General features: G+C 57.2%; 13 protein-coding genes and 1 long non-coding RNA gene across 26 annotated transcripts in view; 10 read left to right on the forward strand and 4 right to left on the reverse strand.

Moving 5' to 3' along the window:
• The window catches only part of PRR29 (proline rich 29), a 1817-nt gene extending 662 nt beyond the window's left edge, over positions 1-1155 (reverse strand). Inside the window, exons 1-3 of the mRNA XM_072356838.1 lie at positions 1049-1155; positions 698-786; positions 1-78 (exon numbers count right to left, since the gene is read on the reverse strand). The exon at positions 1-78 is cut by the window's left edge and continues 38 nt beyond it. Coding sequence (XP_072212939.1) covers positions 1-78; positions 698-786; positions 1049-1155 — 274 coding nt within the window. The remainder of the gene's footprint in view (positions 79-697; positions 787-1048) is intronic.
• A 2944-nt stretch (positions 1156-4099) lies between these two features.
• Positions 4100-12216, forward strand: LOC140262347 (vasoactive intestinal polypeptide receptor 1-like). The gene is made up of 14 exons (XM_072356642.1): positions 4100-4475; positions 5717-5831; positions 7645-7752; positions 8190-8299; positions 8455-8552; positions 8689-8821; positions 9164-9317; positions 9550-9610; positions 9828-9894; positions 9974-10065; positions 10200-10329; positions 10865-10906; positions 11024-11179; positions 11708-12216. The coding sequence occupies exons 1-13, from the start codon at positions 4410-4412 to the stop codon at positions 11114-11116; spliced, it is 1269 nt and encodes a 422-aa protein (XP_072212743.1). The 5' UTR covers positions 4100-4409; the 3' UTR covers positions 11117-11179; positions 11708-12216.
• A 7352-nt stretch (positions 12217-19568) lies between these two features.
• On the forward strand, positions 19569-41688 carry SCN4A (sodium voltage-gated channel alpha subunit 4). Its single transcript, XM_072356400.1, has 25 exons — positions 19569-19856; positions 20113-20245; positions 20579-20675; positions 21120-21248; positions 21336-21427; positions 22800-23096; positions 24283-24346; positions 24670-24811; positions 25587-25799; positions 26670-26825; positions 27011-27134; positions 27442-27680; positions 28672-28845; positions 29181-29537; positions 32256-32684; positions 35282-35411; positions 35567-35721; positions 36002-36175; positions 36658-36780; positions 36976-37254; positions 38428-38481; positions 39023-39160; positions 39383-39487; positions 40092-40362; positions 40493-41688. The coding sequence occupies exons 1-25, from the start codon at positions 19593-19595 to the stop codon at positions 41683-41685; spliced, it is 5532 nt and encodes a 1843-aa protein (XP_072212501.1). The 5' UTR covers positions 19569-19592; the 3' UTR covers positions 41686-41688.
• A 2785-nt stretch (positions 41689-44473) lies between these two features.
• CD79B (CD79b molecule) lies at positions 44474-49009 on the forward strand. 2 transcript variants are annotated; one of them, XM_072356402.1, is made up of 6 exons: positions 44474-45278; positions 46373-46414; positions 46773-47084; positions 47536-47654; positions 47885-47926; positions 48222-49009. In XM_072356402.1, exons 1-6 carry the CDS (start codon positions 45212-45214, stop codon positions 48318-48320), a joined length of 681 nt encoding a protein of 226 aa, XP_072212503.1. In that variant the 5' UTR covers positions 44474-45211; the 3' UTR covers positions 48321-49009. The 2 variants fall into 2 exon arrangements, with proteins under 2 accessions (XP_072212503.1, XP_072212502.1); XM_072356401.1 differs by lacking the exon at positions 44474-45278 and having other exon boundaries at positions 45721-46414.
• On the reverse strand, positions 47774-51631 carry LOC140262213 (uncharacterized). Its single transcript, XR_011905821.1, has 4 exons — positions 50945-51631; positions 49112-49277; positions 48121-48224; positions 47774-47919 (listed from the first exon to the last, which is right to left on the reverse strand). It is a non-coding gene; the product is annotated as an uncharacterized lncRNA (long non-coding RNA).
• A 915-nt stretch (positions 51632-52546) lies between these two features.
• On the forward strand, positions 52547-54801 carry LOC140262488 (somatotropin; the record flags this gene model as incomplete). Its single annotated transcript, XM_072356877.1, has 3 exons — positions 52547-52738; positions 53122-53520; positions 54543-54801. Coding segments are annotated over 3 exons (792 nt in total), but the record flags the coding sequence as incomplete, so codon positions are not given.
• A 105-nt stretch (positions 54802-54906) lies between these two features.
• RDM1 (RAD52 motif containing 1) lies at positions 54907-59430 on the forward strand. 2 transcript variants are annotated; one of them, XM_072356591.1, is made up of 7 exons: positions 54907-55016; positions 55986-56165; positions 56292-56414; positions 57018-57174; positions 57270-57368; positions 58099-58187; positions 58813-59430. In XM_072356591.1, the coding sequence occupies exons 1-7, from the start codon at positions 54930-54932 to the stop codon at positions 58912-58914; spliced, it is 837 nt and encodes a 278-aa protein (XP_072212692.1). In that variant the 5' UTR covers positions 54907-54929; the 3' UTR covers positions 58915-59430. The 2 variants fall into 2 exon arrangements, with proteins under 2 accessions (XP_072212692.1, XP_072212693.1); XM_072356592.1 differs by lacking the exon at positions 57270-57368 and having other exon boundaries at positions 58813-59428.
• A 4813-nt stretch (positions 59431-64243) lies between these two features.
• On the forward strand, positions 64244-67614 carry LRRC37B (leucine rich repeat containing 37B). Of its 3 annotated transcripts, XM_072356447.1 has the most exons (6): positions 64244-65034; positions 65572-65667; positions 66079-66143; positions 66228-66282; positions 67199-67362; positions 67449-67614. In XM_072356447.1, the coding sequence occupies exons 1-6, from the start codon at positions 64378-64380 to the stop codon at positions 67498-67500; spliced, it is 1089 nt and encodes a 362-aa protein (XP_072212548.1). In that variant the 5' UTR covers positions 64244-64377; the 3' UTR covers positions 67501-67614. The 3 variants fall into 3 exon arrangements, with proteins under 3 accessions (XP_072212548.1, XP_072212549.1, XP_072212550.1); XM_072356448.1 differs by lacking the exon at positions 65572-65667 and having other exon boundaries at positions 64303-65034; XM_072356449.1 differs by lacking the exons at positions 65572-65667; positions 66079-66143; positions 66228-66282 and having other exon boundaries at positions 64303-65034.
• A 431-nt stretch (positions 67615-68045) lies between these two features.
• PLEKHM1 (pleckstrin homology and RUN domain containing M1) lies at positions 68046-81242 on the forward strand. Of its 3 annotated transcripts, none has more exons than XM_072356444.1 (13): positions 68052-68099; positions 69215-69368; positions 70391-70467; positions 71304-71551; positions 72277-72888; positions 73379-73637; positions 74528-74753; positions 75215-76108; positions 77709-77854; positions 77932-78125; positions 78809-78872; positions 79953-80110; positions 80351-81242. In XM_072356444.1, exons 3-13 carry the CDS (start codon positions 70426-70428, stop codon positions 80493-80495), a joined length of 2988 nt encoding a protein of 995 aa, XP_072212545.1. In that variant the 5' UTR covers positions 68052-68099; positions 69215-69368; positions 70391-70425; the 3' UTR covers positions 80496-81242. The 3 variants fall into 3 exon arrangements, with proteins under 3 accessions (XP_072212543.1, XP_072212545.1, XP_072212542.1); XM_072356441.1 differs by lacking the exon at positions 69215-69368 and adding an exon at positions 69037-69172 and having other exon boundaries at positions 68060-68099; XM_072356442.1 differs by lacking the exon at positions 69215-69368 and having other exon boundaries at positions 68046-68099.
• A 1096-nt stretch (positions 81243-82338) lies between these two features.
• ARHGAP27 (Rho GTPase activating protein 27) lies at positions 82339-94853 on the forward strand. Of its 2 annotated transcripts, none has more exons than XM_072356445.1 (15): positions 82339-82699; positions 86733-87131; positions 87765-87962; positions 88618-88728; positions 88838-88905; positions 88985-89072; positions 90265-90372; positions 90455-90553; positions 90638-90728; positions 91113-91220; positions 91297-91395; positions 92131-92208; positions 92291-92425; positions 92672-92777; positions 93576-94853. In XM_072356445.1, the coding sequence occupies exons 1-15, from the start codon at positions 82397-82399 to the stop codon at positions 93751-93753; spliced, it is 2169 nt and encodes a 722-aa protein (XP_072212546.1). In that variant the 5' UTR covers positions 82339-82396; the 3' UTR covers positions 93754-94853. The 2 variants fall into 2 exon arrangements, with proteins under 2 accessions (XP_072212546.1, XP_072212547.1); XM_072356446.1 differs by having other exon boundaries at positions 82367-82699; positions 90638-90707; positions 93576-93882.
• Positions 94854-96412: 1559 nt separating this feature from the next.
• On the forward strand, positions 96413-101144 carry TMEM98 (transmembrane protein 98). 6 transcript variants are annotated; one of them, XM_072356671.1, is made up of 8 exons: positions 96433-96487; positions 96871-96936; positions 98028-98254; positions 98993-99124; positions 99252-99285; positions 100517-100632; positions 100716-100775; positions 100917-101144. In XM_072356671.1, the coding sequence occupies exons 3-8, from the start codon at positions 98124-98126 to the stop codon at positions 101119-101121; spliced, it is 678 nt and encodes a 225-aa protein (XP_072212772.1). In that variant the 5' UTR covers positions 96433-96487; positions 96871-96936; positions 98028-98123; the 3' UTR covers positions 101122-101144. The 6 variants fall into 6 exon arrangements, with proteins under 6 accessions (XP_072212771.1, XP_072212774.1, XP_072212769.1 ...); XM_072356672.1 differs by having other exon boundaries at positions 96450-96487; positions 96921-96936; XM_072356670.1 differs by lacking the exon at positions 96871-96936 and having other exon boundaries at positions 96413-96473.
• Positions 101145-102418: 1274 nt separating this feature from the next.
• Positions 102419-108242, forward strand: GRN (granulin precursor). Its single transcript, XM_072356785.1, has 7 exons — positions 102419-102460; positions 103562-103723; positions 103832-104000; positions 105334-105437; positions 105515-105802; positions 106474-106704; positions 108117-108242. The coding sequence occupies exons 2-7, from the start codon at positions 103574-103576 to the stop codon at positions 108216-108218; spliced, it is 1044 nt and encodes a 347-aa protein (XP_072212886.1). The 5' UTR covers positions 102419-102460; positions 103562-103573; the 3' UTR covers positions 108219-108242.
• Positions 108243-108298: 56 nt separating this feature from the next.
• FAM171A2 (family with sequence similarity 171 member A2) lies at positions 108299-120468 on the reverse strand. Its single transcript, XM_072356784.1, is given in 10 exon segments — positions 108299-108443; positions 109546-110649; positions 113409-113535; positions 113698-113791; positions 113793-113815; positions 113890-114066; positions 114486-114638; positions 116320-116412; positions 117777-118004; positions 120332-120468. Coding segments are annotated over 10 exon segments (2127 nt in total). The 5' UTR covers positions 120405-120468; the 3' UTR covers positions 108299-108388.
• Positions 120469-122430: 1962 nt separating this feature from the next.
• ITGA2B (integrin subunit alpha 2b) overlaps positions 122431-134306 on the reverse strand; it is an 18042-nt gene continuing 6166 nt past the window's right edge. Inside the window, exons 12-29 of the mRNA XM_072356879.1 lie at positions 133726-133934; positions 132114-132296; positions 131522-131567; positions 131352-131456; positions 129602-129657; positions 129330-129481; positions 127598-127717; positions 127424-127494; positions 127179-127326; positions 126617-126703; positions 126419-126498; positions 125993-126064; positions 125808-125913; positions 125585-125737; positions 124247-124360; positions 123402-123509; positions 123190-123303; positions 122431-122959 (exon numbers count right to left, since the gene is read on the reverse strand). Of these exons, the coding sequence (XP_072212980.1) occupies positions 122864-122959; positions 123190-123303; positions 123402-123509; positions 124247-124360; positions 125585-125737; positions 125808-125913; positions 125993-126064; positions 126419-126498; positions 126617-126703; positions 127179-127326; positions 127424-127494; positions 127598-127717; positions 129330-129481; positions 129602-129657; positions 131352-131456; positions 131522-131567; positions 132114-132296; positions 133726-133934 (2020 nt within the window). The 3' untranslated portion in view covers positions 122431-122863. The remainder of the gene's footprint in view (positions 122960-123189; positions 123304-123401; positions 123510-124246; positions 124361-125584; positions 125738-125807; positions 125914-125992; positions 126065-126418; positions 126499-126616; positions 126704-127178; positions 127327-127423; positions 127495-127597; positions 127718-129329; positions 129482-129601; positions 129658-131351; positions 131457-131521; positions 131568-132113; positions 132297-133725; positions 133935-134306) is intronic.

Here is a 134306-nt window from a genome sequence, read left to right on the forward strand (position 1 = left end):
CCATTGCTGACACAGCCAGGCTGTTCATCACCACCTGGTGCATTTGGGAGTTCTGAATCATCATCAGCTCCAATAAATCTGCCGGGGAGCAAAGGGTCTCTGCGTCAGAGAGGGATTAGAGCGAGGGGAAGGGATGAGTGGTGTGGATGCATCCCTTAGGATAACACCAAGGTTTGTCCCTATGCCAAGCACTGGGAGCCAACCCAGCCCCACATCCCGATTTGGAAGCCCTAGGTGGCATTTAAGAATTATTTTGCTCGGGTAAATCTTTAAAATAGAGATCGCTTTGCCTTCCCCAGTTGGCAAATGGGATTAAACATCTGGTCCGGCTGCGCACAAAAGGTGATTAGTGGTGCTGGAGTCTGCAGACTTTCCGCCCATTTGGAGGATTGCTGCGGTCCTGGCAGCACACAGGGCTTGGCAAAGCTTCCTTGGTGCATCCCCATTAAGACATCCCCATTAAAACATCCTCATTAAGACATCTCAATTAAAACACCCCCATTAAAACAACCCCATCTGCTGCAGGCACGAAACCCCCCCTCAAAGTGCCTGCAAAGCCACTGGTGGGTGGTCCCCAGGACCCCGCTGGTTTTGTGTGTGAGTGATGTGGAACTCGCCCTTCAGTCCCTGTGTTTGGAGGCAGGAAGACACGAGGATGGTGTCAGTATGGGGCTGTAGGGTGGCTGTGGTCGCACACCTCCCCGTAGCTGTGGGGGTCCGGTGGGATGGGCTGTGGCCATGGGAAGCTGCTGGATGATGGTCAGTGGCTGCGGGGACACCGACACGGGTGGGAGCTGAAAGAGAGGAGGGGGAGAAAAGCCCCATGGATGGGGGTTAGAAGGAGGGGGCAGCTCACACCAGACCCCTCTTCCCAAGGGTTCATCCCCCTGCACACACGCAGCCCCAAGGGCACATCCCCATGGAACCTCCTCGGGGTTATGCACGGAGCATTTACACCTTGCAAAAAGCTGATTGCAAACCAAACCCTGCCACCCACCCCAAACCCTGACCCCATCCCCTCACCTCCCACCCGCCCCATTACCCCCACCATCCCCTGGGCTGCTCCTTGGGGCTCACCCTATGTGGGATGACATAGGTTCCTTCCGCAGCATCCCCCCATACCCCTCTGACGTTCCCTGCTGCCCCAAGCTCCATGGCTGAATGAGCAGCAATACACCTGCAGCTCCTGCTTGTTGCTATAGCTGCTGGGGGCAAACAAACCCTCCCAGTGGGTTGGGCTGCTCAAGGTGTAATCCCAGCTTGCTTTTGTCCCCAGGACACCCCATCCACAAAAGGGGTGGCACTAAGGGGGGGTTTGTGCCCCCTTAAAGGTGGTTTTGTCTCTGCAGGGCAATGATGCTGTGTGTTCTTCCCAGCCCTGTGCCCTGGTCCCAGTGTTTGGGGAGCTCTGATGCCAGGACCCGGCCCCACCATGGGCCCACCAGCAGCATCCCATGGCCAAGTGGTTTGGGAGCCTTCCCTCAAATCCTACAGCCCCATGGTCTTCCTCAGGGCCACCCATTGGGGATGGGGGGGAAACAGCTCTGATCCCTGGGTTGGTGACAGGGAAAAGCCACCTGGAGGATTGGAGATGGGGGCTGGTGGGATGAGTTCTCGTGCACCTGGATTGCTGATGGGATGTGTGGAAAGGTCCCATTGAAAGCTGACAGAAAACAGCTGGAGGCAGCAGTGTGTCCCCATGGGGCTGGGTGTCACCTGCACCTGGGACAGATTTCTATGTGGGAGCACTGGGAGGGGGTGGGGAAGGGGTTTAGCACCCTGCAGCCATGGGGTCTTCAGTGATGGAAGATGAGGGTCCACCTGCCCCATGGATGCCCCATGGCCCTCCGACATGTGTGTGTCCATGCAAGACCACAGCACTATGCAGCTGTGGGGTCTTCATGGATGGAGGGTGAAGACCTACCCACCCTACAGCTGGCCACTCTGACCCCATCCGTGACCAAGGCACGGTGCAGTAGGGGCAATTGCTCAGGTGCTACTTTGGTCCCCACGGGTGGCCACATGTCCTCCAACATTCAAACCCACCGCAATGGAATTTTTTCCCCATCCTCCCCATGTCCTCTGCTATCTTTCCTCTGCCCCCGCGAGCTCTTCCACTGCCCTTCCATCTGATCATCTCATCAGCATTCAACCCAAAGCTCCCACTGTCCCCTAGCACTGATCTGGGAACATTTCCTGCAGCCCAGAGCCAGCTCTGCTCATGACATGGGAACAGAACCTATCAAAGCCCCAAAACCAGAGACACCTCCATATGGCAGGAGCAAAGTCAGCTGCTAAGACTCCAGCCCTTGGCTCTACAGGGGCTATTTTCTACTTGATTACACTTTACTCCATGTTCCTAATTTCTCCAAGCTCCCTCTGGATTGTTTCGCCGCCTTTTGTTACAGCTCCCAAATTCCCATTATTTGCACATTTGATTACTGTGCTGATTACCCCTTGCTTCTGGCAGAGCCCCACATGCTCTGAGCACAGCCTGCGTGTCCATCGTGCTAAAGCTCATCTTGTTCTTGTCTGCAAGAAGGATGCGAGCACTGCAGCAGACCTTTTGCCATGGTGGGACAAGGGAACACGATGGGAATTCCCTAAGACCTTCCATAGCATCCCAGTCCCCTTTGAGGGTGTCGTTGAGCCAAACCCAATGTCAACCCGCTGTAGGTCCAGTGCAACTCCCAGCCCCAATGCATCTCAACACAAAGCAGAAGCTGGGGCTCAACCTTGGGCATTTATTGGGGAACATCTGGGATTTCTTCCTCTGGAAAACCAAACCTTCACCTTACATCAAACCCACAGCCCAGACCTCAACCCCATCTGTGGCTTAGGGTGGGCTCCACCTGCAGCTCCACTTTGGGCCGTGGTCTTGCATGGGCCCCACAAAGTCCCTCATCACATCCTATCCAGAGAGATCCCAAAACACAGACAGCAGGGCTGTGCAGCCCTCTGCTCCCATGGCAGTCTCACAATGGTCCAATGGTTGTCCTACAGCAGTCCTGTGCTGATCCAATGCTGGCCATGCACGGCACTGCTGCATCACCAAAGCACAGAGGCTGATCAAAGCCAACTACCTCTCAAACTGGGTGCCACCAGGTGGCACCAAAGAAGTCTGTTCTATGGGGACACGTGGGTGTCTTGGCGCTCCCTCACCCCCCAAGTCCCCTTCTACCCCACTGTGTCAGCACAGCGTGGGCTTATTTCCATCCGGAACCATTTGATTTGCTTTCAGAGGCCTCTGACAAGACCCCCCCCCATCTCATTGCTTGTTTCCATGCTGCTGGAGAATTAAATGACTGAAATTGGATGTTTGCATTTCACTGGAAACTGAGATGTTAATGAGGCTGTCCGGGTCCCGGAGGCTCTTTGTGTCAATAGAACTGTGGGATCAGAGCTTGTGCCTGCAAGAGCAGCATCGGTCACTCCTAATAACACCACACAAATGGCTTTAAATATTAAGGGCCTGGTTGCTTTCTTTGCATTTTTAGCAGTGTTTCTGTTACTCCTCCTAACAGCGAGGCGAACTGCATTGGGTGCTTTATACAACCCATTCTGCTCCTGTTTGGCACTCGTTAGCATTAGGTTACAGTGCCCCATTGCACCTCTATGGGGTTTCTGGAGGACGAGGCAGCCCGTCCCAGGGCTTTGGTCACACACAGATGGGGCAGAGTTTGGGTCATCCTGCCTGCCGTACACACAGCCCTTCTGGGTTAGCAGAGGCATTTGGGAAGGGACTTCCAGGACCACCCCTGCCCTGTGTGCTGCATGAGCCAGGCCATGTGTTGTCACAGCTGTGTGCCCAGCATCCCAGCATCACAGCATCCCCTTTGGGATCTCCACCTTCCTTACCCCCCTCTGCACCTCACTGCATCATCCCTGCCTGCACCCCACTTCCCTTTGGATATTGGGTTTCCAGGTTAGCAGCATCCAAGCAGCAAGCAAAAGCACTCTGCAGCCCCGCTGTGCATGTCCACCTTTTGGAGGAGGGGAGGGAGGAAAGACCCCAAAGGGCGCAGATAATGGGATGGTGGGCAGTGCCAGGCTGGGTGATCTGTGCGTTCAGCCCTGTGTATGGGGAGGGGGGGGCGGCGGGCGGAGCCTGCACATCGCCTGGGCTGTGACATTCGGTCTGGCTGAGAGACGGAGCTGTGGGAAGAGCAGCGATAGCGGGGGGTGGGGAGCACAGGGGGAGGGTCAGGGACACTCTAAGGGTCTGAGCATCCGCAACGGGAAAGTGGTTTGGAGGGAACTGGGGGAAGGAAAGGGCTGGGACAGAGCAGGGTGAGGGGAGCAGGGTTACTTCTGGAGCCGGGACCCCATGCCCAGGGCAATGCGGGAGGAGCGGGGCCATCCCCAGCCCACTGGGGACTGAGCGGGGTGTAACAGGGCTGCCTTCCACTATGGGATGCCCAAGGCTCAACTCCGGCTCCTGCGTGCTGCTGCTGCTTGCTCTGCCAGTGCTGCAGGTAAGTGTGTCCCCAGGGGGGACGTTGTGAGGGGACAGGGGGTGGTGGTCCCTACCATGGAGAGTGTAGCAGCCACAGTCCTGGTGGGGTGAGCCTATGGGGTCAGGTGTTCCCTGCACGTCCATCCCACCCCAGGGCTGTGACACCAGCTCAGTATGGGACGAGGTGCTTCAGTGTCCTTGGGGAGCTGGGGAGGAAAACTCTACTCAGAGTGCTGTGGGGTGGCACCAGTGCTGCTCTGTGTGTGTGTGTGTTGGTGATGTGGGGGGCTGGGAGAGGGGACTGGGGGAGGAAGGGAGGAAAAGTAAAGAAAGGGAAAGGGGAAGGGGAAGAGGAAGGGGAAGGGGAAGGGGAAGGGAAAGGGAAAGGGAAAGGGAGGAAGGGAAAGGGAAAGGGAAAGGGAAAGGGAAAGGGAAAGGGAAAGGGAAAGGGAAAGGGAAAGGGAAAGGGAAAGGGAAAGGGAAAGGGAAAGGGAAAGGGAAAGGGAAAGGGAAAGGGAAAGGGAAAGGGAAAGGGAAAGAGAAAGGGAAAGGACAGGGGAGGAAAGGGGAGGGGAGGAAAGGGAAGGGAAGGGAAGGGAAGGGAAGGGAAGGGAAGGGAAGGGAAGGGAAGGGAAGGGAAGGGAAGGGAAGGGAAGGGAAGGGAAGGGAAGGGAAGGGAAGGGAAGGGAAGGGAAGGGAAGGGAAGGGAAGGGAAGGGAAGGGAAGGGAAGGGAAGGGAAGGGAAGGGAAGGGAAAGGAAGGGAAGGGAAGGGAAGGGAAGGGAAGGGAAGGGAAGGGAAGGGAAGGGAAGGGAAGGGAAGGGAAGGGAAGGGAAGGGAAGGGAAGGGAAGGGAAGGGAAGGGAAGGGAAGGGAAGGGAAGGGAAGGGAAAGGAAAGGAAAGGAAGGTGGAGAAACTGAGGCACGGTGGTGGATTGGCTCCAAAGGTGCATTTGGGTTTGAGGAGTGCTCATCATTTCTGCTCACAAACCCAAAAGCTGAAGGGGTTCAGTGAGGATGGGCCGTGTCTCAGTAGGTCTTCATCTCTCATTGTGGTTCTGCGGGTGGGGCCTGCCCTTCTGTTTCTGCCGTCTGAGCGGTGCCCTGAAGCTTTTAGGAGGGAATTAGAGTTAATTGCGGTTCTTGATGATGTGTATGAAGCAAACAGCTGAAAGCTGGGAAATGTCAGGGCTGTGCCGTGGGCAGCTGCTATTGAATGGGGCGGTGTGGGCTGGGGTCAGCCCATGCATCCCCCCTGTCAGGTGCAAGCGACGCATCCCGACTGCTCCATCATCCTCTACTTCCAAGAGCGAGAGAATGAGTGCCTGGAGGCCATCAGGAGTGAGAGCCAAACACAGCCCCCCAGTGGGCAGCGAGGTGAGAACCCCCACATGCGTGGGAAGAGGGTTTGCTGTGAGGGTTGGGTGGTGGTCGATGGTGGTGGGGTGGCAGCATCCTTGGAGAGCCTCGGGGAGAAGGGAGAGGGGACTGAGATTGCACAGTGTGCAAAGAGCCATCGGGGATGAGAACCTCATAGTTATGGCATGTGGTCCTAACCCTAACCCTAACCTTAACCCTAACCCTGCTATGCAGGGCACTGTGCCCCTATCTGCCCCCTGCTCACCACCAGGAGCATCGCAGAGCACACGTCACCCCTTTCCCCTCCCTAATTCACTCAGTTTTAACTCAGAACACGTTCTGAGCAACTCATTTTTTTTTACATATCCGGGACTTTTAAGCAGATTAACTAATTGGAAATAGAGGGGGAAAAAAAGAAGTAATAATAATAATAATAAATTAACCACTTTTAAAGTGCTGCTTTTGGACATTTTGTTTAACCACATTGAGGCAGCTCGCCTCAAATCCAGGGTAAAAATTATCACCCAGTGAATAAGAAATGAGTCATTCAGTGGGTCTCAGATAATACGAATGTAGAAATGAAGCACCTCAATAAATGCACGTTAAGGCTGCATAATTGCATAAGTAAGAGTGCAGCGATAAAGTGCGTCCTCTTGCTTAGCACAGGAAAGCCACGTTGGTTGGAAACAGTCCGTTCTGCAGCCAGGGGAAGGAAAATAACCAAGAGGCACAAATGTATAATTAAAGTCAGTGTTTTATCACGAGTTTCCTGCTCTGGTACTCTGCTGTGAGCTGTTTGGATGGTGATAACCACATAGAATAACGTCCAGGTACCACGGAGAGCAGCCAGAAATAGGGCACCAACCAACAGCGCGACCTCCACCTATGGTTTGAGCCCATGGGAATGCTGAGCAGAATCCCATCAAGGAACAGGAAACGCTCCTTTCCTCTTCACTTCTTCTCCTTGGGAAGGTCATTCCTATTTCGCACAATGATAAGTGAGGTGGGATTTGGGGTTGCAGCAGATCACGAGAGAGAAATGGAGTGGGAAGAGGGATCTCCCCATCCCAAGGACTTTATTCCCTGACCGGCCTTACAGGAGATGGATGCACTTACAGGACATTGGTGTATCCAGGTGCTCCCCCAAAATAAAGCAACCCCTTGCAATAACAATCCCATGCTCCATTCTCCTGCAGAAGTGCAGACGTCCCTCAGTGCTGCCAGGCCAGCCCTGCAGATCTCTCCATCCTGGCCGGATACCTTGTAGAATTCAGAGGAAACTAATTAGATGTGTCTGAGCCCACACTCCCTGGCTGGGAATAGAAGTGACTCCAGGTTAATAATATATACCTGCAAGGTTAATCACATCCGTGTGTGAGGAGAGCTGTCCTGGAAGTGTGATGTCTGGGTCTCGCCTGCTCGTTTCCAAGGCAATTTGGGAGTCATTGAAACACTGACGTGGGGCAGGAGAGAGAAGTGTGGATAATTGCTCTCCAGCAAAAGTCTCATGGTGCTTACTGCTTTCTTCCTCCAGGGTGATGTCCCCAAGCTGTGTCTGCTCTTTGAATGTCCCCATCCTCCCCTCTCTCTGTTTTGTCCCCTCCTGTGTCATCGTGGGAGATCTTTGCAGGTTCTTAGAGGATGGAGCGTCTCTGCTGACAACACTGCTCCTGGTCAATGGGAGATGACCAAGTTCATCCCACATAGACAGAAAACTGCTGGCTCCTCCTGAATCCCCGGATCCTCCCATCACCTTCCATTAGGACAGGACTCTTGGAGGTGGCACTTTGGTGGTCACATCCTCAGATCATCCCATCCTGTCCTTCCATAGGCTGCCGAACAGCGTGGGACGGGGTGAGCTGCTGGCCAGCCATGCCTGTGGGTCAGTCCTATGCTGTTGCTTGTCCTGATGTCCCCCACGTCTTCAAGAAGTCCCAAGGTGCAGAGCTATGAATGTGGGTGCTCACCCTGTAACATCCCAACCCTTGGTCCCACTGCTCCAACCCTTCCAAAACCTCATGGCGTACCACAGCCCAAAGGATGGATGGATGGCATGATGCCTATCAGGAACATCCCCAAGCCCTCTTGTCACCCAGAGGATGCACTCCCTTTTAAGCAGAGTGATTGCTGGCACCTTCTCCAATTGGGTGGCAGCAGGACAGTCCCCAACCCCATTTCTCCAACTTTAAACCCACCTGCTGCCCCGGTTGGCAAAGCACATGGGGATGGGGTGTGCCACGGTGCTCCCATGGTGCCCACCAAGCTTCTGTCTGGGTGTCAGCATTTGGGCACCATCACAATGTTAGTAGTACAAGTGGACATTTTGGGGATGCTGATAGAGAAGCTGAGACCAGCACACGGCTCTTCTTCCTGCAGTGCTGATCCACAGGAACTGCACTGAGGTGGGATGGAGTCCCCCCAGCCCACCCTACTACAGCGCCTGCGAGCTGGAGGCTGTTGGGACCAGCAACAACACTGAGGCCAAGGCAAGTGGGTGCCTTCTGGTCTACCAGGGGCCTCATCCTTGGTGCTTAGTACATCCAGAGCTTGGCTGGGTGATTGCACAAACCTAGAGCAACCCAATGCGGATGGAGCTCCCAGCACATGCTGCCTCCTTCAGCTGGTTCTTTTCTTTCCATAGAGAGGTTACTTCATCACCATGAAGGTGCTCTACACCTGTGGCTACTCCACGTCCCTGGCAGCCCTGTTCCTGGCCATTGGAATCTTCTCCTGCTTCAGGTAAGGCTGGAGGACAACCCATGAGCAGAGCTGGGAGATGTCCAGATCCTCCTTCCCAGAGATGCCCCATGGATGACTTAAAACCCTCCAACTTCCCTTTCTCCCGATGGACATAGCACGTCTCTTCCATCCATAGGAAGCTGCACTGTACCAGGAACTCCATCCACATCCACTTCTTCACCTCCTTCATCCTACGTGGGGCTGCTGTGCTCATCAAGGACGCCGTCCTCTTCTCTGATGAGTCTGTTGACCACTGCACCCTGTCGACGGTGAGGTGCTGACACAAGTGTGCTGGTCCAGAGCAGAAGACATAATAAATAAGAAACAAAAATAAGAAACATAGAAGCAGTGAATACAGAGTTATAGAATCATAGAATAGTTGGGTTGGAAAGGACCTCACAGATCACCTCTTTCCAACCTCTCTGTCATGGGCAGGGTAACTAACCACTAGATCAAAACTAGCTCCAAAACAGGCTTGGGTAGACATCAGGAGGTTCACAACAGCATCTCTCTTTGTGGGGCTTGTCCGTAGTGACAGTGTTCTTGCTCTCAAAGTTCTCTCTGTTTGGGTCTCAGCACCACTGAACCTTTCCTCTTCCTCATCCTCACAGGTGAAGTGCAAAGCATCCATTACCTTTGTGCAGTACTCGGTGTTGGCCAACTTCTTCTGGCTGCTGGTGGAGGGCATGTACCTGCAGACCCTGCTGCTGCTCACCTTCACTTCCGACCGGAGCTACATCTGGTGGTATATCCTCATCGGATGGGGTGAGCCTTGGGACCTCAACCCCTCCAGGGGCTCCCAGAGTCTACCCCAGGAGCTGGGTTAGATGTAGGAATGGACCAAGAGGTGACACATCACCATCAGTGGCCATCATCCCTTTTAAAGTCCTGGAAAAACTGTCACCCTGCTGTTATCTCCAGAGCCTCAGGATGTGGGGTTGTGGACAAGGGTTGGAGGGAGGTGCCAGAGCCATGGGGTGACACTGTGTCCCTACAGGTGTCCCCGTGTTGACGGTGTGTGTGTGGGTTGTCACCAGGCTGCAGTACGACGACCATGGGTAAGGACAGCCACCTCCCCTCTTCCTCTTGCCCACGTGCCCCCTATGGAAGCCAAGGGGACAGCCCACTTGCTAGGGAAGCTCAAGATGGGAGGAATGGGGCAACAATTTATTTTAATGCTGTGTCTATTTTCTGGTGGGACCTGAAGACCCCTATGAAAAGAGGGCAGGAGAATAAGACCTGAGCTAAAAACAGGTTTGTTCTCCTCTCCCACAGGTGCTGGGATGACTACAGCAGCCCCTACTGGTGGGTGATCAAGGCTCCCATCCTCCTGGCCATATTTGTGAGCACATCCCCACCCCAAGCATCCCACGGATGTGGGACCCATTTGTGCAGGGCTCTGAGACAAGCTTCCATGGCAGGTGAACTTCCTCATCTTCCTCAACGTCACCAGGATGTTGGCACAGAAGATCCGATCCCCAGACATCAGCAAAAACTACAAGCAGCAATACATGTGAGGGCAGCTCCCCACACCTGGGTTGTTGGGGTGATACAGGGATCCTTGGAGGAGCACAAAGGAGGACCCAGGGCCACCAAGATCCCCAAAATCATTGAACTCCAGCTCTGCTGATGTTGTCCTCTCCGCAGGAGGCTGACCAAGTCCACGTTGCTCCTCATCCCCCTCTTTGGGGTGCACTACGTGGTGTTCGCGCTCTTCCCTGAGCACATCGGGGTGGACGCCCGGCTGTACTTTGAGCTGGTCCTCGGTTCCTACCAGGTGCAGATGTGGGGAGATGGGCAGCTGAAATCCCACCCCATCCCACCATATGCTTTCCCAGCCCCATCCCTTCCCATCCCCACTCTTTCCCATACCATCCCTTCCCATCCCTATTCCTTCTATCCCATCCCATCACTCCCTATCCCACCCCTTCCCATCCCATACCATCCTACCCTATTATATCCTTTCCTGTCCCATCCCAATTCCTTTCTAACCCACTCCATCCTATTCTCATCCTCACCCCACCCATTCCATCCCTATCTCCATTTCCATCCCTAAGCTTTCCTATACCATCTCTATACCTTCCTATTCCTATCCCTTCCCATCTCCATTCCATCCCCTCCCTTCCCTTTTTATCCCTATCCTATCCCATCCCATCTCTTCCTAACATATTCCATTCCTATACTGTCCCTATCTCCATCCCTTCCTATCTCACCCCATCCCATCCTACTCTACCCCACAAATACTCTGTGTGGGTGCACAGAGACCTTTTCTTTGGGTGAAATTTGCCGTTTCTGATCATTTCTTTTTCCAGGGTTTCCTGGTGGCTCTGCTCTATTGCTTCCTGAACGGGGAGGTGGGCATCCAACACACATGGGATCCCCCTTACTGACACCCAAGCCCCTCATGGAGCAGTGCAGCTCCCACCCCATGGGTGCCTCGACTGCCAGCACCAATCCTGGTGTCGCTTCAGGTCCAGGCTGAGATCAAGAGAAACTGGGGCAAGTGGCAGTCATCCATGGAGAGCAACGTCTTCAACATGGCAACCCAAGACTTCACGGCGTGATGAGGATGGCAGTCAGGGGACATTCCTCCCTAAGGACGGTGGCCCTAGAAACAAAGGGAATTTGTAGGTTCTGGCTCCTGCACCCTCAGTGCATGGCTCTGCCTGTATGGTGTGGGGGCTTGGGATAGAGTGGGATGGGATTGGATGGGTTGGGATGGGATGGGATGGGAGGGGGTGGGATGAGGTGGGGTGGGAAGGGATGTGATGGGGAGGTATGAGATGGGATGGGATAGAATGGAGTGGGATGGGGTGGGGGTGGGATGGGATGAGGTTGGGATAGGGTGGATTGGGGTGGGATAGGAAGGGATAAGTTGGAATGGGATGGGATGGGATGAGGTGGGATTGGGTGGGATGGGGTGGGATGGGATGGGATGGGGTGGGATGGGATGGGATGGGATGGGATGGGATGGGATGGGATGCATATCCTGAGGCTACAGCTGCCCATCTCCCCATATCTGCACCAGCTGAGAGCTGAGGACCAGCTTGAAGGACACCTGCCATTTTTCATTTGTCACAGAATGACAACTGGGGTGGCCTCAACACCGGAGGGATCCACCAATGTTGTTTTTTTTTCCCCTTCTTTTACATAAGAAATGCATTCCCTTACGAGAAGATGCCAACACAGCCCCCAGCAGCCAACCTGAGGGGGGAGAAGCCGCCACTGCAGCCCATTCTGCTCACAACACCCCATCTGCTGCCCTGGTTAACGCTGTCCCAGCAGACAGGAAAGCATCGGATGCCCCTTCCCAAACCTCTCCTGGCTTTGCTGATCCACCTGATCTCAGCAGAGCTTCTCAGGCTTTCTAGGTTGTAATTTCTCCGCATGGCCAAGTGCCCTTCCTTAAATAAAACCCACAGATTGGCCTCATCCCAGGCAACCCGATCTCCTGACATCCCACCTGGTCTCACAAAGGGGCAGCAGAACCCAGACCCGATGTGGGGTGAGCTGGAGGATGCTCCATGAGCCCCCCCACCCTGGGTGCACAAATATCTCTGCTCACCATGGAGGCTGGTTCGGGTGGGGAGAGGAGGCCACAAACTGCACTGGGGATGGGGATGCTCAATGGGAATGTCACCATGGACGTAAAGCTTTGCAAATGATTGGCTTTGCATTTATTTTCTGCTGGCAGTGGGGCTAAAGCCGCACCCCCAAATCCCCTATTATAGGGCTTACTTGGCATTGAATCCATGGCACCCCCAGTGCTTGCAAGGCGGCAGCTCATGGTGGGCATGGGGGGCACACAATGTGACAGTGCCACAAAAAGCTCTGCTGCACCCCTACATGCACCGTGCCCTATAGCAGCCTATATGGGGTATCACAGCTGGGCCGGGTCTTCCCTATGGCCCTGAATCCATCAATCCTCACTCCTTGGAGATGCAGTCGGGGCGGTGTTTTGCCTTGGGGGGTGTTTTGCTTGGGGCCGGTGGGTGGCACTGCGGCCCTACGCCGCGGGCGGTGACAGCGGATCCACGGGACAGCCCCAAAGCCACAGCGGCCCCACGGCTGTCCCGGGACTGCCGGCACCAAAGGACTGTGCCCACCCGGCACCACAAGAGGAAGGTAAGGGGCTCGCTGCCCGCTGCTGGGTGCCTGCAGAGCTTCAACCCCATCTCCATCCCCACTCTGTATGTGCCTCATACAGATCCCATGGGCAGTGCTTGGCTCTGGATCCCATTCTGCCACCCCAAAGGTGCTTTTGCTGCTGGGTTTTGCACCCACTTCAGCATCATGGGTACCCCCGGGTACCCCCAGACTCTCATTCTGTGCCCACCCCGTGGTGCCCACAGCTCCCAGAGGCACATCCCGGTGCTCCCATCATTGCATGCTCCCCATAGGGTTTGCTCTAGGCTATGTGCAAAGCGAAACAAGATTATAAGGGCTTCCTAGGAGTGATAGGGCTGGGATCCACCAAGATGAAGGTCCCCACAGCCACAGCAGGGGGATGTTCCCATCCCTGCCCTATACCTGCAGATGCACTGAGGCTGCTCTTTGCTTGCTTGGAGAAAACCCCTCAGTGCAAAGCTGGGGCTCTTCCCTTGGTGGTGGGTGCTCATTGGCTTGGGGAAGATCGCTGTGGGTTCTATGGGGCCAGATAGGCAGCAGAAGGGTGGCATGGAGCCTTCAGAACAGGCCAGGTGGTTGCTGCACCCCAGAATGAACCAACCCTATGAGATGGGTATGGCCCTTCTGCACCCCAGAACATGCAAACAGCACCCAAAAGCACCATGGGGAAAGGCAGGGCACACACCAGGACACCTCCTCACACCATCCCTGGGCTGGATACGACTTTGGGGTCCAGCACAGCGCTGGACATGGGGACACAAGGTGCTGAAGCAGGATGAGTGTGCCATCACATCACGCAGGGATGTGGTCCCGGGACCTTTCTTGGGGCACATTGGAGCCGATGGACCCTGGGGTCTGTGCTAACGGGGCCGGGCGCTGCCACCCCCTTGATTGGCGCCGCGGGGGACGAATGCCACAGCTGAGACGGCCGAGGGTACCTGAAGGATCCGCGTGTCCTCAGGTTTCACTCATGACCATCTGACAGCAGCAGCAGCTGCGCTGCCAACAGGCGCTCGCGGAGCCAAAGGAGCTGAAGGAGAGGGAAATTCTGGCCCCGAAAGGTCTCTCCTTGGGATTTCGCTTTTCCCACCCAACGGTAAGAGCCGGGTCCAGCACTGGGACAGCACCAGGCTGCTGGGAAGGGGGCTCGCATGGCCCTGGGTTCCTCTTTCTTCTTGGGGTTATGCCATGGAGCACCACAGCAGGAGGTCGGTGTTGTGGGGTTTTTTGCTTTTGCCCCCCCACCCCGGGCCAAAAACAGATAGGGATGGGGGTTGGCAGTTCTCTGAAGGGCATTGGGACGTGGTGACTGTGGTGACACCGGCGGTCCGGTGGCTTTGAGGGTTGGGGTGGCTGAAAAGTCCCAAGTCGCCTTTCTCCTGGCTTCTCTTCCTAAATATAAGGGGATCTAAATATAAACCCGGCCTGGGCCAAGCCAAGGTTGCAGGAAAGGTCTGCAGTGCTGAGCAGTGTCCCCTTTCCGAAGGCGCTGTCCCCATAGGGACGTACCTCTATGTCCCCAATCTGCACGGAACAGAGGAACGGGGTGGGATTCAGCTCTGATTTGGGGTGAGAACCCCCACTCCTGGTGCATCCCCATGGCTGTTTCAGGGGGTCAGACACCTCGGTGACCCCCCAACCCCCCATCCCTGGTGACAGCCGCTGTCCCATGGGGCACAAACGATCCATCTGCCCACACCAAGATGTGGCCAAAATATGGGGCCATGTTGCAAAATACTTAATAGCGGTTATCACTGAGCATCACTTGCATAACACCAGTGGGAAGGTTGGATGCATGTCCTTAGTTGTATGGAGACCCTACAAGTGTGGGTGGCGGAGCGATGCTCTGAGCTGTTCCTGGAAAATCCCTGGTGTAATAACGGGCACTTTAATGGGAATTGGGAAAGGGACACTGAGTCCCACAGGATTAAGCTGTGCTAATATTTGAAGAGCATTTTCCACGCCCAGGGCAAAGGGTCCCTGTGCAGTGGTTGTGTGTTCCTGTGGGAAGTCTGCTGGAGTTGGGGTAGGAAGGGAGAAGCAGCGTGAAGCAGAAGGTGCTTTGAGGTGGGTGACGGCAGAGGAATAATGCAAGAAATAAGGGCATGAGGGTCCAGCGAGGGTCTAATTTGGGTCCAGTGGTGTCCAATGGGGGGAAATGGGTATCCTTTAGGATGAGGTGCTGCAGGGACCACAGTATGGCAAACCTTATGTGATCTCCATCCTGAGGACCCATTGCCAGCACTGTGCACCCATTGTCAACCCCTGTGGGATGAGCTGACATCCCACTCCCAGCCTGGGCAGGACGGGGTTAGTGTCAGTTGCTGGGGGATGTTGCAACCTCCTATTTCCATCTGCGGGCAGGAGAGCATCCCAGGACTTCGCAGCTTGCAGCCTATGTGTGCCACCCCCAGCTCCGAGTACATCGAGGTACCGTGGGGGCATTAAAGCGCCCGTACCCCATACAGAATGGTAGCAATTAATGGATATTGTGAAGTTAATTTCCACACAGCTCACGGGTACAGGGCAGGCGGAGGGGGGAAGTGCTGTGTGTTCCCCTGAGCAAGGCAGAAAGCAGGAGCTTGGTGTGATTGGTGTGTGAGGGGAGCAGCTTCCCTCCCAACCAATGTCTGGGTCTGGGGGATTGGTGGTGTGCGTGAGTCCCAAATGGGGAAGGGCAGAGGGATGCTGGTGGGCAGCACCATGGATTTGGCCATGCAGAGCAAGCTGGGGAGCATAAGGACCCTTTGCATGGAACTGGGGCCCATCACCCCATTGGCACCCATTGCTCAGAGCCCCACAACAGGGGCAGCCCCTACCCCAAAGCACACCCCAAGGCAGCAAAAATCCCACCCGAAAACCCAACGTGTTCTTTTGCATCAGGCCACACATCCATCCCAGCCTGTGCTGCTGTGTGTCCAATGGGTGACCTCTGTTGGTCCCCACCGAGCAGAGGGACCGTGGTGACACTAAGGAGCGTGGCATTGTTTGCCAAAGGCAGCTCTCCCACGTTGCTGCACAGCTCCCAGCATGACAGATGCTGCCTGGAAGCATCCTGCATTCCTGCATTCCGGAATGCACCAAACCACCCAGCAGCACTGGGAGGGCAGAGCTGGGGCAGCATCGCCTGCAGGGATTTCCAGACCCTAAAAAACCTCCTGGAAGCACAGCTTCATGCTGGCAAAAAAAAACCCTCCCCTTAAAGCAGAGCAGCCTACAGACAGAGCGAGGGCATGGGGAGCTGAGATGGGGCTGCATCCCCCCCTCTTGGGGTCAGGAGAGGCATTTGTTCATAAGACTTGGAGTCAATGCGTATCTCCCCAGGTCGGCTTTGTAATGCAGCCGTAGCCAAGCATTGAGGCACGGCCGTATATCTGGGGTTAGCAAACACCAGGCTCTGAAATAGAACGTTATCATCTTACCGAAAGGGACATCAAGTTGTTTATAAATTGGGCCCATTTCACCCGGCGGAGCGGCTCTGTTTGTCCCAGTTGCTGCTGGAAACTCCTGGAATCCCACAAACACTCACCCAGCTCTGGGCTCTGCTCTGTGCGCTGTTAAACCTTCCAGCAGAGCTCTCTGCTCCCTGCATTGAGATTGTTCTCCATTTTCCCTTTTTTGTTGTTGTTTTTGTGTGTTTTTTGGGGGCCAAAAACATGCTCCACAGGACTTGCTCAAGCCACAGCATCTTTAAAACAATACCTGGAGGATTATCTTTCCTCGAACCAACAGCAAAGAGCTGTGTCACTGCCTTACACTCATGTACCATCATAACCTTAAATACCCACAAACCAAACCTATGGCAGCCAATGGCATCACCACCACCACGGTGCTGTGTCCTGCTTCCCAGCCAGGACCAAGAGGGTTTGGTGATATTTGGACCCCTTCTGCCCAGCCCTGCCCTCTGCTGCTTTCTGATCATCCCTGAACCCCATATCAGCTCCCCACTGCAGCTGCCACCTCACCCCACACCCCAGATGGGGATAAATGAGTGAGGATGGAGTCAGCTGCTGGGTTCTCAGCTGTTTTTGGGGTGCAGGTGGTAAGGAAGGGGTCCTGCAGGGTTGTGCTGGGTTGTGTTGGATTGGATTGTGTTGTTTTGTGTTGGGTTGGGTTACGTTGTTTTGTGTTGGGTTGGTTTCTGTTGGCTTGTTTGTTGTTGTGTTGTGCTGTGTTGGATTGTGCTGGAAGGAGTCTGGTTGTGCTGTGTTGTGTTGTGTGTTGTTCCATGTTGTGTTCTGTCACGTTGTGTCACTGTATTGTGTCGTGTTGTGTTGGGTGGTGTCGTGTCAGGTTGTCTCATGTCATGTTGTGCTGGGTTGTGTTGGGTTATAGTGTGCTGTATTGTGATGGGTTGTGTTGCGTTGGGTTATAGTGTGCTGTAATGGGTTGGGTTGGGTTATAGTGTGCTGTATTGGGTTGGGTTGTGTTGGGTTGGGTTATAGTGTGCTGTATTGTGTTGGATTGTGTTGGGTTGGGTTATAGTGTGCTGTACTGTGTTGTGTTGTGTTGTGTTGGGTTATAGTGTGCTGCATTGTGTTGGGTTGTGTTGTGTTGTAATGTGCTGTGTTGTGATGGTTTGTGTTGTGATGGTTTGTGTTGTGATGGTTTGCGTTGTGTTGGGTTATGTTGTGTCATGTTGGGTTGTGCCATGTTGTGTTGGTGCACGGCAGGTTCTGCTTTCCATCCCGCAGCCCTTCAGCTGCCAGGTGCTGGCTTGCCTCCATCCCCCAGCATCAGTTTCTCACAGCTCCACACGTGGGCAGAGCTGGCTGCTCACTGGTGTCGGGGCACGAGCTAATTGTTCTCCTGCTAATCCCTGCTGCAGGGATGCCCCTGATGTTATGCAGTTGGCTCAGCAGCACTTTGGTGAAGGAAGCTGCTCTACACTTGCTGATGGCTCTGTAGGTCAGTGTTCTTCTTGGACCTGAGGCTCTATCTGCCCCTGGTGAGCTGTGCACACCATGCCTCTGGCACTGGGGTGGCTTTATCCCTGCAGGAGCACTGGATGTACTGTCACAGAGGCACTGGTGTCCCATCAAACCAACACTTATCTCTGGAGATAAAAAGAAGTCTCATGGAGCATTCTCTGATCCCAAGGTAGTGGGCCTGACCCCAGAGTCACCCAGGTGCCAGGGGCTGACAGTGGGCAAGTGGGAACCCTCTGTGCCAGCCCCACACCAGTGTGGGCCATGGGTTCATTGGGGCAGGAACGCAGGTCTGCATTTGATCTCTTCTCTTTGGGGAAGCAGAGACTGACCACAGAGTCAGTGAATATTCTGAATTGGAAGGGAGTCAAAGGGAGCACAGAGTCCAGGTGCTCCAATGCAGGAGGTTCAGATCTCGGGTGTAGCTGAAGTCTTGCACCTCTGGGCATCCCCAAAGGGGATGGTGAGCCAGGGGGCTGCAGGGGATCAGACCCCAGACGGACACAGCAGCATCCCTTTGGAGGACCTCCTGTTTAGCCCCAGTGTCTCCCTTTTCTACCCTATGGCAGTGCAACGTGTTCAGCCCAGTAAAAAGCAAACTTAGGGTTGAAAGCAAAGCTGGGGCTGTGCACACACGTTCCCTTCCTGCCCCGGCTCCCAGCAGGGAGGAATGAGCAGAGTCATGGGGCTGCAGAAACCCGACCCCAAGCATGATGGCTGGCAGCAGCTGGAGGCTGGGCCGCCTCCACCGGCACTGCACGCTGCGGATAGGGCTGTGCTATGGGTTCTATGGGTTGTGCAGCACCCTGTGCACTTGTAGGGTTTGCTTTAGGGTTTGCTATAGGTCCATCCTTCTACCAGCAGCATTTGGAAGCTGCATTACAGCACCACTGGGTCAAGGCTGATCACAAAGAGCCCCGGTGCTGCGCCACCGCTGCAGGGATCAGCAGCCTTTGGCAGAATGAAATCCTTTTTGCACAATGAGATGCAGTTCAGCAACAGCAAAGGGCAGTTCCTAAAGTGCAGCCATCTGCAGCAATGCAGAATCAATACCTCCCTTCACCTTTGCTTTTATTGCTGGGTTTTGTAATCACTGTAGGAACACACTGACACTGTGCACCAAGGGTCTGTTCCCAACGGACCTATAAATGTTCTCCTTAATTACAAAAGGGTTTCCAGCTCTCAGCATCAGGCAGGGCAGTTCGGGGTTGGAGTATGAGGAGTATTGATCCTAAAGCTCTTTCAGGGTCAGCTGCTCCATAGCACTGCATAAAGAATTGGAGTGCAGAGGGGGTGATGCTCAGAGCGCTGCTGGTCGGTGGGATGCTCATCTTGGAGAGGGGACACAATCCTTGCCTCACCATCCACAAAGAACCAGGGCTCCTCCAAAGCAGAGCTGTAGTGCTGTAGGGCACTCACATTCCTACCAATGGGATGGGTGATGGGAAATGACCACCGACCAGCAGAACTGAGGTCTTCTGGCCTAGGAACCTCTTGCTTGAGTGTAAGAGGAAAGCTTTGATCCTTTGCAACATACTGGAAAGAGCTGGAGCGGTGCCACTGCTGCTGAAGGTGTTTGATTTTGTTGAGCAACTTTGGTTGTGAAATTACGCATCTAACCAGCCGGCTGGTGCAGCGCCCGGGAGAAAGGCAGAGTGATGGTGCTTTTTGGTTGGGTTTGGGAGGGGGAAGCAGAGTGCTGTGCAACCCAGGTGTGTCCATTTGGATGCAACATCCACATGCAACCCAAGCATGTGATTTCAATGATTCTGGAGCTGTTGGCCCAGAAGAAAGCCAACTGTGAAAGCCCAGCAAGAACTTTCCATCACCAAGCTCATAAATGCCTTCGTTGCCCCCATTGGGTACCACCCATCTTCAAAACCCGACCTCGTAAAAACCCCCGTTGTTCCCATCCAGCACCACTTTCTGAGCCCTGCTCTCCCCAGCAGGTCGGGCGCAGGCGTCCCGCAAGCAGAATGAGAGCATGGCTGGCCTGCCGTACATCCCGGGCCCCGAAAACCTGCGCCCTTTCACCCCCGCCTCGTTGGCTGCCATCGAGCAGCGCATCGCCGAGGCAGAGGCACTCAAGCTAAAGAAGCAGCAGGTGGAGATGCCCGAGGAAGAGGAGCTCAAGCCCAGCAGTGACCTGGAGGCCGGCAAGAACCTGCCCCTTATCTATGGGGATCCCCCCTTAGAGCTCATCGGGACCCCCCTGGAGGATCTGGACCCTTTCTACAAGGATAAGAAGGTGAGGGGCTGTGCTTAGCCTGTCTTAGCTTAGGTGCAAGACCCCAAAAAACTCAGAGTGTGGACCCCTCCTTCTTCCATCCGTGCCTCTGGGTGCCATCTGAGCCCACCTTGGTGAGCCACAGCCCCACATTGCTCTGTTTCCTTCTCCTCTGAAGCAGAGCATCCCTTCCCTGAACGGTTCTCCAGCCTTCGGAGATTCAAAATACGCACAAAATACACTGTGCCAATCTGTGTCCCACCTCTTTTCTCTGCAGACGTTCATAGTCCTCAACAAAGGGAAGTCCATCTTCCGCTTCTCAGCTACTCCTGCGCTCTACCTGCTGGGGCCCTTCCACCCCATCCGGAGAGGAGCCATCAAAGTGCTCATCCATTCATATCCTTGCTTCAGTTCTGATGCTGGGAAGGGAGAAGGGGAGGGCTGGGGGTGTTTTCTGTTGCTGTCATCAGCAGTTCTCTTTGGGTTGGTTGCCACCGTGACCAAGGTCCAGAGCCAAAGCTTTAGTCCCTTCTCAAGGAATGAGTGCCCAAAGGTTTGGGGCACCTTGGTGGCAATCACCAAGATCTGTCCTAGCATCATTTTAGTTGGAACAAGGAGGACACCTATATAAAGTGGAGCTTCCTAAGATGAGGCCCAAATCTTTCAAGCCAAGAAGTTCTTGGCTTCCTACCCATGAGAAGGGGGGAGTCCAGACAGCAGCCACAGCAATTCTCCTTGACCAGGTTGTAAATTATTCAGCATGTTCATCATGATCACCATTTTAACCAACTGTGTGTTTATGACGATGAGCAACCCCCCGGCGTGGTCCAAGAACGTGGAGTAAGTCCCTGCTGAACATGGTGGGGGGGGGGATATCCCAGACTGAAAGGATGGGACCAAGGCTGGGACAGGGCTGTTGGGATCCAGACACCCTTCAGAGGAGCAGAAGTGTCCTTGAGAGGTGATGGTGGCCCTCTCCATCCTAAATGTCCCTGTTTAAGAAGGGACATCCATGCGTTGCTTAGAGAAGAAGAGCACAACAGAGCTGCCCAAAATCTGAAGGGAAGGGAAAAAAACACATCGTTTTTTTTTCTCTGCAGTTCTGCACAGCAGGGCTCAGAAGGGTTTAAAGAGAAAATAGTGCTGATAGTGCAGTGGCAGCAGTCAGAGGTGGCGCAGGATTGTCACTATAGCTGGTGAGATGTCCCAGCTCACTCTGTTGAGTGGAGGGTATGGGAGAACCTCCCCAGCTGAGCATCCCCTGAGTCACCATTCCCATTTTAGATACACCTTCACTGGAATATACACCTTCGAGTCCCTCATTAAGATACTGTCAAGAGGTTTCTGCATCGATGACTTTACATTCCTGCGTGACCCGTGGAATTGGCTGGACTTCATGGTCATCTCCATGGCGTGAGTGCAGTTGGGACCCTGGGGACCTCGGGGACCTCGGGGACAGTGTGGGGTGACCTTCACACCCTCTTCTCTGCCGTCCTGCAGCTACATCACTGAGTTTGTGGACCTGGGGAACATCTCTGCCCTCAGAACCTTCCGTGTCCTCCGTGCCTTGAAAACCATCACGGTGATCCCAGGTGAGGCAATTAGCTGTGATCTCCCATTATTTCATCAGCAAAAGCTTCTCTCCAGCCAGATGCAGCATTTTTAGGTGTTCTTGGGGATGCTTCTTTGGGTTTATGGCCCCAGTTAACACGATCCTTACAGTTTCCCCAGTCCTTGGAGCCATAAATGCAGCTTTCTCCCCATTGCTGAGCATTCTGCTTATCAGGATTGGGATATTTAATGGCTCTTAGTGTAAGTGGTCAGCCCCAAATATCCATTATGCTGCATTAGGGGCACGTTACCAAGTAGCTCTGAGGGTTGCTTCCCAAATCTGATACCATTTCAAGACCCCACGTGGACACAGAAACAACAGGTCAGACCCCTGAAGAAGCGCGAGATAAAATGACAACGGTAATTTATCATCCCACTCACTTTGTGTCCCTGCATCTTCCAGACCTTTGGGCTTCCTATTTGACGAGTTGCCTTCATCAAACAAGCTAAAATTTGCACTCTGGAAAAAGTGCACTTTGTTCTTAATCCCAGGGCTCTTATTCCTGGCATGGCTTCAGCCCCCCCATCCCTCCGCCCTCCTCCCCATGAGGCTCTGCAGAAATAGCAGCTGCAAAAATAAGCTGTTTCTGAAAGGTGGTCCTAATCATTTTCCCAACATAGACAAGCCCTGGGAGAATGGGGATTTTACCTAAATAGTTTGGGCAGATGGGGAACAAAGGGGCTAAAAAACCCCCATGTCTTGAGGGATGTGCCTCCATGCACATTGCTCTGAGCTGCCTGAAGCTCAATGTCAGGATGTCCCGGTGTCACCCATCACCCGCACAGACAATTCCTCCTCAAAAGTCCGCCGCCGTCTGCAGAGGAAGCGAGTTAATCCCGGTGCTTAATGCAAACTGTCACTTCCATCCCCTCTGCTCAAATGCCGGAGGGTTTCTCTGGAAGGGACCAGCTGGCTCCCGGCTGCCTTTAGGGACAGCACATGTCGGGGTTTGGGGTCATGGGGGTTTCTTGTGCAGTCAAAGCCGTGAGCGGTGCACGGCATCATCCGGTCAGGTTGGCAAATTGCTGCTATGTCGTGTGGTCTGTTCAGCAGTTTGGGGCTGAGAAAGCACTAAATTGTGGTGTTAGGAAAAAAAACATGCAGACAAAAGGAATGGCTGCCTGCCAGCAAGGATGGGCTCTGATTTGCAATGCCCAGGTCAAAGCACGGAGACAGGTGGCTGCCCTGCTGCAAAAGGGACGTTGCCCGTTGATGTGTGAGGTCTGGGTCAATGGGGTGAAACTGGGGGGTACCCGTGTCCCTGCTAACTCTGGAGCTTTGGGAAGCACTGTAGCACGTCCTCTACGATCAGCTAATGAGCAGGTAGATCAGTAGGGCTGACTCCCTTCCAGGGCTGAAGACGATTGTCGGAGCTCTGATCCAGTCGGTGAAGAAGCTCTCGGATGTCATGATCCTCACTGTCTTCTGCCTGAGCGTCTTCGCCCTCATCGGCCTCCAGCTCTTCATGGGGAACCTCCGGCACAAGTGCGTGCGGTGGCCACCCCCCAATGACACCCTGATATGGGACTTTGGTTTGGACAACGCCACGTTGGCCAACGCAACGCTCTACGGCAACTTCACCGACGGCATCGATGGCAACTTCACCAGCAACAGCACCTTCGATTTCGAAGCCTACATCAATGATGAAGGTAAGGACTCACTGCTCCCCTTCTGCACTGACACATCACCATGGTTTTCAATTTACCCCATTCTTCCTCCTTGTCTGACCAAGATGGTTTGTTCCCATGGGTCTTCTCATTGAGGTGCTTCAATAGGATTTGGGGTTTGCAAGGCTATAGGGTAAAGCAGGGGTTGTGCACGCTCAGGGGGTGGGCAGATGGAAAAATGCCCCCAAAAGTGTGGTAGTTTATTCTTGTTTGGCTCATTTATTTTTTTTTAACATGACATGAAATTGTAAATATAGCATTAAATCCGCCAGGGAGGCTTCCATTTGCCTTTAATTGATGTTTTCTTAGAGATTTCTGAGTAATTGTGTCTTTCTTCTTTATTTTTCCTTCCACTGACACCCTCTCGGCCCCCAAGCCTGGGGAAAGCTCAGCCCCAGACATAGGCTCTGCCTTTGAACTTCTCACCTTGTGCAATCAATCTGACCACTAGCCAGACCAAACACAAAAGCCCAAAGCAGGAGGCAGCATCCAAAAGCAATATTGCGTTGGAAAAATCCATTCGGGGTCACAGATCGAATGCAGACTTGCCTAGAGCAAGCTGCACTCCAGGGACTGTCTCTAAGGAGAAGTTTCATGACCCATTTTGGGCACTCAGAGCTCAGGAGAAGGTCGGGTTACATCTGGGCTGAGCTGCTTCACCCTGTTGGGGAAGTAAGCATCAGTTACAGGAAGGGGTGCAAAATTCAATATATGGGATCCAATGAGTGCAGCACAAATAGCAACAGCACGCTGCAGGCGTGTATTCGGGCTGGCAGCTCTCGGGGCCAGGCTAAATGTGTATCACCTGAGCAGCAGGAGGAAGATGATGGCTGTGGGCCCTTTGCCCAAGTTTTTGGACCCCCACCATGCCTGTGCTCCTAGGATGAGCCCTGCTATCCCACCTTACAGTGAGAGCTGACCCACTTGGCCATCCCCAGCCCTCGGTGGGCTCGCAGCCACCCAGCTGGGCATGTGAAGCAATGCCACGAGGTCTCTGAGCTGGAGACGAGCATTGCAACGCAGAGAGTGAAGCCAACAGGGAGGAGAGAGCCCAGCTCTGGGATGTGGGACAGTTAATCTGACAGCGAGAACTGCCAAGAGCTTTAAAAATCTATATCCACATTTGTTTATTTTTCCCATGTTTTGCTTTTTTTCCCCAACTGTGAAGCAAATTTCTACTTCCTGGAGGGAGCGCTCGATGCCCTGCTCTGTGGGAACAGCAGTGATGCTGGGTGAGTGTAGCAGACCCCTCTGGGTGGGTCCCTGCAGGACCACTGTGTGTCCCAACCATCCCATCTGCACCCAATTGGGTGTTCTCCTGCCAAGCATTCCCACCACGGGGTGGAACAACTGGAACTGAGTGCAGATTCTCCATGACTGGAAGCCCCCGCCATGAGAAGCGTCCAAAGTTGGGTGGGAAGGGGCTTTGTGTGATCAGGATCTACTGAAAGATACCCCAGAAAAGTGGATCTTAAAGGGTTCCTTCCCAACCCCAACCATTGTATGGGCACGCGAGGGGTGATGACAGGGACTGATGCCATCTGCCCTTTGACAGGAAGTGCCCAGAAGGGTATGAGTGCATGAAGGCAGGCAGGAACCCCAACTATGGCTACACCAGCTACGACACCTTCAGCTGGGCTTTCCTCTCCCTCTTCCGCCTCATGACACAGGACTTCTGGGAGAACCTCTTCCAGCTGGTAGGTGCCAATGGGATCACGGCAGTGAGCCCCTTGCTGAGTGGTTGTGGCTTCTATCTCAAATTTGGTGTATTCACTGCTTACATTGGAGTTCTACCATTTCAATGCTGCCTGTGGCTTCATAAAAAGACACTGGATTGGAAACTCGTTGGGCTTTGACCCGTGGCTGAGGGACAAGGCATGGATGGGGCATGCTCTCACCCAGCTCCCCAGTGTGGGGTATTATGGAAACCAGGGAATTATAGAAATATTTAGTGCAGCTCTGGGTTGAGATAATGGAGAGGCTAAAGAGGGAAAACTCTCCTCCTGGATGTCCTATGGGCAGAATTTGCATGAAATTCCAGTTTTCCTGTAGGTAATGGGTTCAGCCCCTGAGTCCAGAGCTGGTTAGGTCAGAAAAGCAAGAGTGAAGGCTATGTGTGTCCTCTGGAGATGATTATTCCCTAATCCAGAGTTAGGGTGGGACTTGAGATACAGCAATGCAAGGCCATGATGAGTTACCAGTCCCACCTTGGGCCTCCATCTGGCACGGAGAAGTGCAGTTGAGTTGGCCAAGATCTCAGCCCGTTCATCCCATCCCCAACCCAAAGCCACGAGCTGCAGGAAGGTCAGCTGGGCAACGAGCACCACTTGGGGAGATGGGAGTAAAGTCTCATCTTCCTCCCATGACCGGTAGGCAGACAGTGCCAGACTTGACCAATGCTACAAGATGTTTGTTTGGAAGCATCACATTGTACCAAGGAGGTGTGAAGGCTCGTGCTTCCTCTTCCCACAGACGCTGCGTGCAGCAGGGAAAACGTACATGATCTTCTTTGTGGTGGTGATATTCCTGGGTTCCTTCTACCTCATCAACCTCATCCTGGCCGTGGTGGCCATGGCCTACGCAGAGCAAAACGATGCCACAATGCTGGAGGCGCAGCAGAAGGAGGAGGAGTTCCAGCAGCTCATGGAGCAGCTGAAGAAGCAGCAGGAGGAGCAGGAGAAGCAGGTTGGTGGGAAGGAAGAAGGGCCAGTGAATTAGGATGAAGGGAGAAAGGGAGAGGCAGAGACACACGTAGTGATATTCCCAGTTGTGTAAAAGAAGTCCTGCTTGCTCTCAACCAAGTGAAAATGAGAACTGGGTAACTATTTGAGATCAGCAGCTGAATCCAGAAGTGCGTGGAAAAAAAAATAGGCCAAAAAGATTTAATTTCCACATTTAAAGACCAACACGGGAAGCACTGGGAGGCAGCAGAGAGGTGCAGCACACAACGTGCAGATCAGATTGAAAGAAGGAGGTGAGGAACAAGGCAGGCATCAGAATGATCGGTCCCTGTACAGCACATCAAGAGCAGAAAGCCTGGCAGAGCGCCTGCATGTGCAGGTTGCAATTAGGGTAGGAAAGAAGCACACAAGGGAGATAGGGAGGTTGCAGCAAAGTTAAATGAATTAGCAAAACATTTGCTTCTGGCCAATGCTGGAAAATAGAAGAGCCCAGCATCTTGTCTGAGCTGTGGTGTCCTTGTAAGAGTTTGGGCATATGATGAGTGCTTTTCTTTCTCATTTGGAATGACGGCCTATTCCAAAGATTAACGTTCACCACAAGACAGAAATCAGAGGTTTTGCATAGAAACATGGAATTATAGAGTCATTAAGGTTGGAAAAGCCCTCTAAGATCATCATGTCCAACCCCAACACATCACCACCGTGCCCACTCAGAGTCATTAAGGTTGGCAAAGACCACTAAGATCATCCAATCCGACCGCTGTCCCACTCACCACATATTTATGTCCTCGTGAATTATTCACCCTGGCCAAATTCAAAACGTGTGAGGTTTTGGGAAGTTCCGACTGCAGTGATGGAGATGTGGTTGCTGCAGTTGCAGGACAGGCAGTCCAGCAGCAGTTCCCTGCACAGCAGCGTGGCCGGGAAGAAGAGCGACTCGGATGTGAACAGCGACCAGGACAAGGCAAAGGACTGCAATGGGCAGGTGGTCCCCAAGGTTGTGCTGCAACGCTCCGCCACCGTGATCGAAGTACGTGCTCTGCCCCTGCTGTGACCCAACACAACCCCCCACATCCTTTAGAAGTGCCCGCTGGTCCTACCAACCTTCCTGCAGCTCTATGTTGCACCCAAGGTCTCTAGACCAAGACCCTTTTGTCTTCTCAGCCTCTAAGTGCGTTCAATACTTGTTCACCTGTATGTCCTCCTCTCCTCTAGTTCAACCCAGCCAATGAGCCGGAGAAATCAGACTCCAACCACCTCACTGTGGGCAACCCAGATGGGCCAGGGCTTGAGAAGAGGGTGGGGAGTGCCATCAGTGTCATCTCCAACACCATGGAAGGTATGGCCTGGCTGCATTTTGGGCTTGGGTTGGAAGAGACCTTAAAGATCATAGAGTCAGGGAATCACAGCATGGTTGGGTTCAAAGGGACCTTAAAAATTGGATAACCTGAGTATCACATCACAGTTGGGTTGGAAGAGACCTCAAAGCCCCCCCAGGCCCCCAAAGCCCCCCACCCCATCAGACTGCCCAGGGTATCATCCAAGCTGAACACCTCCAGGGGTGGGAGCTCCCAGAAATGGGTTTTTCCACCCAAGGGAGGACAGGAGACGCTCGCGCTGATGTCAGTTTTCCTTCCTGCCCTCAGAGCTGGAGGAAGCTCACCAGAAATGCCCGTCCTGGTGGTACAAATTTGCCCACACGTTCCTGGTGTGGGACTGCTGCTATCCATGGCTGAAGCTGAAGGAATTTGTCAAGCTGGTGGTGATGGATCCCTTCGTGGACCTGGGCATCACCATCTGCATCGTGCTCAACACGCTGTTCATGGCCATGGAGCACTACCCCATGACAGAGGAGTTTGAGAACGTGCTGACTGTGGGGAACCTGGTAGGCAGAGACCACCACCCTGTTCTTCCTTGCTTTGAGCCGCAGCCCCCAAATAACCACCAGCGGGAGCTTTCAGCTGCATGCAATCTGCTGGTGGGATGAGACCAAGAGGCTCCTGGTTTGTTTGGCAAACCCATCTGTGGGCTGGGGAAGAGAAGAGGGAGGGCTGCATCTTCCCTCCTACCACCTTGCCCTGCTCCAGCACCTGCTGGGACCTCTCTGTGCGCAGGCACGCTGGTGACACATGCTTAGCACATAGCTGCTTTGTCTCTGGTTTCATTCAGGAAATAAAAGGGGATTAATCGGCTGTTGCTCAAAGCATGGTCACACTGCAAAAAAAAAAAATACAGCTCCAGCTTCTCCCCGGGGACAGCAGTGATTTCTGGATGTGTACAGAACCAATGGGATGGGGAACCCAATGGGGCTGGGAGCGGGAGAAGCAGCGCTGATGCACACAATGGGATGAGATGAGGGCAGCTCCTGGGATGCTGGTGGTAGAATCCACCCTGTGACCAACATGCAGGGTGAAATTTGCCCCCTGTGCAGGGTGAAATTTGCCCCCTGTGCATGCCATGCCATGCAATGCAACTGAGGACACTGATTGTCACATCGCTGACACCACCCTGGAGTAATGTGATAATGCTCAGGGCTGTTGTGATCCCGGGAGAATTGATGTGTAGGAGCTGGCTCAGCTTTTTCACAGTCCTGTATCATTCTAGTTCATGGAATCGCTGTGACAGAAGGGGATTCCTTTGCCAATTAGAATTCTGCTTTTAATCTCCACCCTTTTCCAGCGGTCACCACTGCCCCCCACCATCCATACTGGGAGGTGGTTCCCAATAAGAGTGGAACCCAATGGGATGAAATGCTCAATATGGGGGAAGTACCTCATTTTAAATTGGGTATTTCCTCCAAAACGAGATGCCACCCACCCCACACAGAAGCTTGGCAATGACTTACAAGCAAACCAAGACTGCCGTGTTCCCCACAGGTCTTCACGGGGATCTTCACAGCGGAGATGGTGCTGAAGCTCATCGCTCTGGACCCCTACGAGTACTTCCAGCAGGGCTGGAACATCTTCGACAGCATCATCGTCACTCTGAGCCTGGTGGAGCTGGGGCTGGCCAACGTGCAGGGGCTCTCCGTGCTGCGCTCCTTCCGCTTGGTATGTGGAACGGGGATGAAATCTGTGGGTTTGGGGTGGGATCACAACCCAAATGGGGTGGGAAATGGCTCATTCAAGGACATTCATGGCAGCCACCAGCTTTCTGATTGAGGACAGAACTGTAGAATGGCTAAGGTTGGAAGGGACCTCAAAGATCACCCAGTGCCAACCTCTGGGATGACACCACCGTTTGAGCCACGTATTGAGGAATGTGTCTCTTTGCAAAGCTGTTGGATGTTTAATCCATCCTAAAACTGCCATGTGAAAGTCCAGTCCCAACCCTTGTGGCAGTGAAAGCTCCCAGCAGTTCACACCTTACCTCCTTGCTCCTACAGCTGAGGGTCTTCAAATTGGCCAAGTCTTGGCCCACCCTCAACATGCTCATCAAGATCATTGGCAACTCAGTGGGCGCACTTGGGAACTTGACACTGGTGCTGGCCATCATCGTCTTCATCTTCGCCGTGGTGGGGATGCAGCTCTTTGGGAAGAGCTACATGGAGTGTGTCTGCAAGATCTCCCTCGACTGCACTCTGCCCCGCTGGCACATGCATGACTTTTTCCACTCCTTCCTCATTGTCTTCCGCATCCTCTGCGGTGAGTGGATCGAGACCATGTGGGACTGCATGGAGGTGGCCGGACAGACCATGTGCCTCATCGTCTTCATGATGGTCATGGTCATCGGGAACCTGGTGGTGAGTGGCAGCAGGACAAGGGAGGAGGGTGTCATGGGTGGACATGTTCCCCCCCACAATCATTGTGCTGTAGTTGATGCTGTGAAGTGAAGCTCACCCATAGAACCATCCCCTGTAGGGATGTGGGATGTGTAGGGATTGTGGGTGGAGGATGTCATGGGGCTGGATATCTCCCTACCTCCACCCATTGCATTCTGTTTGATGCTGTGCATCTCAGCTCATTGATAGGTTGACCCATGTTGGATCTGTACAGACTCTCCCTCCTGCGCTGTGTACTCAAGTCTTAACGAAGTAGCATTATATCAGATTTCTATCTGAGGGATCTTCAGCTAAAGCCGGATCAGAAGCAGAAGGGGAAACTGAGGCACAGAAACCGGTGGGCCCCATTCGCCCCCCGCTAACCTGACCCTTTCACCACTGCCTGTGAGTTCCAGGCGAGCACGGAATCCTTTCTAAACTTGGTAACCCGTTTGCTGGCGGCTCTGGAGCTTGTTTTCCCAGCAGCCTGGGCCCCGCTCTCCCTTCTTAAGGAGCAAGGCAGGGGAGGGAAGCGCAGCAGCTCCCTGGATCGCTCCTATTACTTGCCAGGGTTGTGTAAGCCCTTTGGAATTTGCTTTGAAAAACTATCTGGCTTGGAGCTGCTGACGTGTTGCCCCACATGGCGCATGTCTGCTCCGGCCCCGTACGGGTGAAAGCAGAACACAGACTGCCCCAGGGCTCAGATTAGCATGGAGCATCCCTGTTTTGGGGTTAGAAAGTTGGGATTTGGGTGTTGTGTTGCTTATGTGGGGTGCTGAGTCTTTCTTCTTCAGCCCTTTTCTCTCAGGAGCAACAGGGCAGAGCAGCTCGTCCTGTAACGTTAATGGCACTTTGAGCATTTCCTTTGGAGTCACTAAGGGAGAAGGGAGGAAGCCCACTGGGTGACACAGCAATGGAGTCCTGTCCAAAAAGGCAGCGCCGACAGAGGCTGTTAGCTGTAATTGGTACCTAACGTGAGCATTACAGTGATGGGATACTGGGGATTTATTTAAAGATGCGGTTTAAGTCATATGGCATGAGCCATGTGAAAACAGCAGTGACCTTGAATAGCAGCTAATTCCCTTCTCAGACGCACTGCTGGCACAAAAAGGCACAAACACCAACAGCTGTGGGCTTGGCCCCGCAGCCGCTTCGCACAGCATTCCAGGGTCCTGCTGGAGCTCCATGCCCTACACAGAGCCCAGCTCCCAGTTCCTGGCATGCTGTGGGTTGCACGGTGCCAGGCATCAGCACTGGGGTTGCCCCGGGGTCCAGGCACGTTTTGGGATTGAGATGGAAAGAGGTCGTGCGTGGCGTGCACGTCCAGCGAGCTGACTTCTGCACAAGTGAAATTCTGCCCTATGGAGTGCAGTAGGATGAGGTGAGGTTAAGGATGTGGCTCTGAGCTGCTGGAGACCCCCAGAAGTTTGCTGGGCACAGAGTCACAGAATCATTAAGGTTGGAAAGACCTTCAAGATCCCCAACCCACCATGCCCATAACCATGTGGCATGTGCCATGTGCCCATAACCATGCCCATAACCATCCCCAACCCACCATGCCCATAACCACCCCAAGTGCCATATCTCACCAGGGGCAGATAGAGCCTCAGGTCCAAGAAGAACACTGACCTACAGAGCCATCAGCAAGTGTAGAGCAGCTTCCTTCACCAAAGTGCTGCTGAGCCAACTGCATAACATCAGGGACATCCCTGCAGCAGGGATTAGCGGGAGAACAATTAGCTCGTGCCCCGACACCAGTGAGCAGCCAGCTCTGCCCACGTGTGGAGCTGTGAGAAACTGATGCTGGGGGATGGAGGCAAGCCAGCACCTGGCAGCTGAAGGGCTGCGGAATGGAAAGCAGAACCTGCCGTGCACCAACACAACATGGCACAACCCAACATGACACAACATAACCCAACACAACGCAAACCATCACAACACAGCACATTCCAACACAACACAACACAATACAGCACGCTACAACTCAACACAACACAACCCAAAGCAACCCTGAAGGACCCCTTCCTTACTGCCTGCACCCCAAAACCAGCTGAGAACACAGGAGCTGACTCCATCCCTCACTCATTTATCCCCATCTGAGGGTGCAGGGTGGGATGGCAGCTGCAGTGGGAACAGATGTGGGGTATGAGAAAGATCACAGCTCGATGCTGGCTGCTCAGCCATGTGGATCCCACAAGCAGCTGCAAACTGGGCTGTGTGGGGATGAGTAAACCCCATACTGAGTAAACCCCAAAGGTTACCCCCTTCTTATCTCATGTTGTAGCCATGTGGGGCCACAGAGGAAAAGTAGGAGTGGGGCTAGGCCCTGGCTGGGCAGAGGGGGTCCAAACCCTAACCCTCTTAGTCCAAACTGGGGTGCAGGACACAGAGTCATGTTGGAGATGCCATTGGTTTTGTGGGTTTTTATTAGGGATAGTTAAGTTTATGATGCTGAAGTCCAAAGGGTACAACAAAGCAGGATGGGTGGAGGAACGAAACCTCCGGGCATGGTTTAGAAATGCCATGGCTTGAGAAAGTCCTGTGGGGTGTTTACTTCCCACTGTATTAAAAAGGAATAGAAAAGGAAATGTGAGAAAAATCTCAAGAGAAGAGTTTTGGTTGCAGCTCACTCAGTGAAGGGATCTTCTCCATGGCTGCAGGGATGGAGGTCCCCATTGGTGTTGACTTTGTCCCTTCCAGGTGCTCAACCTGTTCTTGGCTTTGCTGCTGAGCTCCTTCAGCGCCGACAGCCTGGCAGCCTCTGATGATGATGGTGAGATGAACAACCTGCAGATCGCCATCGGCCGGATCACCAGGGGCATCGACTTCCTCAAGTCTTCTGTCCTCATGCTGCTCCGGAGGCTGTGGAAGGGCAAAAAGGTGGCCCCGGAGGAAGAGCAGGAGCCCAGCAAAGGGGACAACTCTGTGCTAAACCACGTGGATAGCAGCCCGGATCCCAAGCCAGATTACATGGACGGAGTCGCAGGGAAGGAATATTTGTTGATGGACGAGTTGGACCACATGAATTTCATCAACAATCCCAACCTGACCGTGCAGGTCCCCATCGCCTCGGAGGAGTCCGACCTCTATGAGGAGACGAGCACTCAGTCTGACACTGAGGATGCCAAGGTGGGTTGCAGGGCTTCAGCCCCCGAACGACACCATCTGGGGTTACTTTTAGCTTCTCCGTGGACCAAACTTGGGGTATTACAGCAAGAAATGGCTCCCTGTTTCGCAGCATGAGATGGGGGTCCAAGCGGAGGTTTTTGCTAACGCCTGCACTGCAGGGTCAGTGCACTCCTTTTGGGGTTAAAGATGTCCCAGAGGAACTTGATGCCAGGAAATCTGCTGATGGCACTAACATTGGATCTACTGCTAATGCCTCCAAAAGCAGCATGGGGGAGGGAGGGCATGGAACCAGATGGAGGGGCTTAGCACGAGCGAACATGAAGCAATGCATTTTGGATCCAAAGCAGACCGGACAGCTGATGTCAACTGCATCAGGTCAGGACACGTGGGACACTGATCTGCAAGAATGAGAGGGAGAAGAGATGAGAAATGCAGAAAAAACAAGGGCAGGTACACTAAGGAGGATGGTGATATGATGGGACATCGCTGCTAGCAATGGGGTTGCACCAAGGACCATCAAGGATATGGGGAAATGTAGGGCTGTGGGATTGCATGTGTTCAGGAAAGAAGAGCAGGGATGTGATGCTAATGCCCACCTAGATACCATGGGAGGATATGTCCAGCCTGGTCCATGCAGTCCCAAGGCCTCATTTCCTTGCTCATCCCCTTGTCTGTACTGAATTGAGTGGAGAAATTCCATCAATTATGGCCAACAGGATGGAGGATCATCCTCCCAACAGGACGGGATGGGCTGGCAGCCATTGCATGAGATTCCTGCCTAGTAATTAGAAACGAGGTGCTAATTGATAGCAGCTCTGAGAAGTCCGCTGTTTGCTTGCTGAGTTCTCATGCCGTTGATTAGCTCCAGATGGAGCCAAAGTCTTGTGCTGGGAACACAGCGACAACGGGGGATTTCTCTGGATGGGCAGCTCAGAAAATGCTGACAAACGCTCTTCCCTTTTAACAGCAGCTGCTTGCTGAGACCACACCATCAAACCTGCTCTGGGCACAGGGTGCTGTGGGGCTCCTGGCTTTACAGCCCCGTTTCCCAACTTCCTGGTGGTTCTGCCCACTGTGTGTCCTGGAGGCAGGTGGTTTCCATCTGTCCTTCCCCAGGGTCACAGCTTGCCTGGCTCCCAGCTGAGCTCTCCTAATCCCCCTGCCCCTCCTCTCCTCCCAAGGACCCAGCAGGGAGCTGCCCCCAAAGCAATGTCTTCACCCAATGTCATGCTGTGGTCCGTGGGGCTGTAGGCAGCAATGATGCCCCATATTACCCCCACTTTGGGGTCTACAGGAGGATGGAGCACCTCCTTTATGTACCACCAACTTCAGGGCAGGGCGATCTCCTTCCATGCAAGCCGACACCATCCTGCATTCATTCTTCCCTATTAGAACCCCAACCCAAGTTCTCCTGGTTGCTGCCATTTGGGATGGGCAGGTCTGGAGATTTGCTCCTCCTTCTCTAAAAGCCAGAAGACAAAAAAAGAGAGAGAAAGAAAAAGATAATTAAGAGGTTAAAAAGTCCCAGGGGCGTGCCAGGGTTTTCTCTCATTATCAGCCCCTCCAGCCTTGCTGAGTGGTGTCTGGGAAGGCAGCCAAGCTGAGTGATGCAGGGAGAGCTATTTGGGACGCGGGTTCTGAACTGGGGTGAACCTCAGCCTACAAGCCCCGCGAGCCAGCAGAGCGCCACAGTGGCAAACCGGGCTTCTGCTGGTCTAATTATGCCATAGGGTGATTAGAAGTGCATTCATTAGGGCACACAGAGGTGCGGAGCAGCGCAGGGGGTGGAGATGGGATGGCAGGCAGGATAAGGACCATCCAAACCTGGATGTAAAGCAAAGGCTGTCCAACTCCACATATAGGTGATGCCCTGAGGTTTGCAGCCCTCATCATCCAATGGCTTTACTTGGGGCTGGAAAGAGATTCAGAGCAGCCTCCAAGCAAAGGGCTCCAACCCATTGGGCAAGGCTCCCGCCATCACACCAGCACTTGGGTGGACCAGTCCATCATAAAACCCCAATGGCAGATGACAGCTCCATCCTACTCACATAAAGCCCCAATGCCAAATATCTCCTTTCTCTTTGTGCTGGATTTAAATCTACTGCAAGAAGGGACTTGTGGTTTTGGGAACCAGCCAAGAGCTGGAAAGCTTTAGGAATATCGCCGTGATAAAGAGGAAATGTGTAGAAATGGAATCAGAAACACCAGGGGATTAATTACTGGCAGTATCTCCTTAAAAACACCCCCCAAACCCTCAGCTTTCTAATTTCTTTTGTCTTTTGCCCCTGTCAGGAGAAGGGCTGATGCCTGCCCTGGCAATGAGGCACATTGGCTGGAGATGGTCAAAAACAAAACATCCAGTGGCCAACACAGCGCTGTGTGGTTGTTTCCACACCAGAGGATCCAATAGGTCTGTTCTTTCCTTTGAGAAAGTCTTGATGGAGCCTCTCCATGGGGTTCAGCCCCGCAGGGAGGGAAGTTCAAAGCGATACATGAGCATTCCCTACGAAACGTTTGTGCCCAACTCATCTCCTGTGGAGCATCTCCTGGCCCCACATCACCACCCTGACCATCCCGAATCCCCTCTCCTGTTGCAGAACCCCCTTTCCAGTGACAACGCCTCATCCCTATGTAGCACCGTGGATTACAAACCACCTCAGCCCGAGGAAGAGGAGGTGGCCGAAGAGGCTGAAGAGAGCAATGAGCCCGAGGAGTGCTTCACTGAAGGTGAGAGCTATGAGCACCCTGGAGAGGGCTGTTCAAAGACTCCAAATTCCCCCGTTTCCATGGAGATGGTTCCCAGGAGCAGACATCTGCAAATGGGGTTAAAATGCCAACAAACAGAGGCGGGGAGTCGACCCAGGTTCTGTCTCCACCCCCAGGCTGCGTCAAGAGGTTTCCCTGTCTCCATGTGGACATCACCAGTGGCAGAGGGAAGATCTGGTGGAACATCCGAAAAACCTGCTTCCTCATCGTGGAGCACGACTGGTTTGAGACCTTCATCGTCTTCATGATCCTCCTCAGCAGCGGGGCGCTGGTAGGTCCCATCCCTCCCTGTTCCCCATCCCCTTTTCTCTTCAGCAGCTGCAGGCCAGTTGTTTTAGTTAAAACTCCATTTGGGCCATGCCTGCTCGATGCAAGGTGATCTAAGCATCCTCCAGGTGCCCTGCATTGGTAGAACCTCATACAACCCTCCTCAGCCTCCACTTTTCAAGTTGCCCCAGCAAAGTAGGGGTGATGTAGCCACGGTCATGCACCAAGCCGTGCAGTGGGTCTAATGGAAGAATGACTGTCATGTAGCTCCTTGCCTCTTCCAGGCTTTTGAGGACATCTACATAGAGCAGCGGAAGGTGATCCGCACCATCCTGGAGTACGCTGATAAGGTCTTCTCCTACATCTTTGTCATTGAGATGCTGCTCAAGTGGGTGGCCTATGGCTTCAAGGTGTACTTCACCAACGCGTGGTGCTGGCTGGACTTCCTCATTGTCGACGTAAGTGGTGCTGAATGAGCACCTACAGTGTCATCCCTGGATGTAGGGGGTTGGGGTAGGTTGTTGCTAACCAGCCCTTTCTTGTATGGGAATGTGGGCTTAGACTCATGGTGGTTGGGAGGAAGGGCCACCCTTTTTCCAGGCTGCAGGAGCCCTTTCAAACCCTTTTGGTGCTTTACACATGCACCAAGCACTCCGTGCTGTATTAGAACCCAGCAGAGGTGTGATGGGACACAGAGTCTCTCACAAAGCAAACATTTACCTGCCCAATATTTCTGTGTTCCACATCACTTCCACCCTCCTACCCAAAAAGAAAGGACATTATGGTGGCAGCCCAGACTCAAAGCCATTCCCTGAGTCCCAAGACAACACAATACCCACATGCTGGGAAGAGAGAAGAGCAGGAGATGCCAGGACATGGTTCACACTCTGTTTTTTTCTCTACCTGAGATGCTACTCATTCCTCGGGCTGCTCCTTCCAGGTCTCCCTCGTCAGCCTGACAGCCAACTGGTTGGGATACTCCGAGCTGGGAGCCATCAAATCCCTGCGGACACTGAGAGCACTGAGACCTCTGCGTGCCCTGTCCAGATTTGAAGGCATGAGGGTAAGTGCAGAGCTGGTGCCTTGCTGGTGACCTCCATTGGGAACCCATCCCTGGTTGTTTTCAGAGGCCTCCGGATCAGTGGGATTGAACACAGCCAAAGGAAAGGGTTTGGGTTCAGATGGTGCAGTGTGGAGCCAGGACTCAATGATCCAGTTCAAGGTTTTTTTGTGATGCTATGGTTGTCTCTCCTTGCAGGTGGTGGTAAACGCATTGCTGGGTGCCATCCCCTCCATCATGAACGTCCTGCTGGTCTGCCTCATCTTCTGGCTGATATTCAGCATCATGGGGGTGAACCTCTTCGCAGGGAAGTACTACCGATGTGTCAACACCACCACGGGGGACCTCTTTGACATCAGCGTGGTGAACAATAAGAGCGACTGCATGGCTCTCCTCTACACCAACGAGGTCAGATGGGTCAACGTCAAAGTCAACTTCGACAACGTGGGCTTGGGATACCTGTCCTTGCTGCAGGTGGTACGTACTGATCACAACGCACTGTCATAGTGTGGGGTGAATGGCGTCAAGGCTAAAAGGAGATGCAACTCTGAAGCCCAAATCAGGGTTCTTGGCTGCTGCTTAGCTTCAAGATTTAATTTAACCCAAAAACCCTGCAGGCTCAAGGAGGAAGGGGGCAAGATAGAAGATGGGAGGGGGAAATTAAGTGTAGCAAGGGAACTGTTGAGGAAGAGTGCACAAAACACCAACGCTGGAGCTCCAACAGAGCATGGCATGCAGAAGGAGCAAGGAAGAGAATGAGTTTTAAGCACCATTATTCATTAAAGGAAGATGCTGTGAGCCAGGGGCATAGAGCAACTTGGGCCTCCCATCTGCTCAACCTGTCTCTCAGCCTTCTCAAAATCAAGACTCCCATCACCCCTTTGCAGCCTCCCTGCATGGAGATGTTCTTGCTAGAGTGGGGTCTGCTACAGTCATAGACTGCAAGAGTTTTGCCTGGGGAAGATGACGACTGGAAAAAAGCCCATGTGAGCGCTGGCCATGGGTGAATGCAGCCATGCTTCCATTGAACCCACCACAGCTGAGCAAGGCGAGCAGAAGGGGAACTGCTTACCACAGCATTAGTAAAAATATAGGTGTGGGCTCTGTTATTGGGTTACTCCCACTGGATCCAGGGGAACCAGTGGTTGCAGAACTAAAGCAGAACCCAAACTGATCAACCAGCTATAAACTCAGCTTCCTCTTCAAGGCTTGTTGTTTTCTCCAACTCAGGAAATCAGATGTTCGGGCTTTTTGCTTAACAAATCAGCTGCAGAAGTCTATAAAAGTTGCAATAAGCCCCTACCTGAGTGGGACAGAATCACACAACCATAGAATGGCTGGGATGCGAGGGAGAATGGCTGGGTTGGAAGGGACCTCAAAGATCATTCAGTTCCAACCTCATTGCCTTGAGCCGTGTTGCCAACCACCAGATCAGGCTGCCCGGGGCCGTATCTAGTCTGACCTTGAACACCAGGGATGGGGCATCCACAGCTTCTCTGGGCAGCTGTTCCTCACCACCCCCTCCATGAAAAGTTTCCCCTGCCATCTGAACCCCAACCTAAACCCCAAGAGTGTCTCCATTGATTTCCACTCCCTTCATAGCCCTGTACCCCTCCTGTTGAGCTTGCTCTTCTCTCCCAATCCCCACAGGCGACCTTCAAAGGTTGGATGGACATCATGTACGCCGCTGTGGACTCACGTGAGGTGAGGGACATCTTAGCACCAATCTGGTTCCACCCACCTGATCCATCCCAAAATATGTCCCTGTACCAGACTGTGGCCATGGGATGCTGCAGCAGAAGGGATTCCCCATGCCTTCCCTACAGAAGCACAGATTTGCCCATGCCCCATTGGGGTCTGCCCCACACACCAGCTTCAGAAGCAGCTGTTCTGCTTGCCCCATCTGCAGTTGCCAAACACCCAGGCAGAAAGCTGTTTGGGGAGAAAAAGTGCTCTTCCTTGCCAAGATCTCCCCTTGAACCTGGGAATTGTGGTACCTTGGGATGCTCCAGCTGAAATATGGAGCAGAATTAAATGATGCCTCAGGCATCTTGCTACCCCCCAGCCCTACAAGCATAGTATCATAGAAGCATAGTGTAGGTTATGGGTACCCTTAACCCAGTGTCCAGGTGGTCCCTGCTCCCATCCCACATCTGCCAAACGTTTTGTATCATCCACCCCAGCTCAGTCTGGGTATGGTGACCCTTGGACACCTGGGGACACATTTCCCATCTCACCCAATCAGATTGAAGAGCAGCCAATGTACGAGATCAACCTCTACATGTACATCTACTTCGTCATCTTCATCATCTTTGGAGCCTTCTTCACCCTCAACCTCTTCATCGGTGTCATCATCGACAACTTCAACCAGCAGAAGAAAAAGATAAGTATTTTCTGGGTCTGGTCCAGGACAGAGGGGAGCAGCAATGACCTTTCTTTTCCCCACTCTGATCCTTCCTCATCATTTTTCCATGCATCAGGGAAAGATGGAACAAAGAAGCAAAGAGCGTGGGACAAATGGATGGGTGGAGGGTGTGTAATGTGGTGTGTTTTTTGGAAGGAAGAGGTGAATTCCTAAGTCTAATAGTGGTGATTCCCTTTATACTTTGGAGGCAAAGACATCTTCATGACAGAAGAGCAGAAGAAATACTATAATGCCATGAAGAAGCTCGGCTCCAAGAAACCCCAGAAGCCCATCCCCAGGCCCTCGGTACGTTGGGGTAATCCCCATGGCATGCAGTGAGCCACCAGCTATCCCAGAGTGAACAGGGAAGGTTTGGGGTTGAGTTTTTCCACCACAAATTGCCAATTCTTGGCTCCATGGAAAGGACCTTGCTAAGAGTTGGGGTATCAGAAAAGGTTCACATCTGGCAGCCTCGTTTGGATCTGTTCTTCAGTCCTGGACCTGCAGAGCAAGGGGGGGGTCGCTTTTGTAGGGGCTGAGGATTTTCTCCCATCTCATCTCCCCAAGGAGTCAGACTCAGGGAAACCTCAGCTTCTGTTGCTCCTAGAAAGGAAGCTGGTCCACCCAATACATGCACAGCCGTGATTTGAGCTTTCCCAGCTCAAATGAGGTATTTTCCCATGGGTTCATTGCTGACCTGATGGATACACTTTGGAAACAGCTATCTATCTGCTGTGCCCACACCTCCTGCCCACAATGGCTCCAGGTTCTGGGTATCCTCCTCCCACATCTTCCTGCACGCTCCTAAATCTGGTTCCTTCTTCTCTTTCTGTTGTGTCTTTGTTTTGTGTGTGTGTGTGTCCCGCGTTCCCACCTCACGTCTGGCTCTCCACCATCACCCCTATGGCAGAACAAGTTTCAAGGGATGGTGTTTGACTTTGTTACCAAGCAAGTGTTTGACATAACCATCATGATCCTGATTTGTCTTAACATGGTGACCATGATGGTCGAAACAGACGATCAAAGCGAGACCAAAACAGACATCCTCTACAAAATCAACCTGGTCTTCATCGTCATCTTCACTGGAGAGTGTGTGCTAAAGATGTTCGCCTTGCGCTACTACTACTTCACCATTGGCTGGAACATCTTTGACTTTGTGGTGGTCATCCTCTCCATCGCAGGTAAGCACCGGGGATCCCACTGGATAATGAAGAGTAGGAGTGGTGTGGGCAAGTGGAACCCCGTGCCACCTCACCTTAATATCTCACATGCAGATCATGCCAAATTCACCTCTTCTTCGTCCTTTCACAGGTATTGTCCTCTCTGACATCATAGAGAAGTACTTTGTGTCACCCACACTCTTCAGGGTCATCAGGCTGGCGAGGATCGGCCGCGTCCTCCGGCTGATCCGGGGAGCTAAAGGCATCCGGACGCTGCTCTTTGCTCTCATGATGTCCCTCCCTGCCCTGTTCAACATCGGCCTCCTGCTCTTCCTCGTCATGTTCATCTACTCCATCTTCGGGATGTCCAACTTTGCCTACGTAAAGAAGGAGGCGGGGATTGATGACATCTTCAACTTTGAGACTTTTGGGAACAGCATCATCTGCCTCTTCCAGATCACCACGTCGGCCGGATGGGATGGGCTGCTCAGCCCGATCCTAAACAGCGGCCCCCCTGACTGCGACCCCAACCTGGAGAACCCTGGCAGCTCAATAAAGGGCAACTGCGGCAATCCATCCATCGGCATCTTCTTCTTCTGCAGCTACATCATCATCTCCTTCCTCATCGTGGTCAACATGTACATCGCCATCATCCTGGAGAACTTCAACGTGGCCACAGAGGAGAGCAGTGAGCCCCTCTGCGAAGACGATTTTGAGATGTTTTATGAAATCTGGGAGAAGTTTGACCCAGATGCCACCCAGTTCATTGCATACAGCACCTTGTCTGACTTTGTGGACACCCTACAGGAGCCGCTCAGGATCCCCAAGCCGAACAAGATCAAGCTGATCACCATGGATTTACCGATGGTCGCTGGGGACAAAATCCACTGCCTGGATATCCTCTTTGCCCTGACGAAGGAAGTGCTGGGGGACTCAGGAGAGATGGACGCTTTGAAGGACACCATGGAAGAGAAGTTCATGGCTGCCAACCCCTCAAAGGTCTCCTATGAACCCATCACCACCACTCTGAAGAGGAAACACGAGGAGGTATGTGCAACGAAAATCCAGCGGGCGTTCCGGAGGTATCTGCTGAGGCGCTCGGTCAAGCAGGCATCCTACATGTACCGACACAGCAAGGACGAGGAGGCACTGATGGGGGATGCCCCTGAGAAGGAAGGTCTGATTGCAACCAAAATGCATGAGATGTATGGGAACAGTGGGACCGATGCGGAGATGGGCGCTGCTATTGATCTCGCACCCGTCCCGAGCTCAGAGACTCAAAGTGCTCCCGTAGAATCAAAGCCATCAGGTGGGCAGCGCATCGTGAAGGAGTCATTGGTATAACAGAGTGACTCCCATTTCCTGGCATCTGAAAAGGCTCTGTTTGTGTCTCCTCTTCAAGAAACCTTCCATGTTCAGGTCGGTAGGTCTTAGGTGTTGAGCTGATTTCGGATGTTTCAAGCTGACACCTTCAATCTTCCGAGCAGGATCTCCTCCGGATCCTTTTTAATAGCTCACTGCACTGGCAAAGAGTTGGATATTTTTCTTATGGGATTGACATGTGAAATCTGTCTATTGTTGGTGAGAAACAGTTTAGTTTTGAAATGATCTAATCATGGTAATGACGTTTTTCAGACATTAACAAACGAGAACGGCTGTCCTTTTACTTCAGGTAATTGTTCATTAATGTTAGTTCACAATTTCTTGCCTATTATCCCCCCCAGAGGGCAGCGGGTGAAAGATGAGCCAAATGAAACGTCAAAAACAACCACAGAAAGACTTACGTGAACAAAAAGCCTCCAAAGTCTTAAAGTCGCACCTTTCTTTGGGATCTTTACATAAGCTCAATGGATTTCTTTTTTGTTCTATACAAAGAAAGTGCAATGATGTCTTAAACATTTGTTTGCATCCGCAGGTACGTTCTCAGGGTTAAATATCAGGTGTTAAAGGGCTCAAAACATGCATTGAAGTCATGAATGAGATGATTCAAGTCATGAATGATTCACATCTCCGCCGTTTGAATGTAAACTATTCATACTCCTGTTTTTTTTCCCTTTCCACCCAGATTTCGTGGCAGGAAAGCAATGGGCAGAGATAGTCTCTGCTGGGGATTCCCTGTAACAAAACCACATTGAGCCCCACAGTAAGCAAAAATTAGTGTTACTTAACGGGACGCATCCCCAGGGTCTGGGGAACGGTCTTTGCATTGAGTTGCTCCAATGGGGCCCCCTAAGTCTTGAGATCAAAACCACCACGAACCAAAACCTCTTCCACTTAAAATAAGGGCTGCTGCGTAAAGCCAAAGGGTCTGTCTTTTTTTTTTTTTTTTTTTTCCTTTTTCTTTTCTGTTTTTTATTAATTATTATTAATTATTATTATTATTCTTTCTTCTTCCTCGGGCTGGTTTTGGCTCCCAGCCGTTGCGGATGCCCTTTGGCACCCCATAGAGCTCGGTGGGTCCCCATGCATTCGGCCGGGCTCTTTCCAGCCCGGGTTGAGGTTCACAATGAATGCTGCTTGTATGTACATGTCGTCGGTGACGGGAAAATGCCAAAGAGCAGAGTTTGTGTGAGCTGAAGCCATTTTTTCTTTGTACATTTCTTAAAATAAACAACCGTGAACGGTCTCTTATTACGATACCGAATGCGTTGGTGTGTGTTAGGGGAGGAAGTGCTTTCCATACAGCTGGGAGGGGGAAATCACCTCCCCAGCTTAAAAACACCCCCTCCCTCTGCTGGGGGTCCAGAGACCTCCTGGATGGGTCTGGATCCCAATGGGGATCTGTCCAGAACCTCTGGGCTGAAACCCTCCAGCAACCCCAGAACTGCTTGTGGATGCAACTATGGGCTGCTGGGTGCCTCCTGCCAGCCCCATAGGGGCTATAGAAGATGCAGCTGTTGGTCCAGCCAAGGTGAAGGGGGATTTGGGGACCTTCTGGACATGCCTGGACCTCAATATGGCGTTATCCAACAGTTTTGGACTGAAATCCCACCCAGAACTCCCAGAGCAGCACATGAATGGGACCACAGTTCTGCTGGGTGCCTCCTCCTAACCCTGTAGGGGCTGTAGGAGATGCTGCCATGGCTCCAGCCAAGGAGAAGGGTTGGTGAAGAGAAGGTGTTAGACTGCTTTGAGTTGCCCCATACTGGAATCTGTGGGCAGAGCTGAACCTGCCCCACTGGCTACCTGGCAACAGCTCAGCATCACGGGGAGGAGGTGAAGGATGTTCCTGCACCTGTGTGCGGTGAAGGCTGAGCCACCCCCGGGACCTACAGAGGTCCCCACGGGACATGGCAAGGCCTCAGTGCTATTTTCTCTTTGCTGGAACAACTCACGCAGGGGCCAGTGTAATTCAAGCAGGGTCCCCACGCAGGCAGAGGGCTGCAGGGAGGGGTGGCATGAACCAGCATCCTTCTTCCCACACAACAACAGGGAGGACAGCGGTGAAACCCAAGCCACCATGAATAGGAATGGGCCGAGGAAGGGTGCAGCTGCCCAGCAGCAGCTCTGCACAGCTCGCAGCACAGCTTATCCCAACCCTGGGGGCATCTCCACTGCTTCTGTCTTCCTGGGACGCCATGGCTGGGCTGTATTCTTGTATCAAATGCTGGGCTGCTCTGCATGGAAGAGGCACTTCTCCCATCATCTCTTTCCCCCCATGAGGCCCCAGTTTCTCATGTAACCTTTATTTCTGCTCCCTTGCACACAGGCTGGCTCCCAGCAGCACCGTATGCTCAGAAACAGCACAAAGGAAACGACCTGCAGGAGGTGAGGGTTTGGGGAGGCCCCCAGGAGGCAGAGCTGGGCTCTGGGGACCAGCCTGGCTGGTGGAAGGACCCCAAGGTGCTTTTTGCAGGGAGTTATGGCCCAGTGCTCACTCACAGAGCATGGCACTTGGAGATACACTGTGCCACAGTGATGGGGAACCACGGAGCTGAGTCAGAGCCAAGGGGTGAGGCGCAGCCCTGGGGTGCAATGGTAGAACCATTAATGTTGGAAAAAACCTCCAAGACCATCAAGCCCGATCACCAACCCACCCCCACCACGTGCACTCATAGAACAACACGATCACAGAATCTTTCAGACTGAAAAGACTTCTAATATCTCCAAGTCCCAGCATCAACCACCTCCACCATGCCCACCAAACCGTGTCCCCAGAGAGAATCACAGAATTGTGGAGGTTGGAAAAGATCTCCAAGATCCCCAGGTCCAACCCCAGCCCGTCCCCACCGTGCCCATTATAGGGATGGAAAAGACAGCTGGATTTGATGATCTTGGAGGTCTTTTCCAACCTGAGTGATTCCACGGTGGGGATGGGGTGGGGATGGCCTGGATCTGCACCCATCCCACCACACTCATTCAATGAATCGTTAAGGTTGGAGAAGAGCTCCAAGATCCCCAATTCCAACTCCAATCCATCCCACTGTGCCCACATGTACAATCATTCAGGCTGGAGAAGACCTCCAAGATCTCCAAGTCCATCCCCAACCCATCCCTTCATATCCCCCAGTGCCACATCTCCACGGTTGTGGAACACCTCCAGGGATGGTGATTTTCCCACCTCCCTGGGCAGCCTGTTCCTAAATCCTGCCTTACTTGGGCTCCCTGTGGGTACAGCACTAACTCTCATCCCCACACAGCTTTGCAAGCCCAGTGTTGGCACTGCCAAACACAGGGACGGCCACCCCAGCATCTGTGCTGCATTCAAAGCCACCCCCCCAAGGAAAGTCCCCGACGCAGCCTATTTACATGAGCAGGAAAGGCAGCGCCGTGCGTAGAGCAGCACTGCGCCATTTTTGGGTGCGGAGGTCGGAGCAGCGCGGTGTAAAGGTTGATACCTGGATGCTGCCCTGCTGCCCGCACTGAGGAGATGGGAGATTTCTGCACGAGGCTGTGGGTGCTCCAGGCCAACCTCTGGCTGATGGTCGTGGCTGCAGGTAGGCATCGGTGAGGGCTCTGTGCTGCAGAGGGTCATAGCAGTGAGGAAGAGCACAGGGTGCCGCGTGTCCCTACGCTTTGTGCACCATAAGATTCCATCCAGCCAACCATATCCAAATGGATCTGCTTTAAAAGCTGTGGTCGTGCATGAGGGTAGCCCATGGGTGATGGAGGGGTGGCAACGGGAGCTGGTGGGCAGCTGGGAGCCTTCATGGCTAAAGGGGCAGAAAAAACATAGTTTTTTTTCACCATTTCTGACCCTCAGAGTATGGGAAGAAATCAGGCCAACACATTGCTGAAGCTGCAGCCAAGCCACCTCCCTTTACTCCATAGGCTTGAGCATCAAGGAGAGGAGGAGAAACAGCAGCAAAAAGGCTTTGGGGGTGGAACTGTTTGGGCTTTCCATCCCTGCAGAATCAGCGTTCCAACCTGGGATGTGCCCTTCCTCCCCCTCTTGCTCAGTACAGGGAACTCCCAAACTCTGCAGCAGCTCCCACCCCATCTTCAGGCTGGGGGTCTTTCCTTGGGGGTCTTCCCCATAGAGAGCATCTGCTGGGTATGAGAGCATCTACCTGCCTGAGCCCTGCATGGATTTGGGGTCACCAGGTTTCACTATGGCTCTTGGGGTGACTTTGGGGGACCCAGTGCAACGGGGACTTTGGCTTTAGAGACTCTGTGGGTTGCACAGTGAGGAATCAGTGGGGTTTGGCAGTGAGCAGATGGAGGTGGGCACTGAAGCGATGCAATAAACAGAGCTGTGCTTCCTGCCCAGCTGCAGCAAAAGCAACCGGGGTGTGCGTGGTGCTGGGGGTCCCCAGCTTTAGAAGCAAAGTCAGGTTTTGGGTGGGATGCCAACCAGAAAGCTGCTTACCTAGAGGAAATTCAGGAGATGGGGTGGACGTAGAGGGGTCTGTACTCAAATGTCCTGGTCGATCTCCAAAGAACGCTGTCCCATGTGGGGCGGGCATGCACAGTACATGTCATCCCATCTGGGTTTGTCCACATGGGTTTGTCCTACATGGGTTTGTCCTACATGGGTTTGTCCTACACGGGCTCTTGTCCACTGTCTCAGGCACCTTCTCCTGTCCTACAGGTGGGATCCCAACAGATGGGAACAGCACCAGTAACAGCACAGGTAACACCTCCAACCTGTCAGGCTCTTCCCCGTGTCCCCGTAGGGTCTCCCATCCATGGGGCTGCCCATCTGTCATGGTTTTGTAGACGCCATCCCCAGCAGAGCTGGAGGTGCCCCAAAGCCCCCCCCAGGCTGTGCCCTCCTCCATGGCACATCCCCAACCCCACATCCGCACAGCTGGATCCGCTCTGCCTCTCTGATAATTGGGCTGTAATGTGGGAGCACACTGAGCCTAACCGAATACCAACAGGGAGGGGTGGGAGCACCAAGAAACCACCCCGTTGAAGCCATTCCCATAGAAAACAAAGCCTGCACTCAAAGCCTGTTGGCTTTCCCTGCCCACCCGTGTCCCCCGTAGGCAGCGGATGCTCTGGGATATGGCAGCACCCACGTTTTATGGCTGCCAAGAAGAACGTGCCCGTCCAGTTCATCTGCTACACCCGTCAGCCCCACGCCATGCGGTGGTACAAAGCGCCGGTGGATAAAGAGGAGTTCCAGGTGCTGGATCAGAGCTCCGATCGCTTCAGCATCCAGAATACAGAATCCTACATCAACTTCACCATCTTCAAAGTCAGCTACGAGGACAACGGCGTCTACGTGTGCGACAGCAAGAACCTCACGGAGGAGAAGAGGCAGCCATACTTGTGTGGGACGGAGCTCAGAGTCGTGAGTGAGTGGGAGCCCCATCACTTCCATCACTTCACTTGTTTCTCCTCTTTTTCCCAACTCAATAAACCTTACATCACACTCCTGCACACCCAGCTCTCCCTGTGCTGGACACACAGTATGTGCCATCCTATATGGAATGGCCTACATGGGTATGTCCACTTGGATTTGTCCTACATGGGCTTGTCCACGTGTGCTTCAGACACAGCGGTGGGTGCTCCATCACACAGCAGGTGGTTCTTTGCTTGCTAATTCCTCACATAAATCACATTCTTCCTGCTCCTGGTCTTGCTCAGGACATCCCATAGTGGAGCTGGTCCCTGAAGCCAGCCCCAACAGGTTGCAATGTCTCTCCTAAGGGCCACCGTCCTAGTCCCGTCCTTTCTGTGTCCCCACTCATTGGGAGCCCAGCACAAAGAGGGGACTTGGGGTTTTCCTTGTGCTGCTGCTCCCAGGTCGCAGCAACATCCAGCAGATCCAGAGCAGGAACACGCTGAAGGACACCATCATCATCATCCAGACCATCCTGCTGGTCATCTTCATCAGCGTCCCCATGCTCCTCTTCCTAGAAAAGGTGAGTGACAGCATCTCCAGTTTTGCCACTGCCATCATACCAGCAGTGCCCCATGTCCTGGGCAGGGCAACGAGGGTAGAGATTGTGTTTGGGGCCATTGAATGAGAGCATTTCATGGGGTGTGTGGGACTGTCTGCGGCAGCTGTGAGACCTGGTCTTGGGGCTGGGGATGGAGGACCCCACAACATGCTGTGCTGGTGATGCTCAGCCTGTGACTTCCTTCTCCATAGGGTGACAGAAAGGAGAGCCCCGATGAAGACCACACCTATGAGGTAATGCTGCATGAATGATAGAAATACCTCTACAAAATCAGCCCGACCCTTGGTCTAGCCAGCTGTGCCCTCCTAAGTGCCTGCCACCAGCCCTTGTAGGGCACGTGGGGCACATCCACCCCCAGTGCTTGATGCACGTTGGCCATTAAGAGCTGTTGATATGGCCAAGCCAAGCTCTACGCACATTCACCCACCTGCCTCCTCCCATCCCAGCCGCCCTCTTCTCTGGGAACACTCCAGGGATGGATCCGCTGTGGGGGTTCCCTGTGTTCCAATCTCCTCCTTCTTGGTGCAGGGCCTGGAGGTGGAGCAGATTGCCACCTATGAGGACATCACTCCTTTCCGGGACATGAAGGCCAAATGGACAGTCGGGGAGCACCCAGGAGAGGAATGAGGGGTGTTGTACCCACCACCAGGATGGCACCAGCAGCACCACCCCACAGCAGCACCACAATGGTGTCACCATGGACTTCCAGGGTCCTGGTGCCACCACGGACCTCCAAGGACCTGGTGCCACCTTGTACAGAGCTCAGGTCCTGCTGCCCCTCAGCTCTCACTTGATCACATCCAGGCTGTGCCCAGCAAGACTGTCCTGCCCTGGCTGCTGTCCTTCCTGCCCCACTGCTGAACCCCAAAACCCTAATGTAGATATTAGGAACCAACCTCAGAGCCCAGCAGCCCCAAGTGCCAGGCAGCCCCACACCACGGTGCTGAGCTGTGGCTTGGTTAATGCCACCATGGTGCTATGCTGGTGACCCCATGGACACATACAACCCCTCCCCATGCTGCAAGGACCCTGCTGGGCTGTGAGACTCCACCACCAGCCCTGTGCTCCTGGTAGGGGAGCCACGGTGAGCAGCACCATGGGGCTGGTAGAACTGGGGCCATTGTGTTAACTCTCAAGCCATAGACACGTCCAGTTGGCCAAGCTGGAAGTCGGCCATATTGGTTGTTGTCTGAGATGGAGGACCCTCCACAAGTGCCTTGTTTTATCCCAGAGACTTGAGGAAAGACCGGGAAGACAACGGGCACGTAGAGGGCTTGTTCGTCTCCAGGTAGGAGCTGCCACAGGGATGTCCCCATGGTGAGGGACACTCAGAACCAATGGGAAGGATGTAAATAGCGGGACGTGAACGTCCAACTGCTCTTTCAAGTCCTAATAAAGGTGATGGGTGAATCGCACACCTGCAGGCATCCAAGCTGTGTTGTACCGTGTCCGATCCTGGTGCCGGGGGTGTTGGGGGGGTTGGCAATGGGCTGAAGGTCCCTCATTGAGCAGCTGCACCGCGTGGCTCACTGCGCCTCGGCCCCAAGGAGGAGCAGATGGGACTGTGCTGCTTCCTGAAACAGCCTGCAAAGAACGGAGGGCACACTGCGAGCAAACAGGGCTGCTCAGAAGGGAGAAGCGAGCCTCGGTTCCCAAGCTGGGCAGGATTATGGGATGAATGGAGCTCGCCCCTTCCTGCCCTGTTTCTAATGATGAAATGGAAGAGGAAGGAGAGCATTCTGGCCATCCCAGCTCCTTTCTCTGCTCTGTGTAAACAACCCACCCAACCGACAGAACAGAGCCACACAGACACACGGGACCTGCAGCCTGCACCTGGAGAGGAAACCACTGGTGACAAAAGCAGTTTCGGTGCCCCCAGTTCTGCTCTGCTGCCTGGCTGCTCTGAGCAAGGCGCCTCGGCTTCCTTTGAAATGCCAGAAGCAAAGGAACAGTCCTGCACTTCCACGCTATTTGAAAGGCTTCCATCAGCTCCTAGGAAGCAGGGAGAGGGGTCTGGGTTTAGTTTTATATTGAAATGGGTTTGTATTGCAAGTGCAGTCAGTGCGGATAAACGTGGGCTGGGGAAGGGAAGGGAAGGGAAGGGAAGGGAAGGGAAGGGAAGGGAAGGGAAGGGAAGGGAAGGGAAGGGAAGGGAAGGGAAGGGAAGGGAAGGGAAGGGAAGGGAAGGGAAGGGAAGGGAAGGGAAGGGAAGGGAAGGGAAGGGAAGGGAAGGGAAGGGAAGGAAGGGAAGGGAAGGGAAGGGAAGGAAGGGAAGGGAAGGGAAGGGAAGGGAAGGGAAGGGAAGGGAAGGGAAGGGAAGGGAAGGGAAGGGAAGGGAAGGGAAGGGAAGGGAAGGGAAGGGAAGGGAAGGGAAGGGAAGGAAAGGAAAGGAAAGGAAAGGAAAGGAAAGGAAAGGAAAGGAAAGGAAAGGAAAGGAAAGGAAAGGAAAGGAAAGGAAAGGAAAGGAAAGGAAAGGAAAGGAAAGGAAAGGAAAGGAAAGGAAAGGAAAGGAAAGGAAAGGAAAGGAGAAGGGGAAGGATTCCTCTTGCAAAGAAGAAAAGCATTCTGGAGGTTACTGAGCATCATGCTGCCTTCTGACATGATCCCTTGGGTTGCACACATGTGGACACGGGAAACGCAGAAGGATGCCAAGCTGATATCTGAGAGCTGCTTATACAACTGCCATTGTGCCAGTGGGAAGCAACCTCAGCCACACATCACCTTCTGCCCCACTGCATGCAAGCAGGGGGGGAAAAGCAGCCCTCTGGGGCAGATCATGGCCTGGAACGTGGCATCTCCTGGCTGCAAGACAGAAGATGTTGTCTTAGCATGCCATGCTTTCACTAACAGAGCTGCAGGGGCAGCGGGGCAGTGCTGCTCAGTGTCACCACTGTGGCATCATTGCTAACAGCAGCAGAGCTGGGATGCTTGCAGCTCCGCTCCTCTCTGACAAACACGGACATATTTAAACAGGATCTGGAGCAGAAAAACACCCCCAGATGTTGCTGGCTATTGGGTGACCGGATACCTGATAGCTGCAGGACCCACTGTTCCATCTCCTCTAGGGACTGACATTTACACATTGGCTTCTCGGAACAGCTCGTTTATTAACAAGCTCTCACACCCCGTGCTCCGGTGATGCTGCTGCTCTTGGAAACCAGAGGCAAACCAGGGGCAGGTCGGACCCACAGCCAAGGGGGCAAAGTTCTGTTAGTGCCCTATGGGGAGCGACATCCCATCCCAGGTTCTACCTGATGTGGTTCAGGGGTTGGTGTGCTGGGACTTCGGCTCTTCCCCTTCTTCTCTTCGTCCTTTCCACACCAGCCCTCTGCTTAATGCTGAGGTCTCTCTCATTCCTACCAAGCAAAATTAGAATGCAGCTGACTGCCAGTTCTTCTCTCATTCGTATCAAGCAGGAGCAGGCGGCCACGGGCTCACTGTGACTGCCAGACCCCACAGCTTCACCCCCCAGAGCTCTGCCATTGGGTTCTGCAGTGGGCAGCTGGATCCAAGCAAGCACTGCCTGCCTTCTGACAACACCCATCCTGCTCTAAGCCCACTAAATGGGAACCCATCCCACTGCTCTCAGCCCTGCACTGCCCTGCCAGCCCTGTTCACCACGAGGCAGAAAAACCAGGTAGAAAAAGCAGGTGGATTTTCTACCTGTGTGAGAAATTCCGCCACGTGAGCACGGAACAGATTTGGGTCTTTCAATGGTGACAAACCCTCTGGTTGCCATAAACAGCAGAATATGAAGAAAAAGTTCAGCACTGAACAAACATCCTCCCCAACCTTTCCATCTCCGTATAAATGACTACAATGAGGGTAGCGCCATGGCGAACACACCTGCATTTATGCAAGGAGGGGATATGGAGAGGTGGCAGCGATCGTGATCACCCCCATCCATTTTAAACAGACCCCCAGCTATATAAGGGGTGTCTCACCTGTCAGCATCACCCCGATGAAAGGAGGAAACATTCAAGCGACACCCGAGCAACTCTCCCGGCAGGAATGGCTCCAGGTACTTTGCTTTATCTCGCTTTGAATGGACGCACCAACGCTGCTGCATGCTTTGGGTGATGGGATGTGATGGTGGGGTGGGCTGCACACACACGGCGCCAGATCTGAACTCAAACCTGGCAGCTTACAGATGGATGGCAAAGGAAATCTCTCCCTACAGAGTGGCTGTAAACCACGAGCTGAATCAGGTAACCCTGAGCCTAACCTTGGCAAGGGGCAGGAAGGAGCTGCAGAATACAAAGAACAAGGCAAAGCAGAGCTGTAATAGTTATTGCTCTCATATATGTAGCCAGGAACATTAAAACTCAATTCCAAGGCTTTAAACAGGGATTGGGGTGATGTCTGATCATAGACTCATAGAATGGCCTGGCTTGAAAAGCACTTCAAAGACCATTTACTTTCCACCCCCCTGCACTTGTCCAAGTCCTGCAGGCTCCAGTTCACTCCTCCGCTGAATTAACCTCCACTGAGCTTAACTTTATAAGTGGACACTCACGTGAGCTGGATGTCGAGCGTTAATAACCTTCCAGCTTGATAGTGAGCTCCAGATCCTACATGTGTGTCCCAGAGGAGCACGGTGCAAACACCACCACCTCACCCGGTGCTCTCCGTCCTGTTTGCTCACAACCTCCCCAAAACCATGAGCACACGAGGGGAAAATAAAGGGAAAGCCTCCCGTTTTCATGGAGCAACGATGATTCCTCGTACTTGTAACACTGGGAGCAGCACAAGCCTTGGGGGGCACGTCCATTGAGAGGGGATGGGGTTGTGTGAAGGGCTGCACTGTGGGTGGACACAACCCTGATGGGCAGGTGCCATCAAAGCACAGGTAACCCTCCTCCTCTCCTCTCTGCTCCGCTGCAGGCTCGTGGTTTTCTCCTCTCCTCCTCACTGTGGTCACGCTGGGATTGCCGTGGGGTGCTGCGGCCACCTTCCCTGCCATGCCCCTCTCCAACCTGTTTGCCAACGCTGTGCTGAGGGCTCAGCACCTCCACCTCCTGGCTGCCGAGACATACAAAGAGTTTGTAAGTGTTGGCCACCTCCTTAGCTTGATGCTTCCAGAACCGTGCATCAATTCCTGCCAGCAGAGACTTTGCAGCTATCGGTGTCTCCCGAGGGGGAAAAAGGGTCTTTAATGGGGTAGGACAGGTGATGAGCGAGCAGCCTGTGCTCCCCGCAGCTCCCTGCCTCCTCCTGCAAGGGCTCACCTCCTCCTGTCCGTGTGTTTTGTGCTCACCTCGACCCTCTGCCTCACCAAGTGCAGATCTGTGAGCCCAGCAGGTGTTGAGATGCACATCACGTCCCACGTTTCCTTCTTGCAAAGAGCAACCAGCCAGGAAAGAGCGAGGAAAGGGTCCGTGCTCTTCTCTCATCACACAACCTGAGTGTATTCGGGGTGTCTCCGCAGGAACGTACCTACATCCCAGAGGACCAGAGGTACACCAACAAAAACTCCCAGGCTGCTTTTTGTTACTCAGAAACCATCCCAGCTCCCACGGGGAAGGATGATGCCCAGCAGAAGTCCGTAAGTTCACTGCACTGGGTAAACACAGCGTTGCTTTATGAGGGTTTCCATGCGGTATCACACCTGAGAAGGAGAGCTGCCTCCTTACTGCACAGCTTTGAATTCCCTTTGTCATTTCAGGACATGGAGCTGCTTCGGTTTTCCTTGCTTCTCATCCAGTCCTGGCTGACCCCCGTGCAATATTTAAGCAAGGTGTTCACAAACAATTTGGTTTTCGGCACCTCAGACAGAGTGTTTGAGAAACTAAAGGACCTGGAAGAAGGGATCCAAGCCCTGATGAGGGTAGGTCTGCGTGTGGCACGTGGCGCTGAGGGACACGGTTATGGGGATGGTGGGTTGGGGTTGAGCTTCGGGATCTTGGAGGTCTTTCCAACCTGATAGACTCTATGACGAAGTTTCACTCTGTTATTTCGAATGACGTTGCTTGTTGTCAGAAACCCAGCCCAAGGCAGGGGGTGGGACTGGGGGGCTTTGAGGTCCCTTCCAACCCAATTATGCCATGATCCAATGGTACTACAAACTTAAGGTCCCTTCCAACCCAACTACGCTGTGATTCTGCAGTCCTGCAATCCTTGAGGTCCCTTCCAACCCAACCATGCTGTGATTCCATGGCTCTGTGAACCTGAAGGTCCCTTCCAACCCAACCATGCCATGATCCCATGGTTCTGTGATCCTTAAGGTCCTTTCCAACCCAACCATGCCATGATCCCATGGTTCTATGAACCTGAAGGTCCCTTCCAACCCAACCATGCCATGATCCCATGGTTCTATGAACCTGAAGGTCCCTTCCAACCCAACCATGCCATGATTCCATGCTTCTGTGATCCTTAAGGTCCTTTCCAACCCAACCATGCCATGATGCCATGGCTCTATGAACCTGAAGGTCCCTTCCAACCCAACCATGCCATGATCCCATGGCTCTATGAACCTGAAGGTCCCTTCCAACCCAACCATGCCATGATCCCATGGTTCTATGAACCTGAAGGTCCCTTCCAACCCAACCACGCAGTGCTTCCACAACCCTTCAGCTGCAGCTCCATGCGCATTTACCACGTCCAGACTTTGCTGTCCGCTGATATGACTGTGGGTGCTGAGAACCGACACTCAGATCACCTCCATCCCTCCATCAGCTGTTTACTTACCCCAAACACTTCCAAGCCACGCGGGGTGAGCAGCAGGTGCAGATCACAGCTCCAGGATGCCCAGGGCTGGCTCAGAGCTTTATTCACTATAAAAGCAATAGCAAATCCAGCATTGCTTTGCCAGCAGCCCCCCGGCTCAACCACAGCCCTCTTACCCCGCAGGAGCTGGAGGACCGCAGCTCGAGGGGCCCGCAGCTCCTCAGACCCACCTACGACAAGTTCGACATCCACCTGCGCAACGAGGACGCGCTGCTGAAGAACTACGGGCTGCTGTCCTGCTTCAAGAAGGACCTGCACAAAGTGGAGACATACCTGAAGGTGATGAAGTGCCGGCGCTTCGGGGAGAGCAACTGCACCATCTGAGACCCCGTGTCTGCGCCATGGCCGACGGCCCCATCTCTCCCCTTATCCCACCCGTCCCTGTCCCACCCCCCGTCATTAAATACACGAATAAACCCCACAACGCTGAGCCGTGTCTGCTGGCTGATGGATGGGGATACGGGGCGGGTTGGGGGCGGGCAAAGGGGAGGGAGGAGGTGGGGAGCGGGCATGGCGGAGGTGCTGCAGTTCCGGGTGCCTGCGGGGAGCGCGCAGACATTGCTGGTGTGGGGGCTGGAGCCGAAACCGGGCCTGGAGGTGGGGATGGGGATGGGGATGGGGATGGGGATGGGGATGGGGGTGGGGATGGGGATGGGGATGGGGGTCGAGATGGGGGTCAAGGCCTGAGCCTGGAGCAGGGGTCGGGGCCTGGGCGTGAGGATGGGGGTGAGGCTTGGGGCTGGGTTTGAGATTGGGGTTGGGGGCAGGGGATGGGGAGCAAAGCCTGGGGTTGTCGGGAGCTGGAAATAGGGTCAGGGCCTGGGGTCTGAGAATGGGATCAGGGCCTGGGCCTGGGGTCTGAAGATGGGGTTAGGGCCTAGGATTGGGGTCTGAGGATGGGGTTGGGGCCTGGGCCTAGGGCTGGGGATGGGGTCGGGGTCTGGGCCTGAGACAGGGCCTGGGGATGGGATGGGGATTGGGATTGGGATTGGGACCGTGAATGGGGCTGTGGGCAGAGATGGGGATGAAGATAAGACCCCGGTGATGGGATCAGGAGCCTGGAGAAGGGCCTGGGATGGGGTTAGAGCTGTGTATGGGCAGCAGGGCCCCTCCTGGGGCTGAAGGGTGAGGCTGGGACCTGCTGGGACCCTTAGAGTCAAGGCCCCGGTTGCCCAGCCTGCACTGACCAGTTCTCCCACTGCATTCCCTTCATGCCAATGTGATTTGTACCCTCACCCCCCCCTCTCATTGCCTTGTATTGTTTTGATGGTGTTTTAACTTCCCCTTGAGGCATTCTGGGTGATCCCGAGGGAGGGGAGGGAGATTTGTGCCCCTCTGGTCTGCAAAGCAAAGATGTGGCTGAGAGCATCAATAAACCTGTGCCAAGCTGCATGCAGAGCATATAGAGAGCATCAGCAGAGCAGCGTGCCCACACAGAGCAGGAGGGCAGGGGGGTCGGAGCTGGTCGACCCCTGAGGTACACACAGATGTTGTATAAAATGCACTTTTTGTGTCTCTCGGTTTGTTTGTTTTCGTGTTGTTTTGGTGTTGTTTTTTCCCCCAAAGCATTCCCTGTTTTCAGTGTTCTCAAAGTATGGGTTGCTGTACTCGGTGCGAGCGCACAGCAATGCTGCTGTGGCAGGGCCTGGCTGCTATGCCATCATCAAGTTCTACTCAGCTGCAGATGCCAGCAGAGCCCAGCAGGCGTGCAATGGCCAAAGGCTGTTTCAGAGCTCTCCATTGAAGGTAAGGAGGATGGCCACGCTGTGCCACCGCTGGGCACCAGGACCTTCAGCATTAGGGTAGAAGCTCAGGGTGTATCTGTTGATCTGAGTGCTGCTCCCTGTGTTAACTTGCTTCTTTCCTGAGCAGGTTTGCGTTGGCACCAAGCAGAAGGGATTCCAGCAGCAAGTCCTTGCTCTCAACAGCAACAAGTGCCAGGAGTTGGCCAACCACTACCTTGGCTTTAACGGCTGGTCCAGCCGCATCATCACAGTAAGGAGCCCTTTCTAGTCTTAGGATCATAGAATCTTTGAGGTTGGAAAAGACCACTGAGATCATCAGTCCATCACCAGCATGGCAGCGTATGGAACCATTAAGGTCTCAAAAGATCATAAAGTCCAGCCATCAACTCATCACCACCACCATGCCCATGTCCCTCCATGCCACATCCTTGTTGCTTACCCACCAGCCTTCCCTTCGTTCTCCCCTATTCCATATTCCCTTCATTCAGTCCCATACTCTGAACAAAAGCTCTCGGTGGAGTGAACAGGATTGTCCTGCAGCAAATAATGAGGTCAGCTCCAGGAGCTGCGATTTGGGCTTACATTGAAAGCTTGAGGAGAGAAGATTGCTGTGGGTGAAGGCACTGGCTGGGCTTCTGCTTGCACACATGAGGGCAGCAGTGAATAAAGCAGCGCCAGAGCTTGTTGTTGTGTGCTGAGCTCCTGGGGTGTCTGAGACTATGAAACGTTTCAGAAACAGGGTCAGCACAGCCAGCAGCCCCACTTTGCCTTTATAAAGCTCCGTGCCACGCTCGGTCACAACGCAACCCTTCCTCTTTTAATCTCAAACAACGACTTGTGGCCTTCTCAACAGCTGCAGAACGTGTCTGGCTTTGATGATGAGAATGAGGAAGTGGGAAAGAAGCCGCCGTCCGTCAGATACCTGTGTGCTGTGGAAGTGACGCTGCCCAACCACGGGGTGCACAGCCGGGGAGTTGGGCTGGGTGAGGCAGACCTCGAAAATGGTGAAGGTTTGTTTGGGCTGTTTGGTTTTTGTCTCTGCTGGGATGATGGGCTTCATCTGCAGGCTGCCATCTTCATTAACGTTGCTGTTTTATGGGCATAGATCCTCTGGAGTTTGTCACAACCACAAGGAGAGTTCAGAAGCTCGCAGTGGGCAGAGCTTTGTCCGGTGCCTTTCAGAAGATTCTCCTTGTGGTTTTAGGTAAGGTCTGGTTTGGGGTTAAACTCAGTAATCCCTGCTCTTCTGGTGTCTGCAGTGTCTCTGGGGCTACTGTTTGAGATGGCAGTTAAGGAGGCTGGCTCTGTGCCTACCCAGAAACTGCTGGGTTTCACATCTGGCGTTTGCTGAGCTTTCAGATGACACTGAATTGTGTGATAACGGAGTCCTGCAGCCTTTAACACATTCACCTTCAGGAGAGGCCCTCATGTGATGAGCTCAGTGTCACCTACTTACACAAAGGAAGGGCTTCCATGCTGAGCACCACCTCGTGCTGCAGTGCTGACACAGCAAACCATCTGAGCAGGAACTTGGGTAAATTCAGCAGGGTTTAATTAACCTGCCAGCTTCCTCCCCGGGATTCTTTAAGGCATTCCTTTCAAGGGTGAGTCTCTGGGCGCAGATGTTTTGCAGTGCTTTTTGCCTTCTGGCCCATCACATATACAGAGCCCAGTAACAAACACGTTCTGTATCGTCATTTTCAGTTTCCAGTCCATTTAATCAGAACCTGTTGGTTTGAAGACAGAGAAGGAAGCAGCATTACACAATGCAGCAACCACCGCTCTTTTCCTCTGTACCTTGTAATTAAATTGACAAACCCTTCAGCTCTGTCCTAAACGAAGTAATGAAGTAGAGCTGCCCCACGTGGAGCTGAGGGTAGGTTTGGTCTCACTGCACGCAGTAACATTGCCTCTGTCTGCGTGTTCTGTTTCAGAGAGTGGTAAAGTGGCTGCGGAGTACAACCACACTGCAGAGGAGCCCACAGACTCCCTGACAGAGGAGGAGCTGGAGGGGCTGGTTCAGGTAACAGCAGCTGATGTTCAGCACTTGCACAGTGTCCGTGACAGTGGGGATCCCAATGAGGTTACAGTATGTTAAACCAAGTAATATTTAATTTAAAAAGCTAGAAATGTGCTCCATAAGCTTATCCCAACCGCAGCAAACGGCTGCTAAAAGCTCAGATGAAATCCCTGCAGGTAATGGTTCGAGCCCTTAGCGTGCACCCAACAAAGGCACACAGATAGAGTGCACTGGTTGTCACCAACTGGTTGTCGTTCATCTCGGTGAGATGAATTCTGAACGGCAGCTCTTTCGCACTGCCAATCCTCAGCAGGTTCTCAGCTGGGAAAGGCCGTGCTCTTGTGAAAGCAGGCATCACTCTCACGTGATGCATCAGCGACACACAGCGTGCAGCGGCCAATTCCTCCTGCGGTTTGCACGAAGGAAGTGGCTGATGAACCTTGTGACACGTTTTGGTGTCACTCTGCTTGATGAGGCTGAGTCACCCATTGTCCAGAGGAACTAGCGTCCTTTCCTACTGAAGTGTCACTAAAACAGGAGGGGTTTTTGTGTCTGAAGCAACCCATGTCCACCCGCTTTGTTTTATCTGCCGAGGAGATGAAATGAACACTTGGATTTCTCTTCCCAGGTCAATGAATTGCCTTTGGAAACGTTTGACCTCGAAGAAGAAGTTCTGTCTGACCTGAGTCTGGATGATGAGCTCCCTGTGTGGGAGATGGCATCTCATTAGTGCAGGTCTATCTTCAGATCACTTCCAGAAGCTCGATTAGGAATGAAAGTCTAAAGCTGTGCAACGGCACCTACCTCATATCCAATGTTTTATTTATACAGAAGAACAGTGAAAGAAATGGGCAACAGACCCACAGTTACTAAAATTAAGCCCAAAATTGTTTCTGGAGCGAAAGTGTTTTCCTGTCAGCCTATCCAGGTCAGCTATATATGGAAGCCAGCTTACCTAACGTGGTTATTATTTAGACAGCATAACAGATGTGCACAGGGCAAGCAAGAGCGTGCAGTTTGGGTTAGTTCTGATCAGCAGGAGGAAGCCAGAGGCGGTGTGAGATGTTACACCAGCAGAAGTAGCTGTGGTACTTAATGCTCCTCTGGGTGAGATTTCTCTTAGATAAACCTCAGCCTTGTATTGATGTATTGAACAGTCGGGACATTATCATGTAAAGCAAAGATTCTTTTTAACTTTGAACACGTTTTTCATTAAATGAAGCACATTTCTTTGTTGTTTTTTGTAACTCTGTGTGCTGTGTGAATCTTTGGGGCAGTGAATTCCATAGGGATGTCCACCCGCCTCCACTGATCTGCAGGGCTCTCAAGTTGGAAGTAGTTGGGCTGACATGAAGTTAAGGCCTGTGTCCTATTGGCACATTTAAGAATGGATCTTCCAAGCAGCAGCCCAATGGAAAGATCCCATCCCAGCGTGGGCATCCCATGGTTGTGGGGCTGCCTTCACCTCACGGACACCATATACACAGCAAGATCATTCCTAATGTGCTTTTTTTGAGGGACAGTGCCACTCAAAGAAGGACAGAACCACCCAAATGACCCAAAACCACCCATGGGAGCCATGAGGTGCAGCGAGGCCTACACAAGCCCGAGGCCTATATACATTCAAAGCCTACACATACCCAAACACACCTGAGGCCTACACATGCTCAAGGCCTACACCCACCTGAGGCCTACATAAACCCAAGGCCTGTACACATCTACACACACCTGAGGCCTTCACACATCCAAGTTCTGCACACACATGAAGCCTACACGCACTCAAGGCCCTCACACAGCTGAAGCCTGCATACACCTGAGGCCTACACAGACCCCAGGCCTACACATATCTGAGGCCTACACCCACCCGAGGCCTACGCATAAACAAGGCCTACACACACCTGAGGCCTGTACAGGCCCAAGGCCTACACGCACCTGAGGCCTATACAGGCCCAAGGCCTACACGCACCTGAGGCCTGTACAGACCTGAGTCCTGCAGCTTGGTTGCCTGGCAACCATGGTGCCAACACCATGGTTCTACCCCAACCACACCATCCATTCCTCCTCTTCCTGGTGCTCCTGTTGGTGACAGCTCTGTGCCCAGGGCAGCCTGCAGCCCTGTGCCCATCTTCCTGCCACTGTCACCGCTGGTTGCTAGACTGCAGCCAAGCCTCCATGGACGCAGTGCCTCAGGCCACCCGCCGCTGGGCCCTGTCTGTGCTGTGAGTAGTTTGAAGGGGAACGGGGTTTTGTGTTCCATGCCTCACCTTGGAGGACCCCCATTCTCCAAGGAAGCAGTGAGATGGAACGGGGAAGAGGAATTTACGCATAATGTCATTAAAGGACTGACTGAAATCCTCGTGGTAATGACAGAAGCAGCTCTGAGATGGGGCACAGAAATAGGATGAGAGATGGTGGTGGCCTCGAGTTGTGCCAGGGGAGGGTCAGGTTGGATGTGAGGAAACGTTTCTTCTCGGAAAGAGTGGTGATGCATCAATACAGACTGCCCAGGGGTGGGGGAGTCATCACCCATGGAGGGGCTCATGGAAAGAGGAGGTGTGGCAATGAGGCGTGTGGTTTAGTGGCAATATTGGTGGGAGGAAAATGAGCTCAGAAGACTTTTCCGACCTTAACAATTGTATCATGCACAAGCAGTCTTTCTGCAGACTCCTTTTTGCAGACCTTTCAGCAATCACAGTCACGTGACACTCATTTGTTTGCAGAAATTTCACCAACAACTCTATTTCTTCCATTGAAAAAGAGACATGGAGGGAATACCCGTGGGCTGAGCACTTGTAAGTATTCGTTTTAAATGTCAGCAGTTGAGATAGTTTCAACCCAGACACACTGTTTCTCTGAGCTGAGGGTGTGAGGAACACAAGCAGGAACACACAAAGCTTTTCAATGTGAGTTCAGAGCTGAGCTGCTCAGCAAGGAGCAATGAGAAGCCCCCTAACTTCCAGGAGTGGTCGAAATGCTGTGAGATATGGGGGAGGTTAATGATGCCGGTCTGACACGGCCACCCCTGTGCCTAAATTAATTAACAATCAGGCTGCAATTGGCTTCAGTAGCTGTGGGGGCAGCGCCTGCTCCCCCTGCTGTAGCAGTAAATGTTTGTTTCGTTGCAGAGTTCTGCAGGACAATGATTTGAAGGTGGTGAAGAGGCATTCGCTGGAGGGTTTGCTGCTGCTGAAGCATCTGTATGTGCAGGCTGGTTCTGTCCCCCCTTCGCTTCTGCTCAGGTTCAGATGGAAAACTCCTGCAGTCAAGACAGAGCCCTGTGGAGCTGATCACTCTCAGGACAGGCTCTCAGCTTCTTGCTGTATTTCTGCAGTCCCCATGGCTGCCTGTGTCCCTTCCCATGCCCACAGCCCACGTCACCTGAACCTTACAGAGAGGTTGCATCTCTGGGGCTCATCCAGAGGGACACATACTTGGTTGTGGTCCATGCAAGCGCTTCCTCAGCTGCTAAAGAATCTGTTATGGGGGAAAATGGAGCCATGAAACAATTCTGGTGGGATCAGAGCTAGAAAAAAAAGAGCATGAAGATGAAAGCCACCTCCAGGTTATGGCAGGTTACACATAAACCCTGTGTGAAATCAGAGCCGCATGCCGTCAAAGCAAGGGAAAGCAAACACGCCGATACAAACGTAACCAACCTTTCGTGTTCTAATTTTAACAGGGATTTATCCGGCAATAAAATCTTGTCGATTGAGGAACGTGCTTTTGAGCCACTTCCTTTCTTGCAGCTCCTGTGAGTGGTAACGATTTCTTTACGCATTTAGAACCCTTTGTGAGCTGGGAAATGTGCTTTATTTAGGGGACGGGCAGTTTCTTCTGCTAACTACAAGCTGAGCTGGAGGGGTCGGTGTGGATCCAATGCACAGCAGGGTGACCAAACACAGCCATGGTTTTCTTAGGGCTCACGACACCCTGGGATGGAAATAGATGAAGCACACGTGCAGTTCATTTCCTTCCATTGAAAGAATGAGAAAGCAGCAGTTTCCTCCCCGTCCTGCCTGGGATTTGCATGTTCCCTATAGATCAGTGCTGCTCTGCTCCAGCTCCCTGTAGGACACACCGGATCCATTTCTTTCTCCCCAGAAACCTCAGTGGGAATCTGATGGCTCGGATCCAGAAGGACACTTTCCAAGCGTGGCATGGGATGCAGTTTCTACGGGAAGTGTGAGTCCTGTAAGCATTGGAGGTGGATGGGAATGGAGCTCCACAGTGGCACCAGGGAGGAAGAGCACGTTGCGTAGCTGCATTTAAAAGCAAAGGTGCTCAAAATCATCCACAAAGGGACGTTTTGTTCCTTCGGTGCTTGCAGAAACGTGATGTAATCCACAGCTCAGGAGCCCTTCCAAGGGTAGGGTCACAATTTCTATCCGGACCCAAAGGAATTCAGGGCTTTTTGCCCACCAAAACCCCATAAAGAAAGGGGACGATCAGGACCTGCTGCGTTTAATGGCTCATCTGTTCCCATCCTCACCTTCAGCCCAGGCCCTTCCTCACACATCAGCCAGTTCTTCATCATTCTCCGGGCTGAAATCTCTCTCTGTTTATTCTTCACTCGAAAGGAAACTCTTTGGGGAGTTTGGGATCAAAATGGTTTGGCCGAATCCACATCTGCCATCCATGGTGAGGTTGGATCCTCATCCTCACCCCACCCATATGGGATAAAGGAGCCTGGAAAGGGGATTTCGGTGTGGGTTGGCATCAGAGAGAACACACAGCTCCCTGATTTTGAGTCCTGAGGAGGAATGGCTGCGGGGGATGCTGGGCAAAGACCTGGTGGAAACTCACTTGGATTTGTTGTTGTTCTCCAGGATCCTGAGCCACAACCCGCTGTCTGTGATCCACGACGCGTCGTTCTTCCAGCTGCCAGCACTCAGCAACCTGTGAGCATCAGCTCCTTTTAAGGGGGTAACACAGAACTCTGGGCTCCCCCCGAGGTAGGAAATCACTTCTAGCAAAGCAAAGGACGGCTCTTGGGGTGTCCTCAGCACAGCCCCATCAGCAAAGCAACCAGAGAGCTGGGAAACCAATGAATGGGTGGGGAGAGGGAAGAAAAAACCCTTCTGGTTCAGTCCCGTGATTGGGAGCAACTGAAAGCACTGAGGTTATGAACGACTTCTGTCTGATTAGCAGAAGTGGGAGCAGCACAAGGACCTGGGCTCTCTCCCACAAGGACCTGGGCTCTCTCCCACAAGGATCCGGGCTCTCTCCCATACCGTGCCTTGCAAATTCAACGTGCTTTCCCAATCCCTCGCAGTGACCTGGGAGCAACGCGTGTGTCGCAGCTGGCAGTGCTCAAACTCCTCCTGAGCCCAGCCCGTCTGGAGATGCTGTGAGTAACACCGGGGCTCCAGCTGCCAGCAGAACGCAGTGCTGGAATGTACATTCCACTTGGGAAAGCTGCCCTCTTCAATCAGAACGCCCCCCCACCCCACAAGCATTTCTCATTGAGGACCCCCAGCCTCTCCTTCTGGCAGTCAGAACCTCACTGTATTGCTTTGCCAAAGCTCTGAGCACATCGAGCAACGGAGCTTTTCTCCCCCTTCTCTGCAGCAAAGTGCCCCGAGCTGCTGCCTGCTGCCTCTGCCGGGAGGGCCGTGCTGCTGAGTCGCTGTGCAGGAGCATCCACTTCCACAGCAAGGAGCTGTGTGCCAGCAGCCCACAGTGCGGTAGGCTTCCAGCATTGCATCCCATTGGGGTGGGCTCCTCAGCCCCCCCAGCTCTGGGAGCTGCTGGCTGTGTTGTGTGAGTTCCCTCCTAGACAATCCAAACGTGGGTTACCAACACGGCTGAGGACACAGTGTGTGCCCCAAGCAGGGGAGGCACAGCCTGCTCACAAACCACACACATCCCCCACAGACCCTTCCCATATCAGCACAGCACAGTGGTGCCATTTGCTAGCAGGATAAGGACGAGCAAACCTCATTGCATGGCCAGGGCATCCTCACTGCCCCATTTCCCATCTCCTGCACAGCAGAAAGGCCCCAACCTTAATAACCTGTCATGCTCCCAAGCACGTGGCTCTGCCCAGCACCAACAGGGGTAATGCTGCGTGTGATGCTCCCCGCTGCAGGCTCAGTGTGTTCCCTTGCTCTCAGCACCCTCCTGCACCCTCCATCTCCCCACACACCCACTCTGCCGTGCTCTCCTTGCAGCTCGCGTGGGATCCCCAGCAGAGATGCGAGCAGAGCTGAGGAGAGCAGCACGGCAGGGCACAGCGCTGCGCATCAACCACAACGCGTCACTGGGAGACAAAGAAACCCTAACGCTGAATGGCACCCCCAGACCCCACAGTGCCAATGGGGACCTCAGCAGCTCCAATAGGATCAGCTCCAATAGGATCAGCTCCAATAGGATCAGCCCCCATCAGCACGCAGGTCAGCGTATGGGCCGGGAGAGCGAGCACGGAGGGGGGAAAGTCCATTTGCCAGCAATAGAGCTGAAGGAGGAGCAGCAAAGCACGGCCTCGCAGCTGCCAGGACCTGCAGCGCACAAGGTCCTGCAAGCAAAGGAAGCGGCCCACGGCCCCAGGAAGCACAGTGCTGCAGGCAGCAGGGATGAGGATGCAGCGATGGAAGGAGAGCTCTTTGAGAGCAAAGTGGAGCGACGCCTGCGCTCAATGGTCCCCAATGGAGCCCTGCGGGGTTTCGTTGCCCGCGTGGCACGAGCTGTAAGGAAGGACTGTCGCCTGCCCCACCTGCAGCCACACTGCACCAAGATGCTGGAACACACAGTGCGGCTGGTGGGGCTGATGGGCAGGGAGAGACACACAGAGCAGTGTGTGATGGGGGCGAACAGCTCTGCCAGCACAGAGAGCAGGAACAGAACAGCGGAGGTAGGGAAGAACAAATGGGATCATATGGGGTGGCAATGGGATCGTGTAGGGGGGGAATGGGGTCATGTGGGGCTGGCAATGGGATCCTATAGGGGTGGCAATGGGATCCTACAGGGGGGGAATGGGATCCTACAGGGGGGGAATGGGATCCTATAGGGGGGGAATGGGATCCTGTAGGGGTGGCAATGGGATGCTATAGGGGTGGCAGTGGGATCCTGTAGGGGTTGGCAATGGGATCCTATAGGGGTGGCAGTGGGATCCTATAGGGGTGGCAGTGGGATCCTATAGGGGTGGCAATGGGATCCTATAGGGGTGGCAGTGGGATCCTATAGGGGTTGGCAATGGGATCCTATAGGGGTGGCAGTGGGATCCTATAGGGAGGGAATGGGATCCTGTAGGGGTGGCAGTGGGATCCTATAGGGAGGGAATGGGATCCTATAGGGGTGGCAGTGGGATCCTATAGGGGTGGCAGTGGGATCCTATAGGGGTGGCAGTGGGGACGGCTGCCCTGTCCCTGTGCTTTTCTCTCTGTCCCAGCACGCAGCACCACGCCATTCCAGCAGGAGGATCCTCCTGGCTGTGCTGGTGTCTCTCATCATCACCGCTTACCTCACTGCCATCTGCCTCATCGAGGTGGGCACGGCGCTGCATCCCAGCCAAGCACGGGGGGCAGAGTCTGTCTGCCCCATAGCACCCGTGGGCATCAAAGGGGCTGTGGGGCTGATAGTGCCCATAGTTGGCCATACCCCATCATCTGGGGCTGCACTGCACAGCTTTCCTTCCCCATCTCCTTCGGGGCTGTCATCACTGCCTCCCCCTGCCCCACATCTCCCCAGCCCCACATCTCCCCTGCCCCACATCTCCCCAGCCCCACATCTCCCCAGCCCCACATCTCCCCAGCCCCACATCTCCCCACCACTCCAGCCCCACAGCCCCCCCTGCCATGCTCTGCTCTTATCCCAGCTCTGATCTCAGCACATGCCCACATCTCAGCCCCATTTTAGCAGCACATCCTGACCTTGGGACTCCTCTCTCCTCCTCCAGGTCTGCTGCCCCAAACCTACAGCCGCCTCCCAGCCCCACAGCACCAGCAAGTCGCAATGGAGATGGTAATTAACTCATCATTAACTCATCACCCCCGAATGGACCCCGCACCCACATTCTGGGCCTGTTTATCCTTTTTTCTCCTTTAGTTTCAGGTCCTTTCGGAAGCTGCTGCCCCGCCGATGGCGCAGGAATGGGGCACAGGTGATGGCAGCGTGCTCTGCCCCACTGCTACCCTATAGCTGCCCTATAGCTGCCCCACTGCTGCCCCACTGCTGTCCTATAGCTGCCCCATAGCTGCACCATAGCTGCACCACTGCTGCCCTATAGCTGCCCTATAGCTGCACCATAGCTGCCCCACTGCTGCCCTATAGCTGCCCTATAGCTGCACCATAGCTGCACCATAGCTGCCCCACTGCTGCCCTATAGCTGCCCTATAGCTGCCCCACTGCTGCCCCATAGCTGCCCTATAGCTGCCCTATAGCTGCACCATAGCTGCCCCATAGCTGCCCTATAGCTGCCCCACTGCTGCCCTATAGCTGCCCTATAGCTGCCCTATAGCTGCCCCACTGCTGCCCTATAGCTGCCCTATAGCTGCCCCACTGCTGCCCTATAGCTGCCCTATAGCTGCACCATAGCTGCACCACTGCTGCCCTATAGCTGCCCTATAGCTGCCCCACTGCTGCCCTATAGCTGCCCCATAGCTGCCCTATAGCTGCCCCACTGCTGCCCTATAGCTGCCCTATAGCTGCCCCACTGCTGCCCTATAGCTGCCCCACTGCTGCCCCATAGCTGCCCTATAGCTGCCCCACTGCTGCCCTATAGCTGCACCGTGGCTGCCTCACTGCTGCCCTATAGCCGCCCCACTGCTGCCCTATAGCTGCACCATAGCTGCACCATAGCTGCCCCACTGCTGCCCTATAGCTGCCCTATAGCTGCCCCACTGCTGCCCTATAGCTGCCCTATAGCTGCCCCACTGCTGCCCTATAGCTGCCCTATAGCTGCACCATAGCTGCACCACTGCTGCCCTATAGCTGCCCTATAGCTGCACCATAGCTGCCCTATAGCTGCCCCACTGCTGCCCCGTGCTGACACGTCCCCCTTCCCTGCTGCTTCCCAGGGGTCTCACTCTGCCGAGCGCATGAAGGACGAGCCGCGGTGGCTCCGAGAGCTTTACCTGCCCCTGGATGAGCGGCAGAAGGAATCGATCCATCGGCTGTACCGGGAGCCGGGGGAGGAAGGAGGGGAGGAGGAAGAGGAGCTGTTCAGCGGGACGAAGCCGATGTAAGGACGGACGGCGGCCACGTCCGACCCCAAACCCCACCCCGAGCGAACGGGCTCCATCTGCCCGCGGCCCTTCACCCCTATAGGGCGGGCACGGCCGCCGAGGAGCAGCGCAGCCCCAACGACTCCAGCCCATAACGGCCCATCAGAAAGGAGATGGCGACACGGAACCAGCGTGGGGTGATGTGCGGCACAATGGGATGGAGCGCTCCGCTGTGTTTGCTATTAAAGGCTGTAGTGTTCTATGGGGTGATCTATGGGGTGTTCTATGGGGTGTTATATAGAGTGTTCTGTAGGGTGTTCTATGGGGTGTTCTATGGGGTGTTACATAGGGTGATCTATGGGGTGTTCTATGGGGTGTTCTATGGGGTGATCTATGGGGTGTTCTGTAGGGTGATCTATGGGGTGTTCTGTAGGGTGTTCTATGGGGTGTTCTATAGGGCGTTATATGGGATGTTCTATGGGGTGCTCTATAGGGTGTTCTATGGGGTGTTCTATGGGCTGTTCTATGTGGTGTCCGTGCACACTCAGCTGTTCACACACATCCCATCCCATCCCCGCTCCCCCACGTGCTCTCCTCCCCCCCCCCCATCGCGCCATCCCGCTCCAAGCCCCGCCCCCACCCGCCTAGTGGGCGTGGCCTCCCGCTTGGCGCCGCCCATTTTGCGCGATGACGTCACGAAGAGGCGTGGCGCGCAGCCGCCACTTCCGGGTTTCCCGGCCGGGGCGCGCAGGCGGTGAGCGGCAGCGGCGGGCGGGGCGAGAGGGGGGAGCGGGTCGGGCCGGGCCGGGCCGGGGGCTGCGCTGCCCGCATCGCTGCACGGCGGGACCGGACGGGCAACATGGCGGCTGGAGGACAGTGCGGGGCCGCCTCTGCGCCGTGGGGCTGCTGTAGGCATCGTGAGCTGCGAGCGGCGGGACCCTGTGGGGCTGATGTAGGCCCTGTGGGTGCTGGGCCTGCGTTGGGCCTGCTGTAGGCCCTATAGGGCCATTGCCTGCTGTGGGGCTGTTGTAGGCCCTATAGACCCACTGCTGCCTGCTGTGGGGCTGCTGTAGGTCCTATGGACCCATTGCCAGCTGTGGGGCTGCTGTAGGCATTGCGTCCCATGGGCTGTGTGCCCCTAGGCTGACACAGACCTTGTACCCCATAGGCCCTGTGAGGCCGTGTTGGCCTCCCACCCCACAGGTCCCATACCCCAAAGTGGGGTCGGCATTGCAGGCCGCACTGTGCCCCATTCCCTCTCTGTGCCCCGTTCCCTCTCTGTGCCCCGTTCCCTCTCTGTGTCCCATTCCCTCTCTGTGCCATTAGGGTTATTCGAGTTCTGCCCTTCCTGCCCTGCAGACCCTGAGCTCTCTGGGCAGCCATGAGTCTCCCCACTCTCAGCACTCCCTGACCCCACAGACCGTCCCCTCCCCTCGCTGTGACTCAGCCCTATAAATGCTGCCCTGTGACCAAAGGCTCAGCGTGGAACAGCCGGCTGTTATAGGGCAGATCTCGGCCCCACAGTGGGAGGTGATGGGGTTGGGAAGGGGCTGGGATCGGAGCTGCTGTCCCACAGCTGTGGGTCTGTGGGGCAGGCTGAGCTGTCCTCCATGCACAGCCCATCCCAGCAGAGCTCTGGCTGTGTGCTGAGCTGTGCTCATGCTTGGAAAATGAGCTGTTCCCTTTTGCAGCCCTGACTCACCGGCACCGCAACGCTCGTGTTTTCCAACACCTGCAACGTGCTGCTGCTGTTTGTAACTCGTTGGGAGAGCACAGAGCTCCGGGACGGAGCCCCACGCTGAGCACACGGCTCTGCTGCCTCGCTGGGTAACCGCACCGCTTGCTTCCTGTTTGATTTCTCTCTCTCAGCTCTGCAGGGTGGGGAGGCAGCACCGATGCTCAGCTGTGAGCTCACACCTCCACCCCACATCGGGTGCGCGGCGATAAGGGACCTTCCATAGGGCTGCATCCCTGCAGGGAGGAGCAGCAGCCCCACAGCCCGTGGCTGAGCTGGAGCAAACAGGTCAGGCTGGTTGTGCTGCTGGGAGCTCCGAGCTGCATCCCACGCCAAGCAGCAGCAGTGCAGAGCTGTGCTGCTGCCACTGCTCAGTGGGGACAGCAGGGTGGGCAGTGCTGCCTGCGTTGCTGTCTGGTTGCATTGCTGTCTGGTTGCATTGCTGTCTGGCTGCATTGCTGCCTCCCTGCGTTGCTGCCTCCCTGCGTTGCTGCCTGGTTGCATTGCTGCCTGGTTGCATTGCTGCCTGGTTGCATTGCTGTCTGGCTGCATTGCTGTCCCTTCATGGCCCTGCAGCAGGGCGCTGTGGGGTTGGGGGTTCTGCAAAGCTCTGCGCTGCCGTCGGTCTGTGTTGCAACCCCGAAGGGGAAATCTCGTGATGAGAGGTGCTGGAAATGGTTTCTTTTCCTATAAGAAAATGGTTTCTTTTCGCCTGGTGAACTCTGACCGACGTGGGGTTGGTTGTCAGGGGGCAGCTGGGGCTGCTTGGGGCTGCGATTTGAGGTTCTTCCTTTGGATTTGGGGTTTCTTTTTGGGATCTGGGGGCCTCGCTTGGGACTTGGAGTTGTTGCCTGGGATCTGGGGGGTCCTTCCTTTGAATCTGAGGTTGTTCCTGGGGTTTGCTGCTCTTGCTCAGGGTTTGGGTCACCTCCACGACTGCCCTTTGCTGTGGGAGCTGATGGGATGGAAGCACACAGCTGAACCAAAGCTCCGCTGGGGCTCTGCCCGCTGCTTCCATAGCGAGCATTGGGGGAACGTTTCCTCTCTGAGCCCAGCGGCTCTTTGCAGTGCTTTGTGCAGCTGGAGCTGGAGCTGCCCGTTGGGCCCAGAGGCAGATGAGTGGGATGGAGCTGAGCTGAGCTGCAGCCGTGCTGCTTTGCTCCCACACCTCCACGCACAGCCGGGTGCTGCACAGGGTGCAATCCAAATGCTTTGTGGGGTTTCTGTGCTGCCAGGAATGGGGCAGAGCTGAATTGTCGCCCGCCCCCCAAAGTGCCCCCCATCCAACTGACCTGCTGTGTGACCCACAGGTGACATGTGACCGCGGGTGGGAGCAGCAGCTGAGATGCATTCGAGCCACGTCGATGACCCCAAGGAAGTCATCCAGGTGAGCTGTTTGTTGCTCCTGGCCCTTCAGCACACACCAAGGACCTGCTGGCACTGCTGGGACGTGCTGATGCTCTCGGGTGGTGCTTAAAGCCCTTTGCAGCTGCATGTGGGACGTGCAGACCCTGCGGGATGTGGGCATTGCTGGGGGTGCCGCAGTGCTGCGTGCATCTCCGTCCCCTGCTGCAGGGCACTCCATGCGTGGCACGCAGCTTGGTTTGCACTCTGCTGTTGCATTAGGCTGCAAGATGAGGGGCTGCACAGCAGGGTTATGGCACGTGGCCTTCAGCTACGGCTGCAAACAGCGTTTGGGCGCTGGCAAAACATTCAGGGCACATTGCTTGCAGCCCAGCATCCCAGTTGCCTGCAGCCTGACGTCCTGCTTGCTTGCAGCCCAGCATCCCCATGGCTTGATGGCATTGCTTGCAGCCTGCTGTCCCAGTTGCTTGCAGTTCAGCATCCCCAAACCTTGAGCCCTGCATCCCAGTTGCTTGCAGCTTGACTTCCCCAGAGCTTGCAGCCCTATATCCCAGTTGCTCACAGCCCAGCACCCCCATAGATTACAGCTCAGCTTCCTGGTTGCTTGCAGATTTGGGTCCCGTTTGCTTGCAGCCCACCATCCCTCTTGTTTGCAGCACAATTTCCCAGTTGCTTACAGCTCAGTGTCCCCATATCTTGCAGCCCAGCTTCACAGTTGCTCGCACCCCACTTCCTTGCAGCGCAGTGTCCCTATAGCTTGCAGCTCAGCATCCCCGTTGCTTGCATCCCCGTGTCCCCCCACCATTGCTGCCCTTATTCCTGCCCCTACAATCTAACCCTGCTCCTCCCTCTCTGCAGCTGATCAAGAAGCAGCTGGTGAGCTCCATCAAGGCCCTGCAGAAGCAATACGTCTCCTCGGACGCCGTGGTGACCAGCGATGATGGGAACGCCAACACCTTGTGCAGCGCCCTGGAGGCCGTCTTTGTGCACGGGCTGAAGGCGAAGCACATCAGGACGGAAGCAGGAGGCAAAGGGAAGAAAGCAGGCGGCCGGCTGCTGCTCCCCCAGCCTGTTTTCTGGGCCCTGCTGAAGAGCATCACACACCGGTGCGTCCCCACGCTTGTTTTTCTGCCCTCTGAATTGGGTTGGGGGGGTTTGCGTGGCTGGCAGGAGCTGCTCCTGCTCTGCACCCTTCAGCTGAAGCTGTGTGACCTCAGAGGGTGTTGGGACCTGAAAGGTGAAACAATATCCCATACACAGACAGGTCTGAGATCCCCCCCAGCCCCATGGGCTGCTCAGCAGTGAATAGAGTGGATGATGAGGGCACTTCAGTGCTGTGCAGGATGGTTCTGTGCCCTCTGAAGGTGTTTTTCCACTGCCCCTCCAAGCCGACCAACCTGCCCTGTTATTCCCAGCAGTGAGTTGGGGGCAGGCAGGGATTTTTGGGGGGAAAAGCAGCCAAAATGAGGGCAGTGAGGGCGGCTGGAGAGCTGCACACAACACCCCTGCGCTCCTTTTGCCTTGCTGCAGCACTCAGATGCATGGTGGGCACCAATGGGTGACACCAATGGGTGACACCGATGGGTGACACCAATGGGTGACACCAGTGGGTGACACCAATGGGTTTTCTGCTCCCTTCCCCAAGTGAAAGCAGGGAGATGCCTCCAGGCAGAAGGGCAGCACCCAGGAGTGGCTGAACCCCATAGATCTGTAGGGTCAATTGTAGGGCTGATGTTTTTCCCCATAGGAAACCGCGGCCCCGTAACGCAGCTCCATGGGAGCGCATCCCTCACAGCCCGCTCTTATTTCCTTTCTCTCTCCCTCCAAACAGGAACATCATCTCGGAGCTGGAACAACTCCTTTTCATCACCACGGACGTGGGTCGCTGCCGGGCCTGGCTGAGGCTGGCTCTGAACGATGGCTTGGTGGAATGTTACCTGAAGCTGCTGCTGCGCGAACCGTCCCGACTGCCCGACTTCTACCAGCCCACAGCGCTGCTCCTGGATGCCGAGGAGTGCGAGTTCCTGCTGAGCTACCTGCAGGGCTTGTCGTCCCTCACCTTCCAGCTGTCCTATAAGTCAGCTGTGCTCAATGAATGGACCGTCACCCCGCTGTCCCTGTCAGGGCTGTGCCCCGTATCCGACCTGCTGGAGCCCCCGACGGCCGAACCGCAGAGAAAAGCATCTCTGGGTTCCATCTCTCAATCTTCAGGCTCTGATGAGATTGAAATCCAGCCCTCGGTGCTGCCCATCGGTAAGGCTGGCGACAAACCCAAGCGGACGTCGTCCTCGTTGAGCTTGAACACCACGGGTTCATCCCAGCTGTCCTCCAGCCTGGGCTCCGACAGCGCTCAGCCCCATTGCGCCCGCAGCCCCGAGCCGCTGTCCTGCGACTCCGACCTGGGCACGGCCACGGCCGAGGACCTGGACAGGTCACTGCAAGAGTGAGTCCCCTCCTCACCTCTTGTTTTCTCCCTGCAGCCTCTCTCTGTTTAACATTTTCCTCTTGGGAGCAGCCTGGAAGGCAAAAAGAAGCAGCACGGCCGTATCTTTAAGCCTGTTTTGGCTGCAGCTCAGCCCAGGCTCGTTAGGAGCTTTGGAGCACTTGAAGCTGATGCTGCCAACAGCTCGGCTGTTTGCCGTGGCTTAGAGCTCTGCTCTTCCCATCCCTCGCAGTGCTGTCACCTGCTCGTGGCGCTGGGCAGGGATGATAATCCCAATGTAGAACCCGTGACTCAATTCTCAGCCTGACCCTGGTTTGGTCTGAGCCGTGGGAATGCCTGCAAACAGCCACCGAGTTTGGCAGCAGCTGGGCTCCATTAGCTCACCCTGTTAGCTAATTAAAATCCCCTCACCTCGTTAGGAAGGGCATCCTTTGTGGGGACTTTGAGGGCGCACGCCCCCCTTTCTGCTCACTGCTGCTTCTCTCCCAAGGGTGCTCTCCGAGTTCAGGAAAGCTGAGCCAAGCTTTGGTGCTCCATCGGAGCGGCTCATCCCGGCCGTGCTGGGCTGCTCCCCTCCGACCCCCGAGGAAACCCACCCTCCATCTTCCCCACCAGCAGCTGATGGCTGCGCTGCTCAGCAGGATGAGGACAGCATCCCAACCCCAAGGAGCGTGGATGAGGGGAAGGCAGGCAGTGTGCTGCACAGCCCTGCTGCCAAATCGCTCTGCTCCCCACTGCCGGGCTGCCCGGTAGGTGTCACAGTCTGCACAGTTCTCATGTTATCCTTCCTGCTCTCATGGGGAGGGGTGGTGAAGAGGTTGGCAGCGTTGCTGGGCTCCAAGCATTCATCTCCAGAGCTGCCAGCAGCATTTCTGGTGTAAATAATGCCCAAATCCACTCTCAGCATCCCAGATCCCACTGAGCCGTCCTGGGGATGCTGGGTCTGAGCTGACAGCCCCCAGCACAATGAGGGGGGGGATGCACATCCCACCCCCCCCCCCCCAGCATCTCTCCTTTGGGTCCGCCTTCCTTTGGCTCCTTCCCAGCTCTCCCCAGTCTCCAGCGCTTCCTCCTGGCCTGGGGCCAGCCTGACTAATCTATGGATAACATACGGTGTCAACAGGAAACCCCCTCCAGCTCTGGCATGACTCACAGAGCAACCTGCATTCCTCAGCCCAGCGTAAACAAGGCCTTCCAACACCTCCTGCTCTTCTCTTTGCTGCCGATTCCCACCGTGCTTTTGTTTGTGGTTGGGATAAAGTGCCCTTGGGAGGCAAAGGAGGGTCGGTCCTGGTGGGAGCCAACATTATTGAGCTCCCCTTTGTTGTTTTAGGGGGAGAGAACCAACCCGAGTGTGTTTCTGTGCTCTCAGTTCCAACTCCAGCCCATCCCACTGTGCCCACATGTAGAGTCATTCAGGCTGGAGGAGACCTCCAAGATCTCCAAGCCCATCCATCCACCCAAATCCTTCCCCCCCATGCCCACCAAACCGTGTCCCCGTGTGCCACACTTTGTGTCCCTGCCTGGATGTGCCCAAGCAGCCCAGCTGGCTGTGCTGGCTGTGCGTGGGGTGGCAGTGGATGTGTGTGTTTGAGTTGGTTGGTGGCTATTTGGTTCTGTTGCATCTCTTTTATAACAGAATAGGAAGAGCTGGATCTCGGAAGATGATTTCTACAGACCTTCAGCAGGAGACAGCGATGAAATCCCAGCTGATCCCAACGGCTTTGTGCCGGATGGGGACGGGGGGGGCCCGACCTCAGGGCTGCTCAGTGCTTTGGATTTGGAAAGGCCGTCCCCGCAGGGCCCCAGGCTGTCCCCTGAGAGGGAGCAGAAGGGTTTCAGCGTGGTGCATCGCCGGCAGATGGGTACGTGTGCCCCATAGCCCCGCTGTGGGTCCAGTGGGGAGTCGGAGCCGTCGCCCATTTGGGAGCAGCTCATTGCTGAGTGCTGGCAGAGCTGAGAACCCCACGGGTGGTGGCTCTGTGTGGCACTGCTGAGCCTATGCTCAATGCTGGGACACGTGAGAGGGGATGTGATGCTCTGGGTGCCGCTGCCCCACACGGCACAGATTTCCTTTACACCCTCCTTAGCCTCAAAAATGTGTATGGATCACAATGGGGCGCAGCAAAGCCAGTCCTCCAAACTCCTGCCCCATTCCTTATTCCATTGGGATCCCCTTCCAATATTCCACCAAGATCCCTAACCTATATTCCACTGGGATCTCCATCCATCTCCCACCAAAGCCTCGGTTCCTCTGCTTGCACAGAGCCACCTCCTGGCTCACTGGGACTCCGGGTCACACCGAACCATCCCCTTTTCCCCCCAGGTCTCTCCAACCCTTTTCGGGGTCTCCTAAAGCTGGGCACCCTGGAGCGACGCGGCGCCATGGGCATCTGGAAGGAGTTCTCCTGCGAGCTGTCACCGCTGGAGCTGCGGCTCTTCCTGGACCACGAGGACCGTATCTGCGTGGAGAGCTTCTCCCTGCTGCGCTGTGAGTCGCTGGCGCTGACGCATTCGGACGGGCGTTTCGAGCTGGTTTTCCTGGGGAAGAAGCTTTGCTTGAGGGCTCCGTCCAGGGATGAGGCTGAGGACTGGCTGGATCGCATCCGCGAGGCGCTGCGGAAATGCCGCCCGCAGCTGGAGGAGGAGGAGTGGGAGACGCTGGAGTGCGCTGAGGACGGCGGGGATGGCTGCGAGCCCTGCGTGCCGCTGCAGTGGGAGACAGCTGGGAACGGCTTGGATTGGACCTTATCCCACAAACCAGAGCTGGATGCCATCAAAGAGTCCGTTCTGTACGCGGACGTAGATAAGATGTGGGTCCCTTTTATCTTTTCCCTCTCGCTGGAGACCTTAAAGTGCTTTAAAGTGAGGAACAACGACAAAATCTTAAGCAACAGCTACGGCATAGAGACCATCCAGGACATCCTCCCTGACACCAGCCTGGGGGGACCCTCCTTCTTCAAGGTGATCACCTCCAAAGCTGTGCTCAAACTGCAGGCTGAGAGCGCGCAGGAGGCCGCAGAGTGGAGGGAGCTGGTGCGAGCCGTGCTGGGCTCCTACCTGGAGGCAGCCGAGGAGGCACTGACCCTCGGGGGCAGCTTGGACGGCCATTCCCAGGTGCTGCTGAAGAGCATGGTGAAGGAGAACGGCTTCTTGTTGCAGTACCTGGTGGCCATCCCCGTGGAGAAGGGGTTGGACTCGCAGAGCTTCATCTGCGCAGGTAGATGGGGCTGGTTTGCAGTGAGGAACCCAGCTGTGCGTTGTGTGCGTTCAGGTTAACGAGGTGATGGCGGTGCTTTTGGGCTTCAGGGCCAGATTTTGTGGTGTCTTTGGCACAGGGAGGATCCCCCGGTGCCAAATCTCCATCCCCATCCCCCCCAGTGCATCAAACCGCGCTCTGCTGGGGTGCTGCCTGAGATCTATGCAGGGTGGGCAATAGATTGGCTCTGAGCGACCTCAGGTGGAGCTGATGGACCCCCATGGTCCACAAGGAAGCTGTGCTGAAAGCAATGCCGTGCAGCAGGGCAGTTTTTCCAGTAAGGCTGCTCTGGGTGTGACGGGCTGGTTGGTGCAGCGCTCGCTCGACCTTCCACCACCGCCTCTTGGTCTAATAGCAGAACACCCACTGACCTCTCTGGGAGCTATAATTTGTTCTGTACCTTGCTGAGATCATTAAGCTTCAGCTTTCCTCTCGCTTCAGCTGCGTTTCTCATCCCCTCCGGCAGGTTCTTCCTTCATCTTTTTTGTTCCATATTTTCCATTGCTCGGTCTCTGCCTTCCCCCCCAGGCTGTGTCCTTCCACCTACCAACAGAGAGGAGCAGCAAACTGAGGACACCCATCCCCCCCTTCCCCATTTCTTTGCTTAGGTGTCTGCAGCCTTCCAGCCCGGACACCCATTAGGACAGCAGTGCTTTCCCAGTGTGCCGGGGTAGGACAGGAAACATTGGGCTTCTTTGTTTGATATTCAACACTTGAGCTCCATAAAACGTTGGCAGGGTGCTCCGGGTTGCAAATAAGTGGATGCTGAAGCTTTCTGGATGGTGATGGGGTGTCCCTGGCTCTTCCTGAGGCAGCACAGACCCACCGACGCTGCGTTGGTTGGTTTAGAGAAGTGAAGCCATTAAAAATAGAACCGAGTTTTCCTGTCTTCATGACTCCGTTCGGATGGAGCAGCTGTCAGGGCTCTGCAGCTCTTCCCCAACTTGAACCGGGTTCTCCTGGGGCTGCACACCTCAGTGTTTGCTTCTCCCATCCCCGGGTGATGGGGTGGGCAGGTGGGATGTAGGTTGTGCTGCTGTGATGTCCTAAAAGAAGGGCAGGGGGGAGTAAACACTTTAAATCCATAGAGGCATGGTTTGGAAGGGACCTCAAAGATCATAGAGCCATGGAATTGTTAGGTTGGATTGAGTAGGGTTGGGTTGGAAAGGACCTTAAGGATTGTAGAGCCATGGAGTGGTTGGGTTGAATGGGGTTGGGTTGGAAGGGAGCCTAAGGATCATAGAACCATGGAATGGCTCAGTTGGGTTGAGTTGGGTTGGGTTGGAAAGGACCTTAAGGATCATAGAGCCATGGAATGACTGAGTTGGGTTGAGTTGTGTTGAGTCTAAATAATGGATTAAAAGTGAGATGGGTTCAGGAATGGTCACGATGTGTGTGTGTGACATTCATCTGTCGTGGTCTAACTGAACCCCCAGCCCCCTGGCACATGCTTTACCCCACATCCACCCCCTCCCCAGGTTTTCCTGCCCCATGTCTCACCCCACATCTTCCCCACAGCTCCAGGGGTCCCCTCTTACCTTCTGTTCTCTGCTCCCCAAAGGCTGCTCCAGGCAGATCGGCTTCTCCTTCACCAAACCCAAACTCTGCTCCTACTCCGGGCTCTACTACTGCGACAGCTGCCACCGGGACGACGAGGTGGTCATCCCCTCACGCCTCATCCACAACTGGGACCTGAGCAAGAGAGGGGTGAGAAGGACGGAGCCGTGTCTGGGGGTGGACCTGGGGGTCCCTCTGGGTGACCCCCCGCCTTCTCTGTGCCGTAGGTTTGCCGTCAGGCGCTGAAGTTCCTCACCCAGATCCGTAAGCAGCCTCTGATTGATCTCCAGTTGGTCAATGAGAGCCTTTATGACCACGTGGAGAGGATGAGCCGCATCCGCCGGAGCCGGGAGCAGCTGAAGCTGCTGGGGGATTACCTGAGCGTGTGCCGCAGCGGCGCCCTGAAGGAGCTGAGCAAGCGGTGAGCAACACGAGGGGCTGCTGCTGGGGGCAGCCTCGCTCCGTCTGTCACCATTGCTGCCGTGGTGGGGTTGAAAGGGGACCTCGGAGGTCGGAGAATTGTGGGGTCACGGCGTGGTTGGATCAGAAGGGACCTTAAAGATGGCAGAATTATGGAATCGTGGCGCAGTTGGGTCGGAAGGGACCTAAAAGATGGGAGAGCGATGGAATCAGCACGGCTGGGTCGGAAGGGACCTCAGAGATCACAGAACTTCCTCCCCACATCCAAGCTCTGTCGGATGGAAGCTGTGCCCCCTTCCTGCCCCCACCAAACCACGCTGTCCCTGAGCCCCCCCCAGGCACTGCCAGCCGTTCCCATGGGATGTGGGCCTGTTTCCTCCTCCATGGGATCTGCTGGAGGAAGCTCCCCATGTGTCCATGGGGCGGCGCGTGGGGATGGGCCGGAGGAAGCGCTTTCCTGGCTGGGGCTGGACAGGAAACACCTGGGCAAACAGATGAGAGCATTTCTTTTTCCCCCTTTTGAATTGCTCCCAAACAGTTTTCAATGGCAGGATCTGCGATGCGTTGACTTGGCGCGGCGTCAGCTTGACGGTCACCAGGAGCCTTCATCATCCCGTGGGCTCTTCCTCACCCCTCCGGGATGTGGGAAGCTCCCACCGAGCTCCTCTCTGTGCTTATTTGCAGCCTCGATCACAGGAATTACCTCCTGGAGTGCCCCCACAAGTACAGCGTGGCCGACCTGCAGCAGGTGAGCGCCCCGTGCCGTGTGTCCGTGGGGGGGCTGCGTGGAATGGGGCCTTTCTCTGCAGCTGTGGGTTTCACACCGCTGTGTTCCTCTTCACTTGGCTTCCTGTCATCAATGCGGCTTTGGGGCTGAAATCATGGGGGTGGGGTGGAATGGGATTGGTTGGGTTGGGATGGGTTGGGATGGGATTGGTTGGGATGGCATTGGGGTGGGTTGGGATTGGTTGGGTTGGGATTGGTTGGGTTGGGATGGGGTAGGTTGGGATGGGATTGGATGGGATTGGTTGGGATGGGATTAGGGTAGGTTGGGATGGAATTGGTTGGGATTGGCTGGGTTGGGATTGGTTAGGTTGGGATGGGATTGGTTGGGATGGGATTGGATGGGATTGGTTAGGTTGGGATGGGATTGGATGGGATGGGATTGGATGGGATTGGTTGGGATGGGATTGGGGTAGGTTGGTATGGGATTGGTTGGGATTGGTTGGGTTGGGATGGGGTTGGGGTAGGTTGGGGTGGGTTTGTGTTGAGCTGGGATGGGGTTGGGATGGGATGAGTGGAGTCGAGGGATTGGATTGGAGTGGGATGGGGTTTGGTTGGAGTGGGATGGGGTGGGTTGAGTGGGACTGGAATGGGTGGGAATGGGCTGGGTTGTTGGATGGGGTTGCATTGGGGTTGGTTGGGGTGGGGTGTGATGGGGTTGGGATGGGATGGATGAAAGTTGAATGAGGTTGGGATGGAGTTGGATGGGTCGAGTGGGGATGGCGTGGGATGGTGCTGGGGTGGAATGGGATGAGATGGGATGGGGTTGGGTTGGGATTTTTTGGGATGGAATGGATTGGGATGGGTTGAGTGGTGTGCAGATGGGATCAGTTGGGATGGTGCTGTGGTGGGAGGGATTGGGATGGGACTGGGATGGGTGGGCTTGAGTGGGATTTGGGTGGGATTGGGTTGGGGTGGGTTAGGTTGGGGTGGGATGGGATTGGGGTGCAGTGGGATGGCTTGGATGGGGACCTCGTGCTCTGAGCATTGCAGGAGGATCATTTCACCCCGGTGTGGCCCATAATAACCCAGCTGTGCCCCACAGATCTCCGATGGCACCTTTGAGCCCTTTGTGCTCTCCGCGATCCAGTTTGCATCGCACCACGTCTACAGCTGCGACCTGTGCACACAGCGCGGCTTCATCTGCCAGATCTGCGCCCGCGGCGACGTCATCTTCCCCTTCCAGATGGACTCCACTTCCAGGTGGGCTCCATTTCCATTTCCTGGTGGGCTCCACTTCCAGGTGGGCTCCACTTCCAGCTGGGCTCCACTCCATACTGATCTGCAGCAGGAGGAGCGCGGCCAGCAGTGCTGCTGTTTGTCTGCTCGCCATCAGCCGTGGGTCGCTCCGTGGGTCTCTGGGCTTTGGGTGCAGCCTATAGTTGGGGTCTGCAGCCCCCTCCCCGTGGTTTGTTCCCTATTGGTTTGGGTTTGTTTTCTCAGGTGCAAAGACTGCAGAGCCGTTTTCCATCGGGACTGCTGGGCCAGCACCGCGTCCTGCCCGCGCTGCGAGCGCCGCCGGCGGTACCGACAGCAACAGGAGGAGGAGGAGGAGGAGGAGGAAGGCAGCGCGGGGCCCACCCCATAGAGGCGGTGGCGGATGATGTCCACACGGACCCCAAAAGGACCTTTTGGGGTTAAAAACCCAAAGGGCTGGACGTGGTGCACAACCAGATGTCGGCCCAACAGCTGTGGGGCAGCGCGTTGTGCGCCCAGGGACCCTACAGCCAACGGGGGGTGGACGAGCAATGGGGGCTGAGCTGGGGCTGTGGGGCTGCAACCATCCCCTGCTGCCACCCCACGGATGGGATGCTGTGGTGCTGGGTGGGATTTGGTGTCCCCATCCCTGGGGGATATGGGGGCAGGGGCTCCCCAGTGCCTGCAGTCCCCATCCCTTTGGGGTTCCTGTGTCCCCATCCCTTTGGGGTCTCTGTGTCCCCATCCCTTTGGGGTTTTGGTCTCTCCATCCCCAGGGGGCACAGGGGATGGGGGCTCCCCACACTTTGGGGTCAATGTGCCAATGGGACGCGGGGCTGTGCAATGTCACCCACTGGGGTCGGTGCTGTCCCCCACTGCCATCACCCCAATGTCCCCCCGGCGGCTCGGGGGGCTCTCAGTTGTGCAGTGGGGCGGGCTGTGGGGCCGGCTGCCATCCCAGCGCTGTCAGTGGGACCCGGATTGTAGGGCTGGGTGAGCTCGGGGCTGTTTTGTGCTGTGGGGTTTTTGTAGGGAGCGCCGGGTGGTGACGTCGTGCCTTGTGGGGCAGAGCTGCTCTGCCGCCCTTTTAACCCCCCCGGCCCTTTTGGGGCCACCAAGAGAGTTTTATTTTCCTGTCCCTTCGTTGTGATGGAGGTTTATTTGGGGTCTCAGTGGGGTCAACTCCCACGCATTGGGCCATATTGGGACCCCATAAGGGGTCAGAGCCCATTGGGGACCCCCAGGATCAGTGCCACGGGCCCTTCTGTGCCGTGTTCCCACCCCCCAGCGCTGGGTCTGAGGGTGACCCCATTTACCCCATAGCACCACCCCACACTTGGGACCACAATGGGAACCACCCCTGGAGGGGACAAACCCCATTGGAGACCCTCGGGATCGCTGCCCACCACCCCACTTTAGGGGGCCATGATGGGACCCCACGAGGGGACAGAACCCCATTGGAGCCCCCCAGGGTCGGTGTCACACACCCCTCTCCTTCCCCAGCAGTGGGGTTTGGGTTCCTCCATCCCTCCACCCCACAGCACCGCCCGGGTCATAGTGGGACCCCAGGAGAGGACCAACCCCACCGCAGACCCCCAGGATTCAATATCTCCTGCCCCACAGCAGCACCCCACAATGGGGCCGTGATGGGACACCGAGAGGGGACAGAACCCCATGGGGGACCTCCATGATGAGTCCCCCTGCCCCATAGCACCCACATTCCCCTACCTCTCCCTTCCCAGCAGTGGGTCTGGGGATGCTCCTGCCCACCCCATAGCACCACCCCATGCCTGGAGCCATTATGGGGCCTCTGGAAGGGACAAACCCCATTGAGGAGCTTTGGGATCGATGTCCTTCACCCCCCACAGCACCACCCCATGTTGGGGGCTGCGACCACACCCCACAAAGAGAGAAACCCCATTGGGGACCCCCACGATCGACACCCACCGCCCCCCAGCTCCGAAGGCCGGCAGAGGAACCCACAAAGCAAACAAACCCCATTGGGAAAACCCCATCACCCACCCACCAGCTCCACCCCACAGCCATGACGGGGCACCAAGAGGGTCCGAACCCCACAGGGGACCCCACAGCCTCCGCCCCCCTCCCCACAGACCCCGAGGCCGTTGGGTTGGGCCCTTCCTGCCTCAGGAACCGCCGCATCCCGTCGGCCGCCATCGCCCCATCCCTCCCTCCCGGGGAGGAGGAAATAGGTTGGGCTACAATAGGTTGGGCTACGGGGCCCCAACGCGGGGCGAGGCGGGACGGGGCCCCGTTGTGCCCTATAGGGCCGCCATGGAGGCGGAGGAGGTCTACGTGTTGGTGGAATACGGCTTCGAGTACCGCGCCAAGGACGGCACGTTGGTCTCCATCCAGCCCAATGAGCGCTACCTGCTTTTGGGCCGCACCAACGAGCATTGGTGGCACGTCCGGAGGAGTGGGGACGCGCGGCCCTTCTACGTCCCGGCTCAGTACGTCAAGGAGCTGCCCCCCATGGCCGCCCCGCAGCCGCTCTACCCCGAGGAGGTGGAATCCTACAGGTACCCCGCGTTACCAACAGACCCCAACCAGACCTCGAAGAGGCAGCGGGAGGTGCAGGTATGTGGCATCCCGTAAGTGTCCCCGAATGGGGCTCGTGTAGGGGATCGGCATCGCTATGGGGCACAGCCTGGATCCGCTTCGCCGTCCCTGGGGGTGGCAGTGGGGCAGGGACCGGGTGCCCCACAGTTCGGTGCCCGCAGACCTTTTGGTGTCCCATCACTGTGGGTTTTGGTGTCCCCATTCCCCATGGGGTGGGACAGGGATGGGGGATCCGCAGGGCCTGCAGTCCAGATCCCTTTAGGGTTCCTATGTCCCCATAGGGTTCCTGTGTCCCCATCCCTTTAGGGTTCCTGTGTCCCCATCCCTTTGGGGTTCCTATGTCCCCATCCCTTTGGGGTTTCTGCATCCCCATCCCTTCGGGGTTCTGGTGTCTCCATCCCCAGGGCTCACAGGCAGATATGGGGATATGGGGATGGGGACTCCCCACATTTTGGGGTCGGATGTGCCATGAGGGGCCGTTGGGACACACGATGCCACCCGCTGGATGTGGAGCTGTAGGATCAGCCCTGTCCCCCCACTGCCATCATCCCAGCATCCCCCAGGCAGCACTGGGGGGCTCTGAGGACCACCCCACAAGGGTTGTGCAGTGGGGCGGGCTATGGGGCCAGCCGCAGGTTGTGTTACCCCTTTGTGGCACTGCAGAATGGGGCCATCGGGGTCCCTCCATCCCAGCGCTGTTATGGGGCGAAAAGAGGCAGAAAAGGGTTAACAGGGAAACGGCAGCAGCTCCTCCCTTGTAGGGCGGGTGTCACCTGGAGAGGGAGGGGAGCAGGTGGGTGCCACCCCACACCGAGCTCACCCAGCCTGTAAGTAAGGAGGGGCCCTTCTGGGGGGTCCCTTATGTGGGGTGGGTGTGGGGCTGCTCCCCGATCTCGTTCTCTATGGGGCATCCAACAGTGGGGTCGACCCTTCTGTGGGGCACAGCGGTGGCTGTGGGGTCTCATGTCCTCCCCATGGCCCAGCGCCTCTTTGGGGTCACTCTTGGACTTAGGGGCGGGAGGGACAAATGTCACCACCAGGACCCCAACCCTAAACCCAACCCAACCCTAAACCCAACCCTAAACCTGACCCCACACCACACAGAGGGCATTCACACACCCCACAGCTCAGCCCCACACTCCCAGCCCGTCCCCATTGCCCCAGGATTTGCCATTGGGGTTTCTCCTTTTGCTCATCCCATACACTGCTGTGGGACTGTGCTGTGCTATGGGGCAGAGCTGTGGGGTTTTGCTGTCGCCGTGCGTTGCTCACCTTTCCCAAGCACCTTTGGGGGGCTGGCATTGCCCTAATAAACCCTATGGGATGTTTCCCAGCCCCACATGCTCAGCCCCCCCCGGCCGCCCCACAACCCGCCCCACGAGGTGATTCCGCATTGGGGGAGCGCTGCTCTTCCGCCCCATAACGCCAACAGGAAGCGCACGGCGCTCTCTGAACCAGACCCCATAGAGCTCCCCATAGCGCTCCCCATAGCGCAGCATCCCCACTGCTCCCATTGGGGGCGTCCCAACAGTCCGGATCCCATTGGAGCATCCCGACCCCATAGAGCCGGGATGCTGCAGCGATCCCGTAGCCGTGAGTGGTGGCCGCTGCAGCGGGGCGAGGTATGGGGCGGGCAGGGAGGTGGGGGGCAGCACGCTGTGGGGCTGTAGGGCGCTGTGGGGCTGTAGGGCGCTGTGGGGCTGCGGGGCTGCAGCACTGAGACTTTGTCCCCATTACCTTTGTAGGTTGTAAAGGAGGAGAGCAAAGGGTAACTGCGGGGTGGCTGCCTCTTCCTGCTTGGGGTCACGCACCCTATAGGGATGTGTCCCCACTGGAATGGGGACAGGGGACCCCTCGGACCCCCTCGAGCTGTTGTCACCCATGGGGGAGGGATTAGGGGGGGTCAGGAAGCTGTGGGACCGTTTCGAAGGCTGTAGGATGCAATAGGGTGAAATGGGGAAGAGGTGAAAGTTGGGGTGTACGGAGCTTGGGTACGGCCCCGGGGGTCCCATCTGCCGTGTGGGGCTCAGGGTGGGTCGGCCCCATAGGCAGCCCTACATGCAGCCCCATAGGCAGCCCTATATGCAGCCCCATAGGCAGCCCTATAGACAGCCCTACATGCAGCCCCATAGGCAGCCCTACATGCAGCCCCATAGGCAGCCCCACACGTCTGGGCGGAAGCGGGTGGTTATTTTGGGGTGCGGTGACGGCACCGTCGGCCTCAGAGTGGGGAGTTTGGGTGTGGGGTGTGGGGCGGATGGGGAAGGGGTTGGGGGGCGCGGGGGATGGGGTCAGAGTTGGGGTGTCAATGGGATGCGGGTGTCAATGGACAGACGTTGGGGTTTGTATGGGATGATGGGGGCGGCTGCTGGGGATGGATGGGTTGGATGGTGATGTTGGGGGGCCGATAATGGGGTGTATAAAGGGGGGCAGATGTGATGGATGCAGATGTTGGGGGGCAGGTGTGGGACCAGCTGGTTGGAGGGGGGCTGGTGTTGGGATGCGTTATGGGATGCTGATGAGTTGTGGGGCTGATATCGGGGGGCTGATATCGGGGGCAGCTATTTGGGGGGACGATGGTGCGGTGCTGTTATTGGGGTGCTGATAGGGGGCCGATTTTGGGGTGATGCTGTTGCAGCGCTGATGCTGGGGGGCAATGATGGGGGGCAGATGTGGGGTCAGATGTTTGTTGGGAGACACATATGGGATGCCAAGGAGTTTGGGGTGCGGATGTTGGGGTGCTGAGTTTGGGGTGCAGGTATTGGGGTTGTCAGCATTGGGGTGCTGATGTTGGAGCATGAATGTTGGGGTGCAGTTATTGGGGTGCAGTTATTGGTACCGCTACTGGGGGGCAGATTTGGGGGGATGAGGGGGGCCCATGTTGGGGTATCCGTGGTGGGGACCAGTGATGGGGTGCTGGTGTTGTAGGGGCAGATGTTGGGGTGGATGTGGGGGGCTGGTGTTGGTGTAATGGTGTTGGGGGGCTGATGATGGGGCGCATGAAGGGGTGCAGAGGTTGGGGTGTCCATGTTGGGTGTAGATGTGGTCATGACGTGGGGGGCGGGTGTTGGAGCATGGCTGGATGCAGATGTTGGGGGGCAGATGTTGGGATATGTGGGGGCAGAAGTTGGGGGGCAGATGTTGGGGTGCCGATGTTGGGTGTTGTTTTGGGTGCTGATGTTGGGTGTCAATGTAGGATGGCTGATGTAGGGTGCCAGTGTTGGGGTGCTGATGTTGGGTGTTGATGTTGGGTGGTTGATGTTGGGCGTTGTTTGGGGTGCCGATGTTGGGGTGCTGGTGTTGGGTGTTGATGTTGGATGGCAGATATTGGGTGGCTGATGTTGGGTGCCAATGTTGGGTGTTGTTTTGGGTGCCGGTGTTGGGGTGCTGATGTAGGGATGCAGATGTTGAGTGTTGTTTTGGATGCTGATGTTGGGTGTAGATGGAGGGTGGCTGATGTAGGGTGCTGGCACTGGGGTGGCTGATGTCAGGGTGCCGATGTTGGGTGCTGATGTTGGGGTGCTGGAGTTGGGTGGTAGATGTTGGGTGTTGATGTAGGGTGGCTGATGTAGGGTGGCTGATGTAGGGTGCTGGTGTGGGGTGCCGATGTTGGGATGCAGATGTTGGGGTGCTGATGTTGGGTGTTGTTTTGGATGCTGATGTTGGGTACTGATGTAGGGTGGCTGATGTAGGGTGCTGGCGCTGGGGTGGCTGATGTTGGGGTGCCGGTGTTGGGATGCAGATGTTGGGTTGTCAATGTTGGGTGCCAATGTTGGGTGTTGTTTTGAGTGTTGTTTTGGGTGCTGGTGTTGGGTGTCGATGTAGGATGGCTGATGTAGGGTGCTGGTGTTGGGGTCCAGATGTTGGGATGCTGATGTAGGATGGCTGATGTAGGGTGCCAGTGTTGGGTGTTGTTTTGGGTGCTGGTGTTGGGTGTCGATGTAGGGTGGCTGATGTAGGGTGCCAGTGTTGGGGTTCAGATGTTGGGTGCTGATGTTGGGTGGCCAATGTTGGGGTCCCCACTTCTCAGCCCCCCTTTGTGTCCCCCCAGGAGCGCCGGGAGCCGGAGGACCCCTCAACCCACATCTACCTCAACCTGCAGGAGCTGCAGCGGGAGGCAGCAGCGTGCAGCACAGCCCCACAGCCCCACAGCCCGCCCCACAGCCCACCCCATAGCACAGACTGGGAGACCCACCGCGACGCCGAGTCGGGACATTTGTTCTATTACAACCCCAGCACCGGGGAGACGACCTGGGACTGCCCCTATGGGAGGGCTGAGGACACAGTGAGCCCCAACGCGTCCCCCCCAGCCTGGGGGCAGCAGGGCAGCGGGAGGGAGCTCCACTATGAGGCGGTGACAGGTGGGGGGCTGTGGGACCCCCACTGTGTGGGAGAAGACCCCCGGGATATGGAGACGGGAATGACGCCCTACAGTCCCATGGAGCACAGGGTGAGACTCACGGGTGCAATGGGGGCAGAGGAGGGACACAATGGGGACACAACGGGGACACGATTAGGATACAGTGGGGATGCAATGACTATACATTGGGGACACACTGGGGATGTTATGAGGACACAGTGGGGACATGATGGGGATGTGATGGGGACACGATGGGGACATGATGGAGGCACAATGGGGATGCTGTAGGGATGCAATGGTGATATAACAGGGACACTATGGGGACACAATGAGGATGCAATGGAGATGCAATGGAGACACAATTGGGATGCGATGGGGATGTGATGGGGACACTATGGGGACGCAGTGGGGACACAATGGGGATGTGATGCAGATGCAATAGGGACACTATGGGGATGCAATGGGGACACTATGGGGATGTGATGGGGACACTATGGGGATGTGATGGGGACACTATGGGGATGTGATGGGGACACTATGGGGATGTGATGGGGACACAATGGGGATGCAATGGGGACACTATGGGGATGTGATGGGGACACTATGGGGATGTGATGGGGACACTATGGGGATGTGATGGGGACACTATGGGGATGCAATGGGGACACAATGGGAATGTGATGGGGACACTCTTGCTCACCTTCACCACTGCCCACCCCTCAGCCGCCCACCCCAGAAGCAGATTACCCCGAGCTGTCCCCGGATGAGTTGGAGGCGTACCCTGAGGAGGGCTGCTCACCCCCGGTCCCCTACCAGTGGGGGGCAGCCCCATACCCAGCCCCACGGCGGCACCAGGAGCTGACCGTGTCCCCGCGGTGGTACGGAGCCAGTGGGGACCACGAGCAGTTCGGCAGTGAGACGGTATGGGGTCGGGAATGGAGGTAGAGATGGGGGTGGGGGTGAAGATGAGGATGAAGGTAAGGATGGGGATGGGGACAAGAATTGGGATGAGGATGGGGGTGGAGCTGGGGGTGAAAATGGGGCTAGGAATAAGGATAGGGATTGATGTGAGCATGGGGAGGGGTGTGAAAATGGATGGAGGTGAGGATGGGGATGGCAATGGGGAAAGGGGTGAGGATGAGGACGGATGGGGATGAAAATGGGGACAATGATAAGGATAGAGATGGGCGTGATGAGGGGATGGGATGAAAATGGATGGGGATGAAGATGGGGTTGGGATGGGGATGGGGAGGGGGGCAGGGATGAAGGTGAAGATTCAGGTAGGGGTGAAAATGGGGATGGGAATAAGGATTGGGACAGGCAAGATGATGAGGATGGGGATGAAGGTGGGGATAGAGATGGGGATAAGGAAAGGGATGAAGATGAAAGTTAGAGTAAAGGGTGAGGATGGGGATGGGGAAAAGAACAAGTGTGGGGATGGGGGATATGAATGGGATGGAGGTGATGAATAGGATGTGGGTGATGGTGGGGATGGGGGTGATGGTGGGGATGGGGGTGATGGTGGGGATGGGGGCAATGAATGGGGATGGGGGCGATGGCTGGTGGTCGTCCCCAGGTCCTGGCAGGTGTTCTCCACCATCGGGCCAGCAGCAGCTCCAGCCAGGACAGCGGGTTGTTGGCATGGCCCGGTGGCAGCCCGCTATCACCAGGGCTCCGCGAGGAGAAGGTGAGCAGCCATGGGGACACCGTGGGGACATCGAGGGGACGCGGGTGGGCGGGGGGCTCTGCAGGCTGCGGAGATGGGCAAAGCTGAGCCTGTGTGCCTTCACCTCCAGCTCAAAAGCCTCGACAAGGCCGGCGTGCTCAACAGGACCAAGACGATGGACAGAGGGAAGCGGATACGGTGAGCCCACGTCCCGCCAAAGGATGTGACCCCCCCACTGGGACCCCCACTGGGACCCACAACCTCCCCCTGTCCCCAGGAAAAACTGGAGCTCATCCTGGACGGTGCTGGAGGGCGGAATCCTGACCTTCTTCAAGGACTCCAAGCACTCATCCGCGGGGGCTCTGGTGAGCGGCCACAAGAGGAGCAGCACCCAAATGGAGAGGGAGAGAACCCATGGGATGGGGTCAGAATTCATGGGGTGGGACCAGGACTCAAAGGATGGGGTCAGAACCCGTGGGGCAAGAGCAGAACTCAACAGGAGAGGGCAGGAATGTGTGGGGTGGGATCAGGACCTGTGGGACAAGGGCAGCCCCAACAGGAGGGGGCAAGAACACACTAGATAGGACCAAGGCTGGTGGGATGGGGTCAGCACCCATGGGGCAAGAGCAAGAACACATGGCATGGGGTCAGGATCTATGGGATGGGGCCAGGAGCCATGGGGTGGAATCAGAACCCATGGGACAAGTGTAGCTACAATAGGAGGGGATGAAAACCCACCGTGTGGGGTCAGGACGTGGAGAGTGGGGTCAAGACTCATGGGACAAGAGCAGAACTCAACAGGAGAGGGTGAGAACCTACAGTGTGGGGTCAGGACCGCTGGGGTAAGGCCAGGACCTATGGGGTGGACTTGGGAGCCATGGGACAAGGACAGAACTTGTACAGGGCTGGACGTGGTGGCACTTGGGGACATGGCAGCATGTCCAAGCCATGCAGGTGCCGTGTGGGTGCTGTGTGGGTGCTGTGCCCCATGCCTTGCTGTCACAAGCACCATCTGCGGGAGGAAGCGATGCCTGTCCCAGCCCCCAGCCTGCACCGAATGCAGAAGTGGCAGCGAGGTCTTGCAACACCCCACACGGTGCTTACGGGGCCAGCACAGGGTGACGCCGCTGTCCCCCATGGTGGGGATGTGGGTTGGGGTCTCCAGCACTGATGGGTTGGGTTGGAGGGGGATGCAGCCAGAGCCGGGATGTGGGGTGTGACGGCCTGTCCCCATAACACCCCAAAAGGGTCACAACCCTCACAGACTTGCAGGGGCACACAGGGCTGTCAGCAGCAGACCCTCACCCCAAAGACCCCCCGGGCACATCGCAGGGCTGCCTCATAAAGTGACAATGACCTTCAGGTCACCCACAGACGGCGGCACAGGGAGCCGATGGGTGACCCCACAGCCGCAGGGTCCCCTCATTGCCAATGGGGTGGGGACGGACGTGTCCCACTGCGGTCAGCCTGGGGACAGCACTGCCCTTAATGGCCGTGTTTAGGGTGGGGAAAAGCCCTGGGCGGCGTCCTGGGGTGACTCAGTGTCCCCACACACAGCGGCACCCCAGCAGCACCCTGAGCACCCCGGAGCACACGGTGGAGCTGCGCGGGGCCAACATCGGCTGGGCCAGCAAGGAGAAATCCAGCAAGAAACACGTGTTGGAGGTGAGCGGGGGGACGGTGTGGGGCTGGGATGGGGGTCACCCCATAGAGGGACACCCCGTCACCCCAACCGCCCCTCCCCCAGCTGAGGACACGGGAGGGCTCTGAGTTCCTCATCCAGCACGACTCGGAGCAGATCGTGGCCACGTGGCAGCGAGCCATCGCCGACAGCATCGCCCTCATGGTGAGGGGCGGCCGCCCCACATCCCCCATCACAGCTTGATGTCCCCACATCCCCATCCCTCCCACTGACCCCACATCCCACCAGGGCTCCGATGTCCCCACCGAGGAGGATTCTGAGAGCGGGACGGAGTTCGGCTCGCGGGAGAAGCTGGGAGGTGAGGAGAGGAGGGCAGCAGGTGAGCACTGCCGCGCCGCGACACCCCCATGGTGTCCCCACAGCCCCAATGTCACCACAGCCCCCATGGTGTCCCCACACCCCCACGATGTCCCCACAGCCCCACAGTGTCCCCACAGCCCCACAGTGTCCCCACAGCCCCCACGATGTCCCCACAGCCCCCACGATGTCCCCACAGCCCCAGTGTCCCCCCAGCCCCCACGATGTCCCCACAGCCCCCACGATGTCCCCACAGCCCCAATGATGTCCCCACAGCCCCCACGATGTCCTCACAGCCCCACAGTGTCCCCACAGCCTCCACGGTGTCCCCACAGCCCCCACGGTGTCCCCACAGCCCCATGGTGTCCCCACGGGTGACACCCTTCACCCTTTCCCGTCCCCACAGCCCCCATCCCAGCTGACAGCGACTCCAACAGAGTGCGCAACAAGCTCCGCAAGTTCCTCCAGCGGCGGCCGACGCTGCAGTCCCTGCGTGAGCGTGGCTATATCAAAGGTAGGGAGGTGCTGGGGGGGTCCCCTGTTGTCACCCCAAACCAAACCCACCTCACCCTCTTTTTTTTTCCCCCCAGATCAGGTTTTTGGGTGCTCGCTGCAAGCGCTGTGTGAGCGGGAACACGGCACCGTGCCGCGCTTTGTGCAGCAGTGCATCCACACCGTGGAGAGGAGAGGTGCCAGTGTGGGGGCATGGGGACGTGGGGGTGTGGAGATATGGGGATGTGGGGGCATGGGGACATGGGGATATGGGGTCGTGGGGGTGTGGGGCTGTGGAGATATGGAGCTGTGGAGATATGGGGACGTAGGGATGGAGATGTGGAGATATGGGGGCATGGAGATGTGGGGATGCGGGGACATGGAGATACAGGGATGTGGAGATAGATATGGGGATGTGGAGATAGATATGGGGATGTGGAGATAGATATGGGGATGTGGAGATAGATATGGGGATGTGGAGATAGATATGGGGATGTGGAGATAGATATGGGGATGTGGAGATAGATATGGGGATGTGGAGATAGATATGGGGATGTGGAGTTGTGGGGACGTGGGGATGGGGTGGCATCGCTTCTCTCAATCAGGAAAGTCCAAGTTTGATGGGGAATCCCATTGGGTCTTCCCTAAAAGCCATTGGGTTGGGGTTGTGAGGATGGCACAGTGGCGCTATGAGGTGCCATTGGCTGGCTGTCCCCACACGGGTGCCACCAATGACCATGTGGGGACAGCCCTGGGGACACGGGGATGGGGTGGTGATATCCTCAGCAGGGAAAGCCCAGCTCTGATGTTGGGAATCCCATTGGGTGTCCCCGGATCCATCGGGTTGGAGCCGTGTGTTGGCATGGCCGTGATAGGAGCACCACTCGCTGGTGGCAATGTCACCTGGATGACCTGGAGTTGTCACCCCTCAGGGTTGGACATCGATGGGCTCTACCGGGTCAGCGGCAACCTGGCCACCATTCAGAAGCTGCGCTACAAAGTGGACCACGGTACTGTCCCCATATCGGCCGCCCCAGGGCTGAATGCCACCCATGGGTGTCCCGTGTCCGAGGTGTCCCCGTGTCCCCACAGAGGAACATCTGGACCTGGATGACGGGCGCTGGGAGGACGTCCACGTCATCACTGGAGCCCTAAAGCTGTTCTTCCGTGAGCTGCCGGAGCCACTCGTCCCCTTCGGCCACTTTGACAAGTTCATTGCCGCCATCAGTAAGGGATGGGGATGGGATGGGGATGGGGATGGGGGTGGGATGGGGATGGGGATGGGGATGGGGATGGGGATGGGATGGGGATGGGGGTGGGATGGGGATGGGGATGGGGATGGGGGTGGGGATGGGATGGGGATGGGGATGGGATGGGGATGGGGATGGGGATGGGGATGGGATGGGATGGGGATGGGGATGGGGACACCAGGGGTGTCATCACGGCCCCGTGGTGCGTCCTGTCCCCTTGCAGAGATGCTGGACCCGCTGCAGAAGGGACGCTGTATCCGTGACCTGGTGCGCTCGCTGCCGCCCCCCAACCACGACACCATGAAGGTTCTCTTTGGGCACCTCTGCAGGTGACGCTGTGTGACCCGCCGTGGGGCCACCAAAACCCCAAAGGCAGAAGGGGGATGGGGCCACGCTGTGGGGATGGGTCCAATCTAAAGGTGTTCGGGGGTCCTTGTAGGCAGAGATGAAGTTTCAGGGACCCTGCAGCCCCATAAGGCCCAGACTCTGGGTTTACCCAAACCCACGCAGGGTCTGGTTTTGGGTTCCCTGTGGGAACTGGTCTTGGTGTTGCCCAAATCCTCATAGGGATTGGTTTTGGGGTTCCTCGTATCCCCACAGGAACAGGCCTTTGGGGTCCTTCAGGGTCCCGCTAGGGACTGGTTTGGGGATCTCCATAGGAATGGGTCTTGGGGTCCTCCAGGGCCCCATAGGTACTGGTGTTGGGGTTCCCCATAGGAACAGATCTTGGGGTCCTCCAGAACCTTAGAGGAACCAGTCTTGAGGTCTTCCAGAGTCCCATAGGGATGGGTTTTACGGGTTCCCATAGGGATGGGATTTGGGGATCCCAATAGGAACCACACTATTAGTCCCCCAGATTCCCATTGAAACTGGTTTGGGTTTCTCTATGGGAACTGGTCTTGGGGTCCTCCAGAGCCCCATAGGTACTGGTGTTGGGTTTCCCCATAGCGTACTCCAGAGCACCATAAGAACCAGGCTTTGGAATTCCTTATAGGAACTGGAATTGGGGTCCTCCAGAGCCCCATAGGGATGGGTTGTGTTGGGGATGGCGAGGTCCTGCAGAGCCTCGTGGGTCGGGGTCACATCTGGGGACGTGGGGCACAGCATCGTCCCTTGTCCCACTGTAGGGTGATTGAGTTCAAGGAGGAGAACCGCATGTCGGTGCAGAGCATCGCCATCGTCTTCGGCCCCACGTTGCTGCGGGCACCGAGCGAGGAGGGCAGCATGGCCGTGCACATGGTGTTCCAGAACCAGGTGGTGGAGCTCATCCTCAACCAGTACGGACACATCTTCCCTGAGGGGTAGAGGGTGACGGGGGGACACCAAAGGGACACAGTGAGGGTGACATGGGGACACTGCGGGGGCACCATGGGGACACCGTAAGGACACCATGGTGACCCAATGGGCACACCATAAGGACACTATGGGGACCCAATGGGGACACCATGAGGACACCATGGGGACACCATGAGAACATCGCAGGGACAACATGGAGACACCATGGGGACATCACAGGGACACCATGGTGACCCAATGGGGACACCATAAGGACACCATGGGGACCCAATGGGGACACCATAAGGACACCATGGGGACACCATGAGGACATCGCAGGGACAACATGGAGACACCATGGGGACATCACAGGGACACCATGGTGACCCAATGGGGACACCATAAGGACACCATGGGGATACCATGGGGACACTGCAGGGACAACATGGAGACACCATGGGAACACCATGAGAACATAGCAGGGACACCATGAGGACACCATGGTGACCCAATGGGGGACACCATAAGGACACCATAAGGACACCATGGGGACACAGCAGGGATACCCTGACACCATGAGGACACCATGGGGACACCATGAGGACACCATGGGGACACCATGAGAACATCGCAGGGACAACATGGAGACACCATGAGGACATAGCAGGGATACCATGGGAACACCATGAGGACATGATGGGGACACCATAAGGACACCATAAGGACACCATAAGGACACCGTGAGGACAGCATAAGGACACCATGGGGACACCATGAGAACATCACAGGGACAACATGGAGACACCATGAGGACACCATGGGAACACGATGAAGACACAATGGGGACATCACAAGAACATCATGAGAACATCGTGGGGACACTGCAGGGAAATCATGGGGCCGCCATGGAGACGCCATAGGGACACTGTGGGGACACCATGGGGACTCCATGGGGGTACCATAAGGACTCAGGGACATCAGGCTGTGGGGGACAGCACCTGAAGGTGGCACGAGGGTTGGGGACACCGCTGGGGACGGTGACGTGGACCCTCTGGGGAGGGGACACCCAGGATGGGGTGTGGGGATACACGGCCAGGAGCGGTGCTCCTCAATAAAGAGACTGTAAGGACACGAGGGTGGCTTGGTGACATGGGGACACCATCAGGAACATTGGGACCCTAATGGGAGCCCTAATGGGGACCCTAATGGGAACCCTCATGGGGACCTTCATAGGGACGTGGGGGACATAATCAAGGGAGTGGGGACACCATCAAGGACACTTAGAACCCCAATGGGGACTTGGGGACATCATCAGGGACATGAGGACATCATCATCACAGACATAGGGACATCAGCTGGGACATGGGGGAAACCACTGGGGAAAAGGGAGCAACAGTGGGGACATGGGGACATCGTCAGGAACATTGGGACCCTAATGGGGACCCTAATGGGAACCCTAATGGGAACTCTAATGGGGACCGTAATGGGGACCCTAATGGGAACTCTAATGGGGACCCTAATGGGAACCCTAATGGGGACCCTAATGGGAACCCTAATGGGGACATGGGGGACATAATCAAGGGAGTGGGGACACCATCAAGGACACTTAGAACCCCAATGGGGACTTGGGGACACCATCAGGAACAAGGGGACACGGACGTGAGGGCACCAATGGGGACATCGGTGGGGACACAGGGATGCTGTGGGACCCCATGGGGACAGGTCACAGCAAGGGTGTTTTGGGGCACAGCTGGGGCACTTTGGGGTGTCATGGGGACGCTTTGGGACGTAACGGGGTGGTTTGGGATGCCACGGGGACACTATGAGGCACTAAGGGGCACAGTGGGATCCCTGTGATTCAATGGGATGGAGTATGGGACTGGGATGGGGTATGGGATGTTTGGGGACACTTAGTGAGTCAATGGGGACACAGTGGGGACACTGTCAGGCACTTTGGGGCACAATGGGGTCTGATTCAATGGGGATGGAGTAGGGGACATCGGAGGGCTCTTTGGGGACACATTGGGGCTCTTTGGGACACAATGGGAACTCTGTGAGTCAATGGGGACACAATGGGGTGTCATGGGGGCAATGTGGGGCACTTAGAGCCACAATGGGAACGCTGTGATTCAATGGGGACACAATGGGGGCTCTGGGATGTCATGGGGGCACTGTGGGACACTTTGGGGCTGTAGGGGACATTGGGGACACTTTGGGGGTCGCATTGGGGTTCTTTGGTACCTTTGGAGGCTCTTTTAGGGCACTTTGGTCCACAATGGGAAGTCGTTGTGATTCAATGGGGACACTTGGGGACACTCTGTGAGTCACTGGGGACACTTTGGGGTACTTTGGGCCACAATGAGTCAATGGGGACACTTTGGGATGGAATTGGGGACATTTGGGGCTCCTTGGGGCACAATGGGAGCTCTATGTGAGTCAATGGGGACACCTGGGGGCACTTTGGGATCTCTGTGATTGAATGTGGGATGGAGGAGGGGGCGTTTGGAGCCACTTTGTGGGCAAATTGGGGCAAATTGGGGCTCTTTGGGGCTCTACTTTGTGATCCATCGGGGTCACTTTCGGAGCAGGGACTGGGGCCGCTTTGGGACATAGCGGAGACTCTTTGGGACCCCGTGGTTCCCCCTGAGGCCCCTCTGCGTGGCTATGGGGGCGGTGCCTGCTGGGGGAGGCCGGCCCTACACCGCCCTACACCGCCCCATAGATCCCACAGACCCCACTGTGCGCCCCCGGTGCGCAGCTCCAGGTTTGGGGGAGGGGGGGGGTGGGATTGGGTTTAGGATTGGGGCAGGGAGGTGACCCCTCCTCCTCCCCCCATACACACACACACACACTTTGGGGGCACTGTGGGGTTATGGGGCGGGATCGGCTTTGGGGCCGCAAATCTGCTTTAAGGGGGGGGTGGTGGGGATGGGGCGGAGTGGTACAGATCTGTGGGATGGGGGGGGGGAGGGGGAGAAGGGAAAAATGAGGGAAAAAAGGGAAAATGGGGGGAAAAAGGTGGGGGGGGAACAGGGGGGAAAAGGGAAAGAAGGGGGAAAGGGGTTGGGGGCTGTAGGGCTGTGGGGCGGGATGTGTGGGTCCCCCCCCCCCCCCCCCCCAGCATTACTCACGGTGCAAAGGTCGCAGCCGCGCTGCGGAAGTGGCCCCGATCCCATTCCCAGCCCTGATCCCCACAGATCCGGCTGCACGCAGGTAGGGGCCGGGCCCCATAGCAGAACCCCATAGCAGACCCCCATAGCAGACCCCTATAGCAGAACCCCATAGCAGAACCCCATAGCAGAACCCCATAGCAGACCCCCATAGCAGAACCCCATAGCAGACCCCCATAGCAGATCCCCATAGCAGAACCCCATAGCAGAACCCCATAGCAGAACCCCATAGGGACTGGTCTCCGGGGGTCCCCTTAAGTCTGTAGGGACTGGGATTGGGGTGTCCCCCAAAGAGATGTTGGTTTAGGGACCCTGCATTCCCGTGGGAACCGGACTTGGGGTCCTCCAGAGCCCCATAGGGATGGGCTTTGGGTTCCCCACAGGAATCAGTCTTAGGGTCCCCAGCCCCCCATTGGGATGGGATTTGGTGGGTGGGATTTTGGATGGCTGTGGGGTTCCCCATAGGGGCCAGGCTCAGTGCCCCACCAAAGCCCCATAGGGACCACACTTTGAAGTTCCCAATAAGGATCAAGCTTAGGGTTTCCCCATAGACATCTACATTGGGATCATCCAATAGGGACCAATTTTGGGGTCCTCCAGAGCCACATAGGGATGGGCTTTGGGGGTTCCCATAGGGATGAGATTTGGGATTCCCAATAGGAATCACTCTTGGGGTCTTCCAAAGCCCCATAGTGACGTGCTCTAGGGGTCTCCATAGGAACTGGTCTTGGGGTCATCCAGAGCCCCATACAGGTGGGCTTTGGGGTTCCCCTACACACTGATCTTGGGGATCCTCAGAGCTCCATAGGGACTGGCTTTGGGGTTCCCTATAGGGACTGGTCTTGAGATCCTCCAGGGTTCCATCGGGATGGTCTTTGGGGGTCCCTATAGGGACCAGGCTTTGGGGTTTCCCACAAGAACCAGTCTAGGGGTCCCCGGAGCCCCATAGGGATAGGCACTGGGGGTCCCCATAGGGACTGAGCTTGGGGTCCTCCAGAGCCCCATATAGATGGGCTTCGGATTTCCCCATACAAACTGGACTTGGTGCCCATAGATCCCCACTGGAATCGGTTTGGGGATCCCCATAGGAACAGCTCTCAGGTTCTCTGTCTAAACCATCCTTGGGATCCCCAGATCCCCACAGGGTCGGTCTCTGGGGGTCCCCACCCCATTGCAGGCACCTTTGGGGCCGGGATGGAGCGCAGCGCCTGATCCCGACGGGGCCGAGCCATGGAGACGGTGGTCATCGTGGCCATTGGGGTTTTGGCCACCATCTTCCTGGTGTCCTTCGTGGCGCTGGTGGTGGTGTGCAGGCAGCGCTACTGCCGCCCCAAAGACCTCCTGCACCCCTACGACACCAAGTGAGCTCTGAACCCACGGCCCTGTCCCCATGGCCTTGTCCCCATGGCCTTGTCCCCATGGCCTTGTCCTATGGCCTTGTCCCCATGGCCTTGTTCTTGTGTCCCTTGATGTGTCCCCATGGGTGGTGCATGAACCCCATGGGTTGGGGATGGCATTGGGGATGTGTCATGTATTATGGCATTGGGTTGGATTGAGCCCCGTTGGGCATGTCCTTGTCCCCATGTCCCTTGGTGTGTCCCCATGGGCAATGCATGGACCCCATGGGTTGGGGACGGCGTTGGGGTTGTGTCATGTATTATGGCATTGGGTTGGATTGAGCCCCATTGGGATCGGAGAGGTGGCACCAGGCTGTCCCCATGTCCTTGTCCCCATATCCTTGTCCCCATGTCCTTGTCCCCATGTCTTTGTCCCCATGTTCTTGTCCCCATATCCTTGTCCCCATGTCCTTGTCCCCATGTCTTTGTCCCCATGTTCTTGTCCCCATATCCTTGTCCCCATGTCCTTGTCCCCATGTTCTTGTCCCCATGTCCTTGTCCCCATATCCTTGTCCCCATGTCCTTGTCCCCATGTCCTTGTCCCCTTGTGTCCTGGTGTGGACCCCAATGTGATGGCGCAGACCCCATGGGTTGGGGACAGCGTTGGGAATGTCACACGTTCCGGCATTGGGATTGGAAGATCCGCAGTGGGGATGGAGAGGCGGCACCCAGATGTCCCCAAAGCCACCCGTGTCCCTCCAGACCCATCGTGGACCTCATTGGGGCCATGGAGACGCAGTCGGAGCCGTCGGAGCTGGAGCTGGACGACGTGGTGATCACCAACCCACACATCGAGGCCATCCTGGAGAACGAGGACTGGATCGAGGACGCCTCGTAAGCACCGTGTCACCCGACCCCATATTGTCACCCGACCCCATATTGTCACCCGACCCCATATTGTCACCGCTGCTATGGGGGTGAGGGTGGGCTCTGCCCCCATCCACCCCTCCTCCATCCGCAGGGGCCTGGTGTCACACTGCATCGCCATCCTCAAGGTGAGTGGCCCCAATGGCCCCACTGTTGGTGTCCCCAGTGTCCCTATGGTCACTGTCTCTGATGTCCCCATAGTTGATGTCCCCAATGTCCCTGTAGTTGGTGGCCCCTATGTTCCCATGGTTGGTGTCCCCAAAGTCCCCATTGTTGGTGTCCCCCATATTCCCGTGATCCCAGTGTCCCTATTGTTGGTGTCCCTATTGTTGGTGTCCCTATTGTTGGTGTCCCCATTGTTCCCCTGCTTGGTGTCCCCACAGTTGGCGTCTCCAATGTCCCCATGGTCCCAATGACCCCGTTAATGTCCCCAGTGTCCCTGCTGTTGGTGTCCCCAATGTCTCCATGGTCTCAATGTCCTCGTGGTCCCCATAGCACTCGTGTTGGTGTCCCCAGTGTCCCAACTGTTGGTACTCTCAGTGCCCCCATGGTTGGTGTCCCCAATATCTCCATGGTCTCAAAATCCCCACTGTTGGTGTCCCTATGGTTGTTGTCCCTATAGTTGGTGTCCCCATGGTCCCAAAGTCCTTACTGTTTGTGTTCCCATGGTTGGTGTCCCCACAATTGATGTCCCCATGGTTGATGTCCCCAATGTCTCTACAGTCCCAAAGTCCCCACAGTTGGTGTCCCCAGTGTCTCCATGGTCCCCAAGTCCCCACTGTTGGTGTCCCTACGGTTGCTGTCCCCATGGTTGCTGTCCCCATTGTCCCAAAGTCCTTACTGTTGGCGTCCCCATGTTGGTGTCCCCATGGTTAGTGTCCCTATAGTTGCTGTCCCCATGTTGCTGTCCCTATACTTGATGTCCCCATATTGGTGTCCCCATGTTGCTGTCCCCATGTTGGTGTCCCTATAGTTGCTGTCCCTATAGTTGCTGTCCCCATGTTGCTGTCCCTATACTTGATGTCCCCATATTGGTGTCCCTATAGTTGCTGTCCCCATATTGCTGTCCCCATATTGGTGTCCCCATATTGCTGTCCCCATATTGCTGTCCCCATATTGCTGTCCCCATGTTGCTGTCCCTATACTTGATGTCCCCATATTGCTGTCCCCATATTGCTGTCCCCATGTTGCTGTCCCCATGTTGCTGTCCCTATAGTTGCTGTCCCCATATTGCTGTCCCCATGTTGCTGTCCCCATGTTGCTGTCCCTATACTTGATGTCCCCATATTGCTGTCCCCATATTGCTGTCCCCATATTGGTGTCCCCATGTTGCTGTCCCCCTTCCCCCGTTCCCCGCAGATCTGCCACACGCTGACAGAGAAGCTGGTTGCCATGACGATGGGTTCTGGCGCCCGGGTCAAATCTCCGTCCAGCCTGGCTGACATCATCGTGGTGGCCAAACGCATCAGCCCCAGGTGAGGGCAGGTTTATGGGGGGGGGGGGGGGCTGCATTGTCAGGACCCCCCCATCACCTCCCCCACTGCTGTGCCGCCCCCAGGGTGGACGACGTGGTCCGGTCGATGTACCCCCCGCTGGACCCCAAGCTGCTGGACGCCAGGTGACAACGGCGGGGGCGCTGCGGGTCGGGCTGGGATCCTATAGGAGCCGCTTCCCGACCCCACAGCCCGACCTGACGGCCGCCCCCCCCCCAACCCCAACCCCAACCCCAACCCCAACCCCAACCCCAACCCCCCCTCAGGGCCGCCGCGCTGCTGTTGTCCGTCACCCACCTGGTGCTGGTGACGCGCAGCGCGTGTCCGCAACCGGGAGACCGGGACTGGGTGGATCGATCGTTGGCGGCCGCCGAGCAGCACATGGAGGCGCTGCGACACGCGGCCATGGCGGCAGAACCGGAACGGACCGTCGGAACCGAAGCGCAGCGGCAGGAACAGTCCGCGATCTGAGCAATAAAGGACACGGGGCCGCACGGCGTGACGTTGTGGCTGTGGGGACACGGGGGAGGGTCTGTCCCCTACCCCCCCCCCCCCAAACACACACACACGTGGGGCGGCTTTAGGGGGGACACCGGGATTGGGGGGGTCTGGGGGGGTCTCGAGGGGGGGGGGGGGTCCAAACCGGGCACAATGGGGGGGCTCAGCTGGGAGCCTTTAAATGCAGCCACAATGGGGGGCGATTATAGGACCCCCCTGCCCCCAAATCCAGACCAAATGAGGGGGGGCTCGTATAGGACTTATCCAATCTGGATTCAATGAATGGGGGCTCTATAGGACCCCCCCAGATCTCGACTCAATGAAGGGGGGGCTCTTATAGGACTCCCCCCGCCCCCAAATCCAGACTAAATGGGATCTTATAGGACCCCTCCAATCTGGATTCAATGAGGGGGGGCTCATATAGGACCCCCCCCAACCCCAAATACAGACCTAATGAGGGTGGGCTCTTATAGGACCCCTCCAATCTGGATTCAATGAATGGGGGGCTCTTATAGGACTCCCCCCCATCCCCCTAATCCAGACCTAATGAGGGGGGGCTCTATAGGACCACCCTCAAATCTGGATTCAATGAATGGGGGGCTCTTATAGGATCCCCCCACCCCCCTAATCCAGACCTAATGGGGGGGGGATGAATAGGACCCCCCCTCCAATCTGGATTCAATGAATGGGGAACGCTTATACAACCCCCCACCCCCCCAAATCCAGACCGAGGGGGCTCTTATAGGACCCCCCCATCCCCATAATCCGGATCTAATGAGGGGGGGTCTCTTATAGGACCCCTCCAATCTGGATTCAATGAATGGGGGCTCTTATAGGACACCCCGCCCCCCCCAAATCCAGACCAAACGATGAGGGTCTCTATAGGACCCCCCCCATACAACAGCCCCCCCCCCCCACCCAGACCCGGGCGGTTCCCGTTTCTCTGCCTCCCCCCCCCCCCCCCCTTCCCCTCTATGGGATTTGGGGCCGGTCCGGCTGAGAACGGCCGCACTCATCGCACTGACCCTAACCGGGGGGGGGGAGGGGGGGGGGGCGGTCATGTGGTTTCGCAGCACGTGATAGGAGGAGCGTGACCTGTTGTCCCCGCCCTTCTGCCGGCGGTGACCAATAGGAGTGGAGTGCGGGGAGCACGTGTTGGAGAGGCGGGGCTTGATGTTCCCGCCCTCCAACAGACGGCGGCCAATGGGAGTGGAGCAGGAGGGCGCGAAGGGCCAATGGGAAGGGAGGGGGGCGTGGCTTTGGGAGGGGAGGGGCGGGGCGTGGAGGGAGGAGAGCGTCGGGAGCGCGCACGGTGCGGGCACGGGGAGGGGAATGGGGGGTAATGGGGGGTAATGGGGGATAATGGGGGGTAATGGGACTAACTGGGGGGTGATGGGGGTAATGGGGGGCAATGGGGGGTAATGGGGGTAATGGGGGGGGGGGGAGGTGCTGGGGGGGCGGGGCCAGGAACACCCCCCCCCCCATAGCCCCCCCCCGTGGCCTTTAGGATCCCCCCTTTGGCTCTTATCCCCCCCCCCTATATTCTCTTATAGGGCCTCCTTTGGCTTTTAGGGTCGCTCCCTTTGCCTTTAGGGCCCCCCCCATCTGTTGGACTTTGCCCCCAACCAGACCGGTTCTTCTTGGGGGTGGTGGCACCCATAGGGCCCTAAAAGGGAGGGGGGCTGTGGGGTGGGGGGTGTTATGGGGTTGGGGGCAGATGTAGGGTGGGTGGTGTTATGGAGTCAAGGAAACTATGGGGTGGGGGGCGTTATGGAGTCTGGAGTGCTATGGGATCAAAGGAGCTATGGGGTGAAAGGGTGTTATGGGGTGGGGGGTCTTATGGGTTAAGGGGGGCTGTGGGGTGTGGGATGTTATGGGATCAGGGAGCTGTGGGGTGGGGGGAGCTGTGGGATCAGAGGAGCTGTGGAGTGGGGTCAGCTTATGGCATAGGGGGTATTTCGGGGCGGGGGGTGCTATGGGGTCAGAGGAGCTATGGGGTGAGGGGCTGCTATGGGGTGGAGGGATGTTAGGAGGTAAGGGGAGCTGTGGGGTGGGGGGTGTTGTGGGGTCGGGGTGCTGTGGGGTTAGAGGAGCTATGGGGTCAGGGGTGCTAATGGGGTAGAGGGGGCTATGGGGTGAGGGGAGATATGGGGTCGGGGGTGCTATGGGGTAGAGGGAGCTATGGGGTAGAGGGGGCTATGGGGTGGGGGAAGCTATGGGGTGAGGGGAGCTATGGGGTGGGGGGAGCTGTGTGATGGGAGGGACCTATGGGTTCAGGGATGCTGTGGGGTGAGGGCAGCTGTGGGGCTGGAGGAGCTGTGGGGTGGGTGGCGCTGTGGGTCAGAGCTTTGGGGACGGGGAAACTGAGGCACAAGACCCAGCAATGGAAGGGGGGGGTCGGTGCCGCCCATAGGTGTCCGCAGCCATGAGGCCGGCGCTGAGGCTGTGGCTGACCCTGGTTGGAGGCGCTGCCGTGACGGCCCTGCAGTGTCCCGATGGCGCCTCCGAGTGTCCCCAAAACGCCACCTGCTGCGTCACCTCCAAGGGAACGTGGGGCTGCTGCCCTATGCCCCAGGTACGGGGGGACGGGGGGGACATGGGGATGGGGGGATATAATGGGATGGGGGGATATAATGGGATGGGGGGATATAATGGGATGGGGGGTGACGGTGTCTGCCCGCAGGCCGTGTGCTGCCGGGACGAGGAGCACTGCTGTCCCCACGGCACCAGCTGTGATTTGGAACACGGACGCTGCTTGTCACCAATGGGGGACGTCCCCATGGCCACCAAGTTCCCGGCGTGGAAGAGCCCAAGTGATGCCATGAACCAACCTCAGCACGTCCCTGCAGTGGGTATGGCAGCCCTGTCCCCATATCCCCATATCCCCATGTCCCCACATCCCTGCATTGGGTATGGCACTGCCCTGTCCCCATATCTCCATGTCCCCATGTCCCTGCATTGGGTATGGCAGCCCTGTCCCCATGTCCCCATATCCCCATGTCCCTACATTGGGTATGGCACTGCCCTGTCCCCATGTCCCCATGTCCCTGCATTGGGTATGGCACAGCCCTGTCCCCATCCCCATGTCCCCACATCTCCGTGTCCCCATGTCCTGCCACTGGGTAAGGTATTGTCCCCATGTCCCTGCATTGCCATGTCCCTGTCCCCATGTCCCTGCACTGGGTATGGCACAGCCCTGTCCCCTTGTCCCCATCCCCATGTCCCCACGTTCTGACACTAACTATGGCACATCCCCATCCTGTGTCCCCATATCCTCGTGTCCCAGCAGTGGGTATGACGTGTCCCATATCCCCATGTCCCCACACTGTGGCCTACAGCACCTCAATGCCACCAGCTCCCATGTCCCCGTGTCTGTATGGCCCAGCACTGGGTTTGCCGTGTCCCCATGTCCCCATGTCACGTCCCCATGTCCTGGCACTGAATACAGCCTGTCCCCGTCCCCTTGTGTCCAAGCACAGGACATGGCACATCCCTGTCCCTACACCCCCATGTCCCAGCCCTGCCTCCCTCCCCGTGTCCCCATAGGGTGACAACGACCCCCAACACCCCTATGTCCCCATAGGGTGACAATAATCCCCATAGCCCCCGTGTCCCCATGGGGTGACAATGACCCCCCCCATGTTCCCATAGGGTGACAATAACCCCCACACCCCCCATGTCCCCATAGGGTGACAATGATCTCCACACCCTCCATGTCCCCATAGGGTGACAATAATCCCCATACCCCCCGTGTCCCCATGGGGTGACAATAACCCCCACACCCCCCATGTCCCCATAGAGTGACAATGACCCCCAACACCCCTTATGTCCCCATAGGGTGACAATAACCCCCACACCCCCCGTGTCCCCATGGGGTGACAATGACCCTCCCATGTCCCCATAGGGTGACAATAACCCCCACACCCCCCATGTCCCCATGGGGTGACAATGAACCCCACACCCTCCATGTCCCCATAGGGTGACAATAATCCCCATACCTCCCGTGTCCCCATGGGGTGACAGTGACCCCAATACCCCTATGTCCCTATAGGGTGACAATAATCCCCATACCCCCTGTGTCCCCATGGGGTGACAATGACCCCAACACCCCCATGTCCCCATGGGTGACAATGACCCCAACACCCCCATGTCCCCATGGGGTGACAGTGACCCCCCACCCCACAGCGCTGCGCCGGGTGTTGTGTCCCGACAACAGCTCCTCCTGTCCCGACGGCGCCACGTGCTGCCAGCTGCCATCGGGGCAATATGGCTGCTGTCCCCTACAGAACGTGAGTGTGTCCCCCAGTGTCCCCCCATCCCCCCATGACGCTCCCAGCCGTGTTGTCACCACGCTGTCCCCATACAGGCAGTTTGCTGCAGTGACGGCTGGCACTGCTGTCCCCAAGGCACCACGTGTGACCTGCAGCGCTCCATGTGCACCTCGGGGGGGGATGTGACACGCGGCCAGGGGACACCGAGAGCACCGGGACCCCAAGTGGGGACGGAGGGGACGTCGGTGGGGACGTCGGTGGCCGCCGTGGCCGCGTCGTCCTCGGTTGGTGACGTCAAGTGCGACGAGGAGATGAGCTGCCCCGATGGGGACACGTGCTGCAGGCTGAGCTCCGGGCAGTGGGGCTGCTGCCCCCTGGAGCAGGTGATGGGGGGACGGGGGGGTGTCACTGTCCTGTGTGGGATGGGGCTGGGTGTCCCCATGGTGGGTCACACAGAGGTGTCCCCATGGTGGGATAAGGCCAGTTGTCCCCGTGTCCTGCATGCAATGGGGTTGGCTGTCCCCACAATGGGACAAGGGCAGTTGTCCCCGTGTCCTCCATGCAATGGGGTTGGCTGTCCCCTCGTCCCCATAGTGGGACAAGGCCAAATGTCCTCATGTCTTCCATAGGATGAGGCTGGGGGTCCCCAAAGCCGTGATGGGACAAGGGTAGATGGATGTCCCCATGCTGGGACCGGAGCCATTGTCCCCATGTCCTCCAAGGGCTGAGGTTGGGTGTCCCCGTGCTGGGACAAGGGTGGATGTCCCCACGTCTTCCATGGGATGAGGCTCAGTGCACCCAGAGCCATAATGGGGCAAGGACAGATGTCCCCACAATGGGATGTCCCCACAATGGGATGTTCCCACAATGGGATGTCCCCACAATGGGACGTCCCCATGTCCTACCTGGGGTGGGGCTGAGCGTCCCCTGTCCCCATGCTGGGACAAGGTGTCCCTACAGACGGCGTCCCCTATACCTCTATAGGGCTCAGGGGGCAGCCCCCACCGCTATGGGGTCAGTGCTGAAACCCCACTTGTTCCCCTCCCCCCCCCAGGCCGTGTGCTGCCCCGACCACATCCACTGCTGCCCCCAGGGCTACACCTGCGACCCCCAGGGGGGGACGTGCCTGCAGGGGGGGGGGGTCCGCCTGCCCTGGCTGAAGAAGAGCCCGGCACTGCGGGGTCGGGGGGGGGGCGTGAGGTGTGACGACAGGAGCAGCTGCCCCGATGGGAGCACGTGCTGCAGGAGGAGCGGGGGCACCTGGGGGTGCTGCCCCCTGGAGCAGGTAAGGGGGGAGAATGGGGGGGGGGGTAACATGGGGGGGAATGGGGTGGGGGGGGGTTGGGGTCAGGGTGGTGTTGGGGGGGGGTTGGGGTCACTCGGGTGGGATGTTGGGGTGGGGGGGGTTAGGGTCAGAGTAGCACCTGGGGGGGGGGGAGTTTGGGGTCAAAGCATCACTGGGAGGGGGGGGAGTGTTGGGGTGGGGGGTGTTTGGGGTCAGGGTGGTGTTAGGGGGGGGGGATGTTGGGGTGGGGGGGGGTTGGGGTTACTCGGGTGGGATGTTGGGGTGGAGGGGGGTTAGGGTAGCATTGGGGGGGGGATGTTGGGGTAGGGGGGGTTTGGGGAGAGAGTAGCACCTGTGCGGGGGGTTGTTGGGATGGGGGGGGTTGGGGTCAGGGTGGCACTGGGGGGAGGGGAATGTTGGGGTGGGGGGGTTGGGGGTTAGGGTGGCACTGGGGGGGGATGTTGGGGTAGGGGGGGGTTGGAGTGAGAGTAGCACCTGTGGGGGGGGGGTGTTGGGGTGGGGGGTGTTTGGGGTCAGGGTGGCATTGGGGGGGGATGTTGGGATAGGGGGGGTTTGGGGTCAGAGTAGCACTGGAGGGGGGGGAGTTTGGGGTCAAAGCATCACTGGGAGGGGGGGGATGTTGGGATAGGGGGGGTTTGGGGTCAGAGTGGCACTGGGGGGGGGGGGAATGTTGGGAGGGGGGTTGGGGCCAGGGTGGCATTGGGGGATGGGAGGATATTGGGGTGGGGGGGGTTGGGGTCAAGGTGGCACTGGGGGGGGATGTTGGGGTGGGGGGTGTTTGGGGTCAGGGTGGTTTTGGGGGGGGGTGTTGGGAGGGGGGAGGGTTGGGGTCACTTGGGTGGGATGTTGGGGTGGGGGGGGGTTAGGGTGGCACTGGGGGGGGATGTTGGGGTAGGGGGGGGTTGGGGTCAGAGTAGCACCTGTGGGGGGGGGGACGTTGGGATGGGGGGGGCTTGGGGTCAGAGTAGCACTGGGAAGGGAGGGATGTTGGGGTGGGGGGGGTTGGGGCCACTTGGGTGGGATGTTGGGGTGGGGGGGGGGTTAGGGTGGCACTGGGGGGGGATGTTGGGGTAGGGGGGCAGTTTGGGGTCAGGGTGGCGCTGGGGGGAGGGGAATGTTGGGGTGGGGGGGGTTGGGATCAGAGTAGCACTGGAGGGGGGGGAGTTTGGGGTCAAAGCATCACTGGGAGGGGGGGGGATGTTGGAGTGGGGGGGGGTTGGGGTCAGGCAGATCCATGGGGGGGCTTTGGGGACAGGAGGGGATGCTGCAGCCCATCCCAACCACCACCCCCATTCCTGGGGGGCACCTGGGCTGGCAATGGGGTGGTGGCAGTGGGTGGCACGATGTCCCCCCCCACCCCATAACATGTCCTACCCCCCCCCCCCCTTTAGGCTGTGTGCTGCAAGGACCACCAGCACTGCTGCCCCCAGGGCTACACCTGCGACATCGCAGCACAGAGCTGCGAGAAGCTGGGAACCCCCCCACCCCAATAAAGGGCAAAGAGAGAAAGAAAGAAACCCCGCACGATTTTGGGGGGGGGGGGGGAGGAGGAAGAGGCGAAGGCGGCCGCGTGTCAATGGGGTTTCATATATTAATGGTATCTAAAATCCACGGTGGGGTCTGGGGGAGGTCTGTGCCCCCCCCCCCCCCACCAAACCCATCCCTATGGCAGCTTGGAGGCACCGCCGGCTCGGGGGGCAGTGCCAGCCCCCCCCGTCCTGTGGGGACACAAATGGGTTTGTGTTAATTATGGGGGATGGGGGGGGGGGGTCCCAGCCCTGACCCACCCACTGCCACCACCACCCCCCCCCCCCCGGGGTTAATGGTTGTGGGGACAGAGAATAAGGGGGGGGGAAAGTGCTTTGGGAGAGGAGGGGGACTTGGGGGGGATGGGGCTGGGATGTGGGGTGGGAGGAGAAAGGGTGGGGGTAGGAATAGGGTGGAGATATGGAGGGGGAATGGGGATGGGATGGGATGGGATGGGATGGGATGGGATGGGATGGGATGGGATGGGATGGGGATGGGATGGGATGGGATGGGATGGGATGGGATGGGATGGGATGGGATGGGATGGGATGGGATGGGATGGGATGGGATGGGATGGGATGGGATGGGATGGGATGGGATGGGATGGGATGGGATGGGATGGGATGGGATGGGATGGGATGGGATGGGGATGGGATGGGATGGGACGGGATGGGATGGGATGGGATGGATGGGATGGGGATGGGATGGGATGGGATGGGGATGGGATGGGATGGGATGGATGGGATGGGATGGGATGGATGGGATGGATGGATGGGATGGGATGGGATGGGATGGGATGGGGTTGTGTTGGAAATAGGGACTGGGATGGGGTGGAGGTGGGAAGGGATGGGGGGGGGGGGATGGATGGAGCTGGTGGATGGAAATTGGGATGGGGTGGAGAAAAGGAAGGAGAGGGGGATGGAGATGGGAACAGGGAATGGGATGGGGATGAAGATGGACCGGGGTAGAGGAAGGGACTGGGACGGATGGAGATGGGGATGGATGGAGATGGGGGGGTTGATATGAGCGAAGGAGGGTAAAGAGGATCGGGGTAAAGACTGATGGGGGTTTGGAGGAGACAGAGATGGGGATGGGATGGAATCGGGACGGGAACTGGGCTGGGCTGGGGGTAAGGATGGGGATGGGGAGGATGGAGATGAGGTGGGGACGGGAGTGGGGGCAGAAACGGCTGGGGGTGGGGCTGGGGATGGCGATGGTGGCGATGGAGATGGGGGGGGGTGGAGGTGGAGGCCGGGCTGGGTCTGGGCCGTGCGGGTCCGTCCCGTCGCTTACTTGACGTTGAAGACCATGAGCGGCCGCTCCTCCCTCCTCTGCCACGGGCTCTTGCGGTCCCCCCCGTCGTCGCCGCCCTCTCCCCCGTCGCCCGCCTCGTCCTCGGGGCTGCTGGGCGAGTCCCGTTGCGGCTCGGACGCGCTGCTGCAGCCGCTGCCGCCGCCCCCGGCCCCGCGGCGCCCCCCGGGGGGACCCCCGAGCAACGGGGCCAGGGCGCTGTCCTCGGGCGACGGGGGGCCGCGGGGCGGGGGCGGCCGCGCTCGGGGCGGGGGGGGTCCCCGCTCTCCGCCCTGCAGGTCGATGTAGGAATGGCGGACGTGGGACGCGCGACCGTCCAGGGACACGAACCAGGCGCGGGGAGCCACCAGCTTCTGCTCGGCCAGCGCCTGCAGCTCCCCGTTCAGCTGCGCCACCGCCGACTCGTTCAGCAGCACCGGGATGGCCACGGGGCCGCCGCCGCTTCCCTGGGTCGGGGGCGCCGCCTGGGGGGCTCCGCTCGTCGCGGCCGGGTTGGCGGCTTCCAGCTGCGGGCCGCCCTCGGCCGCCCCGTCCAGCCGCATGTAGCGGGCGGGGATGAGCAGGGTGGGCACCACGCCGCGGTACACGTCCTCCTGCGGACCCTCCAGGGCTCCGCACAGGATCAGCGGGCCCGGCGGCCCCATCGGCGGCCCCATCGACGGCCCCATAGATGGCCCCATAGACGGCCCCATAGGCGGCCCCATCGGCGGCCCCAGTGACGGTGGTCGCGGTGGTGGCGGCGGCGGCGGCGGCAGCGGGTCGGACGGCGGCACTTCGCGGGGGGCGGCGGGGGGACCCTCGTTGGGGGCGAAGTCCTCCCGGGGGTGGCAGCGACGCGACGCGGTGTTGGAGGACGATGGTGGGACGGAGGAAGGAACCTGCTTGAAGAAATCCTCGCGGGAGCCGTCGAACTTGAGGCCGGGGCTGTGAACCTCCGTGTCGCCCCCCGAGGACGCGGTCTCCATCTGGCTGCTGCAGATGAGGTTCAGCTGCGACATGGACGTGGCCTGGTCCCGCTTGGAGGCGTCCAACGTCCCCGACAGCGGCAGTTTGCGGTGCTGCTGGCGCGGCTTCAGGCAGCGGCGCCTGGAGGGACAAGGGGGGACAAGGGGGGAGTGAGAGCACAGGCACTGCACTGCCGGGGGTGGGGGGCCCAGAGTCAGATATAGGGCAAGTGGGGGGTGGGGGTCCCATAGTCTGCTATAGGGCAACCGGGGGTGGTGGTCCTATAGTCTGTTATAGGGCACCCAGGGGTGGTGGTCCCATAGCTATAGGGCACCCAAGGGTGGTGGTCCCATAGTCAGATATAGGGCACCCAAGGGTGGTGGTCTCATAGCTGTAGGGCACCCAGGGGTGGTGGTCCCATAGTCTGCTATAGGGCAAGCGAGGGTGGGGGTCCTATAGATATAGGGCACCCAGGGGTGGTGGTCCCATAGCTATAGGGCACCCAGTGGTGGTGATCCCATAGTCAGATATAGGGCACCCAAGGGTGGTGGTCTCATAGCTGTAGGGCACCCAGGGGTGGGGGTCCTATAGATAGATATAGGGAACCCAGGGGTGGTGGTCCCATAGCTATAGGGCACCCAGTGGTGGTGGTCCCATAGTCTGCTATAGGGCACCCAAGGGTGGTGGTCCCATAGTCAGATATAGGGCACCCAAGGGTGGTGGTCTCATAGCTGTAGGGCACCCAGGGGTGGTGGTCCCATAGTCTGCTATAGGGCAAGCGAGGGTGGGGGTCCTATAGATATAGGGCACCCAGGGGTGGTGGTCCCATAGTCTGCTATAGGGCAACCAAGGGTGGGGGTCCTATAGATATAGGGCACCCAGGGGTGGTGGTCCCATAGCTATAGGGCACCCAGTGGTGGTGATCCCATAGTCAGATATAGGGCACCCAAGGGTGGTGGTCTCATAGCTGTAGAGCACCCTGGGGTGGTGGTCCCATAGTCTGCTATAGGGCAAGCAAGGGTGGGGGTCCTATAGATAGATATAGGGCACCCAGGGGTGGTGGTCCCATAGCTATAGGGCACCCAGTGGTGGTGGTCCCATAGCTATAGGGCACCCAAGGGTGGTGGTCCCATAGTCAGATATAGGGCACCCAAGGGTGGTGGTCTCATAGCTATAGGGCACCCAGTGGTGGTGGTCCCATAGCTATAGGGCACCCAAGGGTGGTGGTCCCATAGTCAGATATAGGGCACCCAAGGGTGGTGGTCCCATAGCTATAGGGCACCCAGTGGTGGTGGTCCCATAGCTATAGGGCACCCAAGGGTGGTGGTCCCATAGTCAGATATAGGGCACCCAAGGGTGGTGGTCTCATAGCTGTAGGGCACCCTGGGGTGGTGGTCCCATAGTATGCTATAGGGGACCCAGGGGTGGTGGTCTCATAGTCAGCTATAGGGCACTCAGGGATGGTGATCCCATAATCTGCTATAGGGCACCCAAAGGTGGTGGTCCCATAGTCAGCTATAGGGCAAGCGGGGGTGGGGGTCCCATAGCTGTAGGGCACCCTGGGGTGGTGGTCCCATAGTCTGCTATAGGGCACCCTGGGGTGGTGGTCCCATAGTATGCTATAGGGCAAGCAAGGGTGGGGGTCCTATAGATATAGGGCACCCAGGGGTGGTGGTCCCATAGTCTGCTATAGGGGACCCAAGGGTGGTGGTCCCATAGTCTCTTATAAGGGACCTGGGGGTGGTGGTCCTATAGTCAGCTATAGGGTGGTCTCATAGCTGTAGGGCACGCTGGGGTGGTGGTCCCATAGTATGCTACAGGGCACCGTGGTGGTCTCATAGTCAGCTATAGGGCACCCGGGTGTGGTGGTCCTATAGTCAGCTATAGGGCACCTAAGGGTGGTAGACCCCATAGTCAGCTATAGGACATTCAGTGTTGATAGACTCCATAGTGAACTGTGGGACATTAAAGGTTGGTGGCCCCCATAATCAACTGTAGGGCACCAATGGCTGGTGGCCCCACAGTCTGCTATAGGGCACCCACAGCTGGTGGCCCATAACCAGGTATAGGACACCTGGGTTTGGAAGACCCCATAGTCAACTATAAGACACCCAGGGTTGGTGGCCCCAGAGTCAGCTATAGGGCACCCACAGCTGGTGACCCCATAGCCAACCATAGGACATTCAGGTTTGGTGCCCCCACAGCCCACTATGGTGCAGCCAGGCCTGGTGGTCCCATAGCCAGTTATAGGACATCTGGGGTTAGTAGACCCCATAGTCAACTGCAGGGCACATGTGGCTGGTGGCCTCATAGCCAGCTATAGGACAACCAAGGTTGGTGATCCCCATAGCCAGCTATAGGACACTTGGGGTTGGTGGTCCCCATAGCCAGCTATAGGACACTTGGGGTTGGTGATCCCCATAGCCAGCTATAGGACACTTGGGGTTGGTGGTCCCCATAGCCAGCTATAGGACACCCAGGGTTGGTGGTCCTCATAGCCAGCTATAGGGCATCTGAGGGTGGTATGAGTTGGCGATCCCATAGTCAACTGTAGGATGGACAGGTTGGTGGGTCTGTGGCAAGTTATGGGGTGTCTGTGGGTGCCAGGAGGTGGTGGAACCCATAACCAACTACGGGGTGTCTGTGGGTGCCTAGCAGTGGTGGAACCCATAGCCAACTATGGGGTGTCTGTGGGTGCCTAGCAGTGGTGGAACCCATAGCCAACTATGGGGTGTCTGTGGGTGCCTAGCAGTGGTGGAACCCATAGCCAACTATGGGGTGTCTGTGGGTGCCTAGCAGTGGTGGAACCCATAGCCAACTATGGGCTGCCAAGCGGTGGTGGTCCCCGCAGCCATCAGGCACCCATGGGTGCCAAGCAGACCCCATATCTGGCTGCTGACCTGCAGTAGTAGATGAGGAGGCAGAGCAGGGTGAGCACCAGCAGGGCCAGAGCACCCAGGATGGTGAGCAGGAAGATGGTGTGATACGCTGAGATGTCCTTCATGCCCGCAGCCACCGCCAGCAGCCCTGCAGGGACAGCGAGATGGATGGGACACCGAGATGGATGGGACACCAAACTGGATGTGACACCAAACTGGATGTGACACTGACCGGGATGTGACACTGACCGGGATGTGACACCGAGCAGGATGGGACACGGCCAGCCCAGCCCCAACCCGGGGCTCCTACCTGTGCTGGGAGATGGCACCGCCGCTGCCCAGTAGCCCAACTGTGGGGCCACGAAGGTCCAGTAGAGCTGCTGGCCCTCCCTGCGGATCAGCCCCCGTCCCATTGCGGACCCACAGCCCTATAGGGGGAATGGTGAGACCCACAGCTCCATCGCGGCCACGCTCCCACTCCCCCCCCCCCACCACCACTCACCGCTCTTGGGGTCAAACCTCCACGCGGGGACGCTGCTGGACCCGACGGCGGCGCTGTCGGAGCTGAGCGGAACCGAGAGATGCGCCGGTCCGGCCAACTGCACCTCGGTCCCGTTCCCGGTGAACAGACGGACGCCGAGCGCGGCCACGGCCGACAGCTCCAACCAGCTGCCATTGGCTGCCCGGGAGCACAGCGGGGTCAGCGGACCGGACCCTCCGTTCGACCCCCCATGTCCCCCCATATCCCCCCACGTCCCCCCGTGTCCCCCCACGTCCCCCCACGTCCCCCCATGTCCCCCCATGTCCCCCCATGTCCCCCCACGTCCCCCCACGTCCCCCCATGTCCCCCCACGTCCCCCCACGTCCCCCCATGTCCCCCCATGTCCCCCCACGTCCCCCCATGTCCCCCCCATGTCCCCCCACGTCCCCCCACGTCCCCCCATGTCCCCCCATGTCCCCCCACGTCCCCCCACATCCCCCCATGTCCCCCCATGTCCGTCCCCCCATGTCCCCCCACGACCCCCCATGTCCCCCCACGTCCCCCCACGTCCCCCCACGTCCCCCCATGTCCCCCCATGTCCCCCCATGTCCCCGTACCGCTGCCGTCGGAGCCCAGGAAGGCCGGGAAGCCGCGCAGCTCGGTGGGGGCGGTGGCGGCGGTGAGCGATGCCCAGAGCTGGCTGTAGGACGAGCTGCGGGGCAGGCGGGCGGAGCGGCGCTGGAACTGAGCCCAGGGCTGAGCACGGGAACCTGCGGGACGAACAACAGCGGGAGGGCTGCGCTGTGAGCAGCAATAGGGCAACAACGGGGCGGCCCCGTAGTCAGATGTATGGCACGTGGGGGGTGAACCCGGGGCAGGGTATGGGACAGATGAGTGTGCTGGGGGTTGGAGGTCCCATAGCCAGCTATAGGGCACCCAGGGGTGATGGCCCTGTGGGAATCTGTGGGACATCTGAGCATGGGATGGGATGGTGGTCCCATAGTCAACTGTATGTCACCTAGGGTTGGTGGCCCTGTGGTCAACTGTAGGGCACCCAGGGGTGGTGGCCCCATGGCAAGCTATGGGACAGCTGAGTGTGTTAGGGGTTGGCTGTCCCATGGCAAGCTGTAGGACACCTAAGGGTGCTGGCCCCATTGGAATCTATGGGACATCTGTGTGTGTTAGAGGTTGGTGGCTCCATGGTCAACTATAGGGCACCGAGGGGAGGTGGTCCTATAGTCAACTGTAGGGCACCCAGGGGTGGTGGCCCCATGGGAATCTATGGGACATCTGAGCATGCGAGGGGTTGGCAGTCCCATAGTCAGCTATAGGGCACCCAGGGGTGATGGCCCTGTGGGAATCTATGGGACATCTGAGCATGGGATGGGATGGTGGTCCCATAGTCAACTGTAGGTCACCTAGGGTTGGTGGCCCTATGGTCAACTATATGGCACCCAGGGGTTGGTGGTCCTATAGTTAACTATATGCAACACAGGGGTGGTGGCCCCATGGCAGGCTATGGGACATCTGAGTGTGTTAGAGGTTGGTGGCTCCATGGTCAACTATAGGGCACCGAGGGGAGGTGGTCCTATAGTCAACTGTAGGGCACCCAGGGGTGGTGGCCCCATGGGAATCTATGGGACATCTGAGCATGCGAGGGGCTGGTGGTCCCATAGTCAACTGAATGTCACCTAGGGTTGGTGGCCCTATGGTCAACTGTAGGGCACCCAGGGGTCCTATAGTTCACTATATGGCACCCAGGGGTGGTGGCCCCATGGGAATCTATGGGACATCTGAGTGTGTTAGGGGTTGGTGGCTCCATGGTCAACTATAGGGCACCAAGGGGAGGTGATCCTATAGTCAACTGTAGGGCACCCAGGGGTGGTGGCCCCATGGCAAGCTATGGGACATCCGAGTGTGTTAGGGGTTGGCTGTCCCATGGTCAACTGTAGGGCACCCAGAGGTGGTGGCCCCATGGGAATCTATGGGACACCTGAGCATGCAATGAGTTGGTGGTCCCATGGCAAGTTGTAGGGCACCCAGGATTGGTGGCCCCATGGGAATCTATGGGACATCTGAGTGTGTTAGGGGTTGGTGGTCCCATGGCAAGCTGTAGGGTGCCAGGGGTTGGTGGTCCTATAGTTAACACATGGCACACATGTGTGGTGGCCCCATGGGAATCTATGGGACATCTGAGCATGGTATGGGCTGGTGGTCCCATAGTCAACTGAATGTCACCTAGGGTTGGTGGCCCTATGGTCAACTGTAGGGCACCCAGGGGTCCTATAGTTCACTATATGGCACCAAGGGGTGGTGGCCCCATGGGAATCTATGGGACACCTGAGTGCGTTAGGGGCTGGTGGCCCCATGGCCGACTATAGGGCAAGCTCTAGGAAGCAGGAGGGCTCTGGCCCCACAGCTGCCTGTAGGACATGGTGGTGCCCCACTCACCGGGGGGGCCCAGCAGGATTTGCACCAGGTCCTCGTACAGGATGAGGGTGGCCGGGCGCTCGGGCTGCAGGTACAGACTGATGGAGGCGTACACTGCGGGGGGGGGGGGACACATTGAGGGGGGGTCCCGCGCCCCCCAACCCTCACCCACCCCAACCCTGCACCCCTCACACCCCCCCTTCCAGCCCCCCCCCCCCCCCCCCCCCCCCCCACGCTCCACACGTCCCACCCCACAGCAAGGTGACCCCATTGATGCCGTCCCCCCCCCAACCCCCCCGCAGTGACATGGCTGCCCCGGGGCAGGGGCTGGCGCTGAGCCCAGGGTGACCCCCCCGGGGACGTCAGTGCCAACAACCCCCCCCCCCCAGTGGGACACGTCACTGCCCGCTATGGGAGAGGGGTCCCAGTAAGGGATCGGGGTCCCCCAGTAAGGAGCCGGGGTCCTTAAAGGGCCCCTGAGCCCCCACGTAAGGGATTGGGAACCCCCCAGAATAGGGGCTGGGGGCCTCTTACAGCTCTAAGCCCCCCAGGAAGGGATCACAGCCCCCCAGCAATGGACTGGGAAGCCCCCGAGCACCCCAATAAGGGGCTGGGATCCCCCAAAAGGGCCCTGAACCCTCAGAGCCCCTACAAGGGCACAGAGCCCCCCAGTAAGGAATCACAGCCCCCCAGTAAGGGACTGGGAGGTTCCATAGCACACCAGTAAGGGGCTGGGCTCCCCAGAAGGGGCTCTAAGCCTCCCAGTAAGGGATCAGAGCCCCCCAGTATGGAACTGGGAGCCCCTAGGCAGATGATGGGGTTCCCTATAAGGGATCAGGGCCGCCCAGTAAAGGATCTCACAACAGCTCTAAGCCCCCCAGTCAGCAATCAGGGACCCCCAGTATGGGACTGGGAGGACCCCAACACCTCAGTAGGGGGTTGAGGTCCCCCCAAAAGGCTCTGAGCTCCTTAGAAAAGGATCGGAACCCCCAGAACAAAAGGGTTGGATCCCCTAAAAGGGACCAGCCCCCCCAGTAAAGGAGCCTCCAGGAAGGGCCTGAGGTCCCCAAATGGGCTCTGAGCCCCCAGGAGGGGATTGGAAACCCCAAAGGAGGGGCTGGGCCTCCCCACATCAAGGCTGAGTCCCCCAGGCAGGGACCAGAGCCCCCCAGCAACGGACTGGCAGGTTCCCCATCACCCCAGTAAGGGGCTGGGCTCCCCAGAAGGGCTGTAAGCCCCAGGAAAGGACTGGGACCCCCGAGGAAGGGGATGGGGCCATTATGTGCCCCCCCAGGAAGGGATCAGAGCCCCCCACAAAGGACTGGGACGCCTCCGAGCACCCCACTAAGGAACTGGACCCCCATAAAAGCTCCCTGTGACCCCCCAGTATCCAGGATTGGGACCCCAAAGAAGCGCTTTGCCCCCCCCCCAACAAGGGACGGGGTCCCATTTCCTCCCCATGCCCCCCCCCCACTCACACGGCACTTTGGTGACCCTCCATGGCACGGTGGCGGTGACGAAGCCCCTCTTGGTGGCGCTGACCAGCACCCACGTGCCCAGGCTGTAGGACAATGGCAGCACCCCGCTGCCATCGGGGTCCGTGGTCCCGGAGGCCAAAGAGCCGCGGGGTCCCAACACCTCCAGGCTGGTGTGGGGCAGCGGGGTCAGAGAGCCGCCCTCGTACACCTGGACCTTCAGCAGGACGTCTGTGGGGATACGGGGGGGACACAGCCCTGTAGGGTCACCAGCACCGCGCTGTGGGGCTGAGGGCACCATCCCATAGAGTGCAATGGGGTGCAGGAAGGTGGGGGGGACTGTCCCAGTAAGGTGGGGGGACTGTCCCAGTAAGGTGGGGGGACTGTCCCAGTAAGGACCCAGGCACCATCTTATGGGGTGATGGGGACCCATCCAACATGGGGTGGGATCCATCCCAGTAAGGCCATGGGCATCATCCCAGTAAGGCTATGGGCACCACCCCAGTAAGGTTGTGGGCATCATCCCAGTAAGGCCATGGGCGTCATCCCAGTAAGGTCATGGGCACCATCCCAGTAAGGCTATGGGCATCATCCCAGTAAGGCCATGGGCATCATCCCAGTAAGGCTATGGGCACCATCCCAGTAAGGTCATGGGCACCATCCCAGTAAGGCCACGGGCATCATCCCAGTAAGGTCATGGGCATCATCCCAGTAAGGTCGTGGGCATCATCCCAGTAAGGTCATGGGTGCCATCCCAGTAGGGCTATGGGTGCCATCCCAGTAAGGTCATGGGCACCATCCCAGTAAGGTCATGGGTCCCATTCCAGTAAGGCCATGGGTCCCATCCCAGTAAGGTCATGGGCACCATCCCAGTAAGGTCATGGGTCCCATTCCAGTAAGGCCATGGGCATCATCCCAACTCACAGTAGGACCCACCCAAGTAGGGCCATGGGTACAATCCCAGTAAGGTTGTGGGACCCGTCCCATTAAACCCATGGCATCATCCCACAACATGACAGGACAATCCCAGTAAGGTCAGGGGCACCATCCCAACATGTGGTGGAACCCATCCCAGTAAGGTCTTGGACCCCACCTTATGGGGTCACAGGCACCACCCCAACCCGTGGTGGGACCCACCCCAATAAGCTGGTGGGGCCGGATCCTACAAGTGGTTGGACCATCCCACATTGGTCCTGGGACCTTCTTATGGCACCACCCGACCGGGATGAGTGGGACCCATCCCAGCATGACACGGACTCCATCCCAGTAGGGAGCTGGAACCCATCCCAGTGGGGTCCTGGCCACCACCCCGACAAGTGGCGGACCCATCCCAGTAAGGCTGTGGGCCCCATCCCAGTAAGGTTACTGGTACCCTCTTATAGGGTCACGGGCTCCATCCCAGCAAGGCACCCACCCCACAGTGTCCCTCCCCCCTCCCCCAGGTGCCCCCACAGTGGGGTTCAGCCCCATAGGGACGGCTACGGGGCAGGGTGGGCACAGGGGGGGGATCCCAGCCCTCCCCCCCCCCTCCCGCCGTCGGATCCTCGTTCGAATCCCGCTCTGCTCAGCGCCGTCCCCATGGCAACGACCTCATCCATCACCCCCCAACCCCCCCCACCCCCCAACCTAAAGGACTTCGGGACCCCCCGCCCCACCCCGCGCACCGCCCCGACCCCCAACCTCCCCCCCCCCCCCCAACATCATCCCCCGCTGTGGGGCGGCCCCAGACGTGGGTTGGGCGGAGGGAAGCGATGCGCTTTGGGGGGCGGGGGGGGGGTCCCGGCTCTGGGGGCAGCTGTCGCTGTGGGGCAGCGCTGTTCCGCGGGTGGGGGCAGGTGGCACCGCGACGTCACGCGGGGGGGGGGGGGGGAGGAGGGGGGAGGGGGCAGCACGTGTTGTGCAGCGGCACAAAAGTGGGGTCGCCCCCCCCGCACAGCGCGGCACAAACAGCGCGGGGGGGGCTGGGGGGGGCGGGGAGGGGTCGCGGGGGGGACCCCAAAACATCCCGACCCCCCCAACATCCCCCACCGGCAACTGACACCGCGGACACTCCGCCCCCCGTGGGACGCCGCCCCCCCCCCCCGTCGCCCCCTCCCCCCCCCCCCCCCCCAAGCGCTGCCCGTGTGCCCCCTCCCCACCATCGCCCCCCGCAGACCCCCCGCCCATCCCCCCCGCGCCCACCCCAGGCCCCCCCCTCCGTCCCCGCCCCATCTCCCCCTCCCCCCCCATCCCCCCACGCCCACCCCGCGGCCCCCAACTCACGGCCTATGGACCCCCCCCACCCCACCCCTACCCCGGGACCCCCCCCCACCCCCCCTCCCCTCCCGCATCCCCCTCCCCCGATCCCACGCTCCCCCCATCTCACGACACTCCCTCCCCGCCGCCCCCCGCCCATCACCCCGCGGCCCCCGCCGCCCCCTCCCCACCCCATAGCGCCGCGTACGGACCCCTCCCCCCGCACCCCACACCTATGGGGGGACCCGCCCCATCCCCGCAGCGGTGACATCCCCACACCCCGACGGGGTTCGGGGCCGCCCCCCCCCACACAAAGCACTCACCCATCGCCCCCCGCCCGCCCGCAGCCGCCAGGAGGAGGAGGATGAGGAGGGGGGGGGAGCGGCGGGGCCGCATCGTGCCCGCACCGCTCCGCTACGGCTCCATGGCCGCCCCGCACCGCCCCGCACCGCCCCGAGCCCCCCCCAGCCCCCCCCAACCCCCCCCCACCACCGCGAGGGTCGGGCTCCGCCTGGCGGCACCGCCGAGCAACGCCGAAGCCGCGCGTGAACGCGCAATGCGCGCCCCCTACAGGGAGAACACCCGAGAGGGACCGGACCCGAAAGGACCCCATAGGGAACCCCCATAGGGACCCCCACCCATAGGGATCCCCCATAGGGAACCCCCATAGGGACCCCCACCCATAGGGATCCCCCATAGGGACACCCCATAGGGACCCCCACCCATAGGGAACCCCCTAGTGACCCCCACCCATAGGGACACCCCATAGGGACCCCCACCCATAGGGACCCCCCATAGGGACACCCCATCGGGACCCCCACCAATAGGGAACCCCCATAGGGACCCCCCATAGGAACCCCCACCCATAGGGACCTCCACCCAGAGGGCTCCCTCCATAGGGATGCTCCTATAGGGAGACCTCATAGTGACCCCAGTCCGTAGGGACCCTCCATAGGGTCTCCCCCTAGGAACGCTCCCTCCATAGGGGCGCCCCATAGTAGCCCCCGACCATAGGGACCCCCCATAGGGACCCCCCTCCTTTGGAGCACCCCATAATGAGCCCCCACTTAGGGACCTTCCATAGTGAATCTCCATAGGGACCCCTCCAAAGGGACCCCCCATAGTGACCCCCACCCATAGAGAACACCCATAGGGGGTCACATTCCCCCCGTGGGGACACCCCCATAGGGACAACCCATAGTGAGCCCCCCCCCATGGGGAGACCCCATAGTGAACCCCTGCCCATGTTGACCCCCCATAGGGACACCCCATAAGGCCCCCCCTCATGGACACAACCCACAGTGAGGCCCCCCCCTCTTAAGGACCTCCCTATAGGGACGGACTCCCATAAGGGCTGCCCCCATAGAGACCCCTCCTTAGGGTTTCCTGCATAGGAATCCGCCATAGAGACATGCCATAGTGATACCACCCCAAAAGGACCCCCACCCACAGAGACCCCCCCATAGGGACATCCCAATAAGGACACCCCATAGTGAACCCGTCCCCATAGGAGCCCCTGCATAGAGAGCCTCCCCCAGCTGAGACCCCCAAAAGGGACCCTGCCATAGGGACACCCCATAGTGATCCCATAGTGACCCCCCATAGGGCTCCCCACATAGGGACATCCCCATAGGGGCACCTCATCGTGACTCCCACCCATAGGAACTCCCTCTTAGGGACCCCCCATAATGAACACCCATAGGGATGCCCCATAGTGACCCTCCCCCTCACAGAAGCCCCCCCACAAAGAGACCTTCTCCATTGGGACCCCCCCACATTTAGGGACTCCTCCAAGGGGGACACCCCCATAGTGAACACCCCCAGGCACCCTTCCCATAGGGACCCTGCATTGGGACACCCCATAGGGACCCCCTCAGAGGGACACCTATAAGGTCTCCCCCCAGGGCCCCCCCACAGTAACTGCCCCCCATAGGGACCCCTCCATAGGGACATCCCACATAGGGCTTTCCCATAGAGACACCCCCCCCCCAATATGGACACCCCCATTGAGACACCCCAATAGGCATCTCCCCCATACAGCCCCCCCACGGGGCCTCCCCATAGGGACCCCCTCACTAGGGGTGCCCCCTATAGAGACATCCCAGTAGGTATCCCCCCCCCCTTAGGGACCCCTCATAAGGACCCCCCCAAAGGGACACACTCATGGGGACCCTTCCATAAGGTCACCTCAGTAAAGACACCCTAATAGGCATCCACCCCATAGGGACCCTCCATAGGGACACCCCCCCCCATAGGGATCCCCCCATAGGGTCCCCACAATACCAAGCATCACCCAGAGTGCACTGCTGAGATTTATTGTAGGGGGGGGGCGGCCCATAGGAACCTGGGGAGGGGGGGGGGGGACAGTGGGGAGGGGTTATGGGGACATTGGGAACCCACAGGTGTTGGGGACAGTGGGGTGGGAATGGGGACAGTGGGGCAGGGATGGAGATATTGGGGTGGGACTACAGGGACACCTGTAGGTGTTGGGGACAATGGGGCAGGGACATTTGGGGAGGGGGGGGGGGGCGGGCTATGGGGTCATAGGGCAGGTGTGGGGCTCTGGGGACATTGGGATGGGGACACTGGCACAGGTGTGGAGTGTGAGGGACAGTGGGGCAGGGTTGGGGACATTAGGGCAGGACTATGGGGACAATGGGATCCTATGGGTGTTGGGGACAATGGGATCCTATGGGTGTTGGGGACAAAGGGACAGGGGCACTTGGGGGGGGAGAGGGGGCTATAGGGACATTGGGGCAGGGATGGGGATGCTGGGGCAGGTGTAGGGTGCTGGGGACATGGGGGGGGTTGGGACACGGGGAGGTGGGGGGGGGCAGGGTGCGGGGTCCCCTCCTCTACCCCTGCTCCCCCCCCTGCTCTGGGCTCTGTCCTGCCGCCCCCTCCATGCTGCCCCCCTCTGCTGGCGGCCGCGTCCTCTTGAAGAAGCCCACCTGCACGAGGGACGTGGTGACCCCACGGCGCCCATCGGGGTCCCGTTGTGGGGTGTCCCCAGCAATGTCCCATCCCATCCCATCCCATCCCATCCCATTCCATCCCATCCCGTCCCGTCCCATCCCGTCCCATCCCATCCCATTCCATCCCATCCCATCCCATCCCGTCCCATCCCATCCCATCCCATCCCATCCCATCCCATCCCATCCCATCCCATCCCAGCACTCACCTTCCCCATCAGCAGCACCAGGAGGGCGAGCAGGAGGAGCCCCGCCAGCACCCCCAGCACCACCCACCACACAGGGACGGCCATGGGGACGGAGAGCAGCACCTCGGTGACAGCCTGGGGGGGACATGGGGGACGTGGGGGACGTGGGGACGGTGCCACCACCGTGGGGACATTGGGGGACCAACCAGGGGCAGCACCGTCCGCGTCCGTACCGTGGCAGCGCCGTGGGGCAGCGTGTGGGGCTGGACGTGGTACGGCATCGCTGCAGCATTGAAGGAACCCCACGAGTGGATGGAGAGCTGCTGGGGGGGGGCGTCCTGCTGGGACACGAGGGGACACGTGGGGATGGGCACATGTCCCTGTGGGAGAGATACTATGGGGGACACCAGGGGGACACCACAAGGACATCACAGAGACACGGTGGTGACACCATGGGGACACTATGAGGACATGATGGGGACACTGTGGGGACACAGCAGTGACACCATGGGGACATGATGGGGACAACATGGGAATGCTGTGAGGACTCTATGGGGACACATCATGGGAACACCATGGGGACACCATGGGGACACTATGGGGACACAGCAGTGACATCATGGAGACACAGTGGTGACACCACGGGGACACTATGAGGACATGATGGGGACACAGAATGACACCATGGAGACACCATGAGGACACAATGGTGACACTTTGGGGTCAGCACGAGGATGCCGTGGGGACACAGTGTGAGGATGCCATGGGGACACCACAAGGACATCATGGGGACATGGTGGTGACACCATGGGGACACTATGAGGACATGATGGGGACACTGTGGGGACACAGCAGTGACACCATGGGGACAATATGGGGACACCACAAGGACATCAAGGAGATACGGTGGTGACACCATGGGGCCACCATGGGGACACTATGAGGACATGATGGGGACACCAGTGAGGGTACACAGTGACAGCAGCAGGACACCAAGGGGACAGTGTGGGGATGGTGGTGACACCGTGGGGACACGAATGACACTACGGGGACACGGTGTGTCCTGCAGTGCCGCTACCTGCCGCTCGGTGTCCACGCAGAGCAGCGCACGGACGGCCACCAACACGCGCTGTCCCTGCGCCATGCTGCCCATCCAGCACCGCAACTCAACACAGCTGGCATTGCCACAGTCCTAAGGGCAAAAGGCACATGACATATGTCATATGTTACATGTCATAAGTTATATGTCATATGTTATATGTTATATATATGTCATATGTTATATGTCATATGTCATATGTCATATGTCAATGTCATATGTTATATGTCATATGTCATATATCATGACATATGTCATATGTCATATGTCATATGTCATATGTCATATGTCATATGTTATATGTTATGTGTCATATGTCATATGTCGTATGTCATATGTCATATGTCATATATCATGACATATGTCATATGTTATATGTCATATGTTATATGTCATGTCATATGTCAATGTCATATGTTATATATCATATGTCGTATGTCATATGTTATATGTCATATGCCATATGTTATATATGTTATATGTCATATGTTCTATGTTATATGTCGCATGGCACACGTCCCCCTCCCCCCAACCCCACCCCCAACGCCCCTCTATCACCACACTGACCATCCCCTCCTCATCCTGCGCTCCCATCGCCACGTCCCATTGTGCCAACCCGCAACACAGAGATGTGGGTGTTGTTGTGGTTGTTGTGGTTGTTGTTGTGGTTGTTGTGGTTGTGGTGGTTGTTGTTGTGGTTGTTGTTGTGGTTGTGGTTGTTGTTGTTGTGGTTGTTGTGGTTGTTGTTGTGGTTGTGGTTGTTGTTGTTGTGGTTGTTGTGGTTGTTGTTGTTGTTGTTGTGGTTGTTGTTGTGGTTGTTGTGGTTGTTGTTGTGGTTGTTGTGGTTGTTGTTGTTGTGGTTGTTGTGGTTGTTGTGGTTGTTGTTGTTGTTGTTGTTGTTGTGGTTGTTGTTGTTGTTGTGGTTGTTGTTGTGGTTGTTGTGGTTGTTGTTGTGGTTGTTGTGGTTGTTGTTGTTGTGGTTGTTGTGGTTGTTGTTGTGGTTGTTGTGGTTGTTGTTGTTGTGGTTGTGGTTGTGGTTGTTGTGGTTGTGGTTGTTGTTGTGGTTGTGGTTGTTGTTGTTGTGGTTGTGGTTGTTGTGGTTGTGGTTGTTGTTGTTGTTGTTGTGGTGGTTGTTGTTGTGGTTGTGGTTGTTGTTGTTGTTGTGGTTGTTGTTGTTGTTGTTGTTGTTGTGGTTGTTGTTGTTGTGGTGGTGGTGGTTGTTGTTGTTGTTGTGTTTGTGTCCCCCCCATCTGTGTCATTGTGTCCCTCTCATCCCGCTGTCTCCCCTCCATCCCCGCTCTGTTCCCGTTGCATTACCTGCACTTTGTCCATCCCCGCTGTTGTCCCGCAGTTGATTCCTCCCTCTGTTCCCATCTCGGTGATGTTCATTGACACGCGGCCGTTAACGTCGATGGGGACACGGATGTTCATCGTGACGTTGGTGACGGCGGCCGGTCCCTTATTGTGCAGCTGTGGGGCGCTCAGGGCGGCGCTCGGTGGCACTTTGTGGCCGCCCCCCCCCCAAGGCTGCATCCCCCACCTGATAGACGTGCTCCACGCGCACCCCGCGCTCCTCCGGCCGGCTGCTGCCGTCCCCATCCCGCCCCCAGTCAATGGGCAGCACAGCGGTGGCGGGCAGGGCCATGCTGGGGGCACATGGGGATGGTTGGGGTCGTGTCCCATCCGGCCCCACAGCCCTTCAGCCCCACAGCCCCACAGCCTCACCCCCGCAGCTCCATCTCTGCATGCGCCTCCACCGGGACAGTGACCAACGTGCTGACTGTGGGGCTGTTCTGGCTGCGGGGACAGAGCAGTGAGCACAGCTCTGCCTTGGGGACAGAGTGGGGACAGCACGGGGACAGCATGGGGACAGTGTGGGGACAGTGTGGGGATAGTGTAGGGACAGAATGGGGACAGTGTGGGGACAGAATGGGGACAGTATAGGAGCAGAATGGGGACAGAGTGGGGACAGAGTGGGGACAGAATGGGGACAGTGTGGGGACAGTGTGGGGACAGTGTAGGGACAATATGGGGACAGTGTGGGGACAGTATGGAGACAGAATGGGGACAGAACAGGGACAGTGTAGGGACACTATGGGCACAGTGTGGGGACAGTATGGAGACAGAATGGGGACAGCGGGCCGGCGTCACCTCCTGAGCTGCAGATGGAACGTGAGCGCATCGCCCGCGTCCTCCAAGCCGGTGACACTCAGCTCCATGGCCACAGAGACCTGCGGGGGGACACGAGGGACATCAGGAGGGGACACAGGGGACATAAGGGACACAAGGGACACAAGGGACATAAGGGACACAGGGGATATAAGGGACACAAGGCACAGCGCCACCCACCCGTGTGCCCGCCTTCATGGGGTTGCCCATCTCACACACCACCACGTGGGTCCCGTTCTCCTTCCTGGGGTTGCAGCTCAGCTTCTCCTGTCCCCATTGAGGTGACAGCGGGTGACAACAAGTCCCCACAGTGTCACCACCCCAAACCTGATGTCACCAGCCCATACTCAATGCCACCATCCTAAACCTGGTGTCACCATCCCATATTCAGTGCCACCATCCCATATTCAATGTCACCATCCCAAGCCTGATGTCACCATCCCATACTCAATGCCACCATCCCATACTCAGTGTCACCATCCCAAACCTGATGTCACCATCCCATACTCAGTGTCACCATCCCAAACCTGGTGTCACCATCCCATATTCACTGTCACCATCCCATACTCAGTGCCACCATCCCATATTCAATATCACCACCCTATACTCAGTGTCACCACCCCATACCTGACCTCCCCACCCCAAACCCAACATCGCTGTCCAACCCCCCCCCACGTTCCCACACCAGCTGTCACCGCCCCACATCCATTGTCCCCCCCCCCCCATATCCCCCCCCTCCCACCTTAGTCCCGCTGACCGCCCTCTGATAGAAGCTTCCTGCCGGGAGCTGCAGCCACAGCTCGGCCTGGAACGCCCCCTCCCCCATATTAACGGCCCCGACCTGCAGCGTCAGCGCGTTGTCGGCCCCGATCCGCAGCCGAGAGTCCGGCCTGGGGGGGGCAGCGGGGTCAATTGGGGGGGGGGGGGGGGGCTATTGGGGTGTTGGGGGCAGCCTGGGGTGGGGGTGGGGGATGGGGGGGGTCTCACGTGTGGGCGGAGAGTTGCAGGTCGGGGACACAGACGTTGTCAGCGCCACAGTCCTCCAGGATGAGGTGGGTCTGGGGGGGACAACGGGGGGGAGGGGGGCACCTCAAGGCCCGAGTGTCCCCGCTGCCCCCACAGCCCCCCCACAGCCCCCCACAGCCCCCCACAGCCCCCTACCTGCGCCTGCACGTGGGTGTCCCCATAGAGCACCGCCCCCAGGCCGTGGGGAGGGGGCGGCAGCGTCAGGCTGAGGCTGGTGACGATGGGACTCAGTTTGTCCCTGAAGTCCCCTTCGTCCTGGGGGCAGCACGGCTCGGGTGACACCGAGCCCACAGGGGGGTCACTGACCCATATCTGACGTCATTGACCCATATCTGACGTCATCAACCCATATCTGACATCACCACCCCATATCTGATGTCACTACCCCATATCTGACGTCATCAACCCATGTCTGACGTCACCACCCCACACCCAATGTCACCACCCCGTATCCAACATCACTGTCTCACACTCAATGTCCCCACCCCACAGCCAGCATCCCCACCCCATACCCAATGTCCCCACCCCATACCTAGCATCCCCATCCCATACTCAATGTGACCACCCCATATCTGATGTCCCCACCCCATACCCAATGTCCCCATCCCAAACCCGATGTCCTTATTCCACACCCAATGTCCCCACCCCATACCCAGCATCCCCACCCCATACCCAATGTCCCTATCCCATACTCCATGTCCCCACCCCATATCTGATGTTCTCACCCCATATCCAATGTCATCCCCACCCCATACCTAGCATCCTCATCCCATACTCAATGTGACCACCCCATATCCAATGTCCCCATCCCATACTCAACATCACCACCCCATACCCAGTGTGACCACCCCATACCCAATATCTCCACCCCATACTCAATGTGACCACCCCATATCTGATGTCCCCACCCCATATCTGATGTCCCTACCCCATACCCAATGTCTCCACCCCATACCCAATGTCCCCATCCCAAACCTGATGTTCTTATTCCACACTCCATGTCCCCGCCCCATACTCCATGTCCACACCCCCCTCACCGTCCCCACCCCATATCCAATATCCCCACCCCATACCTAGCATCCCCATCCCATACTCAATTTGACCACCCCATATCTGATGTCCCCACCCCATACTCAACGTCATCACCACCCCATACTCAATGTGACCACCCCATATCTGATGTCCCCACCCCATACCCAATGTCCCCATCCCAAACCTGATGTCCTTATTCCACACCCAACGTCCCCACCCCACAGCCAGCATCCCCACCCCATACCCAATGTCCCTACCCCATACTCCATGTCCCCACCCCATATCTGATGTTCTCACCCCATATCCAATGTCATCCCCACCCCATACCTAGCATCCTCATCCCATACTCAATGTGACCACCCCATATCCAATGTCCCCATCCCATACTCAACATCACCACCCCATACTCAATGTGACCACCCCATACCCAGCATCCCCACCCCATACCCAGTATCTCCACCCCATACTCAATGTGACCACCCCATATCTGATGTCCCCACCCCATATCTGATGTCCCCACCCCATACCCAATGTCCCCATCCCAAACCTGATGTCCTTATTCCACACCCAATGTCCCCGCCCCATACTCCATGTCCCCACCCCATACCCAGCATCCCCATCCCATACTCAATGTGACCACCCCATATCTGATGTCCCTACCCCATATCTGATGTTCTCACCCCATATCCAATGTCCCCATCCCATACTCAACGTCACCACCCCATACTCAATGTGGCCACCCCACACCCAATGTCCCCACCCCATATCTGATGTCCCCACCCCATACCCGATGTTCCCCCCCACACCCCATGTCCCCCTACGGGCTGCCCCCTACCCTCAGATACGCCTCTATCTGCCGGCATTGCGGTTCGGTTCCGGCCGGCAGCTCCACCTGGTGGTTCCACGCCGCCTGACGCTCCCGCAGCAGCAGAACCCGGCGGGACCCGCGTTGCTTCAGCCGGTCCAGCTGCAGCTCCGCATGTAGCACTGCGGGGGGGGACAGAGGGGACACAGAGGGACACAGAGGGGACACAGTGAGGGGACATTGAAGGGACACAGATGGGACACTGAGCTGACACGGCGGCGCCCCCATCACGCTGCACTCACGGACGCTCTCGGGGATGCGCCGTCCCGACACCGAGACACAGAACTGCACCGGGAAGCTGCGGGACAGAGCGGGGGGGGCAGAGGGGGTCCCCATGTCCCCAAATGGGGTCTCCATGTCCCCACGGTGTCCCCATGTCCCTATGGGGTCCCCATACCCCCAAATGGGGTCCCCATGTCCCCAAATGGGGTCTCCATGTCCCTATGGGGTCCCCATGGTGTCCCCATATCCCCAAAAGAGGTCCCCATCCCCATGTCCCTATGGTGTCCCAATGTCCCCAAATGGGGATCCCTATGTCCCCAATGGGGGGTCTACGTGTTCCCACAGTATCCCCATGTCCCCAAAGGGGGTCCCCGTGTCCCTATGGGGTCCCCATGTTCCCAAAAGGGGGGTCCCCATGTCCCCAGTGTCCCAATGTCCCTATAGTGTCCCCATGTCCCCACAGTGACCCCGTATCCCCAAAGGGGGTCCCCATGTCCCTATGGTGTCCTCATGCCCCCATAGTGGGGTCCCCATGTCCCCATGATGTCCCCATGTCCCCATAATATCCCCATGTCCCCAAAGGGGGTCCCCATGTCCCCACACTGTCCCCATGGTGTCCCCATTCCCCCACAGTGTCCCCATGCCCCTGTGGTGTCCCCATGTCCCCAGAGGGGGTCTCTATGTCCCTATGATGTCCCCATGGCCCCATAATATCCCCATGTCCCCAAAGGGGGTCTCCATGTCCCCATGGTGTCCCCATAGAGCATCCCAGTGGTGACATCCCAAAGTGGTGTCCCCATGGCCACGTCCCCACAGCATCCCCATGGGGTGTCCCCATAGCTGTTCCCAAGGTGTTGAACACGTAGTGCTGTCCCCATAGCTCTGTCCCCATAGCAGTGACCCCATAGCACTGTCCCCATAGCGCTGTCCCCATAGCCATCCCCATAACACTGTCCCCATAGTTGTCCCCATAGCACTGTCCCCATAGCTGCCCCCATAGCCATCCCCATAGTTCTGTCCCCATAGCCATCCCCATAGCTGTCCCCATAGCACTGTCCCCATAGCCATCCCCATAGTTCTGTCCCCATAGCCATCCCCATAGCCGTCCCCATAGCACTGTCCCCATAGCCATCCCCATAGCCATCCCCATAACACCGTCCCCATAGTCGTCCCCATAGCGCTGTCCCCATAGCCGTCCCCATAGCCATCCCCATAACACTGTCCCCATAGCGCTGTCCCCATAGCCGTCCCCATAGCCATCCCCATAGCCATCCCCATAGCTGTCCCCATAGCACTGTCCCCATAGCGCTGTCCCCATAGCCATCCCCATAGCCATCCCCATAGCTGTCCCCATAGCTGTCCCCATAGCACTGTCCCCATAGCTGTCCCCATAGCCGTCCCCATAGTGCTGTCCCCATAGTGCTGTCCCCATAGCCGTCCCCATAACACTGTCCCCATAGCTGTCCCCATAGCACTGTCCCCATAGCCGTCCCCATAGCCGTCCCCATAACACTGTCCCCATAGCTGTCCCCATAGCTGTCCCCATAGCGCTGTCCCCATAGCACTGTCCCCATAGCACTGTCCCCATAGCCATCCCCATAGCCATCCCCATAACACTGTCCCCATAGCTGTCCCCATAGCCATCCCCATAGCACTGTCCCCATAGCCATCCCCATAGCCATCCCCATAGCCATCCCCATAGCGCTGTCCCCATAACACTGTCCCCATAGCACTGTCCCCATAACACTGTCCCCACAGCCGTCCCCTCACCACGTGACCCGGCCGTGTGTTCCGTTCCTCGCACACTCTCTCCCTTTTGGGTCCATCCCGCTGGGGACGCTCAGCTCAGCCCGGACCGTCACCACCGGCCTCGCTCTGCACGGCCGGTACCGTCAGCCCCATCGCTACGGGGCAGAACCTCCCCCCACAGCGGCACCCACCGGTACACGGCCAGCTTGGACACCCCGTGCGCTCCGACCAGCAGATCTGTGGGGCACAGAAAGGGGCTGCAGGGGGGAGCGAACCGGGTCTCAGCGGGGCGGACCGGCCGCGGTTCTGAACCCGGGGACCGTGGTTCTGTATCTGGGGACCGTGGTTCTATACCCGCATACTGTGGTTCTGTACCTGGGTCGGTTCCGAACCCGGGTCGGTTCTATATCTGGGTACCGTGATACTATAACTGGGTCGGTTTTGTACCCGGGTCGGTTCTATACCTGGGTCGGTTCTGTACCTGGGTCGGTTCTATACCTGGGTCGGTTCTATATCTGGGTCGGTTCTATACCTGGGTCGGTTCCGAACCCGGCTCGGTTCTATAACTGGGTCGGTTCTATACCTGGGTCGGTTCTATACCTGGGTCGGTTCTATATCTGGGTCGGTTCTATACCTGGGTCGGTTCTATACCTGGGTCGGATCCGAACCTGGGTCGGTTCTATATCTGGGTCGGTTCTATACCTGGCTCGGTTCTATACCTGGGTCGGTTCCGAACCCGGCTCGGTCCGGTACCCGGCTCGGTTCCGTATCTCGGTCCCGTACCTTCGTACCCGTTGCCGTCGATGTCGGTCCCGCCCCGCAGGGAGGAGCCGAACGCGGCCGCTCCGGGGAAGGGGCTGCTCAGTCGCTGCGATGGGGTCGGGCTCAGACCGGTCCAATGGCCGAGGAAGATCAGAACCGAACCGCTGCCCGAAGCGCCGCCAAACGGGACCCCGACAGCAACGTCTGAGGGGAGAACGGGGGGTGGGAGGGGGGGAATGGGGTTATGGGGTGATGGGGATATGGGGATATGGGGTGATGGGGTAATGCAGTGATGGGGTGATGGGGTGATAGGATTATGGGGTTATAGGGTGATAGGATTATGGGGTTATGGGTTTATAGGGTGATGGGGTGATGGGGTTATAGGGTGATAGGGTAATAGGGTTATGGGGTGATGGGGTTATAAGGTGATGGGGTTATGGGTTTATAGGGTGATGGGGTAATGGGGTGATGGGGTGGTGGGGTGAGGTGATGGGGTGATGGGATTATGGGGTTATAGGGTGATAGGGTTATGGGGTTATAGGGTGATGGGGTTATGGGGTTATAGGGTGATGGGGTTATGGGGTTATAGGGTTATGGGGTTATGGGGTTATAGGGTGATGGGGTTATGGGGTTATAGGGTGATAGGGTTATGGGGTTATAGGGTGATGGGGTTATAGGGTTATGGGGTTATGGGGTTATAGGGTGATGGGGTTATGGGGTTATAGGGTGATGGCATTATGGGGTGATAGGGTTATAGGGTGATAGGGTGATGGGGTTATGGGTTTATAGGGTGATGGGGTTTTGGGGTTATAGGGTGATGGGGTTATGGGGATATGGGGCTATGCAGTTATGGGGTGATGGGTTTATGGAATGATGGGGTGATGAGGTGAGGTGATAGGGTGATGGGATTATGGAGTGATAGGGTTATAGGGTGATGGGGTTATCAGGTTATGGGGTGATGGGGTTATAGGGTGATGGAGCACTAAGGGGTGGGTCAGGGCGTGATGGGGTTATGAGGTTATGGAGTCATAGGGTGATTGGGGTTATAAGGTTATGTGGTTATGGGGTTATAGGGTGATGAGGTTATGGGATGATGGGGTTATGGGGTTATAGGGTTATGGGGTGATGGGGTTATAGGGTGTTGTGGTGATGGGGTAATGGAGTGATGGGCTATGGGGTCTATGGGGGCTATGGGATCTATAGGGTCTATGGGGTCTGTAGGGGCTATGGGGTTTATGGGGTTTATGAGGTCTATGGGGGCTATAGAATTTATGGGGGCTGTGGGGTTTATGGGGGCTATAGGGGATATGGGGTCTATGGGGGCTATGGGATTTATGGGAGCTATGGGATCTATAGGGTCTATGGGGTCTATGGGGGCTATGGGGTTTATGGGGTCTATGGGGGCTATGGGGTTTATGGGGGCTATGGGGTCTGTGGGGTCTATAGGGGATATGGGGTTTATGGGGGCTATGGGATCTATGGGGGCTATGGGGTTTATGAGGTCTATGGGGCCTATAGAGTTTATGGGGTCTACGGGGGCTATGGGGTTTATGGGGTTAATGAGGTCTATGGTGTTTATGGGGTCTATGGTGTCTATGGGGCCGTGGGGTCACGTGACCCGCGCCGCCGTTACCGCCGCAGCCGTCTCCGTCCATGTCCCCCATCGGGGCGATGGCGGCGGCGAAGCGGCCGTAGGGTTCGGTTCCGGTCACGACCTGCAGGGGGCGCTGCCACCACCGCCGGGAGCCGCCCGTGTAGACGTAGAGCCGCCCCACCTCGCGCTGCGTCCCGTCCGAGCGGCGCTGCAGGAACAGCGGGGCGCCCACCAGCACGTCGTGCTGCCTGCGGGGACACGGAGCCACCACCGCGCTGCCCCACAACTGCACTGCGCCATAAGTGCACTGCGCCATAGCCAAACTGCCCCATAACCAAACTGCCCCATAACCAAACTGCCCCATAACCAAACTGCCCTATAAGTGCACTACCCCATAAGTGCACTGCCCCATAAGTGCGCTGCACCATAAGTGCGCTGCGCCATAGCCAAACTGCCCCATAACCAAACTGCCCCATAAGTGCACTGCGCCATAAGTGCACTGCGCCATAAGTGCACTGCCCCATAAGTGCACTGCACCATAAGTGCGCTGCGCCATAGCCAAACTGCCCCATAACCAAATTGCCCCATAAGTGCACTGCCCCATAACCACACTGCCCCAC

This window comes from Excalfactoria chinensis, chromosome 24 (genome assembly GCF_039878825.1).
Source record: "Excalfactoria chinensis isolate bCotChi1 chromosome 24, bCotChi1.hap2, whole genome shotgun sequence".
NCBI classification, from domain to species: domain Eukaryota; kingdom Metazoa; phylum Chordata; class Aves; order Galliformes; family Phasianidae; genus Excalfactoria; species Excalfactoria chinensis.

Bases quoted from the DNA above. Each gene is read 5' to 3' on its own strand.
- LOC140262347 (XM_072356642.1), top strand. From the start codon at position 4,410: ATGGGATGCCCAAGGCTCAACTCCGGCTCCTGCGTGCTGCTGCTGCTT. The intron at 4,476-5,716 runs GTAAGTGTGTCC...CCCCCCTGTCAG, and splicing joins TTGCTCTGCCAGTGCTGCAG to GTGCAAGCGACGCATCCCGA. The intron at 8,822-9,163 runs GTGAGGTGCTGA...TCATCCTCACAG, and splicing joins ACCACTGCACCCTGTCGACG to GTGAAGTGCAAAGCATCCAT.
- SCN4A (XM_072356400.1), top strand. From the start codon at position 19,593: ATGGCTGGCCTGCCGTACATCCCGGGCCCCGAAAACCTGCGCCCTTTC. The intron at 29,538-32,255 runs GTGAGTGGCAGC...TGTCCCTTCCAG, and splicing joins TGGTCATCGGGAACCTGGTG to GTGCTCAACCTGTTCTTGGC. The intron at 39,161-39,382 runs ATAAGTATTTTC...TTCCCTTTATAC, and splicing joins TCAACCAGCAGAAGAAAAAG to TTTGGAGGCAAAGACATCTT.
- CD79B (XM_072356401.1), top strand. From the start codon at position 46,246: ATGCACAGTACATGTCATCCCATCTGGGTTTGTCCACATGGGTTTGTC. The intron at 47,085-47,535 runs GTGAGTGGGAGC...TGCTGCTCCCAG, and splicing joins GACGGAGCTCAGAGTCGTGA to GTCGCAGCAACATCCAGCAG. The intron at 47,927-48,221 runs GTAATGCTGCAT...TTCTTGGTGCAG, and splicing joins ATGAAGACCACACCTATGAG to GGCCTGGAGGTGGAGCAGAT.
- RDM1 (XM_072356591.1), top strand. From the start codon at position 54,930: ATGGCGGAGGTGCTGCAGTTCCGGGTGCCTGCGGGGAGCGCGCAGACA. The intron at 56,166-56,291 runs GTAAGGAGGATG...TTTCCTGAGCAG, and splicing joins TTCAGAGCTCTCCATTGAAG to GTTTGCGTTGGCACCAAGCA. The intron at 57,175-57,269 runs GTTTGTTTGGGC...TTATGGGCATAG, and splicing joins AGACCTCGAAAATGGTGAAG to ATCCTCTGGAGTTTGTCACA.
- LRRC37B (XM_072356447.1), top strand. From the start codon at position 64,378: ATGCGAGCAGAGCTGAGGAGAGCAGCACGGCAGGGCACAGCGCTGCGC. The intron at 65,035-65,571 runs GTAGGGAAGAAC...TCTCTGTCCCAG, and splicing joins GCAGGAACAGAACAGCGGAG to CACGCAGCACCACGCCATTC. The intron at 66,283-67,198 runs GTGATGGCAGCG...GCTGCTTCCCAG, and splicing joins GGCGCAGGAATGGGGCACAG to GGGTCTCACTCTGCCGAGCG.
- PLEKHM1 (XM_072356442.1), top strand. From the start codon at position 70,426: ATGCATTCGAGCCACGTCGATGACCCCAAGGAAGTCATCCAG. The intron at 72,889-73,378 runs GTGAGTCCCCTC...TTCTCTCCCAAG, and splicing joins CTGGACAGGTCACTGCAAGA to GGTGCTCTCCGAGTTCAGGA. The intron at 80,111-80,350 runs GTGGGCTCCATT...TTGTTTTCTCAG, and splicing joins CAGATGGACTCCACTTCCAG to GTGCAAAGACTGCAGAGCCG.
- ARHGAP27 (XM_072356445.1), top strand. From the start codon at position 82,397: ATGGAGGCGGAGGAGGTCTACGTGTTGGTGGAATACGGCTTCGAGTAC. The intron at 90,554-90,637 runs GTGAGGGGCGGC...ACATCCCACCAG, and splicing joins CCGACAGCATCGCCCTCATG to GGCTCCGATGTCCCCACCGA. The intron at 92,778-93,575 runs GTGACGCTGTGT...GTCCCACTGTAG, and splicing joins CTCTTTGGGCACCTCTGCAG to GGTGATTGAGTTCAAGGAGG.
- TMEM98 (XM_072356670.1), top strand. From the start codon at position 98,124: ATGGAGACGGTGGTCATCGTGGCCATTGGGGTTTTGGCCACCATCTTC. The intron at 98,255-98,992 runs GTGAGCTCTGAA...GTGTCCCTCCAG, and splicing joins CTGCACCCCTACGACACCAA to ACCCATCGTGGACCTCATTG. The intron at 100,633-100,715 runs GTGAGGGCAGGT...TGCCGCCCCCAG, and splicing joins GCCAAACGCATCAGCCCCAG to GGTGGACGACGTGGTCCGGT.
- GRN (XM_072356785.1), top strand. From the start codon at position 103,574: ATGAGGCCGGCGCTGAGGCTGTGGCTGACCCTGGTTGGAGGCGCTGCC. The intron at 103,724-103,831 runs GTACGGGGGGAC...GTCTGCCCGCAG, and splicing joins GCTGCTGCCCTATGCCCCAG to GCCGTGTGCTGCCGGGACGA. The intron at 104,001-105,333 runs GTATGGCAGCCC...CCCACCCCACAG, and splicing joins TCAGCACGTCCCTGCAGTGG to CGCTGCGCCGGGTGTTGTGT.